At 39.5% G+C, this 119,930-nt stretch overlaps 3 protein-coding genes across 12 annotated transcripts; 2 read left to right on the plus strand and 1 right to left on the minus strand.

The window, feature by feature from the left end:
* Nucleotides 1-16,644: 16,644 nt before the first annotated feature.
* On the plus strand, nucleotides 16,645-17,994 carry LOC130907544 (transcription factor Sox-1a-like). Its single transcript, XM_057822773.1, has one exon. It carries the CDS (start codon nucleotides 16,884-16,886, stop codon nucleotides 17,883-17,885), a length of 1,002 nt encoding a protein of 333 aa, XP_057678756.1. The 5' UTR covers nucleotides 16,645-16,883; the 3' UTR covers nucleotides 17,886-17,994.
* A 31,939-nt stretch (nucleotides 17,995-49,933) lies between these two features.
* On the minus strand, nucleotides 49,934-96,044 carry atp11a (ATPase phospholipid transporting 11A). Of its 9 annotated transcripts, XM_057829148.1 has the most exons (33): nucleotides 95,628-95,989; nucleotides 67,727-67,849; nucleotides 66,891-66,980; nucleotides 65,072-65,152; nucleotides 64,889-64,996; nucleotides 64,597-64,725; nucleotides 64,387-64,490; nucleotides 64,247-64,294; nucleotides 64,041-64,105; nucleotides 63,866-63,947; nucleotides 61,926-62,076; nucleotides 61,628-61,825; nucleotides 61,431-61,544; nucleotides 61,260-61,319; nucleotides 60,983-61,149; nucleotides 60,823-60,894; nucleotides 60,647-60,720; nucleotides 60,465-60,568; nucleotides 60,198-60,379; nucleotides 59,021-59,269; nucleotides 58,723-58,900; nucleotides 58,527-58,629; nucleotides 58,300-58,445; nucleotides 58,162-58,221; nucleotides 57,974-58,101; nucleotides 57,412-57,547; nucleotides 56,919-56,942; nucleotides 55,321-55,386; nucleotides 55,142-55,245; nucleotides 54,883-55,048; nucleotides 53,383-53,510; nucleotides 52,844-52,911; nucleotides 49,934-52,399 (listed from the first exon to the last, which is right to left on the minus strand). In XM_057829148.1, exons 1-32 carry the CDS (start codon nucleotides 95,670-95,672, stop codon nucleotides 52,860-52,862), a joined length of 3,537 nt encoding a protein of 1,178 aa, XP_057685131.1. In that variant the 5' UTR covers nucleotides 95,673-95,989; the 3' UTR covers nucleotides 49,934-52,399; nucleotides 52,844-52,859. The 9 variants fall into 9 exon arrangements, 7 of the variants coding, with proteins under 7 accessions (XP_057685131.1, XP_057685106.1, XP_057685098.1 ...); XM_057829123.1 differs by having other exon boundaries at nucleotides 49,934-53,510; nucleotides 95,628-95,818; nucleotides 95,954-96,044; XM_057829115.1 differs by having other exon boundaries at nucleotides 49,934-53,510; nucleotides 95,628-95,818; nucleotides 95,906-96,000.
* Nucleotides 96,045-98,117: 2,073 nt separating this feature from the next.
* On the plus strand, nucleotides 98,118-116,555 carry tubgcp3 (tubulin gamma complex component 3). 2 transcript variants are annotated; one of them, XM_057856043.1, is made up of 22 exons: nucleotides 98,118-98,290; nucleotides 100,179-100,286; nucleotides 104,312-104,379; nucleotides 104,733-104,810; nucleotides 104,900-105,108; nucleotides 106,393-106,571; nucleotides 107,530-107,642; nucleotides 107,749-107,874; nucleotides 107,974-108,042; nucleotides 108,107-108,239; nucleotides 108,323-108,489; nucleotides 108,568-108,678; nucleotides 108,782-108,890; nucleotides 109,059-109,248; nucleotides 113,144-113,348; nucleotides 113,415-113,550; nucleotides 113,639-113,727; nucleotides 113,888-114,019; nucleotides 115,494-115,634; nucleotides 115,708-115,824; nucleotides 115,898-115,994; nucleotides 116,048-116,555. In XM_057856043.1, exons 1-22 carry the CDS (start codon nucleotides 98,215-98,217, stop codon nucleotides 116,149-116,151), a joined length of 2,757 nt encoding a protein of 918 aa, XP_057712026.1. In that variant the 5' UTR covers nucleotides 98,118-98,214; the 3' UTR covers nucleotides 116,152-116,555. The 2 variants fall into 2 exon arrangements, with proteins under 2 accessions (XP_057712026.1, XP_057712017.1); XM_057856034.1 differs by having other exon boundaries at nucleotides 115,898-115,992; nucleotides 116,062-116,555.
* Nucleotides 116,556-119,930: the final 3,375 nt, after the last annotated feature.

Consider the following 119,930-nt stretch of genomic DNA (forward strand, 5'->3'; position numbering starts at 1 on the left):
TTTGCTAAAACTTCTGTGGAGTGTCCAAGTGCCTTTTTGCGAACATTAAATGAGCAACAATGGGTTTTTTTAGACAGCAGTGGCTTAATCCGTGGAGTCCTCCCATGAACACCGTTCTTGGCCATAGTTTTACGTATAGTTAATGTGTTATTTGACTGTGCCAGAGATTTCTGTAAGTCTTTAGCAGACACTCTAGGATTCTTTTTTTACCTCTCTGAGTATTCTGCACTGAACTCTTGGTGTCATCTTTGGTGGACGGCCACTCCTTAGGAGAGAACCAACAGTGCCAAACTCTCTTCATTTGTAAACAATTTCTCTGACTGTCGATTGATGAACATCCAGACTTTTAGAGATGGTTTTGTATCCTTTCTCAGCTTTATACAAATCAACAAGCCTTGATCGGTGGTCTTCAGACAGCACTTTTGACTGAGCCATGATGCATATCAGACAATGCTTCTCATCAAGACAATTCTTACCAGGTGTGTGTTTTATAGTGAGCAGGACAACTTTAAACCACTCATGAGTGATTGGGCACACACCTGACTGAAATTGTTTGGTAAAAATTGGTTTCAATTGCTCTTTATGTCTTCTTAGGCAGAGGGTTCAATTACTTAATTTCCCCCCTTCTGTCATTGTTTGCATGCTATCCTCATTAAAAAATGAAAACCTACAAATGTTTGGGTGGTTTTAGTTAAAGCAGACACCGTTTTTACATCTGTGTGATTTTGACAAAGCTCAGATCACATATGATGGTGATTTTATGCAGAAATGTGAGAACTTTCCAAACATTCAGATACTATTTCATACCACTCTATACTTTTGTCCCAACTCTGTAACTTTAAAGCAAATTACCAAATACTGATGAAATGTATGTGCAATAAAAATCTTATCCAAAAACCTTGTTCTGACAAATTCTTCATTTTTTCCTTTTCTTTTTTGTTATTTCCCCACTTATGTGTTAAAGTTCTACAAACATTCATAAGTAACACACAAAGATAACCCAAAGTTAACCGGAAATCCAGTTTTTAAATGGTGATTTTATTTTTACCCGGGACATATAAATATACAAAGCTACCTGGCCCTGTGTGAAAGAATGAATTGCTTACTAAATAAATAATGAATTAAATCTAGCTAATTACATTTTCTTTTTTTTGTGTCAAAGTTGTACAATACATTTTTTTTATCTGGTACATTTTATGTTCTTGATCAAAGTTGTTTGGGGCACTGTTCCTAAAGTGCATCTTTACAATGATATGCACGCCTACACGCAGTTCCACGAAATTTTTGCAGACACTCGTCGGCCTTTTCCTGCCTTCTGTTGATTTCCATGCTGACTTGCGCTTCTCTCTGGGGTGCTGCGTCTACCATCCGCAACAGCAAAAATGCTGACACTGCTCCGTTCGTATACAAACACTATCCAGTGGGGTCCACCTGCTCTGCCAGTTTGGCTACTCTTCTGTTATCCACTCACACGCGCTTATGAAAAAAAATACCCAAAAGCCCATTTTTTAAAATAGCAATGCGCTGAAGTAGGAGCACCCCTGATTGGTCGCAAGAAAATGCAGGGCATACAAAAAAAAAAAAAAATTGCAATATCAAACAGTTCACACTAGTTTGAATTGAGATAGCAGAAATAAATTACAGGATGCGTCTGTTTGCTTATAATGTGCTAGCTGGTAATGAGAGACACTTGGCTAGTGTTTGTTTAGGTGTTGGTGCCCTGAGCATGTGTATTTACATCCATGTGTAGGCGTATGCGTGTGTCGATGTCACTATTTGTTCAGCTTCGCTTGCTTTTTCTCAAGGTTGCCTCATCACAGTACATTTGTCTGAATGTGTTTGCCAGAGGTAACAGAATCCATAGCAAACAAACTCCGATCCGGAGTGGGATGGATGAACGCATTGACAGTCAGTATAGATGCACTAAAGGATACCAAACTAACTAACATTAAAGGGAAAAGGGAAAACCTTTAGCATCTGCAGCCCAAAGGAAAAAATCTTTTCATTAAAATTTGTAAAACACAGAAATTTCTTTTTTTGATGTGTAATAGTAAAGAAAAACATCAACAAAAGCCAGTGTTTCAAGGTCATAGCTGCCCAATATGGGGGCAGAATGGAATTTTCCTGATACATAATCATGGCAAGAAGTGGGGAGACACATTAGCTAATCAAATACAAGTATCACCAAATAGCCCGCTCTTCCTCGTGACGTCATTAATACCCAATATCTAATGCACCTGTAGTTGAATCTGTCAGTGTGTATTTGCGTGAGTACCGTATTTTTCGGACTATAAGTCGCAGTTTTTTTCATCGTTTGGCTGGGGTCCAACTTATACTCAGGAGCGACTTATGTGTAATATTATTAACACATTATGATATCCTTTTTCATGTTATTTTGGTGTTTTGGAATGACACTTGTAGTTTGGTAAACTTGTTAGCATGTTCTTTATGTTATGTGCTTATCTGAATAACTCTTAATAGCTATGGCCACGTTCGCATTCTGCCTTTGGCAACATGTGTTTCAATTATAATATTGACTTTTTCTATTGAAATGCATGTTTTTAGTTTGTGGTGGTTTTACGGGGCGCACTCGCACTTGTTTACGCGACGAAGAGCGCTCACACACCAGAAGAAGACGGACAGCTATGCAGCGTCTGAGCGAGTGGGCGAGAGAGAGAGAGAGAGAGAGAGAGAGAGAGAGAGAGAGAGAGAGAGAGAGAGAGAGAGAGAGAGAGAGAGAGAGAGAGAGAGAGAGGAGAGAGAGAGAGAGAGAGAGAGAGAGAGAGAGAGAGAGAGAGAGGAGAGAGAGAAGAGAGAGAGAGAGAGAGAGAGAGAGAGAGAGAGAGAGAAGAGAGAGAGAGAGAGAGAGGAGAGAGAGAGAGAGAGAGAGAAGAGAGAGAGAGAGAGAGAGAGAGAGAGAGAGAGAGGAACGCCTGTGTATATCATCTTTTCTGTTGTTGTTGTGTTTTTCTACCCGCGATCGGACACTTAGAGCCAGTTGTGTGTTTGGTTGAACGTTGTGCTAATGCTAGCGAATGCATGCTAATCGTTTGTGTCATTGCTGTAATAGCGGCTAATTATTGATGCGAACCTGTTTGGTATCGAGGACAAAATTGATTTGTATTATTTATATTTTTAGTTTCACTCTTCAAATGATAGGTGTCATAACGTTGGGCCAAAATAAAGTCAGCAAATTATACGGACGTCAATCATCGTCATTTGGGAGTTTAGCTCGCTGTATATCCAGGACCGAGCTGTAACGTCCTGGGTGAGGACAGTATATTCGCATTTCGTTGTTCATGCATCATGTAACATTATCATACTGTACACTTATTTAGCATGTTGTTCTCTATTGTATTTTTTACATTAAATTACCTTTCAAGATGACATATCTGTTCTATGTATTGGATTTTATCAAGTAAATTTCCCCCATAAATGCGACTTATACTCCGGTGCAACTTATATAGGTTGTTTTTCTCTTCATTGGGCATTTTATGGTTGTTGCGACTTATAGTGAGCTGCGACTTTTAGTCCGAAAAATATGGTATAACTGTCATCACAAAATGACTGTGCCTGTAAGCGGTGTCATTTTTTGCGTTTAAACATGATTCTCTCCTTTATCAGAGTGCTAAGAAATTTGAGTTTTACATCCTTAAACTTATACTGATTTGTACTAGGTGTCATCTGTCCCTTTGACTTCTACGTTTAAAACACACCGTAAGCTCGCCCAGCTTGATCTGTATGTACAAATTCAATTACAAAAACACCCTCTGACTCGTTGTCATTGGATCACAATTGTCAAATAAAGAATTAAGATTCAGAGTATAATTAACATCATTGCCACCGCAAGGACAAGACATAACGGCGGTGCCACAAACTGCTTGGACAACTCTGCACTTCCATTACTGGTTCTGTGTGAATCGAACAAGCATAAAGGCCATTTTTATCTCCACCTCTCCATGCCATGCCAGGCAACTCCCAGCGGCCTCTCTGTTGACACAGCCGCAACAATGGTCTGCTAAAGGCCTCCCATTATGACACTAACCCCTAGCCCGGTCGCGGCCCGGCAGGGTTATCCAGTGCACAGCGGCCGGCACTGGTCAAAAGCCCCTTCAATATCAGCTTGCATGCATAAGACTAAACCCCCTGCCCCTAGTTGCATTGTTCAGCATTATTCTGCCCCGACAATGGGAAATCACACTTTCAAAGTCATTTTCAAAAAGGGGGAAGCCAATCAAAAATTATTGTTTCTCTTTGGCCGAGCGATCTGCCCCTCCCAAAAGCCTGGGTTTCATTCACAGCCATTATACAGACAAATTAAATAAAAGCGAGTATGGGGTCGGAGGAGGGCTGAGAGTTTTGCTGACATTCGGCGGTGGCATTCAGGCTCAGGAAGATCTCTCTGAAGCAACAGGAGAGGAAAGCATTGAGAGATACTGATGCAAATAAGACAGCAAGGCCGCCCTTACCGCAATGGTACAAACTACAGATGTGACACAACTTTGAGGAATTAGTATTAGTCATTTTGTGGTTATCCTGCAAAAAAAATTTCTGCTAATAACTGGATGACGGAGGCCTGCTGAAGAAGGAAGGTATGTTGCTTCTCCTAAGATACAGAGGTTTTTCTTCTTAGCCACGCACATGGGGTGTGTATGGGGGCTTTTAATGAAATGATCAGTTGCATTGAAGTTTGGCGCTGCTTCTGCCAAAAACATTCACACGCAAAGGCCGAAAAGACATTTGAACATTGGCTGGAAAGAAAATGTGACTGCTGCCAGGGAATTTGAAGTTTCAGGGGAATTTATTAAGAAGGGTTATTGCATTAACTCATTGGTTGCTATTTGACATGAGTTGCAGCCAATGAGTTGATTAGATTTTCCAGAAATATCTCATGTTTTCTACAACTGAATTTGCCGAAATATTACTTGATTTTCACCCTTGTTTTTACCCCGTGTTTATCAAGCCAGCCATCGCAGCTTTTGACAAATAATCAGCCGAGTGACATGTTCGATTGGTGCGATGAAGCACATGTGAGACTGAGTGAGGGAGGGAGTGTAAAAAAAAGGTTGCTGCTGATGGGTTGGGAAGAAAAGGGCAGTTGGAGGGGTGCCGCTCTTTGGGCTCTTTGAAAGCTAGGGATCTTGGCTGGGAGCTTGACCCCATTTAGGATGAGCGAGAAAGCTCTGGAGCAATTCAGGGGAGGGGGGGTTCAAAGGGGTGGGGGCTCCTCAGACCTGCACTTAAAGGCCCTCTGCAGGAAGTCCTCATTCTTCCTCCTCTTCAGCAGCAGCATTAGCAGTAGTAGCAAAATGCCTAATTTAGCATGTGGGAGGAAGGGTAGGAGGACGGGAGGCAAGGAGGACGACCCTCAGCATTCTATTGGCTGGGTGGGGGTGTAACATCAAAACGTAAAGGTAAATGTCAGCCAGAACACAAGCATTAGTGAATTATATTTGTGTGTGCAAACCTTGTAATCCATTCACTGTGTGACATTTGACAGAGGGAAACTTGGCAACAATTTTTTGCCCTGTGGTTTGATGGTTGGAAAAAAAAATACTGAAAAAACTTTAAATGATCAGTGATTCTTTGAATGATTTATAATAGCATCTGTAATGATTGTAATATGAAAGATAGCCTTAACCTTTGTAAAAATGGGCACCGCATACCTTGTCATGAGGCCTCGGAACTATTTCAATCTGAAAGGTAATAATGTAAACATTAGTGTTATTCAGTCATTTATCTTCTTTTCCGCTTATCCTCACAAGGGTCATGGGGGTGCTGGAGCCTATCCTAGCTAACTATGGGCAGGTACACGCTGAATTGGTTGCTAGCAAATTGCAGGGCACAAGGAGACAAACAACCAATCAGGCACACACTCACACATGGTTTATTAGCCTACCCTGCATGTGTTTGGGATCTGGTGGGAAACTGGAGTTCCCAGAGAAAACTCACTCAGGCACCGTGAGGATATGCAAACTCCAAACAAGACAGCCAGAGCCTGGGATTGTAAACCATTCATTCACCGTGCCGCACGTGTTAATATTGGATTTGAGGAAAAAATACAAGTTAAAATATATATTATGCAGTATGTATATGTACAGGTAGGGCATATATCAATATAGCCAGCCTCCTATAAAATAAAAAACACAGTGTCTGTATTTTATTTTTTTTAGATTTTTAACGGGAATTAATAGAATATGATCTAAATACAAATGAGAATGAATAAACAATTTACAAAATTTTTTAAGCCACAGATGAAGGACAGACGCCCTTCCGTCAACAATATGCCTGTTGTAACTTGTGAGTATTTTGTATGCGTTTTTTTGTTGTTGTTGTTTCTTGTTTTTTTTTTTTTTCAAGGGATGCACTTTCAATGTTGTTGTGCTTGTACAATGACAATAAAGTCTATTCTACTCTATTCTATTCAATCTGAAAGTAATTTTCTACTCTCATTTTTCAACACAAAATTACTCAAGTTTAACTTGTAAAAATTTGTATTGGCTCATATAATGTTTTTGTTTTTTAAAAGTTGGTTTTATAGTTATTCTATTATGGACTTATATTTGGGGTAAGGAGTAACAAATATGAACAAAAAAAAAATCTTTAAATATTTCAGCAATGGTAAAGTCTAATTTTAGCACACGCGACAAGGAAACGAAAGCTATTGTAGTGTTGATTGTAGTTTATTGATTTAATCATTTTAATTAGTTTTATTAGATATACAGGCAACAGATTCTAAAAAAACATTTGTAAGTGCTCTTTAAACTGCATGTAAATGTAATTTTGATCATTTTGATGGTTTGCAACATGAGTAACCATGAAATAATAGAGGCAAGAAGTGTTTCAATAGTGTGTGTGCATGTGTGTTGAGGTTCGCCCACATGCATTGTCTCCGACTTTCTCTGTCCCTTAAAGGGACTATCAATGATAGTAATCCTTTTCTCTGTCGACTAATCTGTTTTCGCTGGGGTTACTACTACCCTCCACATCATCCATTCCTTCTGCAGCCCCCCTTCTCCTGTGCTTACCTCATTCCATCATGGTTACGTCTTCATTTTGTTGCTTCTTTTGATAAGCATAATCTTATTAGTTTCTGCATGTTTAACTGCTGTCTATTTGAAAATCTTACTAAGTGATAAATGCATGTGAGGGTCTTCCAAGTGTTGTGCCTCTTCCTCTGTTCCCTCATTTCACAGATCAAGATAATACCCTGTGTTTTCTTTTCACTTTTGTACACGTGTGCCAGTAAAGAGCTTACCATGGTACCTTTCTGAGTCAACTCATCTGAGACGCATGCACTAACTGAATTAAGAGTAGGCATGTGTGAGAGAGAAGAGTGAGAAAGAAACGAGCAGAAGCCGTTAAAACTTACTTTGACCCACTCAAAAGCTCCAATCTGACAGAAATTAGCAATTTTGTGCCATTCAGGGACAAAAAAAAACAAGTATTTCTGAGGCAATACCCTCTTGCAGACAGACAAAAAGCCATTAGTGCAAGTGCAAAGTGAGAGCTGAGAATGTCTTTCGACATCAATTAGGAGACATGGTTTGGTAATTAGCGATAAATGATGAGTGCACGTGTTTATAGGGTCCTATGTGGCTACTTTAACCCTACTACACACTGTACATAGTGTGTGCACATGCATAGAAGTGACAAAGGTTGCACTTCAAGCAAGCTAGGCATTGTCATGTTGAGAAAAATCAGAAAACAGATTCACTGATCAAATTCCCCCAAGTTTGGTTAGTTTTGAAGCATTCTGAGGGGGTCAAAGTAGGGCTCAATGCATCGGTGAGACAAAGAATGACTGCTAGGGGCGCTACATAGTGTATTTGGAATTTATCTTTACACGGTATCAAAGATTGCACCTGTCTTGACCTGTCTGCCGATTTTGGTGCATTTTGAAGCATTCTAAGGGAATCAAATTGAGCTCAAAGGGGCTGCGGAACAAATAATAACTAAATTATAATAATGATAATAAAACCGAGGAACCACAATAGGTTACCTAAAAAAACATTGTCACCAGCATGTCCATACTGTTCAGTTATGGATGTGTTCTAAGTCAAATAAAATCAAATCAACTTTTATTTGTTTAGACCAAATCACAACAACAATTATCTCAAGGAGAAAACAAAACATGTTTTAAGGTGCAGTAGCCCTACGCTGGATTTTGACCTAATTGAGCATTGCAGCTTTTTTTTTTTGCCCCCCCCCAGAAAAAAAAGTATTTTACTGAGACTGCCTTGCCTTATCTGTACAACTTTACAGGAGACTAATAGACAAGAGCTGAAAAAGATGTGCGTTTTTTCAAATCAAATCAAAATCAAATCAAATTTATTCATATAGCCTGTTACAAAACCCGCAAGGTCCCCAAAGTGGTTTTCAACAAAGACAAACATGGCAGGAAAGTATTATACAATGACATAAGAAAAAAAAGAAACAAAACAACGCATCACGATAAAAGTCAGACAGCAAATAAAACAATAAAATAGATAAAATCTGAAAACATTAAAAACCCTTAGAAATAAAACCAGGCTAAACTAATCTGGGGGAAAGGCGAGACTAAAAAGGTGTGTCTTTAAACGAGATTTAAAAAGGCCCAAATTCGTAGTGGTGCGGATTTCAGGGGGAAGACTATTCCATAACCTGGGGGCAGCAACCGCAAAAGATCAGTCTTCCCACTGTTTGAGTTTGGACCTCGGAACGTGCAAATGAAGTTGGCCGGTAGAGCGAAGAGTCTTGCCAGAATTACGGATGGTTAAAATTTCCGATAAGTAAGAAGGAGCCTGGCCGTTAATGGAATTAAAAACAAACAGTAAAAGTTTAAAATCAATTCTAAAATGGACTGGACGCCAGTGGAGCGATGATAGCATGTGGGTAATATGTTCACGTCTAGGTGTATCTGTTAAAAATCATGCAGCAGCATTTTGAACAAGTTGGAGACGAGAAATTGAGGATTTGGGAAGACCAACATAAAGTGCGTTGCAGTTCTCCAACCTTGAGCTTATAAAAGTGTGGATTGCTTTTTCAAGGTCGTGGCGAGTAAGAAGAGGCTTCAATTTGGCCAAGAGACGGAGCAGGAAACGGAGCTTTTTTGAAAAAAAAAAAAAAAAAAAAAAAGTTCAGTACTGAAGCAACTAAAGTTCAGCTTACCAGAATATTGGACCTAAAATATTGAAAGAGCCATATTGGAGAAAAAAAAAAAAAAAGACAAATATGTCTGGAGCTGCAAAAAATTAAAAGCCTCACATAAGCCTTACAATGAAGGCAACTATAATGAAGGCAACAAATGCTGCATATATCTACACATCAGCTATTAATGCCTACTATCAAAATGACTACCTGTAAGTTGGCTACAAATACAAAATGAGCTTTCATGATTAAATGTTTATTTTCCCTGCAGTGCATCCTATAGAGAATGACGCACCACGTGACTACTCTGTTGTACGATGCCGCTTCAAGTTTAACTTCGTTACAATATTAATGAATTAGAATAATGTTTGTGTCGTGTTTGTCCTCCCACAGAAACCATATTAAAAAATAATTGCCCTCCCCCATCTTTTTCCATTTTCAAACATTTTTGAAAAAGCTCCAGCGAGCCACTATGGTAACGCCAAAGAGCCACGAGTTGCTGACCTCTGCGCTAACCACAAAGCCTAAGCAAAGGAGTAAATAATTTGCTCAGGTTTTTCACCAGAATAATAAGTTAACAGGAAGAGTACCGTTATTTCCCGAATACAAGGCGCACCCGTGTATAATGCGCACCCCAAATTTACTTGTAAAATCTAGGAAAAATTATTGTACCCGTTTACACGCGGACCCTAATTTTAGCACCAATAAATAGAAGAATACAAGAAAACAGAGCTCGTGTACAGATACAGAAATGTCATTTTACTGACTGGTGAAACACAGCACAAGCATAGCACATTGGTTGTTCAAAACATTACCATAAACTGACAATATTTACGGTAATAATATGATTAGACAACTTCTCCAATTTACCAGAATCTAGGAGAAAACAAAACAGATGTGACTTTTCTTTTAAAGGCTGCTGTATAACTTGCTCGTTTCATCATGTTGAATAAATGTTTCTTCCATGGATTGATACAGTAAAATGAAAGTGAGAACGTAAGTCGGAAATCCGTGAGAGCTCATCGCTGTCAACACGACAGTAACAATAGGAACTATTGTTATTTGGGTTTGAGTTTCCCGAGGGACAGATATAGTTGACAGACACAGGAAGTCTGTGTGCTTACGTTTGTTATGGTCCGAGTTGCGGAGCTGCAATAAACGTTGACTCAAATGAGTTCCAGAAACTAAATTCTGTGCTTTATGAAGAGTGAAAAAAAGCAGAATTTAACACAGACGAAATCATTCGGCCAATTAGAGTGAAGTATTACCGAAACAAAATGATGACATCACGTACCGTAATGGTCGGCAACGGGTCACCGCATACGTTTCTTCAACACAACGTCAATTGTCAATTTAAAAAAAAATCAGTTGATATACATATGTAATATATATATATATATATATATATATTTCTGTCTCCATCCATGTACCCGTTTATAATGCGCATCATGATTTTACAAGTTCATTTTGGGGGGTGCGGGGGGGGGGGGGGGGTGCGTTATATTCGGGAAATTACGGTAAGTTATTTTGTTTTTGGTGTTTAAACTTTAGCAGTTCAAAATTCAGAAATTCAAATTCCACAACATAATTTTTCAGGTTAACAGTGTGCTGATGCCACTTTTAAAGGACAACTGAAACAGTACTGTTAAAAAAAATGCAGCTTGCTGTAGTTAGAAATCCGAAAGCACAAATACTGGGTCGTTATTCTATGCTTTCATATTTGATCTCCCTTAACCCCCCTCTGTAACTCCTCCCCACCTTTTCACATCCATTAAAACCACTCAAGTGTTGTGTCTATTATTTTGTACAGCATGCAGCATCACCCAAGTCAAAACAAGTATATAAAGACATACGCAGGTCAGAGTTCAAACATTTAGAGGGGTGGGGTGTGTGCTTGCGCGCTTGCGTGTGTCTAGGCACTGAGCTCCAGATGAGCTGACAGCTTGCTATCACAGAGATTCCAAAACAAAGTTGCTGGGTTGTCAATGCACAGCAGATATGCCTTTGAAGTGTGTTTGAGGGATTATTATTCACATCTGATCGATCACTTAACCCTCTAAAGCCGGGGTCCTCAATTGTGGTCCGGTCGCACACCCATCTACAGACCCAGAGCAAATGGTACTTCACCCCCCCCCCCAAAAAAAAAACAAACAAACAAAAAAAAAACACTTTTTAAAAAACATATTATTTGTATGAATCGCCGATCTATCGCTATGCGCCACTGTTCTATTGCTAAATTCTGTTTCATTTTTAGTGAAATATCTTCCATGTTCCCACTTCTGTTGTCATCTCTTTGATAACGATGTGCTGATTGGCTGAGAGAGCCTGCATGGATGCGCTGATTGGCTGAGAGAGCGTGCATGGATGCACTAATTGGCTGAGAGAGTCTGAATGCTGCTAGCTAGAGTGGACCGACCGCAGCAGTGTGAAACACGAGTCGCACTTTGCAATCTGTTTGTTTACATGTCACCAGTGGAATACCGAATATAAAAAAATGTCATGCTCAAAGTTGACAAAGAGAAGAAAATTGAACAACGAAAATGGCCGTTTCGATGAGGGACAAATATGAATCCATTTTACCAACTGCAAGTACCAAAACCTATGTGCTTAATGTGCTTAAAGACAATTACGATGTTAAAAGTGAAAATGTGAAATGCCATTATGTTAAAGAGCACAGCTCTTTTGAAGATAAGTTTTCTCTTAAATCAGAATTTAGAAGGCAAGAAATTAACAGGTTGAAGCAGTCATATCAAGAGTCAAGCAAGGTTATTGATATATCTATGACACAACAACAAATTGCAACGGAGTGCTCACTCAGAGTGTCGTGGGTGTTGGCCAAACATAAGAAGCCGTTCTCTGATGGAGAAATAATAAAAGAGTGCATGACTGAAGTTATGACAGCAATGTTTGAAGGGAATTAAAAGGAGGAAATGACAACAAAAATCAAATAAATCTCACTCCCAGACTCATCAACCACAAGACGCACTGAAGTACTAGCTGATGATGTGAGTAAACAGCGTTGTGAATCCCAAATGCCATTTCTCTCATTGAGCTGTGTTTTATAGTTAAAGTTACTGTCAATAATGATTTTGTTTGCACCTTAATGACAGAGCTTGTCATTTATGTTCCCTACATGTGAACATGTACTGTACTACTTGCACGTTTTCTTTTTTTATCCCGCAGTGTTTTACAGTTACAAAATGTACTGTCAATGGTTATTGTTTGCACCTTAATGACAGATCTTGTCAATTATTTAGTGTACATGTGTAAATATTGTATTTGTATGTTGTTGTTTTTTTGTATTTTAATTTTAAGTCAAGAAAATTTTGTCAATGTATTTTTATTTAATCAGAATGTGCAATGTATTTTTGTTTGGTCAAAAGAAAACCACCTTTACCACCTTCGACCTGCCATGTACTTGACCGACATTAAAAAATGGACACATGCTTGTATGAAAAAAACAATTGTGGACCTTCAAGATTTGTGTTTGAGGACCCCTGCGCTAAAGCATGGTTATCAAACTCATTTTAGTCACGTTTAATCTCTTAATAAACTCAGGAATTAATTTTCCCATTGATGATAGCAAGCTGTCCAGGTGTAGAGCTGAAACGAATACTCGAGCAACTCGAGTAACTCGGGTTTAAAAACTGATCCGAGTAATTTTATTCACCTCGAGGAATCATTTAATTTTGCCACTTCCAAGCATCACGTTTTGCCCGGACTACTTTTAATGCGGGACAACGCGCTGACGTCACGTGCATAGAGGAAGAAGCAATATATTTTGTTTTTACTGCAGCCGACAGCCGCTACAAACTACGCCGACGTTGCTAAAAACTACGCCCGCATGATGCTAGTTTGGTAGCAGGTAGTGTCCGATGCGTCTCATAGATATCGCATGCATTTAGGACTAGATGCGAAATGACAGACTCAGCCGCGTCTGGGCAGCGTTAGTAAAGAGCCGCCATCTTTAAGCAATACACTTCTCATCGCTAATAAATACAACGTTACTGTCACTCGGTCACGTAACGTTAGCTCTTCGGAGGGCTAGGTTGTCGATGCGTGGCTAACGTGTCTTACATACAGGTTTTATATAATCTGTAAAAACACAGCGCTGTAGAGTGATGAGGGTGTAAAATTAAAACATAATAAAGCTAAATGTCAGTTTTGACTCAGTAGTCATTGCTGAATAAAACACCAAGTAGCACTGGTCCATACTAATGTGCGCCAATACAGCAGATATCATACATTTATTTTGAACACTGCAAAGACTCAAAATCCTATCAGTACTTACAGTTTAGACTAACTTAAAACTTAACTAGAACTTAATAATAGCTTGACACAAATGGAAATTATATTGAAACACGTAGGAAAAACACATAGCTTTCAAGTGATTTGTGTTATCAGACGTAATTACATTTTTAGGTAAGAAATATGTTTTTTTTTTTTTTTATAAGATCTAGAAGTTTTATGAGTGAAAGCAATGAATTTTTTTTCTACTCACATCTGAGATGCAATTGTTGGCTGTTTTCAATAATGTACATCGAAAATAAAGACATTGATTGACTGAAAATGGTTCAGTATTGGATTAAATGTCTTTTTTTCCTCATGTATATTTATAATTGCTCTTTACCTAAAAAAAAAAATCTTTTATCCGATTACTAGATGAATCGATAGAATTTTCAGTCGATTACTCGATTACTAAAATATTCGATAGCTGCAGCCCTAGTCCTGAGGTAACAAATCACACCCATACCGCAAAGCTTTTGATGTTGGTGTTTTTTCTTGTGTGGTAGATTTGTCAATCAAGTACATTTTTTTCTTTATAAGGTGCATCTGTAATTCACTTGTTGTTATTGTTATTGTTGCAGAGTGGTGTTTTCCCAGCTCCTGCACTACCATCACAGCTATCAAATGTTTTTGGAAATGTTGGATCACGGATGGCCAAGAAATCACACGCCAAAATCGGATGGCACACAACACTCCATAATCTTATCCTGTGGTCTTCACCAAACTCAAAATCTGTATTTGTGAGAAGAAGAGTGATGATGTTCTAAAGGCCAATGAATGACAAGGGCCCTACAAAATTTAAAATCCCCAGCAGGGCAACTATCAAATGTAGAAGCAGTAAGGCCAACAATCTTTCCTACGCAACCTCGAATACACGTTCCCAAAATAACACAGTGTAGGCAAAAATGACTTAATGTGTGTTGCTTGGAAAGCACGGTGGTTTTTAATGAGACTGAAACAACAAGTCTGACTGCATATAGAGCAAGTCAGCAACAGGTCCCCTACAAAGCCAAAATCTCAGAGCTCATGCAAGAAATAACTTTGGTCTAATTCTTTGTCACAATGCCCAAAACAAACCAACAAACAAAAACAATGCGACAAGCTGACGAGCAGTGAGCTGCTCGATCCAGCTACTCAGCAAGCAGCAGGTGCGAGGAAGCACAGAGAGAGCTGACAGACAGCAGCTGAGATTTTTTTAAAGAGAGAACCCAGTAAAATAAAACATACATTTTATTTCATTGTTTGAAGAATAGGTTCTCTAGCAGAAAAGAAGAACACATTGGTTTCGCAGGACCTTAAAAAAAAACCTGCATTATTTTCTTTTTTTATTCCTTTTTACCATATGTTACGGGTGAAATATATTTATCTTATTTAAAAGTTGTTATGTTTTTTTTTATATGATGGCCTTATTTAATCCAGTTGTTCAAATAACGGAAATTAACGGTGACCATGATGATGATGATGAGAAGAAGACATTATTTTTTATTTACTGAAGAAAAAGTGTAGTCTTGCAATTGTAATTCATCAGATATTGTTTATTTTTTCTTTACGCTGTTCATCCAAATGTTACAAATGTCGTTCTGTATAAAATTGTACATATAAATGACAATAAAGTCCACAAAGGTCTAGAAGAAAAAAAGGAGAATTTGTGCTATTGTTTTCGGAATGACAGATGCCATGCAGTTCTTCTCTCTCTGTGTATGTGTGTTAGACATCTTTCTCTCATGTTCACCACAGCTCTGGAAGGAAACAAAAGGGTGCTTTGAATGGCACGTGCTCTGCGCCGTCAGTCAACCGTCTCCTAGCAACAGACAACAGAAATGCACCTGTGGCTCTGAATGGGATAGAAAAAAAAAAAAACATAGTCAAAAGCGCCGGGATTTGGTCAAATATTCCATTTACAACCTGTTTTAAACTAAAAATGTCCAATTGACAATTTGAGACATCTTATTTGTTGGCATTATTCTGAGGTGTACACAATCTTTATTTACGACCAAACTAATTCATGTTTTGTGGAGGCAAATTCCGATCTCTTGAATCAACATAAATTAGGCCAATTAAAAATGTTATCATTATGACTGTTCTTTTGTTTTCAAAAACTTTTTTTTTTTTTTTTAACTGTTATTTTAAATTATTATTATTTTTTTACATCCATTTTGACTGGGTGGGGCTGGCAGCAACCATTCAGAGTTCTACTCAGAAACCACAGGTGTCCAACTTAAGCTCCAGTGCCCATGTCCTGTCTGCCGCATCGTTTTGTATAGCTTGCAAAACTAAATCATTTGGATATGACTTCATGTTTCTTGTTAAAATAAAATTTTAACTAAGCTTTTGTATTCCTCAAAAAAGATTTAGAACATTAAAAAAATAGCAATATTAGTTCTTGAATGAATATTTTCATTTTTAAAAAATAGTTAATTCATTCATTTTTTCATACTCCGTATCCCCCCCACCCCCAAAAAAATCAAGAACACATTTTAAGAAAGGAAATATTTACTGCCTTTTGTAATTGTTTTTTTTTAAATTAAAAATGTTAATTAACACAAAAAAGAAGAGGAACATGAATGAAGAAATGACGAAAAATAAAATAGTATAGGCCTTATTTCCAATTAAAAAAAAAAACATTGATAAATAATAATAATATATAGACAATGTTTCCTCTTAAGAGGCACCTTTTTTTTTTTCTTTAGTTCAACCGTGTCCCTAAACGATCAATTTATTGTCAAATTAATTGTCGATTCAATTGACAATTTATTCGTGGTCATTTATAATCAATTCGTGTATTAGCCCTTGCATTGTGTTCGGGTCAAACTTATTTCAAGTTTGGGTATAAATCAGTTGTACTTTTTACATACCCAAACTTAAAAATACGTCAATCTTGACCCGAAAAAATGTACTACAAAGGTTTATTTCCAGTTAAATCACAGATCAAGTTTGATCTACTTGGAGAAAATGTGGGCATGCATGTATTTAACTCATAACACTTCTAACACAAGAGTTAGGTGATAGCCCGTAAAAAAAGTGAGTTTGGGTTTGACAAAGTGAGACAAAGTGACACCTGCGCCTTAAACGGTATCGAAAATGAAGTTGTTTGAACGTTCGTCGTTTGGATACTCATGCTAAACAAGTTACCTTCGCATATACACAGCCGATGTGACGTCACCACTCTAGCCCGCTCATGCAAATGACGTCCCCGCTCGAGCGTCTCCATTGGCCGCCCTCGCTCATTTAGCGGCTGTCAGCGCGCGCGGCCCGGGCACGCTCGCCAACTTTTTCCAAGCAAAGCTCCGAGCGACTCGGCTCACGCTAGGCTCACGCGTTCTGTCCTCCTGGCGGATGTCAGCGAGAAAGGGCAACGAGGGGAGGTGAGGAGCAAGTTTCCCTGTGAGAGCGCTCTTGCTATTTGTCACTCTTGAGCATCCTCGGGGCGTGGAGGCGGCCTGAACCTGTCCGCCAAGACAAAGTGAATGTACAGCATCATGATGGAGACGGACTTGTACTCCCCCGCCGTGCAGCAGACCAACCCGTCCAACCCTGGGGTGGTCGTCGGTGGCGGAGGCGGCAAAGTCCCCCAAGAGAGAATCAAGAGACCCATGAACGCCTTCATGGTGTGGTCTCGCGGGCAGCGACGAAAGATGGCCCAGGAGAACCCCAAGATGCACAACTCGGAGATCAGCAAGCGACTGGGGGCCGAGTGGAAGGTGATGACCGAGGCCGAGAAGAGGCCCTTCATCGACGAGGCCAAACGGCTGCGGGCCATGCACATGAAGGAACACCCGGACTACAAGTACCGGCCACGGAGGAAGACCAAGACGTTGCTCAAGAAGGACAAGTACTCGCTCGCCGGTGGGCTGCTAGGCAACGCGGCGGTGGGGATGGGAGGCAGCCAGCGGCTGGAGAGCCCCGGCGGGGGGCATCTGGGCTCCAACGCGGGCGTATACACGGCGCACGTCAACGGGTGGCCGAACGGTGCTTACTCGGGACAGGTGGCCGCTGCGGCGGCGGCCGCCCACGCCATGATGCAGGAGGCGCAGCTGGCTTACACGCAACACCCGGCCGGCGCTCACCCGCACCCGCACAACCCGCAGCCCGTGCACAGGTACGACATGAGCGCCTTATCTTACAGCCCCATCTCGAACTCCCAGAGTTACATGAGCGCCTCTCCGCCGGGCTACGGGGGCATCACCGGCTACACGCACCAGCATCACGGCGCCGGATTGTCTCCCGTGTCGGGGGCGATCGGGGCTTCCCTGGTGAAATCGGAGCCGAGCGCGAGCCCTCCGTTGTCCGCGGCGCGACAACCGTGCCCCTCCGGGGACCTGCGGGACATGATCAGCATGTACTTGCCCACCGGGGAAGCGGCGGCGGGTGACTCGTCCGTGCCGGGGCGCCTGCATATGCTCCACGCGCAGCACTACCAGGGGAGCGGCGGCCACGTGAACGGGACGGTTCCTCTGACGCACATTTAAATGTTTTACAAGTACTAAACCGCAACCAAAAATCCAAAGCAGAGGTGGGCCGCTGCTTCTCAAGTGTAAATTGGCGCTAGAGCCAAAAAAGACAAAACAATTGCAATCACCCTGAGCAAAGGTTTTTTTTGTTTTGTTTTGTTTTGTTTCGTGTGTGTTTTTTTTTTTTTTTTTTTTTTTAATTCCAAGTTTGCTTATTTTGTCTGGCCGTGCTTGACGGAGCGCTCACGCTGATTTATTTGAGCTCTAAGTAACAGAGTTAGCCAATTTTTCACACGAATTAAATTATAATCCTCCAGGTCTGTGTTTTCTAAGATTCCCCCCTCCTTTCCTGCCCTTTTTACGTTTGTGTGGAATTTAAGACTCTGGCTGTTTAGCAAACGAGGAAGGCGTGCAAATGTGTTTTGAAAAAGTTTCCAGGCAGCAATATGAATTGATTTAAAATTTTAAACCTTGTGAACACGCTTGAGTCAGTCGCTGTAATTTGATTTTGTTGCTGTAAGTGTTGTTAATGGTGAATAAATATGCCTATTACTGAAAACGTTTTATATGCAATTGTATTATCAGGAAGTAAAGAAACTCAATAATGATTTTACATCATTGGGATATTTATTATTTTTATTAATTCCAAAAATGGTAAACGTGTTCAGCAAAGAACACACACGGAGATTAATGCGAACAATGAGTCTGATTTTATAGTGTTCACTGAGCGTTACTATAAATATTGAGATATTTATTTTTGTCATGAAATGTATAAGTAAAGCTCAGTTGTAATAAAACGTAAAGTGAACATGCCACCGATGCAGTAATGCATGGTGTTTACTTTGCAAAATAGTTTCCTTCATGATGTCTTTTATACTATAGACTATCCATTATTATTTCTGAAGATTTTTTTTCTGTTTTGTTTAAACTATATAAAGGAAGTGAATAGAAAAATTCATTTTCAACTGCTTATGAATAATTGTTGTGTATGACACAATCACAATGAAAAGTTTTTTTTTTAAAAATGATTTTAAAAGTGAGTTTTTTTTAAATACTAAGTACATAGATATGATGTCAATATTATTATTCTAATGACATTTAAACTTCTGAAATTTGTCTCAATTTGATTAAACCAAAACATCACCAAAGAAAATAATGTTTCAGATCCCTTTGTAATATAATCCATGAAAAATTCAGGATAAAAATAGATGTAAATTTCCATAAAGTTTTGCTGTTTAACACACGCTTCCTCTTTTTGTGTCATTAACCAAAGTGTTGGAATGTATCAATGAACAAACTGTAAATATTTTCTTAAATGCTAAATTATAGCAGGTGGGGATAGTTTTAAGCTCTAATACAGTGAGAATAGTTTCTGGCCTCAAGAATTCACCTTTAATTTGGTTCACATTCGTTGAAATGAATTGGCAACGTCACTACCATCATGGTAGTAACACCAGTAATTTTGACCTAATGACAAGTACATATTTCTTTTCATAAAACAAACTTGCGGGCATGTTGTAGAGGCCTCCTTGTTGAAGGCTGTATGGGAAGATGGAACATGAGTGTTTTGTCTGGATGAGAATGGGGATAAGTGTGGTGGCTTTGGCGGGGTTTCCAGGAATGGGGTGGAGGGGTTAATGGGAAGAGGGGAGGTTGTTGGCAGGATACTCCTCCAAGCACTCCCGCCTCTTCAAAAAGCTTTCCTATGAAATCCTTGCTATAATGACCTACATTTTCTTGACAAACAAGTTCAAAATGAACAACAATCGCCCGGCTCGCTCCCGAAATGTCTCATCAGCCGAGAGACCTCATGAGCACAACCAAAGAGCGTGCATGCCCTATACTGGCTACAGGCAACAATAAGTCTTCAATTAATTAATGTAATCAATCAGCCCTCAGACAAAACATAAAAAATCGGGCCGTGAAGGGCTATGCGTATATATCCCTAAAATATACCTATCAATTTCCTTGTGATCTGTCCATGAATAATGAAGGGACAGCAATTTTAGGCCCACAATTAACTAATTAATGAACAATGAGACAAAAAAAAAAAAAAAAAAAATCCTGCTCCGAGGATCAATGCATTGCTGAAATACACCTACCAAATTTCATTCTGAGCCGTCCAATAATAATGAAGGATTAGGAATGTTAGTGAGTGTCCTTTCTAAGAAGAAAAAGAACAACAACAAAACAAAGCGTGAGTTAAAAAAAAAAAAAAAAAAAAAAAATATATATATATATATATATATATAATATATATATATATATAATATATATATAATATATATATATATATATATATATATATATATATATATTGTATATGGGTTAGTGGTAGTTCTGAGATTTGCCTTGGTTTTTTTGGGGGGGGTAATTTTGACTCAATTACATTAATATGGAAACATTTGAACCAATTATTTAATTATTTATGGTGGGGGTTGGGTGCAAATGTACAGTAATGTGCACAGTATAATAAGAAATCAACAGTCAGAACAATTGACAAAATTTTTGCTGATTGTTTTTTCGTTACCGTATAAATACTTTTGCACCCAATTTAAGGTAATTATTTTAAAATCACCTTAATCTGTAAAATGCCGTTGTTGATTAATTTATCTGTCATCTGCTGTAAAGTTTTACATTTTAAAGTTGCATGATTGATCTCTCCACATTAAATGTGAGTTATTCTTTTCTTATTTTCTCAACATTCAAGAAAAAGTTCTTACAGATTACACTCAATTAATTTTTATACTGATAAATTTTACCCCAAAAGTCATAACTGATTATTACGACTAGATCAATTAAATGAATATTAATGCAGTATGTAACAGTAATGTACTATTGAGTTTACTTCAATAACTTTTCCAGTATTCTTATTCATATATATCTATATCTATACTTACTTTTCGAAACATCATCAGAGAAAAGTTCTATAAGTACTGCTCATTTTGAAAATACAGACTGGATATACTGTGTGTGAGGTATTTCTCAAAGTGTGGCAGTGCAGCACCGCCAACCAAAAATCTTCCTCCAAAGGCACAGATGAAGAAGAAATGAGCCGAGCGGTCACTGAAATGGCGTCAAGTTTTACGTCCTTAGCAAGAGAGTCGCCAGTTTCGACAGAACAAATACTCTTGTCACCTAAAACGTATTTGGCACAACAATGATGCAATGAAAGAATAATAAGCGCAAAATGCTGAACTGAAAATTTAATAGACCTACTACAGTATGATATCTACAGGAAGCCTTTAAAAATTGCAGTTTAAAAAATACCACAACAAAAAACAAACATGGGTTAATGTTTTCTTTTTTTTTTTTTTTTTAGATAAGCAGTCCTTTTTTCTTGTGCATTTGATCATCACGTTATTAATACCAATCAGTTTCAGAGACATGGACTTAATATTTCAGGTCTTGCAAATAAGTCAGTATCAGTTTTCATTTTTCTGGCTAAACATCTTGTTTGCATAATGCACTTGTTTGTATGGCCCCCAGCCAAATGTTGTTTTTTCAGCATACTAACTGTTATGTTAAACACCATTGATCGATACCTAGAAACCAAAAGGTATGTGTGTGGAGGTGGGGAGGTAAGTAAGCATTTGATTTACTTATGGATGCACTTCATTTAAATGTGTGTTTTGTGCAAAAAAGTGTTTTTTTCCCCTCAGTGCTCCGAAACGCTCTTTTTATTTGGGCTTTGAGTATGTTCAATAACTTATGATGGTTATATTGCCAGTATTGGCCACATAATTTTGCATGAGTTGAAGTAGAAATACCCATGTTTTTCCTCCCATGACAGTCCTTTAAGTTCTCTATAGTACAATGATCACACTGGAACTCAAAACCTCATCAACCTCATTAGGGCGAAATAGTTTGCAGTGATGTCATGTAATCATGACGTTGTCAGCTGATGCAATACCTTTCGCCCCACACCATTTGGGGTTCACAATTGGACCTTGCTCCTCTGCCATCCCACACCCCCCATTCCTACACGCGCCTAGTGTCCTAAACAGGGATAATCGGCGTCAGTTTATCACGCCTACGCATATTCCCCCCTTCTCCTCCTATAAAAGCCTTCACCTCCATGGTTGGACGCGGTCCTGTCACGGGAGATTACGGGGGGGCCGATTGCACGAGACCGAATGTGGCGCGTGGAGATTAGTGGGGCCGCCATTGAAAATAGCAACGGGGCAGACAAATTCTACATGAGGCGGCCTTATCGTGCAATTACACGTTGACACGTTTTAACCATTTTCCTGCCTCCTAATCCGAGAGCCCCCCTCCCACTTCTAAAAAGAGAACTACTGGTGTTGCTTGCTGCCTGACTCCCTCCATTACCCTGATGCTTCACTTTGTTTTCTCACGGCTAGACAAGACAGTCACGGTTACCTATGATTTGTTGCCGGTCTAAACTGTCTCTCCAAAGTAATGAAAAACACAAGAACCTCAATCCGTCTGATGACATCAACGATAATTTAATGTTCATCTTGAATGGCCCATCAGAGAATCTCCCAGTAGCTCAAAACCGAGTAACTGATTGTTCCCTTATGAGCTGCTGGGTTTCCGCCACCTTGACGGGTTTAACCAAGTCAGCAAACATCAGATGGAGCGCAGTGAGTGTTGTTTCACCATGTTGTTCAATTCAATTAAAGCCTTTAGTGACAATCAATTAGGAGTACCCCCTAGATCTCCCAGGGGGGTTATAATCATCGTGCGCCATCTGTTTACTGGGGGACTGGGGAGCCCCGCTCAGGAGTAACAAGTACTGTACTGCTGGGTCAAAACAGTGACAAATTAACAGAGGGAAAAACATTCAATATAAATATGAAAGGGTAAATGACAAACTAATGAGCAAATGACAAACTAATGAGTGAAGCCATCACCAATGTGTAAATGCCCAATCCAGTGAAATCTTATTCATAAAAGGATTGCAACCACATTTTTGTAGTTTTTATTTACAGTATATGCCGTTATTTTTCTATTAATTTGTACATATTATAAATTGTATTTAAAGAAAGCTTTATTTTTGTAACATTTTTGTTGTGATTCTACATACCTATAATTGCTAAAAGTTGAAATAGACAAGTAACTTAATATTCATTTATATACAGTGGGGCAAATAAGTATTTAGTCAACCACCAATTGTGCAAGTTCTCCCACCTGAAAATATTAGAGAGGCCTGTAATTGTCAACATGGGTAAACCTCAACCATGAGAGACAGAATGTGGAAAAAAACAGAAAATCACATTGTTTAATTTTTAAAGAATTTATTTCCAAATTAGAGTGGAAAATAAGTATAGACCCTACCCACCGACGTCACAAAACCACGTGCTCGCTGTATGGTTCCGCCCACTTGTCCGTCATTTTGTCTCTGTATTAGCATTGGTTTCAATTGATCGGGGAATTTAAAATGCATTTCATGCTTTCTGATGCCGTAAACTCACTGGATGTGTTGCATAAAAGGCGTTATGTGGAAAAGCTTCGTTCTATACAGTCGCCAGATCCATATTTGATGCCCAAATCGATGTTTTTCGACCCACTGTCTTCGCCCTGGCTGCCTGACATCTGCTACGCTGATATTTACAATTATCTTGTCCACACAAAATCAGTCTATTCTCACTAAAATTTGAAAAACTTCAAGAGCTTGGAGGCTTATAAATACTTCGTTGCTGGTTGGGTGAAACAGGTCCTCGTCCACGAAAATTCGGCAGGAATCTATCTTGTGCTTGGAAAGGTGAGTTACGAAATTTTCAATTCAAAATCTTTTGTTATTGCTAACATCCACTGTCAAGTCTAATGTATTTCATGTCGTTTGTCAATGGAGTTAAGGCTTTTAATGTTTATATGGTTTAGCGATAGCACTCTCACTACATACATACGTGTATGTTGTCGGCGATTAGCCTAGCAATGATCTTAATTGTGGTTATTTGTCAGCCCAAAACCCTCTAAGTATATCTTAAATGCATCTTACCGGATATAAAATGACTACTACATAGTCTGTGGTGATTTTTTGGTGCCCAGTTTTCACGTCGAATTGCAGCCGTCCATTTCGCTCTCCTCTTTGGATCCCTCGGAATACGGTAAAACTTCAAGTCTCTCCTTCCATCTTCTCTGTTAGTGCAACCAACAGCCACACACGCCTTCACCATTTTGATTATTAATGTTAAGGAGCAGAAAAACACGCCGTAAATAGGAGGAATGTACGTAGCCGTAACAGGTTAACACTATGTTTTGACGGACAATTGGGCGGTACCATTCAGGAGAGCGGAGTTGTGACGTCACGTGGGTAGGGTCTATATGGTCAGCAAGCTTTCTGGCTATAAACCAAAATAGAACCTTTTGGTAGAAATACAGGTTCTCGTGTTTGGAAGAGAAAAAATACTGAATTGCATCCAAAGAACACCATACCCACTGTGAAGCATGAGGGTGGAAACATCATGCTTTGCGGCTGTTTTTCTGCAAAGGGACCAGGACGACTGATCTGTGTAAAGGAAAGAATGAATGGGGCCATGTATTGAGAGATTATGAGTGAAAATCTCCTTCCATCAGCAAGGGCATTGAAGATGAGACGTGGCTGGGTCTTTCAGCATCACAATGATCCAAAACACACAGCCAGGGTAACAAAGGAGTGGCTTCGTAAGAAGCATTTCAAGGTCCTGGATTTGCCTAGCCAGTCTCCAGATCTCAACCCCATAGAAAATCTGTGGAGGGAGTTGAAAGTCTGTGTTGCCCAATGACAGCCCCAAAACATCACTGCTCTAGAGGAGATCTGCATGGATGAATGGGCCAAATACCAGCAACAGTGTGTGAAAAGCTTGTGAAGAGTTACAGAAAACGTTTGGCCTCCGTTATTGCCAACAAAGGGTACATAACAAAGTATTGAGATGAACTTTTGGTATTGACCAAATACTTATTTTCCACCATGATTTGCAAATGCATTATTTAAAAATCAAACAATGTGATTTTCTGTTTTTTTTCCACATTCTGTCTCTCATGGTTGAGGTTTACCCATGTTGACAATTACAGGCCTCTCTCATACCTGTCAACCTCCAAGGCTCCATGGCCTTACAAACTGCCGTATTTTTCCTTACAAAACACAAAAAAACCTTACACCATTTTTTTTCCAAAGGCGTTTATTTATGTACATAGTTGGACATTTATTAATTATAACCAGATTAACATTTTTCTATTTTACACTAATGTCATTATAATCTTCTATACACACAAATTACTTGCTTAATAAATTACGTAAACAAGTGTTGCTTTAACTACTACTGTGCTCTTTGCTGTATGCTACTGTTGCCTTCTTTGCTAAAACTAGCATATCTTTTGATGGGACAAAGTCACAACATTTGCCATCATAGTTCATCTTCACTTGCAAATATGCAACAAGTGTATCTTCTGACATGCTCTTTCTGTATTCTGTGTTGATTTTTCTCACAAGTGAGAACACTCTTTCACTATCTGCATTGCTATGTGGGAGGCACAGCAAACATGGAAAAGAGTTTCCATAACTCAGGAAATCTCTGCACTCCCAGTGATGTGGTCTGCTTTAGAATACCTGTCCAGTAGCTGTCAGTTTGCACGGAATTTGGTTTGGTCATAAGTTGCAGATCATCCCATTCCTCTTTCAATTGTTCAAAATCAACATTGCATCCAAACTTTTCTGCCAGCCTAACAACACGAGTATAATCCAGTGCATCAGTCTTTTTTGGATCCAGCACTACTAAATCCTGTGGCACTTCATCCTCAAATGGAAATTTTGCTAGCATTTTTCGTACTGTTGCTTCGTAGAATGATCGTACACAATCAAAGAACTTCTTTTGTATAGAAGGTGTGATGTCATGTTTTTCACAGTCAGCTAGGAGGGATTTAACAGCCATTCCAACTGCAAGCCTGTCATCTGCATGCTTTATATCTCTGTTTGTGAAGTCCACATCTGCCAACTTTGTGCAGCTCTGGATGTGTGGCATTTGCACAAACTTTACTAAGAAGACATGGAGGAGTCTGTCCATTTCTGTCAGTAAGTCTCCTATTACACATTTCTCTGCCTGGAAAATTACATTAAATTTGTTCATTTGGGGAAGGACAAAGGACAGGAAGTGCAGCACCAAATCAGTCATTGGATCTTGCAGCCTCTCGTTGATTGTCTTCACTTTGCCTGCTTTTTCAACATCCTTGTGGCTGGCAAAGTAGCTTTTCAGGGCAGGCAGTTGGTTTATAGTCCTGTCAACCACTTTTTCAAGGGAGAGCCATCTAGTGGGGCAATGTTTTAGAATTTTTTCCACATCGACCTCAGCAAATTGTTGAAATTCCTTAAATTCTTCAATACGTTTTGAGCTGTGATGGAAAAAATAAAAAATGTCCACTAACAAGTCGTCCACCTTAAATGGTAGCTGCTTAACACCATCTTTTACACGCAGGCTAGCTAGATGGCAAACACAGCCAATGCTAAATATGTTTGGATTTTTCTCCTTCAGTCTTGTTAAAAAGGAATCCTTCGAGCCCACCATGGTGTTGCAGTTATCACTCGCAAATCCTACAATGTTGCTCCATGGAATGTTGTTGCTGGTCACATAATCTTCCACAACTTGAAAAATAGTTGAGGCAGTTCCCGACTTGAGGGCTGGTAGATCAAGAAGCCTGGTCACCACGGCTTTCCCATCAACAAAATGGGCCAGAATAACTAGTCGTTTGTTGCAGTTGCGGTCATTGCTTTCGTCGATCATAAGTGTGAAAGGCTGTGTTCTACACTTCTCAATAACCGGATCAGTGAAGGCAGGGGCAAGGCAGCCTTTAACTATCATGGTGGTCTTGGTCCGCCTGCAGGCAAATTCCTGAAACATATTAAAAAATAAACATGAATTAGTACAAATTTATATTAGATTATTTTAACCAAGCTCATTGTAACTAAGAAACTTTAATATGAGTATGCTGCAAAATTATAAACAAATATTCCGAAAAAAAATTCTGTAACATTTTTTTATTTAATTTAACTAAAATATCAATCCATAATGCTTGTAATTTGAATTTTTAAATAAGAAGAGAGATTTTAAAAAATCGTTAGCATTTTTTTTTTTATATTAATCCAAGGTAAAATATCATTGATATTTTTATTTGATATTGATCATTGATATTTTAAAAATTAAATTACAAGCATGCAGCAATGCTTGTAATTTAATTTTCATAAAAGGGACAGAAAAGCCTACAAACCTTTGCAGCCTTGTAATTTGGAAACATGTTTTTCACAAGCAATGTGAAGTAGTCGGCAACTGTTGGACGTACGTTGTGCTCTGCGATGAAATGGCAAAACATCACTTCTGCAGCTGTTGAGGAGTCTTCTGGTTCTTTTTTAGGAGCAAAATGAACATCTATTGATCTGTAGGTTTTCGAGACGGCTACGTTTTCAGCGTGCTTCTTAGTATCAAAACGAGTCTTTAAATCCTAGAAAGCGGTGGCAGCCACTTTCACGTCCTTTTTGCAAGCGACAGAATAAGAATATTCCACACCTTTCTTCGAAGCTTGTATTAATCCCTCGTATCGTCCTGACATTTGCTCCCATTCTTTTTGATGTTTACCTCTTCCATTTACCTTACGGCGTTTTGATTCAGGTTCAGACATTGCGACTTGATAATTGTATCCAAAAAATGGTTTAAAACTACGTTGCACTTGTGCTTTCGTTTTGTTCACATGCAATCGGAATGATGCTCTGGGAAAAACCAAGGCGGCAAACGCATGCGCACAGTAGCATGAAACCACTCGCTTCGTTTGCGCCGAAAAAATAATACGGAATGGAGGCTACCGCGGCAAACTCTTTTGATTTACCGTTACGTGATATTCGATGCGTACCGACTGGTACCCATAATTGACAAATTGGCGATTTTCCGTACAGATTTTCTTGTACGCCATACACATCTTAAATTGCACAAAAACCGTACTTTGTACGGCAAAAACGTACAGGTTGACAGGTTTGCTCTCTGATCTTTTCAAGTAGGAGAACTTGCATAATTAGTGGTTGACTAAATACTTATTTGCCCCACTGTATATATATTTTTAATAATCCCAAAGGGTTTTTTGAAGTTTTACTCTTCTACAATGTTATGATAAAGTATCTGAACCATTTGGAATTTCTCACATTTCTGCATAAAATCACCATTAAATGTGATGTGATCTTTGTCAAAATCACACAGATGTAAAAGCAACGCCTGCTTGAACTGAAACCACCCAAACATTTATAGGTTTTCATATTTTAATGAGGGTAGCATGCAACCAATGACAGTAGGGGGAAAAAATAAGTACTTGAACCCTCTGCCTAAGAAGACTTAAGGAGCAGTTGAAACCATTTTTTTACCAAACAATTTAAGTCAGGTGTGTGCCTAATCACTGATGAGTGGTTTAAGGCTGCCCTGCACACGATAAAACACATACTGTACCTCGTAAGAATTGTCTTGATGATGAGAAGCATTGTCTGATGTGGATTATGGCTAGGTCAAAAGAGCTGTCTGAAGACCAGCAATCAAAGATTGTTGTTTTGTTTAAAGCTGGAAAAGGATACAAAATCATCTGTAAAAGTCTGGATGTTCATCAATCGACAGTCAGAGAAGTGATCTACAAATGGAGAGAGTTTGGCACTGTTGCTTCTATCCCAAGGAGTGGCCGTCCACCAAAGATGACACCAAGAGTTCAGCACAGAGTACTGAGAGAGGTAAAAAAAAGAACCCTGGAGTGTCTGCTAAAGACTTACAGAAATCACAGGCACAGTCCAATATCTCTGCGCACACATCAACTATATGTTAAACTACGGGCAATAATGGTGTACATGGGAGGACTCCAAGGAGGACGCCACTGCTGTCTAAAAAAACACATTGCTGCACGCTGAATTGTTTGGGAGTAACACACAACGTCATGTGTGGAGGAAAAATGGAACAGCTCACCAACATCAACACTTCATCCCGACCGTGAAGCATGGTGGAGGGAGCATTGTGATTTGGGGCTGTTACGCTGCCTCAGGGCTGGACAACTTGCAATCATTAATGGAAGAATTAATTCAAATGTTTATCAGGATGTTTAGCAGGAAAACCTGAGGCCGTCTGTCAGACAGTTGAAGCTGAGAAGAGGATGGATGCTGCAACAAGACAATGATCCAAAACACAGAAGTAAATCAACTTCAGAATGGTTTCAGAAGAACAAAAGACACGTTCTGGAGTGGCCAAGTCAACGTCCAGACTTGAACCCCATTGAGAAGCTGTGGCATGACCAAAAGACAGCGATTCATGCCAGACATCCCAGAAATATGACAGTACTACAGCAGTTTTGTCGAGAAGAATGGGCCAAGATAAGTCCTGATCGATGTGCCACTCTGATCTGCAGCTACAGGAAGCGTCTAGTTGAAGTTATTGCTGCTGGGGGGCGGGGGTTCAATATTAAATGTGATGGTTCACTTACTTATTTTTCCCCCTTCTTTCATTGTTTGCATACTATCCTCATTAAAATATGAAAACCTATAAATGTTTGGGTGATTTTGGTTAAAGTAGACACTGTTCTTTCATTTGTGAGGTTTTGACAAAGATCAGATCACATTTGATGGTGATTTTATGCAGAAATGTGAGAAATTCCAAAAGGTTCAGATACTTTTTCATACCACTGTATGTAAATTGTGTCGAACAGTAGCAGATGCTGACATTTTAAGCAAGGAAATTTATTGGAGAAATGTCAAGAGTACTTGTTTAACATTTGAATGTCATGTGTCACTGATGGCAAATTGGAGCATTCATCTGACATTGGGGTGGTATCAATTCCCACTCAGTGGCGCTGTGATTATGCTTGCATATGGTTGTCGGTCTTTTGTGGGCCCTACAACTGACTGGTAACCAGTTTTGGGTGTAGTTCTCCTTTTTCCCAACATCAGCCAGGATAGACTCCAACATCCCGTGACCCTGTTGAAAATGGAAGGATGGATAGATTAGTAATTCAATAAATCGTTTGAATGCTGTATGCTTTGCATTGTATTGTTTTGACATCAATCAACAACAACAACAACAACAACAACAAAAAATGAAGCTGATAGTGCCACAAGGTATCACATCATGCGCCTTGCATTGTCCATTTAAAAAATAAGCTACCTAATGGGTTCCATTCTTCAAACAAGGGTTAAAGAAACGAAACTACTGCATGTTGAAATTGGCTTTCGTCGAGGTGCCAACAAGCGCTCCACAAGACAATGTAACATTGCACAATGGCAGGTGAGCTCAAAGCCACTTCTAAGTGCATGAGCAATTATCCCGAATTGCATTTCCCTGATGGGTTAAGACACCTTCAAGAGAAGCGGGAGGGAGGAAAATGCTCCCCAGTAAAGAGAAACAGGAAACACTAACATCATTATCACAGTTACTCAGGTTCAGTCTAATCACTGGAGTTAAAAGGTCTCCTGCCAGCCAGAAGGCCAGCAAAGCACCAATATGGCGAGGAACTGTGTCATTTACAATCTGCAGGTGGTTCCTGGTTCACGATTCTGCGACCTCCCATTGCTGTGGCCGTCATAAACATAGCTCAATTAGTGCCAATCTCTGGTAAGCGTGCAAGAATTACTTGCTGTTTGATATGCAGCCACTTATGTGCGCATGTGTGTTCCATTTCATTTCAAAAGAACACAACAATGCAAGGGACTTTTTGGATAGGACTGTTGATTAGTGCTCAAAGAGAGTATAGAGTATATCAAGCCCCTACACAAACTCACCTAACAGAACTTGAGAGCTCAAAGAGTACAAAGAGTCCAATTGCTAAATTGGGCTACCTTGTACAGTATTTCATTATGTTTACAGCTAATTTACCTATTTGACATGGCTGGCAGAGGCAAGGATGCATTAGTTACAGTCTGTCTGTCAGTGCGGGTATGTACTGTATATACTGCGTATCACTTAAAGCACTATGTGCTTGCCCAAAGTGTAAAAACTAAATACATAGATAAAATAATGAGCAAAACATTTGTAACACTTTCTCTAATACAAATATGGTATAAATGCAAAAAATTAATAGTAAGAGTAAAACCTCAAAGTTGAAAAATATTGAGCCTGTGTGTGCATGTCTGTGTTATGTGTTCATGTAACCCAATACGCTAATCTCTGGCGTGGAGTGGAAGGATTTGCTGTATAGAGAGGAGTGAGAGACAGGCATGCTTGTTAGCGATAGCCTGGCCAAAGATTCCCCCACACACCCACCTCAATGATCCACTAACTACATGGGCCCTCAAGTCGGTGTGTGTCTGTTTGTGTGTGTGTCTATGGCAAAGAGCTGATGTGTATGGATTTATCGATTCATGTTGTTTCCTGTTTGTAATTTTTTTAGTTCTATATAGTAGAACTGTGGCACTGTGGTAACTCAGTATTCTGAGTGCCTTGTTGCCATTCTGGAGGCCTGGGTCCGATTCCTGCTAGTGGGTTGCGTCACGATGCGCATCCCGCGTGAAAACTTGTGTGTTAAATCTATCGTACGAGTTGTCTGTTTCCCTGTGGCGATAAAGCTAAAAGGACGGATGGATGACTGGACGGACAGACGGACGGACGGATGGATGTAGAATTGTGTCATTAATGCATGCATGACTATGTGTGTAATTATGAGGGGCCATCAAGTAATGGAGTCAAGGGGATTTAAAAGGGGCCAATGGACATTCCTTTGAACGAACAGAACTGTAAAAATACAGAGAAAATGTTAGGGCTCCCTGATTGCAGGCTGGAGGCTAGACGGGGGAACAACGACATCTGCGACCCATCACAATCAGCCGCCTCCATAAGCTTGCTCGTCGTTGCCGTTCGCCGCCACACCAACACTTTCGGCGTCCTCGTCAGTCACATCCAGCACTCAGGTATTTCTCATATTGTATCACACTAATTTGACTTCTTGTTCCGTCCCAGGATTCCCCGTGCCTGATCCCTTAGCTGTACCGTCACCTGATTGACCGCCCGTCAATTCTTGCCAGCTACTACCTGGCGTGCATGTGCTCTGCTGCGATCTTCGTGCGCAGTTAAATAAACGTTGCATACCAGCACAGTTATTCTCGTTGTCTGCTTTGGGGTCCACTTCCTAGCTCACCCTAACAGAGAAGACATATAATGTGACTGACAACATTGTAGTTGGAGCTGTGATATTTTTGTATATTTAACAGACAGCAAGGCATACTTTTAGTATGAAGGCAGATTTTGATATCAACTCAAGGCAAATAACAACAAAACTTTAGAGTCACTTAAAACCAAATGGAAAAAGTATGAATTAAAAAAGTTAATATTTACTGTTATTATTATTTTGTTGTTTTATTAATAATTGAAACAAAGTGTCTTGCAGGAACAGTAATCTATATTTATGTACATGGTTAAGAAATGCTGCAAAATTATAATCGCAGCCTGCAAACTTAACACACCGAAATAAATCTTTTAGTGAAGCCATTTCCACATACAGTAAATAAATTATTTTACATGAAATAATATTTAAATTGGATTTCTCTTACAAAGATAACAACTGTAGAATGAAAGAAAAAGCATTAACAAATTTGCTCAACCATGTAAGCATTGAAATGTGTGGAATGCAAAGTGCCATTACTCAAAATGATAGTAAACACCTCGTATAAATGAATTTCATCTAACTTCTCAAACCTTTAAAAATGGAGAATATAATGTTTAAACATAAAATAAAAAGACCACTCACAGGTGCAGTTATTTTGTGATGTCAGTGATATCCAGACATTTAAACATTGATATACTTAGGGTTATGGCTGGCTTGGTTACGGCTACAGCCAATGACACAACTAGGGTAAGGGTTACAGCTAGTGTTAGGTGATGGCCATATATGCCCATACCATGACTATGCCATGCCATTGATGGCCATGTACATCCATGCCAGTGACGCCCATAAACATTCATGCCATGGAAACTGATGTATGTTGATATCATTGCTGCCCATGTACATCCATGCCATTGACTGCCATGTACGTCCATGCCATTGACGACAATTTACGCCGATGTCCTTGACGCCAGTTTATGTCCATGCCATTGATGGTCATGTGTGTCATGCCACGTCGCTTCCTGTTTTATTTTGAAGGCTTCACCCTCTTCATAGTGGCATACTTGCCCTTCCTCTTGTCATCTAATCACCTATTGTTTCCACCTGTTCCCCATTACCTTGTGTGTATATAATGCCCTAGTTCCCCTTGTCTTGTGCAGAAGTGTCTTTCTTCCAAGGTCAGTCACGTCAGCCTCTCGCCATAGCCTGTAATAGTTGTACTGAATATTATCCTCCATTTGGAGCGCTTTGTGTTTGAACCTTTTTGAGCTCAGCCATCTTGACTTTTTCCTCCATTTGTAGTGTTTTGTGTTTTCACCTTTCCTCCCTTTTGGAGTGCATTTTTGTTTGAACATTGATTGTGGTTGCCCTCACTTATTCCTCCGTTGGAGAGCTTTTGGTTTGTACTTTTTTCTCATCCCCACATGTCAGCGGAAGAACCTCTGTTTTCAAAATAAAGTTTTTGCCTGAACCTCCGCAACTGAGTCCGCCTCGTCATCTAGGCCTGACAATGTGTCTCCATGCCATTGACGCCAAAGGTCGTCCATGCCATTGACGCCCATGTCATGCCATTGATCAATTTCAACCATTTCAACTTCAAACTGTTTATTTGCTCATCATGAAATATATTTTGTGAAATTTTGACTTTGATTCCATAGTCAATGTTAATGGGCACATAAAAACTTCCAGATGCTTCCTATTCATTAGAACTTTAAATCATAAACAAGCTTTATATTGTGTTCCATTGACAGTGCACAGGACTCAGAAAATCTGTATCTAACCAGTACGTCAATTCCATCAACAGGAAGTGACCTATTATCAACAGGAAGCGACCTATTATCAACAGAAAGTGACCCCAAAATGCCCCCTCAAATTAGAGGAAATGGCCTGTTATCAACAAGATGTGACGTTGAAATACCCCCAAATCAACAGAGTTAAAAGGCAATGCCCCTATATCAACAGGTGATCCCAAAATATCCCCTAATTAACATGTTGTGATCCTGAATTCCCCCCTAATCAACGTGAAGTGATACTAAAATGCCCCCTAATTTTGCCTGCTACACCAGACTCACCCCTGTTCCAGCAATAGAGTCTGGCGACCGTTTGGCGGATCAAATTCCCAGGGCAGAGCAAGCCACAGCAAACAGACAGCGGAATGGAACCAATCAGTGACGAGCAGACGTGTCGTTGATAAAGCGACAACAAACTAGCACGAGGGAATAAACATACGAGGAGAGCGGAGAACAGAGAAGTTTATTCAACATCGCTCGCGCGAAACACACTGTTAGTTTTAGCGACTCGATGTGTTTTTGGTCATTTAAAATTGAATTTACCGCACATTGGAACATAATCTCGGCTCTCCCGTTTGCCATCTGTGTTGTTTTGGAGACGTATTCCAACGCACAAGAGTGATGTTGCTCGTTAAGAAGACGTCACGCAAATAAACTGATCTGAATGCACGGATGATTTGGTTCGGGCTCGAGAGGCCAATAAGGAGATGGGTCCTAGACTCTTATCGCAGTGTTTGAAAAATAAAGGGAGAATAGTCTAGCAGTGCCAGGCAACCCCTAATTAACATGAAGTGATCACTAAATTCCCCCAAATCAATGGGAAGTGACTCCAAAATGCCTCCGAGTCAACAAGAACTCACTCCAAAACGGCCCTAAATCAACAGGAAGTGACTCCAAAGCGCCCCCAAATCATCAGGAAGTTTCCTAGGTGTTTACCGACAAACACAGCAAAGCTACCATTGCAACTTCTCCAGACCGTGCATTTTAAAGTTTGATATTTCTACCAGACCACCACAGGACCTTAAAGTGCCTGTGACACGAAAAAGCATGTTTATTTCATAATACATGCGATATTTTATGCCCCTGAATGATATGGACCGCTTGGATGTGTGTGGAAGCGATCGCTATTTTTATTTAGTTTTTTGAATCCCGCGCCATGAAAATGAGTGACTTCGGTCTTGCATTGAGGAGGAGGGCACTGTGACGTGTGCGGTAGAAGACGTCCTCTTCACGCTACAGTGTACTGTTGTGTATGGGGATGAAGGATTCAGCTAATTTTGCGGATTAATACGTTTATTTTTCGCATCACACCAGCCAAACGGCTGCAGAAAAATCATTCTGTATGAGGGAGAGGCGTATGCGCCTTTTTGGAGTTTCAAAAGGTTCCCATTCACCGTGGATATTGGCCAAGCCCTACTACTGTGGGACCATTGGACTTAGGAGGAAGTGAGTAAACATCTTGTTTTATATTATGTCAAATACGAATACAGCGATTACAAAGTAAACACTACAAACTTCCTTTAAATAAAGGACTACTTAAGTTTGATCATTGATAGGCAAGTAAAAAGCTCTCCTAATGCTCATTAGCAGCAGCACGTTAGCTGCACAAAAACTCCAGCCACCCTCCTCCGGGAACGAACTGTAAATTGCTCTCCGCCGGGCGGTTTGCCGATCCGCAACGACAATCGACAACCGGGCCGTCATGTCAAATAACCCAGGCTAGTTATGTGTGATTTTCCGCTTCGAAGACTTTGAAACATCACTCGGTCCGGGTTAGCATGTCGGCTAGCTGTCACGCCTTTTGGTTTGTTTACATTCTCCGAAGCCGGGGAAGGGAAATGACATACTGTATGTCCGATTTAGGTGTCATAAAATATCGTTCGGGAGGTGCGACAGTAAAGGTGAAGTCGACACTTTTGACCATTATGGAGTAATTTTGCCATGTCATCCTGAATAAATGCATTTTTATTATTTCATATTCCATTCAGCACAAGACTGTTATTTGTCATGACCATGCCATTTATTTAGCAATTGGGGAAAATACTTGGATAAAAAGAATATCCTGTAAAAATATTGAAGTAAAGAGACAGAAACACTGACATTTTGCCGCTCTCTTCGTCGCGTTTTCCTCGTTGTGAATAGTTCGCCCTTGACGGGCTGACTGGTCCTTCTCAAGCCATTTATATAGCTATTGGGGAAAAATACTTGGATAAAAAGAATATCCTGTAAAAATATTGGAGTAGAGAGACTGAAACAATGACATTTTGCGGCTCTCTTCGTCGCGTTTTCCTCGTTCTGAATAATTCCCCCTCAATGGGCTGAATAGTAAAACCGATGAGCCCAGTCTACCGCTGACGTCATCCACCTGTTGGGGACGCTAAAACCCTATAATGGTAGGCGTGGCTAACCGGCAGATTAAAAGACTAATTTCTCGTCATCTGTGCTTTGCTAAATTGTTGTATATAGTCGAATCGTCTCAAAATATGATTCTAATTCACATAATAATGCCATTTAAGACTTTTTTTCTCGTGTCATATGCTCTTTAAAACCTAACAGAGGAACTTTGCACTTCTCTGACAGCTAGTTGTTGCAACATAAACTTTTTAAGTAGAGAAGAAGACGAGGGAGACATCGAGGGATGCAGCACAGTAGGAAGAGGATAGCGGTGCCCAGACACAATGGGAGCATCCGTCCTATAACTGCTGGGGTGTTATCATCCGACCACAGAGACGCTTTAAAAAGCACATTTGAAGATGTATTAGTGCAACCCAGAAGCCACTTGCTGCCAATAGGGGGCTGCTTGCTGCGCTTTGTGCATGTCTCATTCGCGTGTTGGTGTGTTTATGTGTGTGAACGGCTCCCACCAAATTCTCTTAGTGAGCATTGCTAAGGTGCTTTAGGCATGGGATTAGCTGGAGGCGCATCACACATTCCATGACTGATAAAAAGGTACAAAGAGGAAATGCCAGACAAACAGGAAGTTTGAATGAAAACATGTTAAAATGAAAAACTACGGAAAGCCCAAAGGTTGGACAGCAAGAAGATAGGAATGAGGACAAATGGAGAAATGAGGAGCAAAGGTGAAGACGGGGGCGAGGGGGATAAGGAAGAGGAGGCGGGCGAGCGCCAGAACAAGCTTGCAGATGGTTGCATCAGCGTGCTCACCGATGGCGAGATGGAAAGAATAAGCTGTGTAATCAAGCGTGGAGGCAGCCGAGGAAAAGTGTCCGGGACGCCACCTTGCCGCGGCAAAGCTTGGAAAGCCTTCAGAGCTATGTGATGGCAGCTACCGCGTCCCAATTTCCCAAATGCTGATGACTCAACCGCACGCATCTTAAACATCCCCGTTTATTTTTGTCAGCTGTCAATTGGTCTAATATACTGTATATGTCGATGCTCTAAACTAGAACACAACTCTCATATATAAAATAAAATAAGTTTGTTTTTTTCGTGTGGATTGTATGGGTTCAACTTCTCATTTCTGCATGTGGTGCTCTATTCTTACTAAATGTTGGTAATAATTACAGGCTGAAGGTCTATTAAGTCATCACTCCAGTTGTTGTTGTTCTTATACACACTAACTATGAAGTCCTGCTCCTCACTCATGAACCTTGAAACTTGGAAGCTATTTAGCATGGGCCAGTATTTATCTATCCTCTGAGCCATAATTGATTTTTTAAATCAGGGATGGTTAATTAGTTGTGGGCTTATTGGTCTTGTAAGTTCCGAGTTAGCCAGTCAAGGGCTTGGGCACACAGCCTTCAACCTGTTAGTGTGCTGTAGCACACTCATGTTTGTTCTTAATGGTCCCACCTCTGTTCCATTCACAAGAAGCATAGACTTCATAATGTAATTGACGGGACACGGGGCGCGGGGCCGATAAATAGGGTGCCTGCATTGTTGGCGAGGCCGTCAAAGCTGACCAAGTGGAATCACAGACAAAAAGACTTTTTCGTTGAAAATTCTTGGGGATGAATGCTTAAATCCCTGAATTCTTTATAGATATGGACGTAAAACAGTCTCAATTCTTGGTTAAGAGCAAGCATTTATTTTATGTAAATATGTCGAATGTGCGGCTCGTCTTTAAGTTCACTGTGGCGCCGCCTTACCACAACAAAGAGATTTTTGTCCTTGAAATTCTTGTAAATAAATGATTAAATCAATGAATTCTTTATAGATATGGACGTAAAAAAATCTTGATTCCTGGTTAAAAGCAAAAAAAAAAAAAAAAAAAACGTGCAGGTGGCATTTATTTTACGTTGAATGTGTGGCTCGTCTTTAGGTTCACTGTGGCCCCACCTTAGCACAAATCCATAACAAAGAGCTTTTTACGGTGAAATTCTTGTGAATAATTGCTTAAATCCCTGAATTCTTTATAGATAAGGATGCAAAACAGTCTTGATTCTTGGTTAAAAGCAAAAGAAACCGTGCAGGTAGCATTTATTTTACGTAAATTTGTCGAATATACTGCTCGTCTTTAAGTTCACTGTGGCGCCCACTTACCACACGAAAGAGCTTTTTACATTGAAATTCTTGTGAATAAATGCTTAAATCTCAAAATTCTTTATAGATATGAATGTAAAACAGTCTCGATTCTTGGTTAAAAGAAAAAAAACATGCAGGTAGCATTTTTTTTTTTTTTTTTTTTTTTTTAAACCTGTCCTGTTCAGCTGTTTGACACAGAGAATGGAAGTCTAAGTGCCCGGATTCTGAACAGTTTTAATGTTTCACATTGAGAGTCTGACATACTCCCATTGTGATCATTCAAAATACCTTTTTATTATGACAAAGCAGCGAACAGGAAGGGATTATGGGGGGACAGAAGAAAAGAAATACAAGAGAAGAAAGAAAAGAAACACATACACAAACAACAACAAGAAATACATTGAACATCTAAACTAGTTACTAATATGCTGGTGCTATCGTCAGCGAGATATATTTCCGGTTTACACCATGTGGGGGCCTATTGGCCAGTGAAAGAGGAGAATGGGGGTGGGGGTGTCTATAAGACTATAAACTAAGTGATTGAAAGGGGTAGAGTGTACACAAATCAGTTCTGTGATCTAGAACCCAGTAATCGTGTGAATCTCTTATGAGTGAAAGCCCGTTGGCGACCAACCCTACGCCGCCGCATCGCCAATCCCGGCACCGGAACCCCCAACCCGAGCATGCCCTACCACATCCAGCAGCACGCAAGCCCCACCGGGCGCGCGACAGCCACGCAGACGGGCGGAGAGACCGCGCGGGCACCAACCCAGGGCCACGGCCCACACCCAGCCAGCCCGGGGAGGGAGGGCGGGCGGGGGGGCGGGGGGATCCATGCGCAGCCCATCCCTCCTCCAACCGCCCAGCAAAGGAGCCACCGTCACCCCCCCCCGGGACCCAGGGTGGTCCCCCGGGCCACCCGCGCGCCCATCAACCGGCCTTCAGGGATGGCAGGAGGGGACGCATCACCAACCCCACGCCTACACCCACCCCCGCCCGCCCACCCGGACCACGAGCCACAGCCCCCCAACCGGCACGGCACGCCACGGGACCCCCAGCGGCCCACCAAGCCCCAGGCAAGGCAGGGTCCCCCGCCGGTGCAGGCGACACCCCGCTGATACACCGGCGCCCAGCCAGCGACTCGCGACGAAGCGCAGGGCGGACGCCCAGCCAGAGAAGAGAGGGGAAGGCGGAGGCAGGAGAACGCCCAGGGACTGCCATGGGGCGACGCAAGATCGGAGACCCGACCCCCCAACCCACTCCCGCGGCCGGCAGCCGAGGCAGAGGGGAGGCCACACCCCGGGAGCCACGCCATATAGAAAAAGTGTGGGACCCACCTACCACCCTATTACTGTGGCTGCCAGGTTCCCGACTGCATGCAGGTAACATTTATTTTACGTAAATATTGAGAACTATGATGCCAGTGCCTTAGCGGCTAATTTCTCCATTTTTTTCACAACGTTTCAAAATGCATGCATGGTACCAAAAAATATAATAATTACCTTCAATCCTCGAAGAAATCACTCCTGAGACAATCCTTCCTGTTTGTATGTGGTACAGCTTTCATACTTTTTGAACCGAAATCCACCGTTAGTTCGCTGCGTGCGTGTGTTTGTGAATAGCTCCTCTTGATATGAGCGGCCCCCTGCTTGAAGGAATTGCGCGGTGCATGGCCGAGCTGACCCGTCAATAGTGATGATGTTTATGCAAAAAGTTACAGATGTTCTGCTCGTGGATGAAATTGCAGGGTAAACTGAGAATGCTCTACCAAACAGTGGTTATCAAACTTTATTTTTTTTTCAGGTGAGAGAAAATAGAAAGATGGAAAAAAAGTACCAATTAATAACTCACATTACAGGAATGTAGCATGGTTGAATAAAAATGAAACAGGTCTTGTTATTGATGTAATAACGCTTGTCGAAGAATGAAGTAATTTTTCTGGCCTCTCTAATCTTTTCAAGTTGGAGAACTTGCACAATTAGTGTTTGACTAAATACTTATTTGCCCCACTGTATATATTTATATATATACAGTACATAAAGTGAGGAGCAGAAGTATTTGCAAACCTTGTGATTTTGCAAGTTCACCCTCTTAAGAAATAGGTAGAGGTCTGAAATTTCAACCATAGATGCATTTCCACTTATCGAGACATAATCTTAAAAAAAAAATCCGGAAATCACATTAATGTATGATTTTTATTACATGATTTTTCAATAGTTCATTCGTAATTTACTGGGGTTCATAAGTATTTGTACCCCTGAAAAAAATCAGTGCTAATATTTAGTGCAGAAGCCTTGGTTTGCAATTACAGAGGTTAAATGCTTTTGTCGATCTTCACCAGGTTTTCACATATGGAAACAGGGATTTTGGCCCATTCCTCAACACAAATCTTCTCTAGATCTGTCAGGTTTTGGGCCTGTCATTGAGATACACAAAGTTTCAGCTCTATTCAAAAATTTTCGATTGGATTGAGGTCTGGAGACTGGCTAGGTCACTCCAGAACCTTGATATGCTTTTTACACAGCCATTCCTTGGTCAGCTTGGCTGTGTTCTTTGGCCTTCGGATCCTTGTCATGTTGTCATCTTCAAGTCTCTGAGTGAGGGAAGGAGGTTGTGGCTCAAAATCTGACAATACAGTTCACCATTCATCCTCTGCTTTATGCAGTACAGTCCTCCTTTCCCCTTTGCTGAAAGCAGCCCCAAAGCATGAAGTTTCCACCCCCATACTTCACAGTGGGGATGGTGTTCTTGGGATTGTACTCATCCTTCTTTATCTTCCACTCACAATGAGTAAAGTTTGCACCATAAACTTCTACTTTGGTCTCATCTGACCACATGACTTTCTCCCAAGACCCCTCTGCATCATTCAGACGGTCCCTGGCAAACTTCAGACGGGCCTTCACATGTACTGGCTTCAACAGGGGAACCTTCTGAGCAATGCATGATTTTAAACCACTGCACGATAGATTTCTCCTGAGAGTAGCCTTTGAAACTGTGCATCCATCTCTTTTCAAATCATTGACCAGCTCCTGCCGTGCTGATCAAGGCTGAGCCCTCATTTTTGTCATGAGTGATGCCCTACTAGGAGAGATTTTAAATGGAGCCCCAGTCCGAGGTAGATTATCAGTCATGTTTAGCCTTTTCCATTTTGCAACAATTGCTGCAACTGTTGATTTATTCTCACCAAGCTGCTTTCCAATTGTCCCATAGCCTTTTCCAGCTTTGTGGAGCGCAACAATTTTTTCCTCTGGTCTCTTTTGAAAGCTCTCTGGTCTTGCCCATGGTAGCAGTTGGATTATGATTAACTGTGGGGTGGTGGTTACTCAAGGGGTAAAGGTAGACTTTTTTTTTTTTTTTTTATAAGTAGAATGGATACTCTTTGAGTGTCATAATTATAGCTGATTTTCAGGGGTACAGATACTTATTTACCCCAATAAATTACAGATAAATTCTTGAAAAATCACTCAATGTGAGTTTCGGATCTTTTAGATTATGTCTCTACAAGTGGTAATGCATCTATTATTGAAATTTCAGACCTCTACCTATTTCCTAAGAGGGTGAACTTGCAAAAATCACAAGGTTTGCAAATACTCTGCTCCTTACTTTGTGTGTATATATATATTAGACGAAAGACAAAACAACCACATTTAACAACTACATATTTAAAATGCTAAAGAATTTCAAATGAAAAAACAACTTTTAAAAAAAAATAAAAAAACATGCAATTTATCAAATAAATAATACAAATTGATCAGGCAAAACTGTGCCTCAGAATTTATTTATATCAAATGATTTGCAGATCAAAGATGACTGAAATGTATACTTTTATACCATTTTAAAAACAAACAGTTTTTCTGATTAAATGTAAATGTTAGGTTAAATACAACTGAACTCCATTTTGGCATTCATTCACATAGAACTGGAGGCTGCCTGAACTTAATTCCATGAACATTCAAATGCGCATATCCATCTGCTTAATATTTGATCACTAACCAGGACCTGAATGGCAAAATTCAAAACAAGTGTTAGAGCCATAAATTAACAATGCTCATAATAATAAATCATAAATCTTGTAGTTTGGTGATTGACAATATAGTTCTCTTCATCATGCTCATCTCATTTTGCCATCATATGATTGAGACAAGTCATAATTACTGTAACCATTACAAGGCATCAAAAAGGATATTCTCAAAGAAATGTGGCCATTGAGCAGTATCGCTGAGAGTCATCAGACTGTACAGAAATAAAAATAGGATTCACAAAAAACATAAAGAAATGGGTGTCCTTGGAAATGTATTGCAATTCAGGTCCTTGATAGAAAATGATAAGAAATGTAAAAAGAACTAAAACATTCAATTGTTGGGCAAAGGTTAAGAGTAGTTCAAATAGTATCCACTTCTCAAAGCTACAGTGCAATTCAGGTACATAATTATGTTTCCCATAAGCTGAATGTAATTTTTGTGTGTGTGGTGTGTTTATATCAAAAGCTGTCTTTTTAAATTTATGTATTTGTTTTTAGGCATACAAGCTGCATATAAATATGATATCACAAATCAAGATTTTCTTTACGACTTTGCGCTTGCATAAAATAAGATAGCTTTGAATGACTGGGTCGATATTTCATTGATTGAAGTTTTGACCTCTCAGACACCACCACAAGCCTACGTTTTCTAGTACCAATCAGCCCCCCGACTCACACACCCCTCTACACTGACCGCTCCACGTGGCCACTCGGCCAATAAGTCAGAGGCGAGAACTAAGAGCTCTTGCAGGGTGAGTGACAAAAGGAAGCCTGGAAAGGGCTCACTCACTTTCCTCCGCGCCAGCTCTTGCTCTCTTTCGCCACAGGAAGACATTATGGTAGTCATTACAGTGGGCCGCCAAGTCATCCCTGAATCATTGTCGTTGACCTGGTAAGACAGTATGCACAAGCTTGCATGTGCATGTGTGTCTTTGCTAGTTCCCGGTAGGTTGTCATTCAATTTTTTTTAACCCTCAGAATTAAGACTTTGGGGTGACCTGAGATAAGATTTACTCAAATGAGAAGTTATTCACTTTTTACTTAAGATTACAATCGCCAGTCAGCTGAAATCTTGCTTTGACTTGTAAGAACTTTAAGGTGGTAATAGGCTCGATTAAATTCACTTTAAAATTAGAAGCAGTAAAACAAGTGAATATCTACTCAGTCAAGGTTTAGAGCTAATTAATGCCGCTGCCAACAGAAATTCAGTCAAACTAAATTAAGAAAAGATCATTGTACCTAGTATAATTTAAACAAGCAAACTCAATGTTAAAATGAATTTAAAATGACGTATAAATTGCATATACAGTATAAGGCAAGTAATGACGCTGGTCTCCATTGGCTCATGAAGCGCATCAGAAATCTAGCCCTATATATGAAATCTATGCAGTGCTGTCAGATCATATAAGCAAATGACGCACCACGTGTAGGGCTCCCTAGTGGACCAACCACAGGACATACAGTGGTTTGAAAAGTATCTTAGCCTTTTGGAATTTCTCACATTTCTGCATAAAATCACCATCAAATGTGATCTGATCTTTCAAAATCACACAGATGAAAAAACAGCGTCTGCTTTAACTAAAACCACCCAAACATTTATAGGCTTTCATATTTTAATGAGGATAGCATGCAAACAATGACAGAAAGGGGAGAAATAAGTAAGTGAACCCTCTGCATAAGGAAACCTAAAGAGCAATTGAAACCAAATTTTAACAAACAATTTAGGTCAGGTGTGCGCCCAATCACTGATGAGTGGTATAAAGCTGCCCTTCCCACTATAAAACACACACCTGGTAAGAATTGCCTTGTAGAGAACAATGGGCTAAGATTAGTCCTGATCAATGTGCCAGACTGATCTGCAGCTACAGGAAGCGTCTGGTTGAAGTTATTGCTGCCAAAGGGGGGCCACAACAGACAGCTTTCATTCACCATCATGACTAAAGCTAGATGCCTGATGCGCGCAGTGTGCCGGTGGGAACAGGAATTTTCCCTTGTCGGTCATTATTGGTCAGGGCTATTAAACAAACATAACTTTAAAATATAGATTGCTGAACTTTCAATCTATTTTCAATAGTTTTTTTGTAAACATCAGTCATTTTACTTCATCTTTTCCCTTGTCGGCCACTTAAATTCAGGGCTATTAGACAAACATAACATGACTTTAGAATAGGGGGCTGGGCCAGGCAGATGGTCGTGATGGGTTTCACTACGATAAACTCAAACAGACGCTGCATTCTAACACCGAATTCGGGCAGGAATAGGACGAAAGTTTTAGTTCATACAAGCAGGCAGGAGTGTCTCGAGAGTGATTTGATCGAGGATTCAAGGTAATTATTATATAAAATAGCACCATGCATGCACTTTGAAATGTTGTGGAAAAAAACTAAATGAATGGGAAAACAATTAGCGTAACTTTAGCTTGAAATATTTATGTAAAATGAATGATAACTGCCTGTTTATATATACGTATATATTATATAGTGGAAAACACTCAGGTGACTTGAAGTTCCGCTCTGAAACCCCCAATATGGCCAAATTTCCAAATTGTCCTCTATGTATGCGTGATACATCACTGGAAAGCTTTAAAAAGTTTTCTGGGGGAAGAAAAATTTTAAACAGGAGGGCATTTTAAAAAAAAAATTGTTAAACCCCTAAACCCTAACGCGAGGTGAGAGCATGAGATAGTATATTTAAAGACACCATGATTTTAACGAGATATTATCGTGTACTTACCTTGTTTCGATCCAAAAACTCCATGTACAGTAGCATGTCTCACCAAATGTCAAGACGCAGCTGTGAATGGACTTTTGGGGGATTTTATGGGTAAAACACAGTAATATAACAAGGGTCGCGATGCAGACATCGTTGACATCAAGGAATGGTCGAGATTTTCTTTTTCGAATATTTACCCTTTAAAAAAAATTTTTTTCCCAAATTTTTCTTTGTTTTGATCGATTATTTATTATCTAAAACATCGGAGAAAATGCGGCAGCAACACAAAAAAAAAATACAATCAAGTGATAGTTATGAGGTAGATATCCGTGACCTATTTACATACACGATTTTTTTCATTGTGACGTACATTGTTTAAAAGTTTTAAAATATGTGAGTGAACAATTTTATAAAGTCTTTTTTTTTTTTTTTAAATAAGCATCAGACATCAATTAATGATTGTAAGCTAAAAATGATAGACATTTCAAATAATAAATATTTAATTACTTTTTATGGATGGGTTGAAACAAAAGTGGTTGCACGGTGTCTGTAACCGGGGGTCTCCAGGGTAAAACTGACAAATCAAAAATAGTTTGGGGGCTTAATGCGCCATGAAACTGCTATTGCAGCATATACACATGTATACAAACACAACAGTTCTTTTTTTTATGTCGGCTGAAGGATGTGACCCAAAAGCTCAGCAGTGAGAAGTCAGTTAACAGAAGCAGCCCGAGGGTGTGTTTATTGAACACAAAAAAGAGGAAAAACCGGTGAGAAGCTGTGGCTCTGTAGATTTTCTGGCAGTGCTGGAAAGGCTGGGACGGCTTGGAGTTGCTGTGAAGAAAAAGAGTATCAATGAGTCAAAATCTGGTGGATTGAGTGGCCTGTACTTTACCATGTGAGGTTAGGTGAAGCTCTGGCGTGACGTGCAGACCGGTCTTTTGTAGAGGCAGGCTGTTGATTGTGAAGTGGAGGCAGGTGTGGAGATTGATGACAGGTGTGCACAGCAGAGTCAGTGAGGAGTGGGAGGAGGTGAAGGTGAGTGAGCTGTAACACTTTTAGCTTAAAATACAGCAGTTTATTTTAAAGAGGGGTGCAAGAGCAGAAACTGCTTTTTCAGCCTTGTCTGTGTTTTCCGCCATTTATATTTATAAATTCCGGGATTTACCCAATTATTTACAAGAATTTTCAATTTAAAAAGCTCTTTGTTTTGTGACGGCCGCCATGCTGGATTTTTAATCTATACACAAAGGCGTAACTTTACATTCAAATTATCAGGTAATTTTTGGCAAACTGCACGTTTTTGGGAAAAAACTACATAATACAGTAATTTAGACATTTCTGCATCCATACAAAAAAAACAAAAAACGGCATTTACGTGTTTTTATTTTATGTAACTGTCAGAATGGACCCTTTTTATCTTGGCTGCCAACTTGTTTTACTGGTTTTAATATGTGTGATTTTTAACAGATTTTATGTGTGTTTTAGTGTTTTAAATAGTATTTTTATATTGCATGGTTTTAGTGATGAGTTTTAATTGTTGGCAGCTGATGTTGATTATGGATTGAGGGACGACACCCTCCCGTACGTGATTGACGTTAATTTAAAGACTGGACTGGACTGGACTGGACTGGAGAAGGAAGCGGCAGACCCTTGGGGATGCCGGTAACAATGTCAAGCAAGCTGGCCGAATCCACATGTAAGATGCTGGGTTGGCGAGAGCCAGATGCACTTATCAATATGGCTCGCGAGACATAAGTTCCCGACCACTGCTTTAGAATAATCATAACATTTATTTTAACATTAAGCCTAAATCATAACCATGTTAACACGGTTTGTCATAAACCAAACCGTTTTTAAGTCCATCAAGAATTCAACTAGTCAAGAGTATTGTATTTTTATTAGTGTAGTGTTTATTAATCTATTAGTATTAGTGGAGAAATTCACTCAACATAGGTCCACTATAATAGAGCCTGCCAAAAAGTTAATCCGATGCAATATGGTAACCAGTTGCTATGCCATAACACTTCTAGCTTTATACAGTATATGTGATTTTGATGCTCTAGTGAACCATGAATTCTGCCACCCCTCTTCCTCCAAATCCTTGACATTCTTTATTCATTCATCCTCCAAGCCGCTTATTTTCCGATAGATATTTTGCGATACAATTAATAAGACGTTACTACATCATGGAACCCAAAATGCGCAAGAATCAGGACCAGGAAAACATAAATGTAAAAAGTATTTGTCAAGCCCCTTGCTGTACTACAATGTAAGAAAGTTCCCAGTAGGGTTACTGTAAGCTCCCATCCATAAAAAAAAAAAAAAAAAAAAAAAAAAAAAAAAAAAAAAAATCAAATACAATTTTGTGCTCTGTTAAAGAGAAGTAGATTAAAGCAACATATAGAGAAATAGTTTAAAACTGCTACAAACTACTTAAAACCCTACACATAAGTTCTTTGAAATATGAAGTTTTAAATAATATAATTTTATTGTCCGAAAAATCCAATCCGCTGATTTCATTGGCGGAAGGGCTGTGGGAGCCTCATGTCATATTTTGTTGTAGGATTATGTATTTATATTATTTTATGTATTTTGTGTCCTTTCATGGAGTGACTACTTGGTGTTCTTTTTTTTTCTTTACAGTTTGATTGGACACTTAGATTTCCAATGTAAATTGAGCCTTAGAATGGTTTATTCACTGGTTCACACACTTGTTTTATGGAAAATTGCGTTGTACTGTTGCATATGTGTTACTCCAAAACAAATGACGCGAAAAGGGTTAGTAAATCACCAAACCTGTTAGTAGATATTTTCACATACCGTTGTGTACATGAATGTACATGTATACACAAAAAATGGTGAGCAAATATTAGCAATATCTAGTGAATAATTTTTTTCATGAGAATGTAGTAATTAAAATACTGTAATTCATAGTATATTGCCATGTTTGTATGATGGTGTCCATGAGAGAGCTATAGTGGAATGTGCAACACTGCGTGCAGGTGTTTTATTCATGGGATAAAAGTTGATTACAGACCAGGTACACATGGATGGCTCAAGGTGGAAAAATAAGAGACAACTTTTTCCATTTGTTGCATGTGTCCTTGCTCTGTGCCATTCTTCATGTTGATCTCACATGTGTATTCACAAAAATGGCGAGAAATTTCGTTCACATTCAATGAGTCTTCTTTTTCTTCAAAAAGGGAGTTCTAACAATGAAAAGAAAATATTGATCAACTTAGCCTTTATAGAAAATAAACGTTTCAGTCCTGACCTTTTTGCCTTTGACTTGACTCATTGGCAGCTTGTAGAAAATGTTTTCAGCAACTGATGAATTATTATTACTACTCCATCAATACCTTCTCGTGATCAAAGAAATCTCTAGCTTGAGAATGTTAACGTCTGATTATGTTCTCGTGACTTTCGGAAAGAAGAAGAAAAATAAAACCTGCAGTCTATACTGACGACCATGAAGCAAAAAACACACTGATTTCCAAAGTATTTGGTATGATCCTAAGGCAGTGGGGGTGGATTGGGTTTGGGGGACTACAAAAGTATTTCCTTTTTTCTTAAGTAGTGTATTTTCCCCCTTCCTGATTTCTAATGTTCTTGCATATTGGGTAATCTATTCTGTGGACTGACAAGACAATTGTGTTTTGAAAAGAGGGGGGCTTGCTTGATGTAATAATTTATAAATAATGTTTGACATCATGCTAACAGAGAAAAATTGTGGCATCAGTTTGATGGTGTAGAGTTGCTTTGTTACCTCAAGACCTGAATGACATGACATGACACGAGAAAATCCTGCTAACTAATATCTTTTTATCGGTCCATGCCTTCAAACTTCAGCACACTTGGACAGCTTCAACCAACAACTGCATAGTTACATTTCCGAACTACATTGAAGCACAACGTAATTCATCAGACCGGCAGAGAAACAATCAAATGTTCAACAGACAAGCCATCTGAGTTGACTAAAATTTATACACAATATTATTAATGGAGACAATGTATTACAGATTAACTAAATTGCTGCCATTTATGGTGATGGACGTCAAACCCATTTGAAATGGAAGCGCTGGCAGCCTTAAAAAACAAACAAACAAACAAACAAACAAACAAAGCTAAACTAAATTATTTAAAAAATAAATAAATAAAACTCACCCTCAATGTCATGATCATAACAACCCCAAATAAGTATTCTCTTCTTATTGATACATTCCACATCTTTACTGTTCTACTTTGGATGTTCTCATGAATTACGATTTATGACATAATTTGGAGCTTGCATGAGCGAATTCATTGGCGGCCTTGAGAGACAAGATATACTGTGCATTGTTCACACTGGATGGCACCCTCAGCTCTTAGCTACAGTAAATAGACGTCCTTTAGACTCAAGACTTTCTGGTCTGGTATATCTGAGTTTATTGTCCGTCAAGACAGTTATGCATGCTGAAGACGTGGCAATCTTTAACAGGTGAAGGGAAAGGAAAAAATATGTTTCTACACAATTTCCCTTGTATGAAATACAATTTCCCTTGTATGAAAGGCACCGCCAAGGCCGAGGATCCTGCAAAACAATAAAGGAGACATTTTCTACTTGTTAAGAATAATCCAAAATAAAAGAAAAACATACTAAAATCACTAGAAATAAGTTTGAAAGCCTTCCTTGTAGAGTGTACGTATGACAGCAAACTTCAATTCATTCCTTTCCATGCAAGGTCAAGATGATTAGAGAAGGGAGGGAGGAAAAGAACACTTAAATCGATTCAATAACAATCAGTGAAAAATAACCACAATTTGAAATAACATAATGCAGTATCATTCTTTACCCACATTTTCGTGAGTTATTTAGCTAATACAATTTTTATTTCCATTATCTTATCCATATTTTAAATGCAATAGAAGGGCACATTTTGATGTTAAGATGTTTAAAACCAGAATGTTGTTTTTCTTGCCCCCCCCCCCCCCCCCCCCTCCCCTCCATTCTTCACATTTGGTGGCCTCTATTCTGTGTCAGTCATTGTTGGTATAAATGGACAACATGCCATTATGTCAAGGTTTAAGAATGGAAGAATGCAAACAACACCTCTCTAGTTGTTCATCACTTGAACCCGTTTGCCGTAGAAGAGAAACTGGGTAAAAACTGAACAATTTAACAGTACTACTGTGCTGCTCCTTAGTGGAGAGCAGATGAATTGCAGTTCCAACACAAAATCTGAAATGGCATTTTAGTTGGGTGCAAAGTTGCGCCAATTAATCATGTCAAACCTGGATATGTGGCAAATTCAGCCTCCGCCCTTTGTGTGGAAAACCATTAATAGGATAATACGTCCTCCACAACTTGCTTTTACTAGTATCAGCGAAAGTAGGAACAAAAATCCATTGGGATGCTGATGAAGCCGAATATACTAGTAAATAATTTTCTGACTACAAAGTAGCAAAATGCGCAATATTTCAAGTTGAGACGGACAATCTTAACTTACTTATACTCTGATCTACTTTGTAAATGGCTCAACTGTCTGAAGTCTAACATAAAATACAAGTACAAATTTAATTCAATTTAATTCATTCCTACAATATAAATAAATGCGAAGACAGTTGCCTATAAGCATGATGAAAGGAAGGTAGCTTCTAGTAATGCTGTAGTTTATCTCAATATAAGTAATACGCTACATACAGTTTTCAAGCACCAAAAAGATAAATCTTGCTATGACTGTTAAAAGTGAGGTAGCCAAAAATTGTTGACACAAACATAGCATTTATTATTTGTTTGCATTGTGCATTTGAGTCTGTGTTGATTTATACATATTGTATGCTAGAGTAATACAAGACAATTTGTAAAATTTAACATCTGAACTTATATACAAATGGAATTTTGTGTATGTGTGTCTGTGTGCGTTCGTTCCCTTTGGATTCTAAAACGGCCCAACCAATTTTCTTGAAAATTTACACATTTGTAATATAAACGTCTGCGTGTGTTCTTAGGTAGGTTTTGTGTAAGTATAAGTATCATCGAAAAAATCAGAAGGAATGGCCCAATTTTAACCAAATTTGACACAGTCATAGAGAGTGACATCAATAGTGTTTCTCAGAAGTTCCAAGGTTGCAGACCTTTCAATAGTGCAGAAAATTGACAGAATGCCAAAACTGATATATTCTGATTGCTCCCAAACCATGTGTCGAATTGTAATGAAAATTGGCAGATTCGTTATTGGGGTCATTGGCAGTCACCATGGAAATTTTCACACCGGAGCGCCCCCTAATAGAGTGACACATTGACGGCCGATAAACTGTTAAAAATACTGATCTCAAAAGTGGTGTTTTAGGAATGTAGTTCGGGCCTTAGAATTATGTGGTCTTCGTTTGGTCCTGCTATCTGACATTGAGACTCCTTTTCAAAAACAACCATTTTTCAGGGAGCAAAATTAAACAACTTGTGGCCCATGGTGGTATATGTGGAACCACTGAATTGGTGGCCAAAATTCACGGGGAAGCCCTGATCTCGAGGTTTCTTATGTGTCGATTTAACAAACCTTGGCTCCAACAACCCACAACAAGTAATTCTATTTAAAGGCTTTCAGGATGCCCTTCACAGGTCAAGTGGCAGGACTAGTAGAGTTGATGCATTCTGACCCCCCAAATCCAGCTAAATGGCTTCAGAAGCCTTTATAGCAAAAGATAGGTCAGTCAGGTCACCAAATAATGACCATTTTCAGCAGTGTCAGCCACTGACACTGAGGACATTTTTCTTAACCTTTTAAAGCCGAAACAAATTCAATGGGTGTTTTTAACATTACTTGGCCAATAAAGATGATTCTGAATTTTGAAGCTCAGGCACGTAGTCGGTTTTGTCCATATCAATCCAGTTTATTGGTGTCAAATACTGTCGCCACAGAGTAAAATAATATAAGTACCATGGCATGAATAGAGGTACGTGAGGAAAATAAGTACAAATGTTGAAAAATTCTGCCATGAACTAACAGCAACACAAGTCCAAATAGTGATGCTCATGTAAGAAAAATAAAGTCAGTTTGGAACATTGGTCAATTGCATTTAAATAAGTCCTCCCATAGGTTTAATGTATAAAACATCTTTAAAAAAAAATAAAATAAACAACAACATACAAATAATGAAATTATACCTAAGTGGTCCAACATTTTGTTCTTTGAATTTGTTTCCAGTGCTGTTTAGAGAAGAGATTTGTTTACATTCACCTGCTCGGCGATGATCCCACACACGCACTCTGCATTGCAGAGATATCAGCTAGCACAAGGCACCTAACAGGAAGCAGCTACAAAAATCTGAAGCATCAACAAGGCTTTGGTTCAGAGATAACAAAAAGACATAACACTTTTTCTATTACTTCAATTCACATAGTGGCGCGGCAACAACACATGACGGTGAGGAGGAGAAACATTGGAGCGGCTGGTCACGTGGGCTTGATGACATCAGCAGCGTCATTGCCACAGTGACTGGAAGATGGTGTGCAGAAAAAAAGAGAAAGAAAACAGGAGACGAGGCAGTTGAAAGTGGCACGTGGCGATCGAATACATAAGGATATTTGCTACTCGAGGTTTACTTTAAGCTTTATAAAAAAATACTCTTACGTGAACCAGCAGGTAAATATGAACAATGAAGTATTCACCACACTATGTGAAGGCAACAAGAGAGCTAGCACACTGTCACACAACTACCACTGCTAGCAGAAGTTGTTTTTTTTTTTTTTTTTAAAGAAAAAGGTGCACAACTAAAAGGTGACTGGTAAAGTGCTGGCGGCAAACATGCTATTATGTCTACTGTACTCAGGGAAAACACAATACACATTGTAATGTCTGTATGCTAGACACTAGCTAGACTAGGTACATGGAAAAGCCTCGGATGTAAACACGTAGGCCCTCTTGAGACACCTTTCTTACACTGTTGCAGTGTGTCCTATGAAGTGTTTCGGGACAATGTGTTTGCACGCAGGCATGACCAGTTAGTCCTATGAAGACACAGAGCACATGTACAGTGAGGAACATATCCTAAAAATCCAATTGCACTTCAAAATTAAAGGGCCAGTGCGCATGATTCGATTGATAATGTTAAGCTGCAATGCTGTGACACTGAGCCCTTATCGGAATGATGTCCTCTTCATCGCCATCCCACAAAGTTTTGTGTTGTATTGGCTTGGAAAAGTCACTACCTGCGATTCTGTTACTCCACCTTAGTGGCATCGCTAAATTAGCCTAGCTTAGCTAAACTTTGAAGTCTCTTGTCCATCAGAGCAGTGTTCGATTAGTGCTGCTTTATAAATGTTGTTTAATCACAAATAATAAATTAGACTGAGGTCTCTGGCCCCGCCCCACTGTAGGTGTGGTTGACATCAGTGAATCCCAGCAGCGGTGTGAAGGTATGATAGTCCTGTGGCCTATGCCAGCGTGTCACCATGGCTTTTTTTGTAAAAGATTCAGACCTTATGGGGTTAGGTGTGTTCCTGTGGGTGCCAGATCCTCGACGGAGGCCGCCACCCATGGGAGTGGCATGGATAGATGACAGGGGGGTAAACTCGGAAAGCTGACCCTTGTAGAGTTTATCAGCTTCCTGTGTGAGAATCACAAGGGAGAAAAGAAAACAGAATTATGAGAGGCTATGGAGGAGCAAGGCAAACATCCCAGTTCGGTTCACTGTTTAAAGATCCTTTAGTGTGTTTCCTACTAGTTATTGGTAACACCTAATATTTTTACTCTGATTGGGTCAACTGGGATGTTTGTTCCTTTCCACATACACAACCAAATCATGCAAATGCCCCACGGACGTTTCGGTAGAAAGAATGCATTTGGTCACCAAGGGGCCCCAGAGATTCAAACAAAACACCCATGGAGCCCACACACATGCACAAACACCAAATAATCAAGTCCAAGCTTATTTGAGGCAGAACAATCACCTTTATTAGATGAAGAAACACACGCACACACGCAAGATAGGCTTTACCATGCTGAAGCCCTCTAGGCTTGTGTGACAGCTAGCCCACCTAGCAAGGAGTCAGAACTCAGGCAGGCTTCGGCCTCCTCATAAACTCTATTATCCGTCACATGCTGCATACATGAATATACACAAATACGAACACAGACATACGAACACAAACAATTTACATATAGTTGCATCCAGATGTGAATTCATTTTCATGCATATGAACACATCAAAAGAAACAAGAGGCAGGAAAGAGGAAGGTAAGCAGCCTGGAAGGGAATGCAGCAGACGGGTCACCTCTTCGGGCAGGGTTAGAAACTGATTCTGCTGGAGGTCTGAGACAGCATAAAGATGGTGGAAGGCTGAGAGGCAAGGCACCGACGTTTCATCTGCCGGGGGAACGGAATTGCAGGGGAAAAAAGGAACCAGGAAGTCAGAGGATGGTGAGGGGAAGGAGGGAAAGGCAGAAGGTTAAAGCACAGAAGATCAGTCAGATCAATAAAAGATGTAAATAAATCTAACATTATAGTTATAAAAAGTGTAGATAAGAGTAGTAGAAATAGTCAAGGTTTATTAGGTCTCTATAAGTCAAGGAAGACAAGTTTTGATCACAGATGCTACAGAAGATGCTTACTGCCTATTAAAGCCAGCAGTGAGTAAGCTGAAAAGATTGAATGAAATTAACAAAACCATTTCAAATCATTGCTTTCACATTTCCAGATTTCAGTGGTACCTGACTCCAAGCACTAATTCACTTCCACTGTTCTGAAATGAAGCAATACAACATGGACAGGCACACAGAGAAGCTGGCTGACTTACATCCACAAGAGCAGGAACATAGCCGAGTCCTGCATACGTCTGCTGACCCATAGTCACCAGTTAATTAGGCACAACACTATCACAGTCTTACCAAGCTATCCATAATACTGGAAGTAAATCTGATGAGTTTTGCAAAAGGGGTTCGTCACCCATTCATAACTAATACAGCTATAGAAAAGCTCACCTGTATTCGTTCAGTTGTAGTGGGCCACAGCGCCCTCCAAATGACTTTCTGCAGTACATCTGGTAGCAGACTGGCAGTAATCAACAAGACTATGCTGAGCCAAGCGGGACCACTGGACAACATCTGCATGAATACATAGTACATCCTCTGATAGTTGAGAAATGGCCTGCAGTGCACAAGACGTGCCGTGGTGAGTAGTTGGCCAGAGAGAGAACAGCTTAACGATACAGAGCAAAAAGGTAAAACATGTACGGCCTACCAGATGATTCCTCCCCATAGCAAAGAGAAAACCACAAAGAAGATCAGCGAGCCCCATATGACAAAGTGGTTGATCCATGTCCAGTAGTGTGTATCGAGGGCCAACTGGAGGATCCAGACAAGTCATCCGTGTGAGTGGGTGGGTACATGCATTAACATTGTGTTTATGATGTACAGTACCTTGAATGTAACTGTGAAGACCAGCACTGTAAAGACCAGCGTACCAAAGGTCCAGTTTCCAAACATCTAAAGAAAAAAATAAATCATTCTTTTTTAACCCTTTCAAATTAATCAATACATTTTAACTCATTCAGTGCCAAAGATGAGTTTTTACATCTGTCCATTTTTATTTCACAGAGAGGGGCATAGGAATGTCTTTGTAGACAAGGCTAATTCATTAGCTTCCACTGACGGTGACTGACGTCCAATCCATTTGCACTTGGAGGGCTGGCAGTAAATGATCACTTCCAACCCTCACATTTCAAATGGACTGGATGTCCATCACCATCAACATGAATATCAACAGGAAAGATGATCATTCACAGTCAACCGTTCCTGTCCAAATGGATTAGACGACTATTGCCATTAATGGCAGAAAATTAGTTACCATAATTTAGCAAAAAAAAAAAACAAAAAACAAAAAAAAAAAAACAGTGCGACATCTAAGCAAAGTCTTCATTCTATACACTATGTGAAGATTCATTCATTTTCCATGTCGTTTTTCCTCACGAGGGTCGTAGAGTTGCAGGTGCCTATCCCAGCTAACTACGGGCAGTAGGCGGGTTACACCCTGAATTGGTTGCCAGCCAATCGCAGGGCACAATGAGACATACAGCCATTGACGCACACACTCATACCTACGGACAAATTTAGAGTGTTCAATCAGCCTACCATCCATGTTTTTGGGATGTGGGAGGAAACCGGAGTCCCCGGAGTAAACCCACGCAGGTACGGGGAGAACATGCGAACTCCACGCAGGAAGGCCAGAGCCCCGGATTGAATCCTTGACCTCAGAACTGTGAGGCGGACGTGCTAACCACTCGGTCACCGTGCCGCAGTATGTAGTATGTGAACAGCGTTGGCAAAAAAATCAACACGCGTCAATCAATCAAACAGATGGTGAACAGCAACAGCAACATGAAGCTGAGGGAGGGGCGGGTGATGTAAAATATGATACTTGAGAATGCAGTAGTCAAGTTGATACACTGTTGGGTAATAAAATACGCAACAATGAATTAATAATGGCGACCCCTGCATATCATTGTTTGGTTCTGCACAAAATAAGAAAACACCTACTTGGAAGTTGAATCCATTTCAATTCCCTTATCAAGGTCATAATAGCTAATGGCCTTAAGTGGCTAGAAAACAACATAAACAGCAAATTCAAAAGGTGCCAAGTAACCTTTCAAACACTTCACTTCCCTGTACGTCAACAAAAAACAAAGTATGCAGAATCACTTATCCACTTGTTCACTTCTTTAGCCTCAGAATGGAAACAAACAACACCATCTTTACATTGGCACAGATAATTCATGCCCAGGTATACTTATTTTTATTCTTCTACTTATCATACAGATTTTTACAAGGGACATTTGGGGATAAGAGTAAAGGCGAGTATGTGTGGCTACGTTATTAGCCTATAGTTAGTATGTCAACAGCACACATCAAGAAAGAGGCAAGAGATGAGAAGTGATTGGAAAATGTTATTGCATGAAGTAGTGCGATGGAACCGAACAGGAAAACATGGAGGGTTGACAGTGAGACGTGGGCAGGCTTACCATCTGTGTGTTGGTTGTCATTAGCTGGGAGGAAGAAAAGAGAAGCATAAAGAAAAAGCAACACAAAGGTAAGAGGAGAAGAAAACGAAAGCCAGAAAAAGAAAATCATAGCAACTAACAGTTTGGCGACTGTAGAAGAATAAAAAAGTATTGCAAAGAAAAATAATAAAGAAGCTGACAAAGTTTAAGGACAGTAACACTGGCCAAGAATGAAAGGAGACAGACGGATGATGGTGACATTTGAGCAGACAGTCTAAATGCTCTGATATCGAACACCCGTCTGGCACTAAGGTAGATTTGCACTTCGATATTAGGTGTGAAGAAACTAATATAAAACTGGTTATACAACATGCTTAAACTGTTTGTGGTTGGTTGTATGACTTTATATTATCTCCTATTAACTGAGCCTACCGGTATTTGTTTCACTTTTTCTTTCACTAGATTGATTTCATAACTATTACTTAAAATAGAAATGTGAACACAATGGGGCTACCTGTCCGTTGCTGGTGAACGTGGTGTTGTCAAACAGGAAGTATGCACCAAAGAACATCACAATGGCATCATATACACCTAAGACAGTCCAGTATATAAAGATGGGCCACCGCAATAATGAGTTCTTGGCAATGTCTCTGTGGAGGTAAGGATAAAGAATGAAGTTGAAAAAAAAAAACCACACTGATTAATCAGTACTTGATTTGTCGCCTTTTGAAGGGCTAGTGATTAAAGTTACATTAAAAAAAATAGTAAGATTTAATTTTCAACTTTATTTTTATGTGAAATGCCCAACAGACACAGATACAGTTATAGAAATATTTGGATGGACAATGACAATGTTTTTCCTTAAGTTGAAAAACAATGGATTTGAAAGGAGAAATGGTAGAATTCAGCTGTTCAAAAGAAATGTTTAACTTATTTCACATACAGTGGATTAAAAGTGGAAGTTTTGGTTCTGTATACTCTATACGCAACATACTGAAACTCCGTTATTGTGAATTCGCTTCTGCTATATTTTGCTTTGGAAAGACAGCGTTACGTCAACTACCATCAGCAACAACCTGTAAAGACATGGGTCCTTCTTCAGAATGTCCATGTTGATGTGCTGCTCGATGAGACTGTAGAGCAGAATGGGCAGCGAAGTGAAGCTGATGTTGTATAGCGTCAAGTAGGCCGTATCGTACAGTGGCTGAGGAAAAGGACAGATACATTTTATTTTTTGCGCTGTCTTTGTGTACTTGGCTGTTACCTGTTGCGAGAAACCACAGAAGAACTGGTATAAGAATTGCGGAAAGATGAAACAAACATTCTGGAGGAACAGAAGCATAAACATGGTCAGTATGGTGCAATTTGCATGAGATACAATTCATAGCATCAATGACTGCACCTTGTAAAAGAAGTACTGTACAAGTTCCGAGATGCGTATGTAGTAATAGTGTCCATGGACAAGCAGGATCTTCTTGAGGTGTTTGAATTTTGGGATGGCATAGTCACTGTTCCTTACTGCCTGACGTCCCTCTTTACCCATGATACCTGAGCGACAAGCCAAGACATTTAGTCATTTGAGGAGCTTCTCAGCTATAATTCCTTGGAAGTAATTAAAAAAGTCTTAACCTATGCCAACATGGGCTTCAAGGATCATGCTGACATCATTGGCACCATCTCCAACAGCAAGTGTGATTGGATGCTCCTTGGAAGTCTTGATGAGCTTCACAACCTAGAAATGTAAGTGAAAACCAGTCATCCATCCTTGCTCTGCCATGTCAAAACATGAAATCACCAAATACAGAGAAGGGGGTCGCCTTTGTACCTGTGCTTTCTGAAGAGGTGCCATCCGACAGCAGAGTACAGCACTGCAGTTGCGGCAGATTTCTAAGAAAATCTCTTTGTAGTTCCCCGAATTGGAATCCTCCTGACTTGGTTTCATCACTGTTGAGAGTGTGGCTCCGTCGATGATCAGGCCGTAGTCTACATAGTCACTTGATAAACTGCATAGACCCACAAAATCACACTTACATTAAATTTGTGGCAGAACTGATGGTAAAAACTCTTTTGACTACTTATAATTTTCATCTGAAATTAAAATATTTTAAAACTTGCAAACAAACCCAGACATGTCTCTACTCATGCCCCCGTGCTGTCTGAGGACGGTTCTGCTAAGATCGAACAGGACATCGTGAAGGCTCTGCTCCTCCGTCCGCTTGGTGGTAAGCTCAAGGATCTGGGTGTTGCGGTGGAAAAGTTTGCTGGCGTAGCATGTGGCAGCTGCTGTCTCCATCTTGTCACCAGTCAGCACCCACACCTTCATACCAGCCTTGTGCAGAGACTCAATGGTGTCTGCCGCTTTTTCTTGTAGTCTGTAATGGTCAAGTACAAAGAAGGGCAGAGGAAACATCAAGTAGCTGTAGCTACTGTATGTAGTCACAATTGTGACTAAACACTAAAGTGAAGCTTTAAACACAGGGCTATTTTCTATATTTCTCTCTTTGGAAAGCACACAGATCATTCCAAAATTGGAGTATATTTGGGCTTCAAAATTCTTTAAAAAAATAAGCCTTCCCTTTTCTGGTTTTATGCTTCATGTTCATCACTCAAAAATAAACTACGAATCAAAGGCATGATCAGTTTAAAGATCAATTGTATTTGTTGTTTCCAACATTTAGCATATAATCACAGTCACAGGGTTGCACATTTGTACTCTCTCTTACCGTTTTCTCAAGAGTAAAAGCTTGCTATGGATCTAGCTGTTACTGCTGACCAAAAGGACATACTTAATTTTGTTAAAAAAAAAAAGTCACAAAAAAAAATTGGTCCCACAGTTAAAATAAAAACTACCCAAAATAAATAAATACATGAATAAATAAATAAATAAATAATTTCATTTTAACATTTTTATTCAAGATTCAATTTGATCATTGGGGTGGCACAATAGAAAAATTGTATTTTCCCAGGATACTTAAAACATATTTGGCATTTAGAAAAATAAACATTTGAAGCATTCCTTTCTCTCTTTGTTTTTTAGATTTGGTCACAGGACCAAGTAAACCAACACAGAAACTGCCTGTTTTAGTATTTTGTATGTGGATTATTTCAAATTTGAAGACTGAGGGCCGTATAAAATGTCATCCACTTCTCGAACGGCCCAAAAGCTGCCATGAGTAACGAGAGAACTAGTCCTAACAGACAATTTGCAAACCCCAAAGACAAATCTCTGATATTAGATTGCAGACAGTAGATACAGTAACTATTAAATTAGAATATAGATCAAACATCGGGATCATCTACCTGTCTTCCACAGCAGTGGCTCCGAGCAGGATGAGATCTTTCTCAATCATGTCGTAAGCCTCTGCTAGCCGCTTATCCCTGTCCTGCAATGCCAACTTGGCTCCACTTAGGAGCAGGCAAACTTCCTGGTACTGCGCTGGACTGAGAGGTCGATATGCCACACAGAGTGTCCTAAGACCCTCCTAGAAAGAGAGATTCAGTTGAAATATGATGAATGGACAAGGGAAATACAGTACAATATGGATGTGTAAGAGTGTGTGTCCTCACTACTGCGTTGTGCTCCACCCGAGCTCTGACTTGATCCACCTTGCCTGATATAACCCTTGGAAAGATGGATGAGTCTGCTCCTTTGCAGAAAAGGTACAGCTCACCTTCACACATGGGCAAATAAAGAATTGATGTATAATTCAGAAATCTCAAGAGTAAATCAAACTGAATATTGATATTACCAGTGCTCGCCCTGACAATGACGCTCATCCTTCTTCTGACGGAGTCAAAAGTCAGAACTTCCAAAAGTTCAAACCTGACAGGAGGAAAAAGAAACAGTATATATCTCTTAGATGCAGGTTTGTACTCTGTAAATGAGGGTTAATGAATAAAAACAGTTTCAAAGCGGTTCAATAACCTCTCAATCTCCTCCTCTCTGTTCAGGATCTCCATGTGACTGTCCTTGAGTCTCAGATACGTGAAGCCAAGCCTTCAGCACAACACACAATATTCTATATAAGCAGTCTTTCTGCAAGTTTTGAGGCAATGATTCATTAGTAGATGTTTGTGTTAAGCACCTCTTCATGCCTTCTACTAGCGCCACTTCATCTGGAGATGACGAAATGTAGAAGGAAGTGGACTTGCCATGATGGATGCCTTGTTTAATGCCGTCCACTGTCTCCTCCTCTTTTACTTGCACAGTGTGGCATAAACACAGTGCACGGAAAAAGAGCTCCTCATGCTCCTGTTATTTTAAGCGACGACAAAAGTTGCTTTCAAGTACTTTCTCAAAAGAATCGTGCTACTGTCTACTGTACATGGAAACTATACAACAAGCTACTTGGTCTCACTCACCCTGGCCTCAGGACCTGGTGATGTGTCTATCATGTCCATAGTATCTGCACCTGGCATCACCTACAAACATGAAATAATGACATGGGATGATGAAAATTAAGAACTTAAAGGATGTTCTAATCTATTTCACAATTCCTTACTGAAAAAAAAACAAAAGTGTTTTATTATTACTTGTCCATTACAGATAGCTTGGGCTACATAAACATGCCCATCCACGCAGCACTCAATGAACTCCATGTTGTTTTCGGTCAGTGTCCCTGTTTTATCAGTGAACACGTATTCCACCTGGAGAAAAGAAAAAAATGGCTAAGTCTGCTAATCATGACATCTGGAAATGTGTTTTCAAGAAGGGGAAGACATTGGAGAACCTGTCCCAGCTCCTCATTGAGGTCCGATGTATTGACCACTGCTCTCTCACCAAGCTCAGGGTCAAACATCTCATCATCCCACATAATAAAATAGGAGCCCAGGAACTTCTGCATCTCCACAGTGACGTACATGGAAACGGGGATAATGTAGTTAAAGAGAACCATAAAGGCCAGGAAGTCTGTGAAAGCCCTGATCAGCTGGGGAGACAAGAGGACACTGTAAGAAGCTCAACAAGGTAAAACCCTTTGGGGAAAAAAACACAACCCCTTTAGAAGCTGGAATTAACAACAGACTCACAATATGTCTCTCCCTCTCTGCTTCAGTTCTCTGATCATACCAAGGCTCATCTCTGATAGGATCAGACTGCCACGCATATTTTAGCACCGTGTTGATAAAGGCTTTGCTGATGAGAATGCATAGGTAGACCACCAAATAGGCGTTCATTGACCTGCCAATTCAAAGGCAGTTAAGAAAGACCCATACAAATGTTCTTTTCACAAAATACTGTAAAAAATATCTAGCTATTAAAGCAGTTGTACACTAAATTACCCACTGGTCAGTAAACTATCACATCATGCAAGAAAGAATCTGGCTCCACAAAATCCAATGAGGGATAATCGTAATATAGCCAAACCGAGCAAAACGACCGGAAGTACCCCATCCGCTATTGTTGTGGTGTGCCACCCACAGCACACACAGCCAGCAGATGCTAGAGTTGCCAACAGTCCATTAAAATATGGGATAGTCCTGTATGTATGTACAAAATTAAGTGTCTCATCGTTAAACTTAGAAGGAACGCGCTCTGTCCTGTATTGTCATGAAAAATGAAAATAGTGTTTTATTTGTAGAACAAACGAATACTGGTATAGTGCTTTTCAAGAATATTTAAGAGAACGCATTCCCCTTGCCTTGCACGGCCAGAATTTTCTCCCTGTATTTTTCAAACACTGTGATAAGAGTCTGGGTCCCATCTCCTTATTGGCCTCTCATGCCCGAACCAAATCGTCCGTGCAATCAGATTAGTTTATTTGGAATTCGTCTCCAAAACAACACAGATGGCGAATAGGAGAGCCGAGATTATGTTCCAATCCGCGGTAAATTCAGTTTCAAATGACCAAAAACACATCGAGTCGCTAAAACCAACAGTGTGTCTAGCGCTAGCCATGTTGAATAAACTTCTCCGTTCTCCGATCTCCTTGTATGTTTTCTTCCTCGCGCTACAGTTTCTTGCCGCTTTACCAACTTCACGTCCGCCCGTCGCTGATTAGTCCTGTCTGTATGCTGTGGCTTGCTCCGCCCTGGAAATTTGATCTGCGGAACGGTCGCCAGACTATAACGCTGGAACAGTGGTGAGTCTGGAGTTCCAGGCAAGCATTCCCCCGCTTCCCCTGCTTTCTGACCAATGAGCTGACAGAACAATGACAATCTCGCTCATCTCATTGGAACTGTAGATTGTCAGTATGATACCGAAAGACAACATAGAATGTGGGAAATAAGTTTTAGTGATGCTTGAGTAAAAAGCATGTTCAAAAGGATGATCATTAGTTTTCTTGTTCTTCTCTGAGTACTTTATTTTCACCATTTATATTATATTTTTGTGTTCTGTCAATTTCATTTGCATTTTCACATTATATTTGGAGTGATCATTTGTGAAACTTATTGCTGAGGGGAATTTGAAGAAACCACAGTTTATGTTTGCACTTTTAAAAAAGTATTATAAATACATTGCCAATAAATTGTTTTTCAATGTGCCTTTATCACTTAAATATTCACCTAATTCAGGTTTGAGTAAAATTATTACACAACAATTACTTTGTTAGTATTAAAAAAACAAAAAAAAAAAAACACTTTTCACATACAAAAAAATTAATCAAAAGGTGACTTATCGGGCCGGCCGGTTCTACCAATGAGGTCTCCACTCCAATATTTATATTTTCATGGAGTTGGCAACAGGAGCAGCAGCTTATGTTACTGTTTACATTGACAGACGCCGAGCTGCTACTGAGGTGTGGGAACACCCCAGTAATGGCGGCCACTACTAGAGAGTAACGTCCACAAACTCTACTCTGAGTCAGATTAGTCTATAAAATAGACGGACAATGTGTGATAACGAGCCAAAACATTCTGCTAACGAGCATACAGTCTTAAGAAATTAATGTTCCCATTAAGAAGATTTCAGTAATTGTCCTAGTACATCATAAAGTTTAGAATGGATGCGAATGAAAAGGAAAGCTTACTTTTCCACTGCAGAACGTTTCTGAGACTTGGTTTGGTAGTTGAGAGCCATCTTTGTTTCCATCCCAGTGTAGATGGCGACAGCTACAGTAAAGGAGGAACAGAATTTCTTGTCTGATTAGAATCCCCTCCAAGGGAACACTAAAAACCAATATTGTCAAAATGATCCTATTTTACCATAAATGTACTCCGTGTTCTTCAGTGTGGCTCCTCTAAGAAGCAGATTTTCTGAACCCAATGGCCTGTAAACAGCAATAATGTCAATATCTTTTCAGGAACACTGAAACTTTAATAAACATTCTGTATACGGTGTAATTTTTAGAGTGATTATAATAAAAACACCAATCTACCCTGTATGTGAAGGTTACACATGGTGGTATTACCTCGCCACTGGCTCATTGTTCATGTAAATGTTAATACGACCAACAAACCTATTAGGGAAGAAAAAGAAAAATAGGAAAACACATTATGAAAATGTATTCTATATAGAGTTAATTGCTTTTGTATGTCAAGTTCCACTGACTTGTAAAGGTCTGGCTGCGGTTGTTCACATTCAATAGTGGCGTGGATTGAGTCCACCTCCTTCTCTGCATTGTACGCTTTGGTGTCCTGCACTGCATAGTATGTCTGAGGGTGTATGAAAAAAAGACATCTTGACACAAGCAAACTCTGACATTAGACAGGCGAGCTGTGTCAAGTAATTCTCCAGCAAAATAATACATTTGCAAAAAACCTTGTGACTACTCTCGCCATCCAGACTGGCTGTGGTGACATAGCAGGTCCCATCATCCCGGGAAGAGGATAACAGGATGAGATCGCAGGGGAATGATTCATCTTCCTTCACAAAGACTATGTCTCCCACCTAAAGCAAATCGAGTAAAAGGCTACCTATCAATGGAATGTGGAACTGAAGTGTGTGGGTGCATTTTTGATCTAATACTCAACACACACATTCATTCATGCTGAAGTCTGACTGGATCACCTATAAAGCAATGATCTAGGCATAGTCATGCACATAAACCCACCCTCAGCTTGCGACTCTGCTTGCGGATCACTTTGCCATGCTGCAGCACGTGAACAGGACACTGGTTTACAGCGTTGTCGGCTTTGTGTCTCAGCCAGTCCTCGTAACCCTGAAGAACCACAAGAACACTCCGTGGTGGATGGCGACAAGGAATGTGTCAAGAAATCAGGCCTTAAGCTCCCACCTGCTTGATTGCCGTAACTGTGATGACAAAGAAGAGTGGCAGTCCACTAGTGATTGGGCTGGTCGGCGTGTCAATGATCAACTGAGGAGACACACAGTAAAGACATTTTTCAGTTAGACACAAGATAACGATGATGGCATGGTGACAATTTCTCACAATTTCCTTGGGTACAAAAATAGCTACTACATATCAATTCCTGAATATGGAACCCCTTCCGAGAAAGTGCCAAACAGACAGGTTTGGAATCTCGTTTGTCGACTGAGAACCAATGCGTGTTTAGGTGGGAATATTATGAGAAGAACTAAGATGTGTTCATGTAAAAGCAGCCACATGCTAAAAAGAAAAAAAAAACAACAAATGCTGGATTTGACCTTGATTGTTATTCCATTGTTTAAATTGCATCATTTCTGACCTGATGTCACGATGATGTCATCTCGCATGGCAAAGTGTCGCCATTTTGAGATGGGGGCACGCACAAGCAAACATCCGTAGACAAACGTTGTCTGGAATTCATATATTTCAGCAGTGTTTTGCGTCTTTTTTTTTCTTCATAAAAACGTCTTAAACATGACTTATTATTATCACAAGTCACTGCCGACAGACGCGAGGAGGCGATACAACTTAAAATTAGCGTGTATTGGCCTGCAAATCTGCCCATACAAAGTCACAGCTGATAGCTGGATAAACAATCCAAAGGAATTGCCTGCAGTGGAGTTCGGAAACATCTACAACTACCTCATAACGTCACCCAGTAAGTTGACCTTTATCAATTACGTGGAATATGTACTGTGTGGAACTAATAAAACTGGTAGTATATACGGAGGGATTATTTCTGCTGTAACCAGTAATTCGCCTCCAAGCGTTATTTAGCCGTGAACACATCACGGCAAAATAACCAATTCCCACCAGGCCAATAATATACCGATTGACTGATCAGAGCAGTTCACAGCAAAAGAAAAATAACGCTTTGCGAGTAGTCGGTTACGGTAATAATAACCACTGCCTAGTCTATTGAATCCTAGCAGCTAATTGAGGCAAAAAAAAAAAAAAAAATCGATTAAAGTTTACTCACTAATAATAAAATGTTGGCTGCAAACGCAAATGTGCCTGGATTTAGGTTCCCATTGGCGAGAATGGTTCACGGAACCGTCTTTTTTTACTGTTCCTAGATTGATTGCTTTCAGCCATTTGCTTGTCCTTTTCTTCACACGAGGAAGAATGAAGAACTTCAAATGCATTTCTGAACTCTTCCTTGTGTTACAACCCGCAACACGGCAACTTTTAGTCATTCCGACGGAAAAAAGACCGCAAATAAGACAAAAGTTCAACGCGTTTGTGCTACAATGCACGACAGAGCAACTGCTTGTGACTCGTGTTTTGCCCCCATTTCAATATGGCGACGCTTTGTTGTGGCTGGTGACGTCATTAATGCACGGATGTCCGACTGCGAGAATGTGTCTGAAGGAGAGAGAGGAAGCGCGCGGATAACAAATGAGGTTGGAAAAACAGCTTGTTTTAGTGATTGCTTGTTCGGCGTGGTTGCGGCCAACAGTAACCGTTAATCCTGCAATAAAAAAGTAGGTGAGACCAACTCACCGTGCGTTCTCTATATCCAGTGCGACACTATAATAGATATTCCCGACATTTTGATTGGGTGGGCACGACTCACATCTGGGTGGGCCGTGCCCACCCCGGCCCCCCCATACATCCGGCCCTGATTCTAAGTCTAATGAAGGCTTATTATTCATAACTGTAACATGGTGAGATGAAATATTTTTCAGTGAGATCAAATATTTTTCAGTGAATAGTTGAGTTTTACCTGAACCAGAAATATGATGAGGAAGTAGAAGTTGGCAATTCTTCTGAATTGCTCAAACATGTTCTTGGGGATGAAGTTCCAAAATGTGTACTGGGAACAAAAAAATTGAATCAGTTCACAAATCCTGGAGAGTTAAGGGTTGAAAAGTAAAGGTTTGTTTTATTCAGTGTAAGTTATTTCCTTTAAAAATGCCACCTCATGCTGTTAGTCTAGGAGGTTGCAAAGTTGAAGTAGTACAGCTCTACAGTCTTTGAGCTTGTTTTGACCTTGCAAACTGCTGCAAGCCTGATTGCTTAAGCAAAAGATACTAACGAGGCGCTTGTTTGGTTAGCTGTTTGACCTTGTTTGATTGTTTATATTACCTGACGACGAGACCGAATAAGATTTATTTAGAATGCATAATGAAACTGATAAACCTTGAAATGAATGGCAATTACGTTTTTTTCCCCCTTTAAATACAATGTCATACATTTAATTCCCATGCCCCATGGAGATGATTTTAATGCAGCTTTAATGGTGTTGCTTACTTTCCTCTGTATTTCTGGAGTAATGGAGTACTATGTCGGGTTGCTTCTTCAACTTGCTGCCCTAAATCTACTGCCCGGTGAAATTGAAACATTATATTGCATGTTTGGATTCCGTTAACTGCCTGCCAAGGGAACTACGGTGCAAATATACGTTCAAAGAATCCCAAACATGCATTCCGTCTCAAGCTCTGCATTCTGTTTAGATTACTTTTATTTATCAATCAATTTGTTTGAGTAACTGGCTGCTATTAGGGATCTAAATAATTCAGGGCCTATGTGAGACTGGCCTTCGTGCTTGCCCTGACTGACCTTGGAGGACACTATCCGGTTGTCTGGGAATCTTTGTTGTATGAAGGCTTCAGCACCCGGAGGAGGCTCTTTGTGTCCAATATAGACTGTCCTGCTGTCAACCCAATTCTCCTCACCAACACACTGTAAGAAAATTTACCATACTGTAAATCATAAAGGCTGTACAATACATTGCGTTCAAATAAAGTTAGAAAATTATTTTTGCTTGGCCCCCATTTTGAAGCTTCATTTTCAATTTCAGCAGCAACACGTCATGTGACACTACACAGTATGACATTTCTAAGATAGTAAAAGTATAATGGGTGACTTATCTGTTATCCTCAATGAACAGCGGTATTTGTTTCCACAGATAAACAGAATAATGTGTGATTCTGAATGGTAAGAACACAATGCAATAACCTACCAAATATACAGTTTAAAACACACACAAATGGAAATGCTATTTACTCCAATTAGTGCTTCTCATTGTCTATTTTTCTAATGTACTCATTCTCTGGTCAAGACAACATTACTAATTAGCGTATTGCTTATACAGATTTTGTCTCATTAATGCCACAGTGACACTGCTGCATTGTATTAATGCCACAATGACACTGCTGCATTGTATGTACTATCAACCAAAGGACTAAAAGAGCTTACAGTGTGCCGAATGCGGTATACTAATGCTGTTGTTGAACATGAAACATGCAAGTCAGATGTTTCATGCAAACTAGAATATGTACATAATCATTCATATAAAGCCATTCATCATGAAGACTACACTTGTGTTGCTGCTCATTCTGTTTCACGCCCCCTCCCAGTTCAAATAGATTGGGGGTCTAGAAAAACTGCTGGAAAAACTGACTTATGTGGTGAGAGGAAAGGCAGAGGATTTCTAACAAATGTGGAAACCTTTATTGACTTTATTGACATATGGTTTACACAACCACCTGTAGTATCCTAATATGTGAAACTCTTTGACTTCTGGAATGTTTTGTTTTTCTGTCTTTTGTTTTGTTGTTTTTTGTTGTCATGTCATAAAATGTGAATAATTAATAAAAATATTGTGGGGAAAAAAATTCACAATTATATTTTTGTGTAAAACTGTATTTCTGCACTTGCTTCGCCCTGCTCGCTCATGAACAATCAGGCACGTAAGCGCCTTAGCTGAAGGTTTAGGGGTGTACGTAAAACATTTAGGGGCACATAATGCAAACTGACTTGGTTTTCTGTGGTTACTCTGGCTTCCTCCCACCTTCAAACAATATGCAAGTTTAGTTAATCAACTACAAGGTGCGAATGCTTCGCTTTCAGTTATTACTTCTGTTATTTTGTGACTGACTGACATTCAGTTGTTCGTTTTATTATTTTGTTGTGAAACTGTTAACATCTGTCAGTAGCAAATTAGGAAACAAATCTGTCTTCTTTCCCTGGCACATTACTCATACAAACCCACATCTGACAGTTTCATTAATTAAATTGTTTGAAACATTTCTATGAGCGATTTGACAATGCTGGAAAGTAGTAACTACAGAATTTGTTCTTGTGATAACTAGCAAGTAAATTCATAGGTGGAGTTTAATGTTTGGGGCGGGGCACAACACGTTGATGACCCAAAACGCAGTGTCTGCAATAAAGTTAACTTACAAGAATATTTATAATAATTTTAAAAAGAGCGTTTTTTTGTTTCCCATCATTCTTGAGGGGAATTCTGAATCCGGCTTCTTAGGACAGCTATACTTTTTGCCAAGATAACGTAACATACGTACTGAACATAAAAAAGGCATACCTTTACTGTTTTATATCGTAGGATGACCTATAACTGTTATTACTGTAATTCAAGTCCTGTATGGAGTTTCTCTGGTTTAATAAACGTCGATGTCCAAAATATATACGTGTGGTTATTTTCTGGCTTCAATTAATTGTTTAAGTTGACATAACTCATAACTAATGTGTGTGTGTGCGCTCCCGCAGGCAAGGGATACCTTTTTTGACGGGGGTAACTACATTGGCAAGAGAGCGTCTTTAGTAGGGCAAATTGAATCCGCTCACCATTTTTGCGGTGCTGTCTGGCGTTACATGGTCCACATTTTCAATCCTTGGTTCTTGCTCAGTAATTGTTGTCGCTTTTGAAATCTTAGGTTTGAAAAAAATTACGTACATCCATCTTGACTATTCGGTCCTCGAGTGGTTTTCGCTAAGCAAAGCAAATGACCGTCTAAGGTGCTAGTCACATGATCTGTTCAAAAAATAATTTTGACCCATTATAAAAATATATTTTTTTGTTCATTTTATTCTTGTTTTGTTTGTTTTACTTTTTTTATAACTTTTATAGACAATATTTTACCGGAAAACTAAAACTTTTAAATTTTAAAATCATAAATAGTAAAGTCGATTACATTCAATGACACTTTTCGGCCACCAGGGGGGCCTGGTCCCCCCCCCTTAAACTCCGCTTACGCGTAAATTGTCTTTAGGCCTGTGTTTGCAAACTGTATTTGTGATACTCACACTAGCGTAATGTACTGTGAATTTGATGGAGAGTAATTGATTGTCCAATTCTACTGCCATTTTTGGGCTACTTGTCCTTTTCATATCTCGCCTCTCTACAGACGGCTTCTATTGATTGAGTTTGGCTTTCAAGCTTTTTGCAGTAAAGCCTGCCCATGTTTAATCTAATCAGATGGCATCCTTACGAAATAAAACTCTGCTTATACCATAAAGCTGCCAGCGAGAGTAGGGATCTTCAGCATTTATGTGTAACTGGAGACATTAGGCTATTCTGAACTCTGGTAATCTCTTCGAGTGGCGTTTCATGTTTCAGGACGTGGTGGCTTTCAAAAGTTTATTTATAGTTTGAGGCAGGGGCGGACTGGTAATCTGTGGGTTCTGGAGGATCACAGAACGGCCGGTGCCCTGGACGGCCGGCGGCCGCCATTCATTATACATCACTGTTTTTATCCCCCCATCCTCTGATTAACTACAGTTCGCATTCAATCCGACAGGTGGCAGCAATGCGCCTGGCACTGCCAATCTGATAGAAGAACGAAGAAAGCACAGAGTAGCCTTCATTGGATCCTTGTGGAAGCAAAATAGCAACATGCGTCAATACGAATGGTGGTGGCAAAAAAAGAAAAGAGAAGGGTGGCGCTGAGAAGGTTAGGGAGAAAAAATTAAAGAAACTGGAGAGCGAAGCATTAAAATGTCATAAATGGACAAATATTTTCGCAAGCTGCAACGGCCACGTCGGGTAACAAGTCAACAGCCCAGCCCCCGGCGGTGCTGAGTGTGGGAGCGGCAGCCGCTCTGACGTGCAACCGGTGCAGGGAGAGAGAAAAGAAGAGGGAGGGGGGTAACGATATGGAACTTCCCCAGACAAACGCAGGGAAAGTAAGTAGTGATGAAGAGGGTTACTTGCTCGGTATACTGGCAGTTATCCACCAGGTAGCTACATTTTAAATGAAATAAATGACAAAGGGTTAGTGCCAGCTAGCCCATGTACCCGTTTGCAATCGTGTCAAGTTACAGTATGCTAGTCCTACTAGCACTCTCCTAAGAAAAATATTTTAGCTGTAAAACAACGTATGCACACGCAGCAGCAATATTAATTCAGAAGAAATATAACAAAATATTAATAAACTTTACTTTAAAGTTTAGGTAGTTAAATTGATGTTATATATATTAATCATTTATATATCGTTTTGTTTTAAGGTTAATACTTTCCAATGAAGGTTATGTATACAGGATTTGTCTTGAAATGTTTATTGTATTTTCATTGAAATTTATTATTTGTATGGCAAGATTAATTATGGCAAGGCAAATTTATTTATATAGCACAATTCAACACAAGGCAATTCAAAGTGCTTTACATCACATGAAGACCATAAAAATCACATTTAAATCAACACAACAGGGGTCTCTAAACCGGTCCTCAAGGGACGCTGTGGGGCCTGGTTTTTGTTTCAACCGATCGAGTACCGACAGTTTAACCAAAGAAGTTTCTGCTAAAACAAGCAGCACCTGACTGCAATCAACTGATTACACTTGTAAGACACCAGATTGGTGGATACGTGTTGTCTTGTTTTGTTGGAATGAAATCCCTCGCCCGCTGCGGCCCTATGTGTAATAGTTTGGAGACCACTGAATTATGGCATAAACAATGAAGTCATTTTATAGACAGAGATATATAGAGATATATTATAATCAATTGGATACATAAAACTTGCTTTGAAAAATAAATTCTTTCATTTGTTTATTCAGGTTGATCATAGAGCTAGTACAGAAAATGAATCAAACTCCAGTTCAGCCTTGCAGTACTTTGAGCGCCTCAAGTCAGACAGTCACAGTCTAGACACATTTTCTTCATTTTTTCTCAAAGTGCACGAAATTGATGCATTTTACAATAAAATGTGTAAAAAAAAAAAATATTTTTTTTTTTAAATCCCCGGGGGGGGGGGGGGGCATGCCCCCGAACCCCCTAGGGGGTCGGTGTTTCCCTTCGTATAGCAATTCTTGTGGGCTGGGCTGAGTCAAAGTCCAGGGCTGCTTTTTAGTCCCAGTCCGCCCCTGGTTTGAGGGGAAGCTTTTGTGGTCAGAATGGAGAATAAATGGATGACGGACAATCGCAGATTTTATAACAGTCTGCCTCAATCAGTGCCGCACATTGGGTTACACACACAGACACAAACATCCTGACCCGGAGTTGCCTCTCTTGTTAGATATATTTAGATGAACAAACAAGCTCCAACTCTCCTTTAGTTCTTCACAATTCAGTTTCCTCAAATCTTTTTGGGGCAGCATTGCAAGCAGAACATGGACCCACCCAAAAAGGCCAAGACAGGCTTCCTAAAAACTCTTGACCTAACACCTCCCACACCACATGAGCAACATTGTATTACATGAATTAAAAATATATATACATATATTTAAAAAAAAGAGAAGAACAAAAGAAAAACATTTAATACCATGGAAACATGTAGGAGTAAGTTTTGGAGAGGCCCCTCACTATATGTTGAGGTGGTTGCAGCTCAACGTTGCTCGCACTCGTAGGAAAAATTGACGGAGAATAAGTTGTCTTTCAGCCAAAACTCGGCGTATTTAATTTCCGTCGACATGCGAATACATCCTCTCTCATTGCTGTCTTCACAAGCAATCCCACAAATCAAAGTAATCAAAGTCAAACAAAAAGAAGTAATAAAAGTAGCACTTTAGACAATTAAGTCCCGTCCTGCCATCTTGTGGCGAAAAGATAATACGTCAATAATAACAAGCAATAGGAACAATATTTCAACATCAACTGAGGACACATTTATGAATACAAAATATTTCTCCCAACATTTCTTTTAACACTATATGAATATAAGGTAAGGCCCAAAAAGGCATGTTTGATTCTGGAATACTTCCAACTCTAATCCCACAAAACATCTTAGAATGAACTTTTAACAGAGATGGTGACCTCTCAAGTTAAACATCAGTCACCATGGAGGTTTCAAATGCTTGTGAAGATGGAAATAAGTCCAACCGCGTAACATCTTGTAAAAATATTACGAAAGATTGAAAGCAGTTCGTTCTGACTGTGACAGTAAGGGCCAACTGAGTCCCACATTTTCACCTACTGTACATGTACTACTCACCAGGTGCCCCAATATATTGGTTCATGTAGTTTATCAACACTGTGTGCAGGCTCAGTGATGTACAAGTAGGGCTTGACATCTGGTGTGTAAAGATAACGCACACAGCTGTTGAATCACAGAAACAGATGACCGTTGTTTCTACGCAGCTATTGAGGCTGAGCCATGGTAGCCATAGTCTTTGATCCGTTTATCTGTCTTGCCAACAGGCTGCGACAGCAGCAAGTCAACAAAGGCAAATAATGGGTTCCTGCTTCTGCGATACAGCCACATGCACATCTGAATGCATACGTAAACACATATACAATCTCCCACTTGAAAGAATCAGTCCTTCCACGGGTGTCTATATTGGTTTGTTTTGCGTATCGGGCAAAGAAGCATGCACACCGACACATATCAGATCACTCAAATAAAGCAATCTTTGTGATTGGTCTGATTTGGGACAGTAACGTGGATCAATTTTTATCTGAAACTTGACTAAGTGGAGTTCCAAGTCATATCAACTAACTAGAGAAACGTGTCAGGTTGTAGGAGATGCAGCTCTTTCGAACTGCACATTAATGGCATATTAAATACCCAAACTTAATTTTCACTCATTTGTAAACATTGTTTTTTGTTTCTTTCGTTCATGTTTTTTTGTTTCTTCCATTCATGTTAAAGGGCACAAAAGCATCTTCCATGTGTTGTAATTTTCCGCTACTTTTTTCTCTCAATTTGATTCATACGTCTTTACCAAAACGTCTTCATTAAGGATTTGGGGGGGCCAAATGAGATTTATGTGGAGCTTTAAAAAAGTTTAACCTATATTAATTTTTCTCTGAGGCCCGGCGTGTCGCGGTGACGTTTGACAACGATTTTTAGCCTTAACTTTCTTTGTTTTTGCGTTCCAAAAACTCATTTTTGAGAGGGCGAACTTTTAAGGCAAACCATTTAAGTCATAATCTCGGGGGCTGAAAAAACTGTATCTTCATGAAACTTCTTCAAAAACTCACAAAATGTTATAATGAATAAGGCTCCATTGGATACTAGTGACCGTTACAAAGGAACAATTTTAACTTTTAAAGGACAGATAGCCACTGTTTGCTACAACAAGAGTATGCTATGATGAGAGCCATTAGCCCTGAGTGGATAACAGACTGTAAAGCAATCAAAATAGACTACCATTGGGATTTTTAAGAGGACTTCGTCCTTTTTAAGCATAGAGATCAAGGTAAAGTGAATGAATGACAACGCAACTCATCCTGTTGAGGCATGTTTATTTGGTTAATAAATATATTTTTGATCATTCAAATGTTTCTTCTATTTATAACATAGACGCATTCGGCTAATAGTCGGGGTCACTGTGTATATCGATTGTTTTCTTAAATTTGGAGAAATTTGGGCTATGCGGCTCATAGTTGGGTGTGCTCTATATTGCTGAAATTTGGGTAATTGTCTACTGCTGTCCTGGCCCTTGCTCTGAGTTTGTATTTTTTTATCCTCACTGTCTGCCACACAAATCTCAACTAGGCATGTGCCGGTATGAGATTTTGACGGTACAATAACCGTGAACAAAAATAACGCGGTTTCACGGTATTGCAATTATAGCTCCAAAATGTGTTATTTTGAGATGTATGGGTTAGAAAACAATAACTTTTTTCCCATTGAACAGGATTTTTTTTTTTCAGAACATTGTTGGAAATTGGAACATGAATATATTGTTAAGATAAAAAAATCAATTAAAAAAAAATATTTTAAATAAAATTAAAATAAATATAACTTATGGACTATACCCACAGCCACAGCTCAAGTTGCTCAAGATTAGAGCAAGAACAAAATAATTTCTATAAAAAAGTAAAAACACTTCTGAATAAAATTTTTTGAAAATTTATACTGCATGACTTATTTTTGAGGGCTGAAAAGCTCAAGTGAAGTTTTGCCATTTTCAGCCACTGTGTCAACTCTAGTCTACATGTCATGCCTTTGTGTTAAAAAGAACAAATAATTCATAAGTTAATAAGTTAGTTAAAAATGTAAAAGTTAGTTAAAATGTAAATATTGTTGTGGAAAGGTTTCATCTAAAAAAAAACAAAAAAAAACATTGGGAGTGAGACCCTCCTTGATCCAGCGAACGTGGATTTGTGCTTAGGGCAAGATCCTCTTTCGCAATTAACGATCTTCGACGCTGTCCCATTTTCCCCTTCGAAGTTGCTCTCCCAGCTAAGTCTAGGCTAACATTCGTCTTTGTAAGCTTTTAGTTAGTTTGTATATCGAATTTGAAAGGAAAATGTGTGTGTTGTTTTTAGCCAACTTTTTCATGGTGCTAATCTGTTGAAGCTACTCACACATGGAAAAATACAATTGTACAACATTTTAAATGTATTCATTTTGTATATTCCACTGGTCTGTGATTGGCTTCAATTAAAAAATGTCCTATATCATTGGTTCAACAAAGCTTCACGCATGGCTATCTGACAACATTGTTAGAGCGCAGTAGCAGGCCTGCGTGTCCACCCCCACCCAGGTCATTAGCACTCATTCCACCCACCTGTTCTGCACACCCGATCGTCGTCATAGCCACCCTACTTATACACTCTCAGCCCTCTGCCTCACAGAGAGTTTGTTAGCCTTTCCAGCAACTTATGAGCGTTTTCCAGTCATCTTGCATTCCCGGACCTTGACAGCCGTTTGTGACCACTGGTCTAGTGCATCTTATATATGAACAAATACAGTTTTCTTGTCAAATTTGTATTGTATTTTTGGTGTGGCATACAAACAGGTGCAACTTATAGTCTAATTATTATGGCGGTTTTGACACCTTGTCTTCGGTTCCTGATTTCATTGTTTCATCGGATGCAGGTGATGAGTCCTTCAACGTGATAGAGACCGAAATACCATTTTTCTTTTTTACATTCCTGGTGAGTCACAAAAATACCTGACCACATGCCTGACATTAAACAACTCATTTTAAGTGAGTGTTTGTTCATTATTACTTTGTCTATTTAAAGTTATTTCAGTGAAGATTGTAGGTTTAACTGAACGCCACCAACGATTTTATTCATATGTGTGTGTATTACCAATTAAACAGCTTTGATTACTCTTAATGTCCAAAGTTTTCTCAAGTTTTTTCTAAGAACACGTGAGCGTTTTCTCTGTTGTGTAACCGCTGCGTTTAGTATACTACATTCGTCTCTGAAGTGGACAAAACCACTGTCAGAAATTTCCTGAGGATATACACAGTCATTCTTTGCATGTCAGGGGGATCAACTAAACACTGCTCATACTTGGGTTCATTGTGCTCTTCGAGAGGGAAGGAACTGCTGACAGTCACATGATCCACCCCCACAACTTAACTTTCTGTATTCAGGTCTTGGGGGAATGGATCTTCGGCTTGAAAGCATTCATAAGCACAGCTGCATGCATGTTTTAATGTAGTCTTCCCATAAAGCAGCAAACAAAGATAAAGCAGATACTGGTGTAATTGTTCACATTTGTGTAATTTGGATGGATGGTGTCTTTTGCTAGGGTCAAGGATTGTGATGCCATTAATTGTTGGTACAGTGCATGTGTACTTTACATTCAGCCACAACTTTCATTTCAAGCTGTAACTCAATAGCTTCTACATGTCTCGCAGGAGCCTGTGAAAAACAAAAGCAAAATGCTTTTCACATTTTATTTCCCACCAATGTGTATGTTTCACCACTTTACAGTGGCCTGCACATTAGTGGGAGCGCTTCTCACTCATCCCTAATGTTTGTTTGTCCTGCAGGGAGACTTTAGTGTAATGGTCTCCATTACATTGTATTGTCAGTTATCCCCACCACACAAAGCAAACACAAACAAACCAGACAAAACAAACAAACAACGCTAAAAGAATAGGTGAAAACACACAAAACTGTAGACTATGTAGAAAGAAAGTCATCCCCAACTTTTCTTTACTGTGCGAATAAATATGGACAGAAAGTAAATAGTGTGGTCCCATTTTCTGTACCACTTGCTTATCCTCTTTCAGGTTGCAGGTGTACTGGAGCCTGTCCCTGATGAGTTTGTGTTAGATGCAGTGTACATCCTTAAATGGTTGCCACTCAATCGCGGGGCAAAATTAGACAAACTAATGTACATCCAAGGAAAATTTAGAGTCTTAAATTGACATACCATTTATTTTTTTGAATGAAGGAGGAAACTGAGATTATGAAAACCCAGGTAGGAAGGCAAGAGTCTGGATTTGAACAAACAACTTCTGAGCTGTGAGGTGTATGTATATGCTTACCAACACTATTCTTTGTAGTGTGTAGATAAAAAATAGTAGCAACATTTGTATTTAAAAGAATAAAGAACATAAAAAAACCAAAAAATAATTAGATAATGAACTTTTTGCCTAATATGGAGGTCATTTTCATGTTAATTAAAATTAAGTAACAGCTGTTATATTTTATTGCAGAATGCTTTTTTTTTTTTTTTTTTTTTTTTTTTAATTATAAATGTGGAAATTGGGCTTAGGTTTCTGTTAAAAGCAGGGTTTGATCTATTCTAGTGGGATATTGAGTTGCAGGCCATTTCAAAATCATGAAAATCCTCAAATACTGTATTTGCCTAATCAACATGAAAGACTGTGATATAAAAGTTTTTCAATAATATCTATTTACATATCTATCTAGGCATGTAGACATGGTTTAAGACAATCTCCTGCAGTTCAAACCGAGCATCAGTATGGGGAAGAAAGGTGATTTGAATGACACTGAACGTGGCATGGTTGTTGGTGCCAGAAGGGCTGGTCTGAGTATTTCAGAAACTGCTGATCTACTGGGATTTTCACGCACAACAATCTCTAGGGTTTACAGAGAATGGTCCGAAAAAGAAAAAATATCCAGTGAGTGGCAATTCTGTGGGCGGAAATGCCTTGTTGATGCCAGAGGTCAGAGGAGAATGGCCAGACTGGTTCGAGCTGATAGAAAGACAACAGTGACACAAATAACCACCCGTTACAACCAAGGTAGGCAGAAGAGCATCTCTGAACGCACAGGACGTCGAACTTTGAGGCAGATGGGCTACAGCAGCAGGAGACCACGCCGGGTGCCACTCTTTTCAGCTAAGAACAGGAAACTGAGGCTACAATTTGCACGAGCTCATCGAAATTGGACAATAGAAGATTGGAAATACCTTGCCTGGTCTGATGAGTCTCGATTTTTGCTGCGACATTTGGATTGTAGGGTCAGAATTTGGCGTCAACAACATGAAAGCATGGCTCCATCCTGCCTTGTATCAACGGTTAAGGCAGGTAGTGGTGGTGTAATGGTGTGGGGAATATTTTCTTGGCACTCTTTGGGCCCCTTGGTACCAATTGAGCATCGTTGGAACACCACAGCCTACCTGAGTATTGTTGCTGACCATCCCTTTATGACCACGATGTACCCAACTTCTGATGCCTACTTTCAGCAGGATAATGCGCTATGTCATAAAGCTGGAATCATCTCAGACTGGTTTCTTGAACATGACAATGAGTTCACTGTACTCAAATGGCCTCCACAGTCACCAGATCTCGATCCAATAGAGCATCTTTGGGATGTGGTGGAACGGGAGGTTCGCATCATGGATGTGCAGCCGACAAATCTGCACCAACTGTGTGATGCCATTATGTCACTATGGACCAAACTCTCTGAGGAATGCTTCCAGCACCTTGTTGAATCTATGCCACAAAGAATTGAAGCAGTTCTGAAGGCAAAAGGGGGTCCAACCCGTTACTAGCATGGTGTACCTAATAAACTGGCCGGTGAGTGTATGTGTGTATGTATATATATATATTATGTAAATTAAAGATACACGATAATATCGGCTGCCGATAATTATTGGCCGATAATGGCAATTATGACGTCACACAGATAATAAAAAAATCAACCGATAATGCAATCCGATAATTACATACTTGATTTTGCCTCCAAATGTGCGCAACCAAGCAGTTTTCTCCACTTCTTCACTGCCGCCTGCTCAACCCCTCCCATCTCTGAAGCCCCTGTGGGAGGAGGGGTTTAGGAGTACGGCGTCATAGAGGAGGCGGTGTTACACATCAGTGTTGAGGCGCTCTCACTAGCGTGCGTTGCTTTTCCCGTGTGTGAAATGAAATAAACGACGCTCTCGCCATCTACAAAACAGTTCCTCAAGGCCTAAAGAAAGCGTCCTCATTGAACACCACTAGCACTAACCCAGCAGCCATTTAAAACTGCATCACAATGATTTTTGGAACGAATATGCTGCTGCTAGCACGAATGCTAAAGCTATTGTTAACAAATAAACTATAAAGGAAGCTACGGGGCTTGTGACGATACAGAGACGCTGCGGTCCTCCCGGAGTCGGGGTGTTTGGGAATGCAGCCCAAAGCGAGTGGTAAACTCCCATCTATGGCTAAACACCTCACGAGATCGATAGTTGACAAGTAGCTGTCTTCCGACGGAGCCCGCCGGTCCGGCAGGCCGCCGCCTCGCCCTAGGCGGGCAGAGCATGAGAGCAGAGCCATGCACCGAATGCGCCGCAGCGAGCCGGCCGGGGCGGGCGGATATACGGTACGAACTTTGCTGCCGCCGCCACTCCGGTTCAAGACAGAGGCCTGGCGCGGGTGCTAATTTGGCAGCCGGGCGGACTGAAGGGCACAGGCGGGAGGAAATTCCCGAAATGACCCGATAGCCAAACCCCTGGATGAAAAAATAATGCAGTTTATACGACCACGATTCTTCGTGAAAGACATGTCGATCACATCAGTTTTACCACGGACATTTACACAGTTGATGTCAACAAACCATGTTTATCATGACGGCACAGTGGTTAGTTGATAATTGTAACATGCACCAAACGACACAAAGAAGTCATCCAGTCAGTAATGCATTCAGTACGCTTTAAATTTATGACGTCTTAATCAGATCATTCTTCTTAAATCTAGTCAAATAATTTTCCCCATCTTGTTTGAGTGTTGAAGACTAGTTGAATGCGCCAGATTATTCCACTTACTTGAACTAAATATTCTTATTAAGACCAAACATATAAAAAAAATAAGGTCATTTTTCACCTAAATCAAGAAAAAATTGCTTTCAAATAATGTTTTGAACCATACATATTCTTGAATAAAGAACATATCTGACAAGTTTTTTTTTAATTTTTTTAGGATTATATATAATAATTTATTGCTTAAAATAAGGCTGTTAATCTTATTTTCAGCTGGCCATTTTCTTCAAGAAATCTGAGTGAAATATACTTGAAGTGCTGGCAGTTAATTTAACTTATTTCCAATAGATTTACACTGAAAACAAGGGACTTTAACTAGTCTTAAGGAGCTGTGTTTTTGCTGTGTAGTAATGTTATACTTTAGGAATGGCATACTTTTAAAGCCATTTTTGTGCAACTTATGTATTTACTCTGTAAGTAATTGTTGCCAAAAGTTTACCATTACACAATGTCAGACAATCTGTCTTTATTTAGATGTTGGAATTTACTACTACTACTACTTGTTCACATTTGATGTTGAAAAAAAAAGAGCAATATTATTTTTGCACAGCAATATTGTCTCTTGTGTATACTTTAAAATTTTACATAAATCTTTAATAAAATTATCGGCTTGACATTATCGGTTATCGGTTGGAACGAGGAGGAAATTATCGGTTATCGGTATCGGCTGAAAAATGCATTATCGTGCATCACTAATGTAAATATATATATATATATATATATATATATATATATATATATATATGCATATACAGTGGGGAGAACAAGTATTTGATACATTGTCAATGCGAAAACCCATTGGCAGTGTATCAAATACTTGTTCTCCCCAGTGTATATATATATATACAGTGTATCACTATTTATCACTATTTAATTATATTTTTTCAAGGCACAACACTGACAAAATGACACTTTGACACAATGAAAAGTAGTTTGTGTGCAGCTTATACAATAGAGTTAATTTATTTTCCCCTTAAAATAACTCAAAATATAGCCACTAATATCTAAACCCCTGGCAACAAAAGTGAGTACACCCCTTTGAAAAAACGTACATCCCTAAATGCCCAAATTGAGTACTGCTTGTCATTTTCCCTCCAAAATGTCATGTGACTCGTTATAGGAGTGCTGTCAGCCTTGCTGCAGAGATTGAAGAGGTGGGGGGTCAGCCTGTTAGTGCTCAGACTATTCGCCGCACTCTACATCAAATTAGTGTGCATGGCTGTCACCCAAGGAGGAAGCCTCTTCTGAAGATGGTACACAAGAAAGCCCACAAACAGTTTGCTGAAGACATGTCAACAAAGCACATGGATTACTGGAACCATGTTGGAACCATGGTCTGATTAGACGGGCGGGCTTTCTTGTGACATTTTGGAGGGAAAATGGCAAGCAGTACTCAATCTGGACATTCAGGGATGTATGTTTGTTCAAAGGGGTGTACTCACTTTTGTTGCCAGGGGTTTAGATATTAATGGCTATATTTTAGTTAGTTACTTTTCATTGTATCAAAGTGTCATTTTGTCAGTGTTGTCCCATGAAAAGATATACCTAAATATCTGCAGAAATGCGAGGGGAGTATTCACTTTTGTGATACACTGCATATATTACTGTGGTCCAAAAAAATAAAGGAATATAACTACTTCACTCTCACACCTTATTTTGGTTACTAGCTGCCCCATGAAAAATTTCAGCTGGATATGATGACTTTACGGGTAGGACAGTAGCCCAGAGGTATTTACATACATTTAGGTATCTCGGCTTCCTATAGCTGTGTAGTCACAAGAGTACCAAGGCTTGCATCACTCTATTATAGGGCTGAAACACAGGCTGAACGATATTGGAAAAAAACTATATCCTGACTTTTTGTGGGCTTGCGATTTGTATTGCAATATTAAAACTTTTCACCAGATGACTTGAATAGCTCTGTTAGGGAAGACTTTAATGGACTCACCATGACCATTTTTGCATTCATATAAATAGCGTTTAATCCAGGATAAGGGGGTTCATCTGTAAATGATGAAGATTGCTATATATAGGACGCCATGTCTCTGCACACTTGCTGCATTAATTGAGCAAAACGATGTTAAGGTGTTCAAAAAAACAATCACATGCCCTGCGATGGCACTATTGCGCATGCGCACATCGCGATGGCGATGTTCAAACAACATATTGTGCAGGCCTACTCCATTACCTATAAAAACCTCATTGAATCCATAAGGAAATCCAATTACAGATAAAACTTAGTGTGCTTGGCCATTTTAGAGTTTTTTTTTTTCTTTAATCCCGAACATGACTACTTTGTAGCTTTTCATATAGCGATTTCCTCCCGCCGTTGCATTCCCAATAATAATGGCTGTCACACGGTCTACGAAAGCAATATTTCTGACTGGATTTAGTAAAAGCAGCATTTCTGGGTGCAAACCTCCATCAAAACTTCAGGTTCTAAAGCTTTTGTTTTACCACCACAATGAACTGAAAAAAGCGGGAGGGAATCTGCGTCAGAGGATGTGGAAGCATTTAAGATCTGGATGATTCGGGACCAGTTTCGCCTGACCGAGAAAGAAAAGCGGGGTCTCTGTGACTCATGTTTCTTTGGTGTCCAAATCTGCCTGCTTGGATGAAAGCAAGTGTTGCTGTTGTTGCTCCCAATGTTGGTTTACTCAAGAAGTTGCTGTCTTTTGCAACCTACAACAATGTACAACAAACTAAAACTGCAAAATTTCAGCAGCATCTTTGATACAACGATAGAGCGATAGCTGGTTACAATCCAATCACAGGGCACATATAGACAAACAAAATTTCACACTCACAATAATACATTTTATTTTTAATCACACAGTGAATTTTGAGTGCTTAATTAAATCTGCAATTGAACCCTTGATTTCTTTACTGTCAGACATTATACTAACCACTCATCCACCATGCTGCCAATTCTATATCAGTAGCAGACACGGCGCTCCGCATACGCATAACAAGCACTGCGCGTAGGGCACCAACTCTGCCTGAAGGGGGCACAAAAAAAAAATCAAGTTTGTAAAAAATCCTAAAAAATAGTAATTGTAATAATAACAACAATATATAGTATTTAAAATAAAACTTTGTAAAGCCTGATAAATGCAAGTAATAAGTAACATAGGCTCATTATTTACACAAAAAAAGAATCTCCTGTGCGGCCCTCTCGTCAGTCTACCTTTGGTGCCCCCCCCCCAATTCCCTAGTGGTTTGCTCCATTATGCTTCAGGCGCAAATTTGGCAGAAGTTTATTCATGAAAGGAAATGTCATCGAAAAGACAACAAGAGTCGGGGGCGGAAAAAAGGAAGAGGAAAAAGCAGCGAGATAATGCCCGCGCATCACTTGCAGGTAAGAATTTTATTTATTTATTTTTTTAAAACAATTGTTTATTTATTATCAGCTACGTTTACATGACTACAATAATCTGATAACTGGGAATAACCAGGTAATGACAATAATGAGATTTGACGCATTTACGTGCACTTCAGTGATGTGATAATCTGGAAAAACCTGGTTTACATGTTAAGTCAATAGTTCGATTTCTTTCCAAGTACATGACATAAAACTCTTGGTCTCAGCATAGGCCTTCCTCCATGTCTACCAAAAACCCATGCTTGCTTCAAGTTGTCCCACTGAACCTCTTCAAATGCGAGTGTGGCGATTGCGTTACACAAGCTCGCTAATTGCAGAGTAGGCCCATATGCTGAAAGCGAATCAGTTTGGCGTCCCTAAGGCCTCTCTAGCGACATCCGTTTTTCCATTTGTACACATGCTCAGAGATGTAAAATAGCGGTGTTTATCAGATAAAGGATAGCGGATCATGCTCTTCACATGACCACTTGAATAATCTGGTAACTCCAGAAATCGGGTTATGATCGGTTTATTAGTGTGCACAACCAAAAAAACCCCACTCCAAAACGCTGTGGTGGAAATAATGTGACTTACAAATTCATTGCACAATGAAAATTAAATGGATACCGGTAGTGGTTCTATGCAACGACTATGTTGATACCGAAATTTTTCCATCAGTAAGAAGCCGTAGTCATTTTCGAGAGGTTCAGAGGCCAAGAGCGACATCTACTGGTGAAACTAATAAAAAAAAAAAAAAACTTCTTAACTTCTTAAAACATCTTAAAGCTATGTAGATTTCCCCTTTCATATTCATTGTTTCCACATTATGTCCAGAATGTTTATATAGTGCCCTATCTATCAGTCCATGTCTATAAAGGTATAATATTAAAGTTTTCATGTATCTGTGTTTTAAATATGGGCTTGCATAATACTTTCATTAATTTAGAAAATGTTTGTACCATGGTTCAAAACAATATTTCACCGTATAATCCCTGAATGTTTTGTCTTGTATTTCTGATACAGGATCAATGCTTCAATATATCAAAGGAGGAACCCAAGGCCAAGCAAAAGATTCAGATGAACAACCATCCACAAGCAGTCAAGATCAGCCATCCACCAGCAGGCCTATAGACTTTGCAGCAGCACCCAGTCCTGACCAACAACCATCTACCACTTCAATTCACCATGCAACCACCACCTCAGAGGGCAGAGTGGGTCCTGTCACAGAGGCCATCAGCATGTGACAGTTCAGAGACAGGTGCACTGACTGTCCCTGTCACAGTTTCCTCTGCTGAGCGAAGCTTCTCAAAGCTGAAGCTCATTAAAACATACCTGCGCTCATCAATAGGCCAAGAGCGTTTAAGTGGTCTGGCTGTCATCAGCATCAATGGGGAAATTGCACAGAAACTGTCATATGATGACCTGATAGCTGATTTTGCAGCGCGGAAATGCAGACGTGTGCCTCTGTAGGGCCACTAACAACTGATTCTTGCACTTTAATGTTTGTATTTAAAGTTCATTATTTATGTTCATTTACAGATGTTTATTTGTAAATAGTTGTGGAATTTTTTGAAAATTATTATTTAGTTTTATTTATTTGAGTATTTGGTGCCATTGGTAGTTTTTTTTTTAAATAAAGACTTAATTATTATTATTTATCTATTATTTTTGTTTTTTGTTTCGTTTTGTTTTTGTTTGGTTTGACAGTTTGTGAAACAGTTGTGAATGTGAATGTTTGTGAAATATTACTGTTGGCAACTAAGTTATTTCGTAAAATAAAGCAATACTGAGAAATGTTCCGATATTGTTCATTTCTATCGTTGGGGGGGGGGGGGGGGGGGTGGATGGGGGGCACCACAAAGCATTTATGCCTAGGGCACCAAAATAGCTAGCGCCGACCCTGATCAGTAGTACCACAGTCAGCTCGTGTTTTCGGTGGACATTAGATGAGTGTTGTTAAAATCCACTCTTGTTCATTTTGCAACACTATAGCACCCCCATGAATCCTGCTGCCTTTCAGTGTCACAATGACATCAATACACAGAAGAGGACATTACTGTGGCGATGGCGTGGCTCAGTGGTGGAGTAGTTGTCGCCCTGAGGTTGTGGGTTCGATTCTCCACCCTGATGAACTCGCCTAAAAGCAAGATACTGAACCCCGCATTGCTCCTGGTGCTGTGTCACCGGTAGGTAGATGGCAATGTAATGTAAAGCGCTTTGAGTACTTTGAGAAGTAGAAAAGCGCTATACAAGTATAACACCATTTACTGTGTGTTCAACTTGTTCTGCAAACCTGTCCTTCATACAGTATGTACCTCATCTCGTTCAATTCAATACCTCCTTGAATGTATGTTAGGAGAGATCAGGGGTCGGCAACCCAAAATGTTGAAAGAGCCATATTGGACCCCAAAAAATATGTCTGGACCCCCCAAAAATTAAAAGCTTTATATGAGCCTCATAATGAAGGCAACACATGCTGAATGTATCTATATTAGCTATATTAGCTTGCTATCAAAATGACTACCGGTAAGTTGGCTACAAATACTTAATGAGCCTTTGTGATTAAATGTTTATTTTTCTGCAGTGCATCCTATAAAGATTGACGCAATACTCTATTGTACGATAAAGCCTCAAGTTTAACTTCATTACAATATTAATGAATTAGAATCATTATTTGTCCTTTTACCAAAACCATATTAAAAGAAATAATATATTTCCCTCCCCATCTTTTTGCATTTTCAAACATTAAAAAAAAAAAAAAAACTCCAGGGAGCCACTAGGGCAGTGCTAAAGAGCCGCATGCAGCCCTAGAGCCGTGGGTTGCTGACCACCGGTTTAGATGAATAATTAGAGAGTGTTAAGTTAACTAGGAATGCCAAAAGAGCACAAGAACAACATGACATCATGCGGCCATCACGAGGCTAGCTAAAGCTGCTAAGACACATGACCTAGGCTGAGTGCCACAATGGAGATGGATTCTACAACTCAGAAATTTCTCAGAACATTGTTTCAGCATTTGAATTTTAAATTAACGAGAAAGGGAAAGGTGTAGCCACACAAAAACTGATGAGTATAAAGTAGAGGCCAAGCTCATCACATATAAAAAAATAACACTCATTTGCAAATTCAGCAGTGGCTGCATTTTTTGTAGAAATTACAATCAAACACTAATGTGCTGATTATTTATTCATGTTTAAATACTTCATCTCATGCCGTTAAACAATCATTTAGATTTACACTGATTAACGCTGCTTTTTGCTTGATTATTGATATCATCCTTTGGCATCATGGAGTCATCATATGGCCCAATTTTCACTACTTCTGGAGGCAAATTTTCATTGTTGCCACATGCAAAATGTCCACTTCGTTGGGTCATAGTTGAAAAAAGTACCGTCAAATGGATGTGCCCACAAAGGATGGAATGCAGTTGTTGAGTTATGTCAGAAGTCAGCAAGGGTCACAGGCCTCAAGTCTTTATGATGACTGCCAACATGAATCAATTATATTACACAACAATCAATGCTGATTTGTACACGAGTTGTTCAACTACGGGGTCACTTAAGTGCACAACTGCATCCATTGACCAAGCTACTAGATATTTCCAAGGTCAGTACGATACTCAGTGTGAAAGCTTTTAAGCAAACACATTTCTGAGAGTCAGGTGCACAGTCAGCGCTTGGGAAGATGGGAGGTATATTATCATGGGCTTTTATTTACCGTCTCGGACTAGAACTGGGAAAGCTTTGTTCCAGTGAGTTGCGCCGCAATTACTCCCAGTGTCAGAGAGAACATTAAGGTTACAGAGAGCAATGATAATATAACAAGCTAAGTTCAAACATATCTGGGTGCTTGAATGGACAAGATCATGTTTTATTAACCCTGGGCTATCCATCCTTTCCCTCCTTGTTCTATGGGCTGAAATGTCTTTGAATATAACATCAACAGTGCTGATACAAGCCCTTTACCAGAACTCCAGCTCTGAGCCAATACTGTGCATTGAGCCTCACCTTCTTACGGTAATGATATTGGTGATATTTACTGCATGTGTCTCTTGCGTAAAAAGATGGTTATTGAATTCAGTTGCACAGAGGGCACAATTTAGAGCATATGACTGGCAAAAGGCAGGTCAGTATTCAGGCATGGTTTATCACTTGAGACAAATGAAATGAAAACAATGCATACGTACTATAGTATTTCGGAAATACCTGTCCTGAAATGTACATCAAAGCATAACTATGTACAGCAGATATGCGTAATATATAGGATATACATGTACATTTTGATAAAGGACATCATTTACTAATGATACGTCTTATATTTAATTATACATTTTACAGAGTATAAAGTATGTGTGAGTCATATTCAGATCAGGGACCACCATGAAATCAACCTGGTAACAGAGGATGCCAAAAGACCTCAGATGCATGAGTGCTGCTGAAATTAGTGAGGCAGAGAAACTGGGAAATTGATGTTTGAAAAAAGCACCTGTTGGAACTTGGAAGAGAACTGGGCCCTGAAGATGATGAGTATTGCCACCTTTTCAAATGCTTTCCATTCAATCAATTTAGATCACATTCCGCAAAAACAGAGAAATATGTAATTAAGATTATCGTGTTACAAAAGTTATGCTACTTGGATACAATTTTAAAAAGGGGGTTTAGCAACTGCAAATTTAGGAAATGTCCACAAATGTGAGTAGAAATGTGTAATGTAATTGTTCTTTCTAGAAATGGCCCATGGTCTATCAACATAGAACCATTTCTAATGGCCAATGAGCATAACTAAAAGTCTTCATAAAGCAGTATTCAACCGTTTTATGAAAGCTTTTTATTTGCAAGACAAACTTTTATAAAGATTCAAGTTTTCTCTTGTCAATTTTTTGCTTCATTATGTTAAGACCCTGCAGCCTCATGTTTGTAAACTACACTTAAGAACCCAACGCACTGTCATTTTTTAAAGTGCTTTAAGTGCAGTCACTCACTCCACACACAAGGTAAACGGATACCACTGTAAACAATGGAGGTTAGACTATGCGTTAAGATAGCTTGCTATGATGCAAGCTATTTTAACGGTTTCTTCAAACTAAACCTAACGGATCGACAGGGAGAGGAACAGCCAGCCAAACAGACCGAAGACAAGCTTAGTGAGAACTTGTAAATCCCTCTGGTAAAGAGGTTATCCCTGCTGGTGGGTGTTAAATAATTAGAATAAACCTGCTGCTGCTTCAAAGGCTTATTATACAACTTCAACAAGGGGCAGTCTTTCAGAATAAAAATGAATTCAAAAGTTCATTATCAGAAACAAACACCCAACATACTGTAATTCAAAACATGGACACTGCATGCTATTGATTATGAAGGTTCAGTAACTGGACATTAACTTGCTCTTTATGTGGCTTGTGGCCAGATAGAGAGAGCCCTGCCACACACACATCCCCCATAAAAGAATAGAAGACTACAAGTACTATCATTCTGTCCGCTTATAAATTATTGACAAGCGGACTGCGCCAAGGAGTGCATGTGCGGGGCTGGCCTCTACCTCATCTAGCTGCAACTCCATTCCCTGTATGGGCGTGCATGACATCACTGTAACACGGGAACAAAGATATCACTGCTAGTGTAGTAGCATTTCATGGCGAAACCTTTCCGTCAACAGCCAGGTGCAACAGGGGGAATATAAGCAGCAGAAGGCCAGTGATTGGCTCGGATTCATCCACCCGATTAAGCCTGTGACGGTAGTGAACACTAGTAACCCTTTAATCCCAACATAGAAGGATGAGAATTAGTTTCCTGTCCAGGAATCACAATTAGTCAGGCGCAGAGGAATGTTGCTTGGCTGCAGATGCACACCTACGATGACATAGGTGTGGTGAGTTATGATGTTTCACTCACAGAAGCACATTCATACAATTCTGTATAGCATGGGTGTCCAAACCTGTCCTCAAGTGCCGCTGTGGGTCCTGGTTTTTGTTCCTACCAATCGAGCACAGACAGTTTAACCAATGAAGTTTGTGCTAAAACAAGCAGCACCTGACTGCAATCAACTTATTACACTTGTGAGACACCAGATTGGTGAAAAGATGTCCTCTTGTTGTGTAGGAATGAAATCCAGCACCCACTGCGGCCCTATGTGGAATAGTTTGGACACCACTGCTGTATAGGGATGATCGCATATTTCTGCACCTGAATCCGAGTCACCAGATTTAAGGAAACTGCCTATACTGAGTTCAGATCCAATACCGAAAAAAAAAGGTTTTTTTTTTTTTTTTGTTAAATATACTACTGCCCGAAGTTAGCTGGGATAGGCTCCAGCACCTCCGCAACCCTCGTGAGGAATTAGCGGCATGGAAAATGAATGAATGAATGAAATATACTGTATATATATTTCAACAAAAGTTCCAAACATGTTACAGTACTGTACTGTTCACAGTAAATCCTCTTCCAGTTTTTCCAGGAGTGTTGCGGAGTATAAACGTATGGCGGAAAACACTCAGGTGACTTGAAGTTACGCTCTGAGACCCTCAATTTGGCCAACTTTCAAAATTGTCCGATATGCATGTGTGATACATCATTGGAAAGCTTAAAATCTCAAATTTCTGGGGCAACAAAAATTTTGAACAGGAGGGCATTTAAAAAAAAAAAAATTTAAACAGCAAAACCCTAATTAGCGGGGAGAGCACGCGAGAGCAGAATTAAAGACGCCACGATTTTAACGAGATATTATCACGTACTTACCTCGTTTCGATCCAAACCTCCATGTAGCATGTATCACTGAGTGTCAAGACACAGCTGTGAATGGCCACAGAAGGAATTTTTGGGGGATTTTATAGGTGAAACATGGTAATATAACAAGGGTCGCGATGCAGAAATCGCAGACATCAAGGAGTGGTCAAGATTTTCTTTTTCATAAATTTACCCTTTGAAACTTTTTTTTCATTTTTTCTTTGTTTGGATCGATTATATATCATCTAACATATCGGAGAAAATGCGACTGTAACAAAAAAAATACAATTAGGTGATAGTTATGAGGTAGATATTCGTGACTTTTTTACAGACGCCATTTTTTTCATTGTGACATAATTTGTTTAAAAGTTTAAAATATGTGAGTGAATAAATTCAATCATCAATTAATGATTCTAAGATAAAAACGACAGACATTTTGAATAAAAAATATAACGAATTACCTTCGTTTTATGGCAGGGTTGAAACAAAAGCGGTTGCGTGACGTGTGTAAACGGGAGTTTTCAGGGTAAAACGGACAAATTAAAAATAGTTTGGGGGCTTAATGCGCCATGAGTCTGCTATGGCAGCATATAGACATATAGTTCTATCAAAAACAAGAGTTGTTTTGGCTTAAAATACAGCAGTTTCTTTTAAAGAGGAGTGCAAGAGCAGAAACTGCTTTTTCAGTCTTGTCTGTGTTTTCCGCCATATATTGTTTTGTTTTGTTTGTCAATGGCATTATATTTCTGGATTATTTTGTTACTTTTAGCCCTTAAAAAATAAAAAATGCTGTTTTTGTATTTTTTAATTAAAAATCCGATCCTTTTCACCCAATTCCGATCCTCTGAAAAATGGCCCGATCGGCCCGATTTCTGATTACTTGATCGGATCGGGGACATCCCTAGTATTGTATGTACACATCGCAAATTTCCGGATTGTGGGAGTAAAATAGGTTATCTAATATAATATTTTTTTTCAAGCAGAGTCACAGAGAGACATTTTAAGCCACTGGAAAATACAGTATATATTAAGTAGATTGAAATGGAATGCGACTAAATTGTATGATCATTATGAATATTCACAAAATTAAATCAGGAATACCAATTTCCAGTAGAACATTATCAGCAGGCTTTCAATACAGTAGTTTCTAAATTAAAAGTCTTTCCAAATGGTCTTGTTAAAACTATTGCAGGGGAAGATAGGATAAATGGGGGAAAGAGAGTGGCATGACTGGTCCATGAGCGAGTTCATTCATGTCACATTTTATTGTCATTCTGCACTGACACAGAGATTACAGTGCGTTTTACACTTGAGATGTGATCTTACATAACCATCCTCTGCCCTTTCAATTTTACTGTATAAGGGATGGCCCAAATGAAGCGAATGTTACACGTTAACCTAGCAGCGAGTTCGAAAGGTGTACTGTGATTGTAATTGAATTGTAGCCTCCATTTCCCATGCCTTATGAGGAAGAAAAACAGAACTGCAATCTCACCCTGACAAATTACCCCAATCCTAAAAAGATCATAATAATTATCCATTACCTTGCTGTCTACCATGTATTGACTTATTTTCATGAAAGCCCACTATTGACAAAGAGATAAATGCGCCTTACTCTAATCTTAAGTATTCCACATTCGCTGTGCATGCACCAGCAACACAATCAATTTAGCCTTAAGCCATTTGTCTCGAGCTGTTATCCAGATCAATTACAGAAGCAGACCTCATCAGCATCCCACAACCTATCAGTCACAGTCTGTGTCTCAGTGTGAGTTCTACTACGTAGTTCCATTTCAGCCCCCGTCCAGCCCGGATTTCATTTTATTGTCCATTAGCAACAGTTGGGAGGCCGGACCTAAGCCTCATCTGAGATCTCTGACTCTCATGTGAACAGCGCTCACTCGCTCGCACCACACATTAGCGAGTAGCCTAATGCAAGAGAGCCATACAGGATGGTGGCTTCATTGCAACCCATCGATTTGACTAGCAGGGGGAAAACAAGTGGATTACATAATTCATGTGACTGTTCCATTTGTAGTCCTTCTCGAATGGGAGCTGTCGCATAATATATTAGGCAGGATGTCAAAGAATTACTTTTTTCCCAAAAAATAATTGATACGCAAAAAAACTGAAAATAGAAGCACACATTTTAAAATATTTGTTCTCTATGAAACTTAAGCACTTGGAGACTCTATAGATTTACTGTATGTAGTATTTAGTTGATTGAGCATGACAACTGCACATTCTGGCTGTCAGTTTCTCTGTGCAAGTTCCAGCATGTCTCAATGCAGACCAGTTATTTTCACATCTAGTGCATCCATACAGCTGCTTACTTATTAGGTGATTAGTCACAAATAGACTTGTGCCGATTACCAGTTTCAAGGTATACTGTGGTATGAAAACGTCAAGGTTTTAAAACCGCAAAAATTTTACGTCATATCGTCCCTAAGGTATTAGCTATTTTCTATGTCCCAAAAATGCATGGAGAAATCCCTCGGTTGCAGCTGTAAGGCTCAAACCTCCCCCACCGGTTGTTGCTCATTGTCAGAGAGTCAGCTGTGCTACACGATGGCTGGAGGAGGTGAAACGCCACAACTTTTTCCCCCATTGAAGAAAATGAAATCGCTGGTATGGGAAAACTTCGGCCACAGAAAAGTTACATACTGCCCCAGCTTAGAGGAAAAGGGCCAACCGACATGTAAAACATGTTTGTGGAGGGTGGCTGCGGAGGAGGCAATACCTCCAGTATGATTTCTAGCGGTGGTAAAACATCTGGTATTTTTTCTTCTCTCTGGCAACTGTCTGTGTTGAGAAAGAGAGTGTGTGTCTAATGTAAATATGATACGAGTCATACACACGTGCTTCTAATGAATAATACTTATGTTCCAATTTGCTAATATGTTGTGAAAAATACAAATCCTGTTCAATTGATTTTTTTGGTTTATTTTTTAAACCGAGATATCTCAAAGTAACACATTTTACAGTTCTAATTGCAATACCATGATACCGTGAAACCGCAGTATTTTGGCTTAAGGTTATCATACCGTCAGGTTATCATACCGTCCGAATATCATACCAGCACAAGCCTAGTCACAAAACTAGGTATGGTTTAAATGACACCCATCGGATATGGCTGTGTTTACATTGCATTCATTGAATAAATTAGAATTAGCTAAATCCATTCATCGTGACTGCTTGGTTGGCTGGCAGAGCTGGGATAATTTTCATTACAAACAGTGTCAATCTTTGTTGAACATTTAATTCAATATATCACTTTTTCAATTACGAATGGACATTCCTCCAATTCCTCTGAACCAAAGATGAATAATTTCTCGTGACTGCATTAAAAAACACTGACGTGGAAAGTCCAAACTTAAAACAAAGACTAGGAACAGATACTGTCTTGCATATGTCCAGGGGCGGACTGGGACTAAAAAGCAGCCCTGGACTTTGACTCAGCCCAGCCCACAAGAATTGCTATACGAAGGGAAACACCGACCCCCTAGGGGGTTCGGGGGCATGCCCCCCCCCCCCCCGGGGATTTAAAAAAAAATATATATTTTTTTTTTACACATTTTATTGTAAAATGCATCAATTTCGTGCACTTTGAGAAAAAATGAAGAAAATGTGTCTAGACTGTGACTGTCTGACTTGAGGCGCTCAAAGTACTGCAAGGCTGAACTGGAGTTTGATTCATTTTCTGTACTAGCTCTATGATCAACCTGAATAAACAAATGAAAGAATTTATTTTTCAAAGCAAGTTTTATGTATCCAATTGATTATAATATATCTCTATATATCTCTGTCTATAAAATGACTTCATTGTTTATGCCATAATTCAGTGGTCTCCAAACTATTACACATAGGGCCGCAGCGGGCGAGGGATTTCATTCCAACAAAACAAGACAACACGTATCCACCAATCTGGTGTCTTACAAGTGTAATCAGTTGATTGCAGTCAGGTGCTGCTTGTTTTAGCAGAAACTTCTTTGGTTAAACTGTCGGTACTCGATCGGTTGAAACAAAAACCAGGCCCCACAGCGTCCCTTGAGGACCGGTTTAGAGACCCCTGTTGTGTTGATTTAAATGTGATTTTTATGGTCTTCATGTGATGTAAAGCACTTTGAATTGCCTTGTGTTGAATTGTGCTATATAAATAAATTTGCCTTGCCATAATTAATCTTGCCATACAAATAATAAATTTCAATGAAAATACAATAAACATTTCAAGACAAATCCTGTATACATAACCTTCATTGGAAAGTATTAACCTTAAAACAAAACGATATATAAATGATTAATATATATAACATCAATTTAACTACCTAAACTTTAAAGTAAAGTTTATTAATATTTTGTTATATTTCTTCTGAATTAATATTGCTGCTGCGTGTGCATACGTTGTTTTACAGCTAAAATATTTTTCTTAGGAGAGTGCTAGTAGGACTAGCATACTGTAACTTGACACGATTGCAAACGGGTACATGGGCTAGCTGGCACTAACCCTTTGTCATTTATTTCATTTAAAATGTAGCTACCTGGTGGATAACTGCCAGTATACCGAGCAAGTAACCCTCTTCATCACTACTTACTTTCCCTGCGTTTGTCTGGGGAAGTTCCATATCGTTACCCCCCTCCCTCTTCTTTTCTCTCTCCCTGCACCGGTTGCACGTCAGAGCGGCTGCCGCTCCCACACTCAGCACCGCCGGGGGCTGGGCTGTTGACTTGTTACCCGACGTGGCCGTTGCAGCTTGCGAAAATATTTGTCCATTTATGACATTTTAATGCTTCGCTCTCCAGTTTCTTTAATTTTTTCTCCCTAACCTTCTCAGCGCCACCCTTCTCTTTTCTTTTTTTGCCACCACCATTCGTATTGACGCATGTTGCTATTTTGCTTCCACAAGGATCCAATGAAGGCTACTCTGTGCTTTCTTCGTTCTTCTATCAGATTGGCAGTGCCAGGCGCATTGCTGCCACCTGTCGGATTGAATGCGAACTGTAGTTAATCAGAGGATGGGGGGATAAAAACAGTGATGTATAATGAATGGCGGCCGCCGGCCGTCCAGGGCACCGGCCGTTCTGTGATCCTCCAGAACCCACAGATTACCAGTCCGCCCCTGCATATGTCTATCTTACAAACTTCATACAGGTAAGTTTTGGGAAAAAACACACTGATCCATATGATATGGGTATATGAAATGTGAATGCGCGTGTACAAACACTTATACTGAACTTACATATCTGCTGATGAGGGTCCGGAGAGTGCTGAGGTCCATCCCCATCCTGTCTCTTTATCCAGCCCGGCTAATAACTCTCCTCTCCGTCTCGCTCTCCGCACGAACGGCGCTAGCTTGTTCTTAATTCTCGTACGTGGTCCATTACTTTTCCCTACTCTTTTCGTTTTGGAAAAAAAAAGAGCGGCGCTCACCTGGAGGAGCAAGAAAACGCGCTGGGTAAAAGTTGGACAGTATCTCCCTTGCCGGACGGAGCCGGACGACGGAGTAATAACACCTACTTCTACTACAGCACTCGCGGTTGTATGGACTCAGAGTAGTTTTCTAACCTCCTTTCCTCACGAGCCCACAAAGGAGCTTTTCTCTCATGGACGTCACGCGCAGCCAGGTGTTGTTAGCGCATGCGCTCTCGTTCCCTCGAGCTGTCATCGCGTAACTGGATGTAAACAATGTAAAAAAAAATAATGATAATAATTAGGAATATATGCAGGCCTACATATTCAAAACTTTTCATCCTCACTACTGTCAATCACTATGTCATTTTATATTTTCACCACGTAACTTTTGCGCGCGCTCTCTCTTTCTCTCTCCCTCTTCCTCTGTCTCCCACCCTTACGCCCAACGTCCGCCCAATTTGTTGAAATGTATGAATCATTGAATATGACTCGCTGCACATTAAGCTTGAGCTCAGAGTTCAGCCTACATTCTGTTGCACTTGTCAGCTTCACACTAAACTAGACAATTACTGTAATTTTCGGACTATAAGGCGCACCTGACTATAAGCCGCCACCCACCAAATTTGACACGAAAATGGCATTTTTTAATTGATAAGCCGCACTGGACTATAAGCCGGAGGCATCGGTCCTGACTCTTTTAAGGGATATTTACACCAAAAGATATGAACCGGTAACACTTTATTTGACAGCGGCATCATATGACTGTCATAAGACCAAATGAACCACCATGAAGCTTTGAACCAATTGGCTGCAAATCTTTATTTGGCCATCACTGCTTCCTATGGGATGCCACCTGCAATTTTGACATGACACTGTATTGAGCATTCATAAATGCTTATAACAGATATCATTTAGTATTATCTGGCAAAATATCTCACTCTTAAATTGATGTAAAAGCACCACACTGGACATAAATTAGTGTTACAGTGACATCATTTGCCAGATGACACTTAATGACATTTGTCATATAGTGTTATGTCATAATTATAACGGTCTTATGACTGTCAAATAAAATAAATAAATAAAGTGTTACCTATTAACCCAAATAAATTAACAAATAAGCCGCACTGGACTAAAAACCACAGGATTCAAAATGAAGGAAAAAAGTAGTGTCTTATATTCCGAAAATTACGGTAATCAGTGTCTCTCTATTAGTTCAGGGGTCAAAACCTGACATGTTCAAATCAATGTAAGAAAGTGTAGAATTTCAGTATCTTGTTTTACACAAATGAACCTATATTCAAAAAAGAATATCCAGTGCAATAAATTGAGCTTTTTATGCTTGCGATTTTCCTGCCTTTTTTTTTGCCATCGTTTCACATTTTCTCTTTGGTCTTCAAATATAGTAAAAAAATAAAATAAATAAATATTAAATAAATAAATATACACATATTAATGCTGAATGATATGACAATATACTTTATATTGTTGTGTTTAACAAATGAAAGTGGTTGGCCCTTGCATCCTAAATTTTTCTGAACGCGGCCCTCAGAGAAAAAAGTTTACACACCCTGATACATACTCAACTTGAAATTAAAATAATTGCCTGCCAATGACAACAATAGATGTCAAATTAATTTAAACTGGGAGGACTGGCTGTGCATGCTCATGTTTCAATGCCATTGATGGTGCTAGACATCCAATCACTTTTGAATGGGAGAGGGTGGTAGCGTATGAGCCTTTACCAGTCAAAACAGATTCGACATCTAGCAACGTCAATGGCTGCCAGTTAGTTAATATGCAACCTGTTTGAATAAATAATAAAATAGCAGTTTTAAATGGATGGCTGAGAGATATGCATGATAGCTCTGTGATACTGCCTTGTAATGGTACCTATAATGAAGTCATCATAATGGTTTTCAAGTAAGAACCAGAATTTGCTGTGGTTACAGTTTAATGTTTCCAGACGGAAATGTTTTCCTGCATTTGTCCGTCTTGCATTTCCTGGAGACGATTTTCGGCGGGTTATGTTGAACAGTATTGTTCACCCATTTTGGTTAGTACATTAGAATCCGGTTGAGTGTTTCAAAATAAAGCTGTAGATGAACTATGTCAAGGCTTTTGTCATGATTTAACACACAAGTAACTTTTTAATTGTTAAATTTGTTATTTATTTGATTATTATAAATTATCTTATAGATAAATAACGTTATTTCTAAAAATTTAAACAATATATTCTATTTTACTTTGAAGAGCTTGCTTATGGTATTGTCGTTTTTCCTCGCGATTTCCCGTTTCCTTGACTTACCCTGTCAAAATGGCGTTGCTTGTCGTGGGCGATTGAAAGCGTTTCTGCTTTATGCACTGACATTTATTCACAGTATACACCAGACGAAACGCTAGCCTCGGATAGAATGGCGACCCTAGATCAGAAATCGCCCAACGTGCTTCTCCAGAGCCTCTGCTGCAGAATTACGGGCAAAAGTGAAGGTACATTAGCGTAACTCTCAATTCGGACCTCCATCCAATTCATTACGCTGTCACAGCATCACCGATATTCTCACTTTATGGAAATGTTTGTTTTTAATCAGTGTCCACATTCGGCTAGCTCATCTATTCGTTTTAGGGTCAGTAGCATTAGTCTTTCTATTCTTTTCCTAAGGCATTCGTAGGGTGTCCCCAGTGTGCTGCCTAATGATGGTGTGCGAAGGGGACCAGTGTTAAAACAAGCGATTCTAGAGTGAAGTATAATTTATGATAGTGAAGTATAATTTAAAATTTATAAACCAAGTCTGCAATTCTACAAATACACACTAATCAACTAATCAAGTTTATAAACCTGTGCAATTGAGATGATGGATTTTCTTAGTGTGCCACGACATAGGTTGTGTGCAGCAGAGTGGAAAATTTGAATTTCCATAAATAAGCACACACCATCTGATAAGTCATTGTCTGCCATTGACGGTGATGGACGTCCAATCCGTTTTGACTGGGAGGGTTGGCACCAGCAAGCAGTGTCGCCTCCAGAAATTTTTCATAGGGGTGGCCAGATGGGGCCACTTAAAATCTTGGGGTGGCCAAAACTAAAAGCCATAATGTCAGGTTTTCGTTATATTATTGCTGTAAAAAGGTCAGGGGAAAACTATCAGAAACACTTAAGGACACGGCTACTGATATACTTTGGTGTATTGTGTAATATTTGATGTTACTAATGATTTAATGTGCATCGTCCATAACTGTCCAGTCAACATTGTGAGTTCCACAACAATTCTGTTTGATTGTGTTATGTATATATTAGGCATAAGGTGTACATTTAACTAGGGCTGTCAAACGATTAAAATTTTTAATCGGGTTAATCGCAGCTTAAAAATAAATTAATCGTAATTAATCGCAATTCAAACCATCTCTAAAATATGCCATATTTTTCTGTAAATTATTGTTGGAATGGAAAGATCTATACATTCAACATACTGTACATAAGTACCGTATTTGTTTATTATAACAATAAATCCACAAGATAGCATTAACATTATTAACATTCTCTCTGTGAAAGGGATCCACGGATTGAAAGACTTGTAATTCTTAAAGGATAAATGTGAGTTTGTATATTGTGACTAAATATTGCCATCTAGTGTATTTGTTGAGCTTTCAGTAAATGATACTGTAGCGACTTAACTGTTCTGCCCAAATGCATGATGGGAAGTGGTGCAACCATGACTATGTGTGGTGGCTGCAAATGACACATCTTCTCTGCGTTGGGTCCTCTACAGGGTGTTATGATAAAGTTCAACTCCTGTCATTCTTCCCCACGTCGCTTCCCACACTATTTATAGTTGCTGTGGGAGAAATGACAAAGCTTTTGCCAATTAAAAGCACGGCCCCGATGACTGCTTGTATCTACTCCATTCACTTGACACTGCCTCTTATCTTTGCATATAAGTAAAACAGCGCCATTGTAGGCTGTTCGCAGCAATGCGTGAATGAGTCGTACTGTGAATGTGTTAATTGCAATAAATATTTTCACGTGATTAAAAAATAATAATTACCGCCCGTTAACGCGATAAATTTGACAGCTCTACATTTAACCATACAAAATGAATGCATTCATTTGGGATGAAATGCACAACTGATGCTACAACAATCTAACGATATACTGGCAAGCGGGGTGGCCAGTGGGGTGGCCAACCAATTTGGTGGCGCCACTGCCAGCAAGTGATCATTTACTTGCAGCAAATCCCTGTTCAAATGGATTGGACATCTGTGGTCATCAATGTCAGCAAATGATATCATGACGTGAAAATAAAAATACTCATTATGTGTAGTATATTGAAGAGCAAACAAGTGATCATTATGCATCACTGTTTATATGTCTTGCCAGCTGAAGTTGCCCAACAGTTCCAGTATGCTGTGCGAGTCATTGGCAGTAACTACGCTCCCTCTATTGAACGGGATGAATTCCTGGTGACGGAGAAGATCAAGAAAGAATGTAAGTCCAAGTTGAACTCCAGTTATCTGCCAATAACAACGGAGCACTGTTGCTCATTTTAGCTTCAATGTCTGGTCCCTATTGTCGAGGGCTTTTCAGACACGCGTTTTAGTGTTCTAAAGCCTTTTAATGTTGCACTCTACAGAAATTGCTGAAACACTATAAGCGTAAATTCCCATTCGACCCATCAAAGTTGCCTGGGTTGTACCATTAGTTGGGAAACAATCAATCAAAGCTCTCTTGCCGTCAGTAAAAATAGCAATCCATTTGCAGTATACTATGACATGTTTATTGAGCAAAGATTGTCAGGCAGACTTTAAGTCATCACTGGCTCTTGATAACAACACGTAGCATTTGAGCAGCTTTGTAAATGAAGAACCTGCAAGCGTATCAGGTAGTTTGCAACCATTTTGCATGTTAACCCTTTAAGGTCCGGGCCTTTTTTGTCTGATTTTGCATGCCTTTGATGTTGCCTTTTATATACAAAGAATTGTTTACAAAGACCTGGTATGGTTCCTTTTTTAGGACACCTTGAACTTCATGTCCAAACTGTTGTTTTCTTCACTAACCAATTATAAATCAACATTTTGGGACCAAAAAGACAAAAAATTCCCCCAATTTTTTGTCAAAATTTGTAATATTGATGTCCTATTGACAACCAAACATGCTCAACGAACCGTTTTAAACCTTTATAATATTTATTCAACAAGTTAGGATGAACATTCAATGCAAAAAATTGAATAAATAGTTTTATATTTGATAATTCAACATAAACAGCAGGTATAGTCGTAGGCGTTTTTGGCCTTTATACATGCCCTGGTCAAAACAGGTTATGTACAGTAGACTTCAGTCCAAAACAGTGAAAAAATATATACCTTCTTACACAAAAGTGTTTGTAAGACATCTCTGTGAGTTCAGGTATTGCCCCGATCCCTTAATGAAAACGATGTACACACAATCAACCTTCTTGAACACACATTTATATACACAAATTGAGGAGACTGACTGTGAAAAATAAAATAAAATATGCAGGCTGAGCGACTTCTGCCGCGCTAACTTCCCCAGCAGCATCTGTGCTGACAAGCCGTCCCTCTTCAATGCTGACCCCATCTCCTCTTTCCAGTGGGGCAGTGAGTGTAGATTGCTAATAATCACTATGCATGTACAGTACAAGAAAAAAATGTGTGTTTATTAAAAAAACACAATATATGCAGATATGAATAATAGACGCCATGATTTTAACGAGATATTATCGCGTACTTACCTCTTTTCGATCCAAAAACTTCATGTAGCATGTATCACTGAGTGTCCAGACACAGCTGTCAATGGCCACAGCTGGATTTAGGGGGGGATTTTATGGGTGAAACATGGTAATATAACAAGGGTCGCGATGCAGAAATCGCAGACATCAAGGAGTGGTCCAGATTTTCATTTTTATATATTTACCCTTTTAAACGTTTTTTTTTTTTTTTTTGTTTCAATATTTCTTTGTTTGGATCGATTATTTATCATCTGAAATATTGGAGAAAATGCGACAATAACGAAAAAAACACAGTTAAGCGATAGTTATGAGGTAGATATCCGTGACTTTTTTACAGACAACAATTTTTTCATTGTGACGTAATTTGTTTAAAATATGCAAGTGAATAATTTTTTTAAAGTTTTTTTTTTTTTTTTTTAAATTATTATTTAACTAAATATTAGACATCAATTAATGGAGCTGGGAATCTTTGGGCACCTAACGATTCGATTACGATTACGATTCAGAGGCTCCGATTCGATTATAAAACGATTATTGATGCACCCCCCTCCTTTTTTTTTCTTTTTTCTTTTTTTTTTTTTTAATGTTTTGTACATTAGTTCCAAAATTGTTTAAAAATACTCTCAGGCTAAACCACACCACTATTTCAGTATCAAGTTAACATATAGCAGTAAACAAATATACAAAAATAACATTAAATAAAAAACTCCAGTCCCCATTCTGTATCAGCAGCTTTAAACTACATTCAATTAATTTAATGTTGTGAATCAACCGTTTATTAATTAACCGCTCCGGTTATTCCATAATTTCCCTTTTGTCTACTTTCGACATGTGAAAGTTTTAAAACTATTTTAAAGATAGATTCAAGTCAATATTTTACCGATTTAGGAATATTTTAGATAAAAAGTTAATTAGGTTTGCTTGGAAGGTTCGCTACAACAGCCTTGCAGGGAAGTGTGCTGCTTTAAGATGGTGGCCGTTTACTAACGCCCGCATCTAGCTTTTTGTAGATGTGCTGCTAACACTACCAAATCTATATTGCATCTAGTCCTATATAAATGATATTTACCGTAACATTATATGGATGTACTTTGTAGCAGCTTTTCGGCAGCAGTCAGGTATGTTGTTGTGTTTTTTAATCTCGTTGCATGAGTTGAGCTAGAGCCGTGAGTTGAGCATTGGCATTACCCGAGGGGCCGGGTAATGAGAAGCATGATGTTTAGCTACTCTCGCTCCGTTCTGTCTCGAAGACCGCGCGGCGCGCTGAAGTGTTGTATACTTCCGCTTTACTTCGCATATTTCAATAATCGGAATTTGGATGTTTGTGAATCGTTCTCGAATCTTCCACGGCCGAATCGCGAATAATCTAAGAATCGGAAATTTTGCACACCTCTATCAATTAATGAGTCTAAGTTAAAAATCAGAGACATTTCAATTCAATTCAATTCAGTTCAATTCAATTCAATTCAATTCAATTTTATTTGTGTAGCCCTAGATCACAAAAATGTCTCAAAGGGCTTTGCAGAGGCAATATGATACACAATCAGAAACAGCAAACGAAGCAACAAAGATGAATAAATAAATTCAAGTCCTGGGTATCCCCCATCCTTAGACCCTCCATGTCGGCAAGGAAAAACTCCAAAACTCCAGAGTCTTCGGGAGAAAACGAGAAACCTTGGGGAGTACCACAGTCAGGAGAGATCCACTCCCAGGACGGATAGACAGGAAGCCCCATTTCCATATTCATCTTTCATTTCAAAAGATGAATATGATTACTTACCTTCTTTTTATGGCCAGGTTGAAACAAAAGCGGTTGCGCGACGTCTGTAAACGGGGGTTTCCAGGGTAATACGGACAAATTAAAAATAGTTCGGGGGCTTATTGCGCCATGAATCTGCTATGGCAGCATATAGACATTGTTCTATCAAAACACAACAGTTCTTTTGGCTTAAAATACAGCAGTTTATTTTAAAGAGGGGTGCAAGAGCAGAAACGCTTTTTCAGCCTTGTCTGTGTTTTCCGCCAAATACAAACACACATACAGTTACTTAAATGGCATCAAAAATAACTTTGTCTTACAGCTTCAAAAGATTTTTTTTTCTAACAGAATTAAAAGTAAAGCAAGTTGTCTTACCTCTGCTCCTCGATGGCGTCGCCCAGGTGTTCAAATCCGTCACTCTCTTCACTCGCAGCTCATCCGAAGAAGACGATGACAAATTTGGTCCATCCTCTTCCTCGAGTTGACGAAAAAGCACACATTCTTGCGCTAAATTTAGTTTTCGATTCATTCACAAAGTCGATTGCCGTTCCCAACCTGGCTAATCTCCTCCCTCTTGTTCTGTGGATCCTCGATCGGGCTCGGCAGTATATTTGTAATGGTCACATTGTCTGCTTCCATTGTGACGTCACAAGGGCTCCTTGGATATGTGGCGCTTTCGGATTTGAAAAAGGACAAGAAATGATGGAAATATGGACATAAACAAATTATCCATGAAGCGTTTTAATGTTTATTTGAGAGGACAATAAAATTATAAAATTAAATGGCATTTTCCACACGTTTTATTTGGTCGATTGACTTCAAATAAAAACGAGAGTAAACCTCAACTTCCACACTTTCAAACAAGACTGACCAGCGGCACATGGGTGACGTAATCAAAACATGAGGGGGGCTTCAAAGACATGCGCTGAGGACGCGCGTGCGCATTCTGCGACTTATAAGAGTTTTTAACTTGCAAGTGATTTTCTTTCCTCCCCAACTCTGCAGTGTTGAAGCAGCGGCGAGAGGCAGACGCTGCTCTTTTCTCGGAGCTACATAGAAAACTACAGTCACAGGTTGGTATGGTCTACTTTCACACTCACAGATACAAGAGATCTTTAGTTTCCAATAATTCTGTCTTTACTCTGGTCACACAACCCCATTTTGTACACAAGTAAGAATAAGCCCAGTTTCAGTTGAGCAGTGCCCTCCTTTCAGACTTGTAAATAAATAAATAAAGCCCCACAAATTCATTCGACAAATATAAAATGTTGACTTTTGTTGTTGCTGTTGCAGCTAGTTAGTTGGTAGGTATGGATCTTGCCAGCTGACATTGTATTTCAGCCAGCTGAAGACTGATTTGTCATTGTAACATTCAACTTTTTATGTTTGTTCATGGTTTAGAATGTTTGTCTTGAATGTATGACAGGGTGTTCTGAAGCATCGCTGGTCTGTTCTCTACTTGCTGCTCAGCCTCTCTGAAGACCCTCGCAAGCCTTCCAGTAGGGTGCGACTATTTTTTTTTTCTCTCCTCTGTGCTTGAAGCATCTTCTCATACATATAATCCAAGTATTACAGTATTAATTACCATTTCAGGTTGGAAACTACGGGGCTCTGTTTGCTCAGGCACTACCTAGAGATGCCCACTCTACACCGTTCTACTGCGCCCGACCCCAGAGTTTGGCCCTTGGTTATGGGGAAAGGAGCAGCAGCCTGTCAGCCAGCATGGGCACGAGCGGAATCTCAAGTCTGGGAGTCTACACACTCAATGGACCCACGCCAACACCGCAGTCACTTTTGGCGGGGTATGAATTGTTTTTATAACTTGTCAAGGTTATAAGTTAATACTGGGGACATCAGGGTTTCTGGTGAAAACTAAATATGTGTAATCTTTGCTTTTCATAGCTACCCACAAATATATTCCTATTTTTTTTCCTGTCTACTTTTTTGGTGCGCTTCACAGCACACGCACCTTAAACGATTTTTACCGTTCTAAAATTCACGTGACACGGGTTCTTTCGATTTCGCCCTTCACATGGGGTGGCAAAGTGCAGGTTTTTACAAAAAAAGCCTGGTAACAATATTCCTATTTCAAAATGTATCTCATCCTCCTTTTAAAAAAAAAATCCAATTTACATAATTTACACATAAAAAATGTCAGGAAATAAAGGTGCACCAAAGTTCTATACAGATTTTGTTGAAAACATACAGTTCCACTAAATTTCACAAAAACATCCCCTTTAATTTCCATTGGGGAAAAAACGACCAGATGTTAACAGAAAGAGACCTGAAAAAGCCCCAAAATATACAGGAAGTCATGTGACCCAGAAATGCTTCAAACGTTACCTGTAAATATCCTAAAATTAACAAGGAAGTGACTCAAAGTTAACTCACTGCCAACTATTTACAAAAATAGACATCCAATTCATTTAAACTGGGCTGTGAATGCTTATTTTTCATTGCCATTGATGCCGCTAGATGTCAAAATCCCTTTTGACTGTGAGGAGTGAATGAATGTTCGTTTATTCGACCCTCCCATTCAAAAAGGATTGGACGTCTAGCGCTGTCAATGGCAGTTAAGGAGTTAACAAGGATGTGATCCGATGTGCCCCAAAATGAATAGGAAGTGACCGAAAATCTACAGGAAGTGGTCTATAGGAGAGCAAAGCATCTCCACACAATTGTCCCAGAAATGGCATCTTCTAGTTCAGGGGTGGGCAATTAATTCCACAAAGGGCCGCAGTGGGTGCGGGTTTTTGTTCATACCCATCATGAGGACAACCTTTCACCAATCTGGTTTCTTACAAGTGCAATCAGTTGATTGCAGTCAGGTGCTCCTTGTTTCCACTGAAACCTCATTGGTTATACTGTGTGTGCTGAATCAGTTGGAACAAAGACCAGGACCCACTGCGGCCCTCGAGGACCGGTTTGCCCACCCCTGTTCTAGTTTATTTTAATTGATTAGTTTTGAACAGCATATAATTTTATTTATTTTTTTAATCTTGGGATCCAAATCCTTTGATTGCTTTTCTTTATCTTAATTTAGTACTACCTGTGCTTACCAAAACTACGACATCTGGTTGTTTCAGTCAACCTCCTCAGTCTGCGGCTGGAGTTCCTCCCTCTCTGGTCTCTCGACTGGCCTGGGCTCTTCCAGCAAGCTCCTCCCCCTCCTCTGCTCTTGGCCCCGCCACCATTCGGCCATCTCTCGGACCCTCGCATCCCACCGCCAGAGCAGGCCGCCTAAGGCAGGATGGCGACACAGCTGGTAGGTTCAATAAAAGAGTTTCATTAAGTCATTGGTATCTCTGACAGTGATAGCTGGTCAATCCATTTGAACTGGGAGGGCAGGCAGCTGCAGCCCTGACACCTTGTCGCTGCCAGCTCAAATGTATCGGATGTCTTTTGTTGTCAACAGTGTTGGTACTTACTTTAAAAAGTAATTGGTTAGTTACAAATTACTTCTCCCAAAAAGTAATTTAATAACTGAGTTACCCCATTATAAGCATAATTAGTTATTCAGCAAAGTAACTGACATTGCTTTTCATCTTCTACACATTTATTACATTATACATCCTATAACATATTTCACAACAAAGATGTTTAAATATTATATATAGTATTTTAGAACATTTGGTATTTATTTGGATCAAATAGATTTCAGTGTGTTAAGAAAACAGAAAGGTAAACTGACCATTAACAAGTGCAAATCGCTGAAACTGTATGTTAGGCCTACTGCACAATAAGCAGAGCACTATCCTTAAATATTCTGAGGGGTTTGAGAACGCTACCTATGAAATTCCCTGGCCTGTCGACATTGTCGCTGTCGTGTTGTGTTTGCCAGAGCGTGCAGTGAGGCAGGAAATGATCCGCCCACCGATCCAATCATCATCGCGTTTGCAACGGGGTCACCACCCCTGTCCTTCTTCTCCCCTCCTGTTCTGTTCTCTCCAGGCAGGCAGCTGATGTGTGACAAAATCTGCCAACTCGTGCTTCATTCAACCAAATTGTAGTAATGCACCCCTTCACATCCTCAGTAACGGTAACGGGGTTGCAAAGATGGGAAAAAGTAATTAATTAGATTACTCACTACTGAAAAAAAATAATAACGCTGTTAGAAAGGCCGTTACACTCTGAAGCGTGTATTAACAACACTGGTTGTCAATGGCAGCCAATGATAGTCTGCTCATTATCAGAAGCTGACACGGTTTCTTGGGCTGCTTTAGGCGAGGTGAGCGAGACTGCACTAGTGAGAGATATCCTCTACGTGTTCCAGGGGATCGATGGCAAGTTCATCAAGATGAGCAACCAAGACAATTGTTACAGAATAGACGGCAAGGTACCTAACGCCCTTTCTAGGGGTTGTACACAACACCATGAATCCTAATATTGTGCATAACTGAGACTGATCTGATTTGATTTCAAGACAATCTCAACCTCAACAGGTGCTAGTAAGCAAATCCCTTAGGGACACATGCAGCAGACTGGCTGAGCTTGGCTGGCTCCACAATAAAGTCCGCAAGTATACAGACGCCAGGAGCCTCGACCGGGCCTTTGGACTAGTTGGACAGGTGTCTTTGTGGAATGTTAATGATTTCTTTTTTAGAAAAGCTTGAATGAATCCGCATAATAATGCAATTTGTTCATTTGACTTTTCTCCTTTTGCCCAGAGCTTCTGTGCATCCCTCCACCAGGAGCTGAAGGAGTATTATAGACTCCTTTCCGTCCTACATTCTCAGGTTTGAAAGCTTGTCATTTCTCTTGGATCGTTAAGCAGTTTGCTCACATGCCTGTGCTTTGCAGTTGCAGGTAGAAGATGACCAGGGTGTAAATGTTTGTACAGAGAACAGTCTGACCCTCAGAAGGCTTCTGGTCTGGATGTACGACCCCAAAGTCCGGCTCAAAACGCTTGCTGCCCTCGTTGACTTCTGTCAAGGTGGCTCTGGTGTCTGGCTCATGCTGTGATTGAATCCTTTTTTTCTGGATTTTATTCATGAATTGTCATTGTGTTGGTGTCAGGCCGGAAAGGTGGAGAGCTAGCAACAGCTGTTCACGCGTACGGAAAGACAGGAGATCCACAAATGAGGGCGCTAGTGCAACACATCCTTAGCTTGGTGTCACACCCTATTCTTAACTTCTTGTATCGTTGGATCTATGATGGAGAACTTGAAGACACTTATCATGAGGTGCAAGCGCAGCGCATACATCTGTAAAAGCAGCTTCAGCTGTGTATATGCAGCGCTTACGTTTATACTTGTCTGTAGTTCTTTGTGGCATCAGATCCAAACGTTAAAACAGATCGCCTATGGCACGTCAAGTACTCTCTCAGGAAGTCGATGATCCCTTCGTTTATCACCATGGACCAGGCTCGCAAGGTATAAACGCACTTGTTTCAAATTCCTGTCTCAAACAAAAAATATACTTTCAGAGAGTTGTGTTGTGTTGTCATTAACTACTTCTCATTGCTATACCCTCCAGATTCTGCTTATTGGGAAATCTATCAACTTCCTTCACCAGGTTTGCCATGACCGAACACCACCTGGAAAAATCACACCAGCGCCCAAATTTACGGACACACCCAAAGATGGTAAGAGGTTTTTTTTAGGTATTGATATGGATATATTGACACGTTCTGGCTGGGTCTCCTGGGTTCTCACTGGGTCTCAATGATCAATGCTCTTCCCGCTTGCTGTCCTTGTCTTCTCTGTCAATGGGGCACACTTAGCTAATGAACATTGCTTCTTTTCTTTTGTAGCAGCAGAACTGCTGTCAGACCTGGAGGGGGCATTTCAGGAGAAGATTGACGCCGCCTACTTTGACACCAGCAAGTACTTGCTGGATGTTCTCAACCGGAACTACCTGCTGCTTGAGCACCTTCAGGCCATGAGGAGATACCTGTTGTTGGGCCAGGGAGATTTCATCAGACACCTAATGGACCTCCTTAAGTAAGCAGCCCATTTGCCTTGTCTTTTCAGCGCTTTTGTATAGTGAAGCATATTTGGGTCATTCCACAATTGGAGGATATTTTGAGTCCCAACGTTTTAAATTTAAATTTCTGAGTCAATTTACATTTTCTGAAAACAAATCTAAAATGTAAAAACCAAGAGAATAGAATGCTTGAAAAAAATAAGTCTCAAGTACCTACTATAATGTAATTTTTAGAGTTGTCCGATGATTACTTTTTCACGGATATCCCAATATTGTCCAACTCGAAAAATCCGATTCCGATATCAAACCGATACCGATATATGCAGTCGTGGACCTAACATATTATGGCTAATTGTATTGTGATCCCCCACTGGATGCTTTAATAGCAAATCCCAAGCATTTAGTCTGGAGACATCTAACGGTCAATAAGCATAACTGCTGTGCTAAGCGGTGAACTGCCCTTGTACAAAGGCAGACAGCTTCTACATTCACTTTGAAAGCAACATACATATTGGCTTAAAATTGATAATGAAACATTTCAATGTTCTCTGATTTGATTTTAAAATGCTTTTATCGGCCCATATAATCACCTACCCAATAATATCAGACAACTCTAGTAACTTTTGTGTTTTTTCCCGCCCCCTGATGGCCACATTTAATCTCAAATAAAGCAGTTAAAATGACACATGCTTCATTGCTAAGGAGGACCAGGAGTGCAAAAATTCAATAAATAAATACACAATTGAATAAATAACTAAAAGTGTCATTGAAATGCTTTTATTTCAATATTTATTTATTTATTTCAATATTTATTTCAATTTTTATTTATTTATTTCAATTTTTATTTATTTATTTCAATTTTTATTTATTTCGATTTATATTTATTTATTTCGATTTTTATTTATTCATTTCAAAATTTATTTAGATTTTTATTTATTTATTTCTATTTTTATTCATTTATTTCAACTTTTATTTATTTCAATTTTTATTTATTTATTTATTTCAATTTTTATTTATTTATTTAAATTTTTTATTTATTTATTTATTTCATCATTTATTTATTTATTTCAACTTTTATTTATTTCACTTTTTATTTATTTCATTCTTGCACTCTTGTTCCTCTGGAGGTGCAACCATGAAATAATTTTATCTGTCGCGTTTGCTCGTCAAAGTTTCTAACGTCTGATTGGTTGCTCAGCAAAGCAAGTCTTAACTAGTCGATCTCAGATAATAGATTGACGCCTGAGGCATTGGCTAATTTTTATGTACACCCGATACATAGGGTGGCAGTGTAGATCCGTATAATCTGAAAAATAATTGCTCCCTCAAAATCACAAAAACGACGAAGATTAGTAGCGTGGTCAGTGCAACGGTAGTAGGCTTTGACGCATTTCGCGTGTTGTCCAAGCAAAACATACATATGTCCAAAATGTGCCCAGAGCTGCTTAGAGAAGCAGCAAATTTAATCGAGGAAACTCTGAGGAGAACTCCACCAGCAGCCCATGGTGGAGTCCAGTCTGTGGCTTCTACATCGCGCGGGCCAGCGCCTTTAAACGGGCTGATGTCTGCATACGGGAAACTCTAATATAACTCAGAAGTGGAACGGTCCTTGGATATTTACCAGATTTTATTTATTTATTTATTTATTTTATCAAGTTTTGAAATAAGGCTAAATGACAGAAATAACTAGCAGTTTTCTAAGTAGTTTTACTCTGAACTCTGACATCATTTTTACATGATAATGATTTAGTTTGGGTCTAGGGGTGCTCCAGTGTCTCTCTAAAGTGGACCCATTATCGAATAGGTCACCGTTTTTTCCCCATATATTTAATAAAGGGACTTGCGCTCTGAAGCCACCTCATTGTATTCTGAAGCCAGCGCATTGCATTACCGTAATGCACATAATGCAAACAATAATCCGAATGAGGGGCGGCTGGTTTGACTTGGTTTTTACGAGTGGAGGCTGGCTTGACCGCAGTTCTAAACTATCGAAAACTCTTCGATCAACATCTTGATCTGACAGAGCTGAGATGATGCCAATAACGTTAATTAATTGCTCTGTTTTGTAGGACACATACTCAGGGTCCAAATTTCCTGCTTCAATTTGTTCTGATAAATCTAACATGTCCCAAGAGAGCTCATGCAAAATCTCAGATAATGCCGCCATGTTGGGTAGAAATAGGACGAAGCAATCGCTTATTACTCGATCAACTCAAACCCCGCCTAGTTCACGCCCGCCCACCGAGTTTGATGAGCCAATGACAGATAAAATTATTTCATGCGGCCACACGGGGAACAAGAGTGCAAGAATGAAATAAATAAAAAGTGAAATAAATAAATGTTGAAATAAATAAATAAATGATGAAATAAATAAATAAAAATTGAAATAAATAAATAAAAATTGAAATAAATGAATAAAAATTGAAATAAATACATAAAAATTGAAATACATTTTGAAATAAATAAATATAAAATGAAATAAATAAAAATTGAAATAAAGAAATAAAAGTTGAAATAAAAGAATAAAAATTGAAATAAATAAATATGAATTGAAATAAATAAATATAAATTGAAATAAATAATTAAAAATTGAAATAAATAAATAGAAATTGAAATAAATAAATAAAAATTGAAATAAATAAATATAAATTGAAATAAATAAATAAAAATTGAAATAAATATTGAAATAAATAAATAAATATTGAAATAAAAGCATTTTAATGACACTTTTAATTATTTATTTAATTGTGTATTTATTTATTGAATTTTTGCACTCCTGGTCCTCCATACATTGCAGTCTCCTGTAACTAACTTTAGGAACATTTTAATAACATTTCAAATGTGTATTCGTAAAATGTGCATCCCACAACCTTGGGACCGCAACACTGTTACCACAACCCTTTTATCACGGTAGAAGTTAGGGTTTCACGATATCCATTTTTTAAAACCGATATCGATAACTTCCTGCTTCTCAAGGCCGATACCGATACAATAACCGATTATACATATATATATATATATAATATATAAAATTTTAAAATGTATATTTACATGCGTTTTTGAACACGTGTAGGCCAAAAATACTCGTGGTGGATTCAGCATAGACTTGGCTTTGACCTAGCCAGAATTTCCATGATGACATGAACATTATTATAGTGAACAATACAAAGACAAAAACAGTTTTGACTTCAAATAAAGTGCCCATATTTATTTTATCAAATAGATAAATTTTGAGTCAATCACAATCAATTAGTCAATATCGTTGACGATGTGTTCCCTTCAACAATGAGCACTGAACTAAAACAAACATAAACCCAACAGGTATTGTGCTTTGTCAGCAGATAAAACATTTGGTGCAAGTGGAGACTTTTGTGGTCTTGGTCCATGAAACAACTCAAACGCACACATCCCAATCCACAGACACCGTGCCAAAAATATTAGATATTATCGGGCCTATTAATAATGTTATTGGATTTATAGTGATGACGTCATCATTCCTATTATCGGACCGATAATTATCGTGCACCTCTAGTAGAAGTATAAAGTGGTTGCATTCCTCTTATCTATATGAACATAGTTAACTTTTTTTCCCCTTACTTACTTACAGACGTTAGTTTGTGCTCTTGATCAGCAGGAACAGTTAGGTAAACAGCTAGGTTCTACTCTTGAGAAAAGGCTAACATTAGTATGAATTTACATCGTAAATCACATAAAAAAACATTGATTTCTAAAATGAGCTATCAAGACTTTAAGTTTAATAACTATTATTGATGAATATGTAGCAGAAAAACAGAAGGCCTATTTTTTTAAGAATCTTAAAGCCAAACTGTTCTCCACCTCTGGAATGACCCATGTAGTGGTGGAATTCAATTGGACATTGGCAATTTTCATTTACTTATTTATTTATCTAAGACCAGAGCTAGCGAGACCCGCCACCACTTTGTACCAACACAACCTGACGGGTATCTTAGAAACTGCTGTCAGAGCAACCAACGCCCAGTACGACAACGTGGAGATCCTCAAGCGGTTGGATGTGCGACTGCTGGAGGTGTCTCCGGGCGACACCGGCTGGGATGTATTCAGTCTCGACTACCACGTCGATGGACCGATCGCTACAGTAACTCATATTGATGACACATACTTGTGTATCTCGCTTTTATGTTCACAAAGCTGTGTATTACAGGTATTTACACGGGAATGTATGGGCCACTACTTGCGCGTTTTTAACTTCCTGTGGAGGGCTAAGCGGATGGAGTACACGCTAACAGACATCTGGAAAGGACAAATGTGTAATGCCAAGCTTCTCAAAACTATGCCTGGTTTGTAAACACACAAAAACCTACAATGAAAATGAGGAATTTACCTTAAAAGGTTCATGTTTGGTGCCTCCCACCCCTTCTCTTCCAGAGCTGTCCGGCGTGCTGCATCAGTGCCACATCCTGGCATCTGAGATGGTCCACTTCATCCATCAAATGCAGTACTACATCACCTTCGAGGTCAGGCCATTAGCAAGGCTATTGCAGTCATGTCGTTTAAGCGGCATTTTAAGTCTAGATGAGTCCATCAACTGTGGACATTGTGAACATTACTGAGGCGTGACTGTTATTAATAGGGCAGAGGCTTCCAATTTAAATCTTCCCTAATGTGTTCTTATAGGTGTTAGAGTGTTCCTGGGATGAGCTATGGAATAAAGTAAACCAAGCACAGGATTTAGATCATATCATTGCTGCCCATGAAGTGTTCCTAGATACCATCATTTCAAGATGCTTGCTGGACAATAATAGTGGGGTAAGATGACCTTAGTGTACAGGTAGTCCCTGGGTTACGACGTACCTGACTTACGAGATTTCGACTTAACGATTTTTTTTTATGTAGTCGTGTAAACAGTACCTAGTTCTTGCCATGTCAGGATCTCTTCCCCCGGTGGCATCGCCGCCGTCCTTCAGTTTCTGTCGGCGTCAGCTCCCACGTCCTTGTTATTATGCTGCTGCTGTTGTTGTTCATGTTGAGCAATGAGAGATGAGGGCATCCAGCCTCAGGCAGTGGGCTGGGAGACATCCGTCAGGTCTGGCGCGGACGTCCACCTCTCCAAGATGGCCAGCGTCCAAGTGGGGTCTCGCGTCATCGTGCCCAGTGGAGGAGTTCCCACTGCTACTGCTGCTTCCCCCCGGCGCGAACTCCTCTTGCATGTCCCGATCCATTTTTATGGAGTTTGGACGGTGGGCTCGCATTAAGAGAGAGGGGACGCTGGCGACCTGAGCAGCCATGATATTCCCCTTCTCTCGCCTCCCTACTTTTTCCACAGCGGCCTTTTCTCTCAACAAGGTGGCTTGCGAGTAGTTAAAAAAAAATTTTTTTTTTAAGCGCAAATAGTCATTGAATATAACGGCATTTAATACAATGTACCTCACAGTATCTTACTCTTTAATTTATCTTCTTAATATGACATGTAATACATTACATACAGATATTTTGAGGTTGAGGGGGTATCTAATTCCGATTTATGCGGAAATTAGGGTTGCATCGCCAGTTTAGGAATGGAACTCGTTCATAAACCGGGGACTACCTGTATCTGGAAAATAAAGCCACTCCTAAATGACTTCCTGTAATCCACACCTCATTCCCACCAAGGTTATGATAGTTAAAGGTTACTCATTACACAGTACAGGCCAAAAGTTTGGACACACCTCATTCAATGCAACACAAATGAAGGTCCCAACCCCATTGATAAAACAATAAATTCCACTAATTAACTCTGAAAATGCATACCTGTGAAGTCAAAAACCATTTTAGGTTACTCCCACTTGAAACTCGTCAAGAGAGTGGCAGGTGTGTACAAAAAAGGTAATCAGAGCAAAAGTTGGCTGCCTTGAAGATGCTAGAATATTATGTTTTTAGTTATTTCACCTTTTTACACCTTTTACCTAAGTACATAATTCCACACATGTTCATTCATAGTTTTATTACCTTCAGTGACAATTTACAATGTAAATAGTAATTAAAATAAAGAAAATGCATGAATGAGAAGGTGTGTCCAAACTTTTTGCCTGTACTGCATGTAGTTTTTTTTTTCATGTAAATATTGCTTCTGGGGATAAAATATAAATATGAAGGGTTTTGTCTCTTAAATACATTTTAGTTATTTTTGTAAACATACATATTTTCTTTCCATCTATAGTTTAAATTTAGTTTACTGAAGTGGGTTTTCAATTCTGGTTTTCCTTGATAATTATAATCTTGAGTCCCACTCTCCTTTTTAAAGTCTCTCTTGAACCAACTGAGGGCCATCTTTGACCAAATCATCGAGTTCCAGAATGCTCAGGATTCCCTCTACCGCGCTGCACTGGAGGAACTGTCCCTACAGTTGCAGTTTGAGAAAAAGAAGCAGCAGAATGAAGAGGAGGTGAGATGGCCGTGAGAGAGGAATAGCTAAAAAGCTGCAACCTGCACTTTTCTGATCATACTGTGTGTTTCAGGGTCAGTGGGGTGTGACAGCTGAGCAGGAAGCAGAGGAGAAGAGGAGAATTAGGGAATTTCAAGAAACCATACCAAAGATGTGCTCACAGCTCCGCATCCTCACGCATTTTTACCAGGTATTTCACTTTCCCGCATAGATCACCACCTTTTTTCCTCCTTCATGAACTTTTCCTTGTGTTCTCTTCTCAGAGTATTGTTCAACAGTTCCTAGTATTGCTGACCACCAGCACAGATGAAAGTCTTCGTTTCCTCAGCTTTAGACTAGACTTCAATGAACACTACAGGTGAGACTGAGCCTCGTTCTGTACAAGACACACTCTGAGTTAACGTTGTCAAAACCGTTCCGTACTCAGGGCCAGAGAACCGAGGCTGCGAGCATCGATAGGAGCCACACGGGGGCGACGGATGTCCAATATCTGAGCTCCAGTTATTGGAGATTATGACATCACAGACCAGACAACCAGCACTTCACTCCAAATGATTGATGTGCTTTGGTGGTGCTCTCTTGCTGCAGTGAACTATCTGGCAATAGTCGACGCCAATTGATGACAACTCGGCAAAAGTCATCTCCAGCAAATGAACAGACAGCCTTACTGATGAAAACATTTCTTATGCCCCGCCCCAAATGTCATGTATATATGCATGCATGTTACATGTATGCCCAGTGTTTTTCAGTTTTGTTTTAGTAGCAGTTATGAAGATGAATCAAATCCATTTCTTCACACTTGTGTAAATACTGTAACTGGTTGTGCTGTGTCACTATCATTTGCATTGCACATCCTGTAATGTTTAAACCAAGTATGACTAAAGCAATGCCGTTGTGTTCAATAAAATAATTTTTTAAGGAGTTATTGGGACTTGATTCAGATTTGCTACCACCTTGTGCTAAATCATGTTATGCGCATCACAACTTGCAGGTTTCATGTTTCCCTGAACATCTTTCAATGCTGCACTCATGAAATACCACTAGAGGGAGGTGTTGCATCTCATAGCCGCCTCGTGCGTACTCACGAATCCATACATGCTTGCAGCAGTACAGTAATACCGAAATAAGTCCATCTGAACCACTATTTGGCATTCCGAGATAGACCTGGACGTGCACAATAACATATGAAGTGGATTCTAAAAATTTAGCATCTACATGATATGTATCATGGAACACATGCTGACATTTCCACTGACGGGTGTTTAAATTGGTATTTTTGCAGAGCTTCAGATATGAGCTATGATCAACATTTGAAGGTGCCAATGAAAATAGCAGTGGTCTTAAGTCAACAGCTGACATTTAATGGCATTTCCTGCTGCAGGCGTGTCTACGGACCTTTAAATGCTATATTGCTTCTTTTCGATGAGCTGTGGTAAAGCAGACGGGAGTAACACTATCATAAAATTCATACACTATATAGAAAGTGTTCTTTCGTTCAAATGTCACGTTTTTGTGATGCGGATTTACTATGGAAAAAATATTTGCCTGCTCAAACCATTTTTGCATCATCCCCCACTTTGATGTTAAAATGAAGCAGCTGATTTTAATGCAGTATCAGACAAAGAAAACCACAAATGACATTTGTGAATTGTGATTGAATTTACAGTGATCCCTCGCTACTTCGCAGCCCAACTTTCATGCTCTCAATGCATCGCAGATTTTTAAATCTTGTTATATCTTATAATAGGAATAAGAGTTCAAAAAACATTTACAGTATGTACACTTTTACATTTTCGTATCGTATGTATATGGCGGAAAACACAGACAAGACTGAAAAAGCAGTTTCTGCTTTTGCACTTCTCTTTGAAATAAACTGCTATATTTTAAGCCAAAAGAACTGTTGTGTTTGATAGAGCAATATGTCTATATGCTGCCATAGCAGATTCATGGCGCATTAAGCCCCTCAACTATTTTTAGTTTGCCCGTTTTACCCTGGAAACCCCTGTTTACAGACGTCGCGCAACCGTTTTTGTTTCATCCCAGCAATGAAAACAAGGTAAGTAATTAGTAAAGTAAAAAAATAAAAATAAAAAAGACTTTAAAAAATTATTCACTTGCATATTTTAAACTTTAAACAAATTACGTCACAATCAAAAAAATGGAGTCTATAAAAAAGTCACAGATATCTACCTCATAACCATTGTTAAATTGCTTTTTTTTTTTTGTTTACTGTCACATTTTCCCCGATATGTTAGATGATAAATAATCGATCCAAAAAAAGAAAACATTGAAAATAAACTTTAAAAGGGTAACTATATGAAAAAGAAAATCTCGACCACTCCTTGATGTCTGCAATTTCTGCATTGTGACCCTTGCTATATTACCATATTTCACCCATAAAATCCCCCAAAAATCTAGCTGTGGTCTGACACTCAGTAATACATGCGTGATGGAGTTTTTGGATCGAAACAAGGTAAGTACGTGATAATAGTCATGGCGTCTGTGGTTATGCTCTCGCGTGCTCTCACCTCCAGATAGGGTTTTGCTGTGTAACTCATTTGCTCCCAAAAACGTATAAATCGGTTCTATTTTTAATTGTTTCAGTGTCCCAAAGTCTTTTACATTTTTTTTTCACAAGAGACATCTCTAGGTTCTGATGCAACTTAGCTCCAAAGCACAATGCTGAAAATCCATTTTAAAGCAATAAAACTGGCCACTGGAGGTCAGTAGCGCATTTTGTAAGACCCGCAACCCGACTCAACGGAACGACTGGCCAGACGGCACAGCTGGGGCGCCGGCGGAAGACGACCGAATGGACGACTAGGACGCTAGGCACGGAAAGTCCGAGCAGGACGACCGGGACCACCAGTGCAGTGGACGATGCCCTTGAGTCTGTGATGCTCGTCGAGCAGAGCCCGCGCCGCCGTGCTCGGCCGCTCGCATCCTCCGCTGGCCTCCAGTGTCCCGCGACTCAACTGGAAACGCGCACGGCTAAAACAGTTCCCCCCAGAAACACAACATACCCCACATAAGTTTACCAGGCAAACTCCGCCACGAGGCAGTAGTCACCACAAAAGAAAGACTAAAAAAATCCATCTTGATGAGACAGGCGGCGATTGTTGTGTATTTGTTACACTTACAAATATTAGAATGATCAGGTCGTTATGGGTGAGCACCGTGTAGCATACGTCTTTAATCTCACTACTTTGCAATGCGCTGCACACATCAAACATAAACATATATTCCCCGCAGACCCAGACATGACATGTCAAACAAGGATGTGCTTCAAGGGCGAACCAATCGATCTAGGGTGACACAGATCATCATATCAATATATTACAGCGATGAGGGAAAAGTTTACCCCTGCTGTCGCAGCCACGACAGCGTCATCTCTCACTTCAATAGTTTAGTTATGTGTAAATAAATTGTTACTTTGTTACCAAAAGCTCTATTTGTGTCGTTGCTTATGTTATTTTGTCGAAGGAAAACATTATTCAGATGTTTGGGGTGTCACAAAGCAAAAAATAGCTGTATTAAAGTCAAAGTTATGTTTGAAATGTATGCTTTTACAAAAAGGTAAATTTCTCTGTTTTTTCATCAGAAATGGGAAAATTGCTCAAACTAAGCTATTTTCTAATGCTGATTTCTAAAGAATGGAAAAAGATATGAACTTTTTTTCCTGCTGAAAGAAGAGAGTTTAATCTTTCTTTTGGTGGGTTCCATGTTTATATGCCAATAGAACAGAATTTTCTGTTGGCCTTGCAAAATCAGTCAAAATCCAGTAAAACGGCCGGGAGCGAAGGGGGTTGCACTGGTGAAAATGGCTGGGATTGAAGGAGTTAAAAAAACTTTTTTTCTTTTTTTCTAAAAATACCCTCCTGTCCAAAATGTTTCTTTCCCCAGAAAATTGAGATTTTAAGCTTTCCAATGATGTATCAAACATGCATATCGGACAATTTTGAAATTTGGCCAAATTGGGGGTCTCAGAGCGGAACTTCAAGTCACCTGAGTGTTTTCTGCCATTTACACTTATACAAACACACATATCATGAGAGAGAGTGTAAGCGATTGAATGTAAACTGTGTTATTCATATATTTCATACATTATTTTATGTATATTATTTGTATTATTAATATTTTATTTACGTTTCCAACCATTCTTTAACGTTCAAATGATAACATGCATTCATAGGGTTTTACATACACTTACTTATACATTTTTTTTTTTTTTAATGTATAATATATCAAAAATTGGATGTGAGGTGACCTTGCGTTACGCGGTCAGTTCTGGGCCCA

Source organism: Corythoichthys intestinalis, chromosome 2, assembly GCF_030265065.1.
Source record: "Corythoichthys intestinalis isolate RoL2023-P3 chromosome 2, ASM3026506v1, whole genome shotgun sequence".
NCBI lineage: Eukaryota > Metazoa > Chordata > Actinopteri > Syngnathiformes > Syngnathidae > Corythoichthys > Corythoichthys intestinalis.

Bases quoted from the DNA above. Each gene is read 5' to 3' on its own strand.
- tubgcp3 (XM_057856043.1), top strand. From the start codon at position 98,215: ATGGCGACCCTAGATCAGAAATCGCCCAACGTGCTTCTCCAGAGCCTC. The intron at 105,109-106,392 runs GTATGAATTGTT...TGGTTGTTTCAG, and splicing joins CCGCAGTCACTTTTGGCGGG to TCAACCTCCTCAGTCTGCGG. The intron at 113,551-113,638 runs GTTTGTAAACAC...CTTCTCTTCCAG, and splicing joins GCTTCTCAAAACTATGCCTG to AGCTGTCCGGCGTGCTGCAT.
- atp11a (XM_057829123.1), bottom strand. From the start codon at position 95,672: ATGGGGATGGACCTCAGCACTCTCCGGACCCTCATCAGCAGATAT. The intron at 61,545-61,627 runs GTTCTCCAATGT...TCTTTTCTCCAG, and splicing joins TCAATGAGGAGCTGGGACAG to GTGGAATACGTGTTCACTGA. The intron at 56,943-57,411 runs GTAGCCCCATTG...TCTTCCTCCCAG, and splicing joins CGTTCACCAGCAACGGACAG to CTAATGACAACCAACACACA.
- LOC130907544 (XM_057822773.1), top strand. From the start codon at position 16,884: ATGTACAGCATCATGATGGAGACGGACTTGTACTCCCCCGCCGTGCAG.